The sequence below is a fragment of the Pinus tabuliformis genome, chromosome 9 (assembly GCF_031772625.1).
Source record: "Pinus tabuliformis cultivar Carrire ecotype Pingquan chromosome 9, CPIR1, whole genome shotgun sequence".
NCBI classification, from domain to species: Eukaryota; Viridiplantae; Streptophyta; class Pinopsida; order Pinales; family Pinaceae; genus Pinus; species Pinus tabuliformis.
This window is the reverse complement of record NC_142307.1, coordinates 774,346,077-774,490,255: the sequence shown is the minus strand read 5'-3', so window position 1 is coordinate 774,490,255 and position 144,179 is coordinate 774,346,077. Positions and strand designations below refer to the sequence as shown.

Sequence of the window (144,179 nt, the reverse complement as noted above, 5' to 3'; positions counted from 1 at the left end):
CAGAGAATGATATTGAGTCAAAACTCAAAGATGAATATGTTATATGGTTAAGCGTAAAATCAATATACTGAACCAATGATAATTAAGTCAAAACTGAGAGATGAATATGTTATATGGTTAAGCATAAAATTAATATAATGAACCATAATAAAAAAAGGGTGGATGAAGAGGTAGCAAGTCCCTGAAAATATGTTCAAGTGCAAGGCTTTCCACATGAAATTTTTATAGGATGAAGGGTCGTTTATTTGAAGGGATTGGCCCAGGTTATTATAGTTTTAATATTGGACTGCAGTAAAATATCCTCACATTAAAGTCCAATCTAGTCCAAATTGGGAAATGGAACTGTGCCCAATTTGGTTGCTAGGTTGCTATCAAGAATGCCCTTCATAAATCAATGAAAAAGAATTCGACATAGTTGCATAACCAGGCGAGCTTCACTGGACCTTACACAACCCTCTTTTATATCCAACTGGTTTTCCCTTCCTATCCATCCTTTGTGCATCTACTAACTCTACCCTTTCTAGTATGCACTTGAACCTTACCATTCAACTAGTTGTAAAATCCTTCTTAATTTTTTCTCCTTTCTGTAATTCATTGACCAAACATTCAGCCATAAAGTGGTGAACCTCACATATAAAATCTTATAAGAATAAATCTTGTAAGAATGTGATATGATATGGAAAAGAAGCACCACTATCCTTGGCACTTAGATACTTGACTTTGGTTCTTTAATTATTATATTTGGCATCAATGAACTATTTTATTGCCACATGGCCAGTTAAATGTCTCCAAATTATCTAACTTGATCGCTCGCATCGAAATTTTTCTATCACAACCACAAAGACAAGTGACATTTGTAAGCACATGCTCAAAATTGGATGCAGAAAGTCGGAAACAAAATATAGATGCTTTTACGGTTTCTTTGTATAGTGGGAAGGTAGAAAAGTATGATGACTGAGAGAGATACATGTATGGTTGGTTCATATATGTTTATGTTTGACCTCTTGATTTGATTGCGATCATAATAGTCTAGGATGATATATTTTGAAAAAAGTTACAAAATAATATTATTTACGATACACTCAGAACTGCTATTTGCTTTTAATTTACAAATTGAGTTTTTAGCATGTTTCCAAACAAAGACATTGAGAGAAACATATCACCCTAGATTTTTGGGGAATACAATCCCTAGAAACACTGTTGTGCGGGATCATACCCCACCCCGAGGAAGGAACAAGTAGAAGGGGTAAGTGTTAGCTGTTTGCATCAAGGTCCTATTTGAGCGGGGTGTTTTTGGTACAAAATTACCCCCCGTCTATGGAAGAAAATAAAGCCTATGTTTTGGCCTCACCTGAGCACATTTTAGCACAAGCGAGCCATTGCTACAATACTCCTTGCTCCTTTTTCCTTCTTCTAATAAAGGTATTCATGCGGATATCTATTTCGTTAACATTTTGTAATATTGGCCCAAATTTTCTTTCTAATCTTGTAGGTGGATGAGACCCTCTAGTCTCTAGTGTATATATTCAAAAATCCCCTGTAGAACAATCTAATGTGATTTGTTGAAGGAAAGTATTATGTGTGTTTGTATTTCTATCATTTTTATCTGGTTTACTCTTAAAAGGATGGATATACACACATTGTGTAAACCCGTGCAGGCATTCACTTGTTGTACTCTTTAAAGGACACATATATACATATTGTGTTTACATGTGCAGGCATTCATAAATACATTCTCTGTTCTGATAATAGAATTTATCCCCATTTGAGTTTAGTCGTTGTTCAGGTCTCTTTACTCGATTTCAGGAATCTTCAGATTGTGCTCTTATTCACCCCGTCGACATTAATTCAGTTTCAGATCTTGATCAACAAGCCAATCGTTAAAGTTAGGGTTACATCCCTGGGCTTCTTTGGTGGGTTCAGTAGTTAATATGGGTATGAATCTCAATAGAAGATCAGGACCGAAAGCTTAGACACGGACGCACAATAGTGGTCAGAGGGTAGAAAACATGTGCCCTTCTTGTAGGTTTTTCCTTTCCCGAGGCCAAGATAATAATGTCGGTAGTTCAAAACCAATGGGTTTGAGTTGTTGTACTTTCAGGACGAATGGGGATTTTTTCCACGAGTTTTCATTGAGAATAGTTTTTCCTGACTCTATAGAAGTGGAGAGGGTCATCACGCAGGCAATTCGTTATAAGCGAGGTTTGGACTGCCATTCACCTTTTCATTTCCATGCAAATTTAAGGGGTTGTGGCAGAATGGTTTTTCGGCTTTGGATGTAACTCCACATTGCTTAAGAGCAAGCTATGTTGGTAATTTGTAATGGTACATGGAGTTCCCTTCACTAAATCAATTTTTTTGACTTGGGAAAATTGTTTAAAGGTAAAGCACATTCGTAAAACTTCATTGATTTTCCACTTTTTGGTGTTAGTTTTCCATTAGGTACAACGAAATAACGTTTAATCATTTGTAGAAAGGATTAATCCCATAGATATGACTTTATAGCTATGATTGGTATTAGTTTGTCTGCACATCAATCATTGGTAAACTAATGAACTTTGCATGTTCATTATTTCCGATGCAGAGATAGGTGAGGATGTGGTTTGGAGAGTCGCCACAACAACTGTGAATCAAAATGCAAAGTACATAACCTCCCAACCCAAGACGGATGAATGGTTGTTTCGTAAAGCTTTCAACTCAAAATTTTGGAATCTATAGAACTAACTCTAGAATGTAATTTTGCTAGGTCACAACCTCTTCGAAACTCGTATATATAGTGTGCTTATTAGGGACTAAACAATAGTGTGTTTACTAGTGATTTAAAATTTGTTTAACTTCATACTAGTGATCTAAAAAATGAAATCAGTTAAAGATGAATTTTAGATATGAAAAAAAGGCAGTGATCAATTTTAATATAAATTTTTGCTTTCAAAGTAGTGATTCAGTGCTATTCATTCCTAAGAAATGAAATCAGTTAAAGATGAATCTTAGATCTGAACAAAAGCAGTGATCAATTTAAATATAAATCTTTGCTTTTAGAGTAGTGATTCAGTTCTATTCATTGCTATGTTTTAGATATTTTATTGAGGACTTATATTATGAATTTTTCATTATTAAAGTGAAAAGATTCATGTTAAAGGATTGCAAAGTACAAAAAAAACAATACTAAGATTCTAAGGTATTAAAAAAATAATAGTAAGTTTATTGTATATGGTGATGCAACCAACATTGCGGAGGAGCCTTCAGACATAGCTGAGGAGGATGCAAATCAATCTGAACATCTCATCAAATTCATCGAATGTTGGCATGTTGCACACCATGCTCAAACACTTCTCACCAAGAAGGTTCATTCGGCCAACCAAACGAAGAACACTCATGAGGAAGTGAAGGTTTTATCAACCTGCCAATTATGGAGTGATCCCTTCCCCTTGGAGACTAACATTAAGACCACAATGCCAAAAAATCAAGGCATGCATTTATCAAGATTAACACATACACCAGACATGACAAATATGCTAGACATGTGTCTACTATTTAACAAAAATATACTTTCACTTTCAAGTAATATGTGCCATAACTTTTATTAACATGAAATGTTGCAAATTAATGCTAAGTGAAAGATATGATTACTTCATTCCATTTTTGAGTTGTCTTAATGACTTGTAATTCTCTTGATTTTTCCTAACTTTTGCCTCGATATGCCTTGGTATGAGGCCAAATAAGAAGAGGATTTTTCTAATTGGTTAAAAGAAAAAGGGACTTCAAGAAACTTTTCTTAAAATAAAAAAATATTGTATTGGTTCCCATGTCATTTCAAAAATCTTCAATTTAAAGTAAAAAAGTCTTGATTGGTTCTCATTTCAAAGTAATGGGAAGGGACTGAAAATGATTGCTATAGTCCCTAGAGCCCCGAAGGGGGAAATACTAATAAACATATCATCAATAATATCATATAATAAGTTGTTTAGTTGATATTTTCAACATTATAATTATAATGGTTATTTAGATTATTTTTGTTTTATCACATGTATACATTTAAAGTTAATTATTTGATTTGATTTCAATTTAATCAGTTACTATGGTAATTTATTTATTCACAATTATTTTGTATGTTTGATTTAATATTTGTTTAAGTAGGGAGAAAAGGTGATTTTAATATTCTATTTTTTTCTTCATGTAAAATATAACAAACATGTCTTGAATATATTTCTGAAAATTCACCCACTGAAGCTAATCCATTGGGTTATTCATCATTTACTTTACTTATCTTATAGATTTTGTATATTATTTTCATGTCAAGATTTCTAGTTCTAGCCGAATGTTCTATTTTTCACCTTTTGTTAAACCCTATATAAGGCCCAGATTAACCATACAATCCCTTATTAGTCCCTAGATATGGAGAGATTACATTTCTATTTTTATATTTTCATGTAGACTAGAACCTTTCATGGTCCCATTTTGTTATAATTGGACCCTTTGTCTCCTTTATATATACTAATGAGACCTAGTATGTGTTAGGATATTCCGACACATAGGAAATAGTTAAGTTCAACTTGGTCTAGTATAGAGTTAGGTATAGAGTTAGGTAAAGTGTGTTTCTTTACTATTGTACATTTTGTAACTTACAATCCGACGGTCACGATATGTAGTGATCCGACGGTTCACTCTCTCCTCGGTATTACCGACACTTGATCCGTGGCTTGACACCCGATTGGTCCATGAGTTCTATTTAAAGCGCATGGAGGGTCATTGTTTGGGTAATCCGTCTATGAGAGAAAGCTTATGTAAATTTTCATTCTTTGATTAATAAATTGCCTGAAGTGGCCACGTTGGCTCAGACCGTGGACTGTTTCCCTCTTTGAGGGTTTTAACCACGTCAAAAATACTGGTGTATTGATTTGAGATCTGGTTGTGAGCGGTGTCCTTTTGGTGTTCTTTCTAAGGAACTTACCCTGTAAATTCCTACATGGTATCAGAGCTATTTGAGGGCCGCGTCCGTTGGTGATCCAAATCTGAAGCCGGTAGAACTGCATGCGGCTGTCGTTTCCTAAATCTACTATTTCTGACTGCTTTCGGGCCGAGAGGACTGCTCTGTTGTGTTCGGAGCATCTGTTCCAGTGAGGAACCCCTTTCGTTTCACACGAAAAGGTTTCCGGTAGCCCTATTTGCGTCATTTTAAGATCTGGAGGTATACAGTGTTTATCTGCAGTTTACTGTTATTTTCTCTCTGGTTATTTCGGTTTCTATTTATTTAGCTTTTTTTTATTACTGGATCTATACCTTTCATTTCTGCGTATGCTCTTTGCCCTGCGACTCTGTGCGATCTGGGCAAATCAGAAACAGAAAGGAAGTTTTTTTTCTCATGCATATGCTCTTTTCCCTGCACCTTAGTGTGATCTTGGAAAATCAGAAACATTGAGAAAAATATTTAGTTTCCGGCTAAAGCTAACTTTGAGCCGTAAGGTTCGTTTTTCTTTGCATATTCGTGTTGGGTTTTGTGTTTTTGTTTTGTAGGAAAAAAGAGCTTTCTCAAGGCAAGCACGCAACCCAAGCCCCCCCCCCCCTCCCCTCTCTCTCTCTCTCTCTCAAATTTTTTGTATAACTCAATTGGTTCAAAGCTATTTTAAGAGAGTAGAGGTCTTGGGTTCAAATCTCCATTTTGTGGGGGCGTTTTTTTTTCATTCCCGCACATTCGCGCACTTTGCCGGCAACTTCAACAAATTTTTTTTTCTTCAAAAAGCCATAACTTCTTCATCCAGAAGCCTTTTTCAGAGCCGTTTTTTTTAGAAACAGCCTAATTTTTCGAGATCTATCCATTGGAACACTTACTTTCAGTATCTTCAGCTTCAGTTTTTTTTTAAATGGAAAGTCCATGCCAAGTCATTCTTGACAGCACTAACTACTTCCAATGGATATCCTACATGGAAGATTTACTTAGAAGTAAAGGTCTCTACAGAATAGCCACAGGCCAAGAGAAGAAACCAAAATATGAAGACAAGGCTACAAAATGGGAAAATAGACAAGATCAAGCACGTGGTTTGATAGGAATGTCTATTTCTCTTGATCTTAGATTCCATATTGCAGAACTTGATACTCCTCATGAAGCATTGGAACAAATCACTAAAGATTTTGGGATTAAAAATGAAATTAGAGCTCATCAACTTGAAAATGAGTTGCTTACATTGGATCCTAATAATTTTTCTTGCATTGAAGATTTCTTGTCCAAATTCAAGACCCTTAGATATCTCTTGGAAGGTGTTAAGGTTAAGAAAGAAGATAGTAACCTTATTTATTCCATCCTTACTAAGTTGGGACCAGCCTACTCTGTATTTGTTTCCACCTTCCATTCTACAAGGGAAGCTTTCATTTGTCAAGGAAAAGACTACAAGGCCCCTTCCTTTGACTCTTTTTGTGATTCTTTAATAAGAGAACAAGAAAAACTCTTACACCTTGGTCTTCTTAATCTTGGAAACTCTTCCAAGAAAGCGTTAGCCGCCCAGCAGCAACCAAATTCAAAGAATCCTAAGAAGTCATATCCTAAAAAGAATGGTCCTAAACCAAACAAGGGTCCTAAGCAAACTCAGCCTCAAAATGAAAGATCATTTCAGCAAAATGATAAGACCAATAAAAACAAATGGAAGAAGACTGATAGACATTGTAACTTTTGTAATCGAGATGGCCACTTAGAATCTAAATGCTTTAAGAAGATGGAAGCCTTGGAAGCTGCAACGAAGAAACATAACATCCATGTGGAGCATTCTTCAACTTCATCTTCAGGAATGGCACTTTCTGCATGTCGTTGTCAATCATCTCAGTCTGGTTATGCATTAGATGTATCTTCTTCTTCTCATTCTCATGAGTGGCTCATTGATTCTGGAGCCTCTTATCACATGGCAAAAAACAAAGCCATGTTTTCTTATTTAAATGATTGTAACACCAAAAATATATATGTTGGTGATGATAGATCTCTTAATGTTGTAGGGACTGGAACTGTTCATCTAGACAATGGTCAGTTTAATGATGTACTATGTGTTCCAACCTTATCCTGCAACCTTCTATCTGTATATCAGATAACTCATTCAGGTGAAGGTAAAATTGTTGAATTTTCACCTCATGATGTTGTAATCAAGGATCTAAGAGATCCTAAACAGATTCTAGCTACTGGTATTGTTGATGATTCCACAAGGTTGTATAAGTTTTACAATTTTGGGTCATCAAATCTTCCCTTAGTATTTGTTGCTCATAATGATGAAGTGAGCAAACTTTGGCATGAGCGATTTGGTCACTTAAACTATCGCTCCCTTCAGCATCTATGTAAAGAAAATATGGTGACAGGTCTTCCTATGGTATCTTGCAGAGATGGTGTTTGTTCCGGATGTGTACTCGGAAAACATCATCGGGACAGTTTTGAAAAACGTGCCTCTTGGCACGCCTCAGCCCCTTTACAGCTTGTGCATAGTGATTTATGTGGTCCACTTCCTGTTGCTTCATTCTCTGGCTGCAAGTATTTCTTAACTTTCATTGATGATTTCTCCAGACGCACTTTGGTATACTTCTTAAAACTCAAGAGCGAAGTATTTAACACATTTTTGGCCTTCAAAGCCTTTGTTGAAAAACAATCTGGACATCAAATTCTTAAGCTAAGAACTGATAATGGTGGAGAATATGTTAAAAACACATTCATCAACTTTTGCACCGAAAATGGAATTCAAATGCAACATACTGTTCCATACACTCCACAACAAAATGGTGTAGCTGAAAGGAAAAATCGCACCTTAAAGGAAATGGCTAATTGTATGCTGCAATCTAAAGGACTCAGTCTTAGTTTTTGGGCCGAAGCAATTAATTGTGCAAATTATATAATCAATCGCACTCCTACTAAGGTTCTAAAGAATATCACTCCAGAAGAAGCTTGGAGTTCCATTAAACCAGATGTAAGTAACTTTCGTGTTTTTGGAAGTGAAGCATGGGCCCATATTCCAGATGAAAAGCATAAAGCTTTAGAACCTAAGAGTGAGAAATGTACTTTTTTTGGATATTCTGAAGATGTAAAAGGTTATAGACTTATTCCATTTAAGTCCAAAAATGTTATCATTAGAAGAGATGTAAAATTTGATGAAAATAAGTCGGCCTGCGAGCCTAGTCCGGCGGATGTGCCACCTCTTCCTATCTCTTCTACTTTTGAAAACATTTCTTCTTCAGATGATGAAAGTGAGGATGACAATCCTCCCCCACCTTCTCAGGATCCTCAACTTCCAAGATGGGTCCGTGCTACTCGGGATGCAGCAGGTGATCTTGCTGGTGATCCTACAGATCAGCGACGTACACGTTCTCAGTTTGAAAGAGCCTCTTCTTTACTGGCTCAAGCTCCAGTAAATCATGATCCTGACACTTTTGCAGAAGCTTCAGGCCATCCACATTGGGAAGCAGCTATGAATGAAGAATATCATTCATTGTTGGCAAATGATACATGGGATCTTGTTCCTCTACCAAAGGGACGCAAACTTGTTAGATGTAAATGGGTTTACAGAACCAAGTATGGACCAGATGGGAAAGTTGATAAACATAAAGCTCGTCTTGTTGCTAAGGGCTTTTCACAGGTTGAAGGCATTGACTACACTGAAACCTTCTCCCCTGTTGCCAAAATGAACTCTATCCGCCTTGTTCTTTCCCTTGCTGCCTCTTTAAAATGGGAAGTCCATCAGATGGATGTTAAATCTGCCTTCTTGCATGGGGACTTGCATGAAGAAATCTATATGGAACAACCCATTGGCTTCATCCAAACAGACTCCAGCCTTGTATGTCGACTTAAGAAATCTCTTTATGGTCTCAAGCAAGCTCCTCGGGCTTGGTATGCCAAAATGGATAGCTTTCTTTTAGAATCTGGCTTTTCTAAGTGTTATTCTGACAATACTGTCTACACCAAGAAAGTGGGCAACTCTCTTATCATCCTTGTTCTTTATGTTGATGATCTTATTCTCACTGGTAGTGATCCCAACCTTATAAACCATGTGAAGTCCAGCCTTAAAAAGAAATTTGAAATGACAGACTTAGGACACTTACACTATTTTCTCGGTCTTCAAGTCTTGCAATCCAAGGAGGGTATTTCCCTTTCCCAGTCCAAGTATGCTTGTGATATTCTTCGTTATTTTCACATGGAAGACTGTAAGCCAGCCCCTTCTCCCTTTCAGTCTGGAGTCAAACTTTCAGTCTCTTGTACTTCTCCTGAAGTTGATGCTACCTTATACCGTCAAATTGTAGGAAAACTCTTGTATTTAACCCATACTCGTCCTGACCTTTCCTTTACTGTTGGCCTTGTTGCTCGTTTTATGCAAAACCCCCATGAAAGTCATTGGAAAGCAGCTAAAAGAATACTTCGTTATGTTCGAGGTACAGTACAGTTTGGGATTCATTACAGTGCCAAAGCAGCTCCTCTATTAGTCGGTTTCACTGATTCTGATTGGGCTGGTGACCCTGATGATCGGAAGTCTACTGCCGGTTATGTCTTCACTCTTGGTTCAGGACCTATTACATGGGCTTGTAAGAAACAGGCTGCCATTTCCCTTTCGTAAGCAGAAGCAGAGTATCGTGGTGCCATGGAAGCTAGTAAGGAAGCCTTGTGGCTTCGTCAGATCCTATCAGAGTTTGGCTTTGAGCAGCAGCATCCAACCACACTTTGGTGTGATAATCAAAGTGCCATTCAGCTATGCAAAGATCCAGTCCAGCATCAGCGCAGCAAACACATTGAACTACATATGCACTTCATCAGAAAGCTCATTCATGACCATGTTCTTGAAGTGCAATATTGTTCAACAGATGATCAGGTTGCAGACATCTTCACAAAGGCTCTCACAGAGGCGAAGTTCACTAAACTTCGATATATGCTTGGAGTTCAGGAAGTTGTCACTAAGGGGGGATAGGCTCTAGTGCCTCCTTCCTTCTCCTATTGTGTCATATTTGTAAATCCTTCAATCCTATCCCAAGTTGTTCTTAAGGGGGGATGTTAGGATATTCCGACACATAGGAAATAGTTAAGTTCAACTTGGTCTAGTATAGAGTTAGGTATAGAGTTAGGTAAAGTGTGTTTCTTTACTATTGTACATTTTGTAACTTACAATCTGATGGTCACGATATGTAGTGATCCGACGGTTCGCTCTCTCCTCGGTATTACCGACACTTGATCCGTGGCTTGACACCCGATTGGTCCATGAGTTCTATTTAAAGCACATGGAGGGTCATTGTTCGGGTAATCCATCTATGAGAGAAAGCTTATGTAAATTTTCATTCTTTGATTAATAAATTGCCTGAAGTTGCCACGTTGGCTCAGGCCGTGGACTGTTTCCCTCTTTGAGGGTTTTAACCACGTCAAAAATACTGGTGTATTTATTTGAGATCTGGTTGTGAGCGGTGTCCTTTTGGTGTTCTTTCTGAGGAACTTACCTTGTAAATTCCTACAGTATGATTATGATCAAATATTTTATTGTACATTATATTCATTGTAAAACAAGGTTACCCCTTTAATAAGACTGTAATTATTGTTTTTTTTATCATTTTAAAGGTGTAAGGATCATAAATTTTGGTATTATAGATCACAATCATAGGGTTTTACTACCTCAAATAGGTAATGAAATTTTCATTATAACAATTTTCAAGGAAGTTTCAGACAATGAAACATGGAAAATATTGAGAATACATCTCAAGCTCTATTTTATTCAAATTTAGATCTTTTTTCACTATAGTTTCATAGAAATTATCCAAGGATGTTAGGTATTTTGAATGTTCCTAAAATCGGTCTCAAATAGGTTTGTTCAACATTTTTGCAATAAATTTCCTTTTTTGAGGTCTAGACCGTGAAACTTGGATCACATTGAGGAAATTTTTTAGAGAACATTTATTTCAAAATTTAGATCTTACTTTTCTATAATTTTGGACATATATTCTCTAAGGAATTATAGTTTCCTAAGGGCTCCAAAAATCAGTTTCAAATAGTTTAGTTTGAAATTTTTACAATATCTTTTTCTTCTTTTGTCAGGTTTCAAATAGTGAAACTTGGAGTATAATAAAGACAAATATTATGGAACATTCGGTTCAATTTTCGTAATTTATTTCACTATACTTCCAGATTCATGCCTTATGGAATTTATGGTTTGTGAACAATCCTAAAATAAATTTTAAATAGGTCAGTTTCGTATTTTTTCTATATCTTCTTGTTTGGAACATTTTAGATAGATAAATATTGAGGGATTTCAAAAAACATACAGAAGTGCCTCATATACAAATTTTAGAATTATATTTGAAGAATTGGACATGTGGAACACTATAAATTTTTTCTTGTGGGAAGATGCCAAACATAAACAAGTTTTAGGAATGTTACCATAACTTTCACTTGGAACTCAAATTCAATTCACACAAGTGGAATTGCAAAAAAGATATATCAGAGTATTACAATTTGTTTTTTTAGATCCATAATGGTTCAAATATTTTAGATATAACAAAAAAACTTCATCCATTATAATATTATCCAAGTTAAGATACGTGACTTACTAGTGACCTAATCGTTGATTACAAGATCCCTTTTTCCTAGTGACTAGAGGTTGTGATAAATATGAGTAATATTATTATTTTCTGACATACCTCCAAAGGAAGCTACTAGACCAATTAAATCTACTGAAGGCTCTTCCTTGACTCATGAATAAATTGAAGACTTAGAATTCTGGTTATCTCAATTAGAGAAGAAAGTTAATAAAATAGATGGTACTATGTTGAAAAATGTGGATTTATTAGTTCTGAAGAATAACTTAAAAGATATGGAAAAGAAGATGAATGAAAATAAGGAAGTAATAGAAAAGAATATGAATGAAAATAAGGAATAAATAGAAACAAAAATGAATGAAAACAAGGAAGAAATGAAAAAAGTGAGGCAATATATACAAAAATTCATCAGGGAAGAAATAAAAGAATTACAAAACATTCTATTAAAATATTTGACTAAAAGTGATGTGAAGATCCAAGTAAATCAAGAACATAAGGAGAAGCATGGTGTTGACAATAAATCTCATATGGGGAGTATTCTATCATGATTAGAGAGAAAAATAGTAAATAATAGAATCATGATCATGATTTCAATCCAAGGTCCACATCATTAGGGCCTTCAAGTCAACGTTAATGAATTATTACATTCCAAGGATTGATATGAGGAAGTTTGATGCAATGACCTTGTAACATAGATATTTCATATGGAACATTACTTTGATATACATCAAGTGGCGTCCCTACATAAGATAAATATTTCATCCATTTTTTTAGAACAAGACCAATATGTATGATATCAATGGCTTTCTAGAAGGGAAACATATCTTGTTATATCTTGTTCCATTTCTACAGAGAAATTGATAGCACATTATGGGGATATTAATATAAATACATTCTTTAGACAAATGTTAAATCTTTTACAAAAAGGTCTAGTCACATAGCACATTTAATAATTCCAAAAGTTGAGTGTTAAAGTAAAGAACATTTTAGATGATAATTTGCTAGGCTTGTTTATGGGAACTTTAAAGGAAAACATCCAAAAATAGGTGAATCACTTTAAACCTAAATATTTGTGGAATTCATTAAGTCTGGAAATGAAAGTTGAAAGTAAAAATATGGCCACTAGAAAATTACTCACTAATTACTATAGTGAATATGATGCTCCCTCTCCTAAACTGACAAGGTTGACTCCTTACCAAATGGACGAAAGAAGAGAAAATGGATTATGTTTTGAATGTGATAGGAAGTGGAGTATGGGGCATAACTGTAATGAGAATAAATTATTCTACATAGACTTTCAAGAGGAAGAAGATCAATAATTTGAATTGTCATAAGATCAGGAGCTATAAGATATTACTCCAATAATATTCTATCATGTAATGGCCATAATAGATATTCCAAAAAACCTTAGAAAAGTATATCAAAGGGTAAAAGGTAACAATGTTGATTGATTCAAGAAATACCCATTATTTCATCAATTACAATTTAGGAAATATTTCCTATTGTTTCATATATCAAACGCTATAGTTTGAAATAATGATCACAAATGGAGGCACCATAAATTGTTCAAGGAAGTGTCATTATATTAAAGTTAATATGGGGGAGTATTTGTTGGACATTCCCATGTTTTCAACATGAATGGGTGGTGTTGACATTGTATTAGGGGTCTAATGGCTACAATCGTTGGGAATAATGACCTTTAATTTTAAACACCTCTTCATAATATTTACCTCAAAAGGAAAGGAAATTGAGCTTAGAGGTACTATCGAAGGGAAAACCTTTAAAGTGATAAGCTTTAATGGAATGACAAAATTACTCAGAAATGGTCACCGAGGTATAATGGGACAATTATGTTCACCAAATATTGAAAGTAAATGTCATATATGTCCTAGGATATCCATAAATATTTCAACATCATCTCAAGGTATTTTGATTAATGCCTAAAGTTCTTCCACCTAATCAAGATCATGACCATGCTATTTGAAACCAGGAAGTGTACCAAAGATAAATGAAGGAAGAAATTAATACTATAAGTAGAAACAATCCTTGAAATAATGATTTTGTAACTGAGTGACCCAACAATTGTGGAGTACATCATCAAACAAAAGAACCTATCAGTGGAATATATGACATGGAAAAATGACTTATTCTTGGAAAATCATTAGAAATTAGTCAAGTGTTGAGGGAAACACTTCTTTGAAATAAAGGGGCATGTTAAGCAATATATAAGACCATTTTTAACCCTAAAACTCCATATTAATCCCTAGATATGTAGTAATCACATTTCTATTATCATGCCGGTTAGAACCTTTCATGGTCTCATTCTATTATAATTGTACCATTTGTCACACACACACACACACTCACTAAGGATACCTAGACACAGTATAATCAAATATTATCTTGCATGATATAGTCATTATAAAAGGACATTTCCCCTTCGAGGAAAAATGTATTTATTGGTTCCTTTTTATTTTTAAGGTGAAAGGATCATAAAAAATTTTCAATATTTATTTCATTTCTTGGGTTGACAAAATTGGAGAGATACTTTAATACTTTAATTTGGGGAATGATTTCTTTGTAGTAAGAAATTTTTTTATAGGTCTTAATCTCATTATATCTCCACATTTTCTTTTTAAATTTAGTTATGCTAGTGTTTTAATATTGTTAATATATTGGAGTTTGTCCTCCTCCCATAAATACCATGGTTTAACTAAGAGATCACATATTTAATCTAGCCTTTAATAAGATTTGAATGAATTTTACTAATGTTTGAAGTAGTGATATGAATCTTCTCATATTTCATGTTAATTATCTTGTGCTTGTACATGAATTAATTCATATCAAAAAATTACTTTCAATCAGAGGAATCCAAAATTATAAAAGGAAATTAAAATAAAGTATATGTTATATATACAATCAACATTATGTTAAATAATATAATCAATATATCGTATACAATAAATCATAAAATTGTGACACCCCTTTCATTACCTCAAATTTTGTAATGTAGATAAGAACATATAATGCCAAGGTTCCAGCATTGATGCTTTGATGTCAAACTCTATTATATAATGTAATGGTTATTTTCATTAGTAATGTTTATTTTCATTAGTAAAATTTCTATAGATAAATAAAGGGGATAACGAATAGATTATGATGCCTTGGGGAAGGGGAAAACTTGACTTAACATGAAATATATACCTTGGGTGAATATTTTTCTTTGATGTGATTATTAAGCTTCCCAAGAAACTGAAAGGTTATGAATATGAAGGGTCAAGGTGTCATTATAAAAATAAGAGGGAGGGGAAATCAAGAGGTTCTTCTTCTTAGTTCTTAAGATTATATTTTTTCTCTCTTCTATTATTCTTCTTCTCATACACTCATTTTTCCTTGTCTCACTGAAAAATTTAAATTCACATGAGAATTGATGACAACTTATTTGATAGGAAATGAATATGTTACAATGCTTATTCTTTGGACTATATGGCTCTAAGAAATGGGAATGGTGTTTTTTCTGTGTGGCACATAGAGGACTAAATAGGGGACTAAATGTGTGGAAAGGATGAACATTGAGATTATTTCTTGTATGTGGAGGAGAGTAACCTTCATTTTTTGTGTTAAATATAGTTTGAAAACTATGTGTTAAATCCTTGATTTTAGTTATTATCTCAAGGCATTAAGATCTAGCACATGGGTGGATAATTGTGAGAAACGTTGCAGTGAAAATGAGACTATGGTGGAGTGGAACGTGGCTCTCTCTACTTCACTTTCCAATATTTTTGTAGTTGCAATAGATAAATATTTATGTGGTAATGATATTTATTGCATAGATGTGTTAGTGACATGCATGATTATTTAATATCCCTTTTCAACAAGTTTATATGTACATGCTTTTAACCTTTAAAAAACTTATCATGGATATACATGTTATACCATTTGGATGTAACACTTTATACGTATTAAATTTTGTAACAACAATGGTTGAAGAAGATAGGGTTCCTAAATTCTTCTTTAAATATGTCATGTTGGAATTTTTACTGTAAATTTTCTTATGGGAGGTTCCATAAACTTAAAATTGGACCATAGTGAGGGGAAATCACATTGATCCTATGGTTTAATTTTCATATCTTGGGTCACAAAATATTAGAAAATATTGTCATAGGCATTTGGACTTCCTAAATGCATATTTAAATAGCTCATGTTAGAAGCTCTTCTGTAAATTTTTTAAGGGATGTTTTATAACTTGAAACTTGGGCCATAGTGAGTGGAAATCTCACTGATTACCTGATATAAATTTTGAATCTTGGTTCATGACGTTTTAGGAAATATTATCAAAGGAAGTTGATCTTCCTGGAGGCTCCTAAAATCATGCACCAAATAGTTCGTGTTGGAATTTCTACTATAACTTTTATTCTGCGAAGTTCTAGAAGCTAAAACTTGGACCATAGTGAGGGAAAATATTATTGATTATTTGATCTAACTTTCATATATTGGGTTGTGAAATTTTAGGAGATATTATTAGAGGAATTCAATCTTATTGGTTTCTTCTAAAATAATGCATGAAACAAGCTATGTTTGAATTTCTACAATAGTTTTTCTTCCAAGAGATTCTAGAAGATGAAACTTACCATAGTGAGGGGAGATCCCATTGACCATATTTTTCAGTTTTCAAAACTTGTACTAATATAATTTAGGAGATATACACTAAGGAACTCATCATTTGTATCCTTTTCACATCTTTCTTTTGGAGAATTATATCCTGTGAGGTAGGAAAAATGATAAGAGAAGGGATTCCATATTACTCTTTCTTTGAAAAGACTCTGGTGGAACTAATTTATTGACCATATAAGGCCCATTTTTACCCTTATTGTGAGCTATAAGTTAATATGTAGTAAAATTATTTATGTTTATAGGTCTTATAACCTTGAAGGGGAAAAATAAATCAAAAGAAGCTTCAAAATTATGGGCTTTTAACATAAGCACATGTGTTATGAATTTCTTGAGCCTAATTGATCCATAAAATTGTTGTGGATATTCAAATAGATAGTTCATCACAATAGATTTATTTAAAATATACTTGAAATTTGAAATCTACACCAAGAGGGTTATTTTACTTAGAGTTATAGATTTATTAAGCTATTATTTTTATGCATGTAATATAGGAAATGTAGAAAACAAGGAGCAAATGAAAAATAAATAACTAGCGACCATAATAACATAATATGACCAGGGAAACCCTTTCAGAAAAGAACCTAGCTAGATGATGAGGCTATTCTGTGCACTCTTTCTTTGAATGGAAATGGATGCAAGTACAAAGAAGTGAGGCATGTGGGAAATGCACTGCTACAGTGCACAAAACCTCTCTATATTTTCTCTCCTTATCCCTTATCAACTACACTTTTCATGTTGGGTCCCTATAATACTAGTGATTACCCCATTACTATTGTAGTTATACCCCTTATTTATATTGTTGTGCCCCTATTACCCCCATATTGTTATTTCTGTGCCCCATAGAATCCCTCTATTGTTATTTTTGTGGCTTTATATTATTATTGTTAGGTCGGATGGATTATATTGTGACTCCTTAGACTCCTATATATAGAAAGGAGGTTTTTTCATTTGTATCATCCAAGAATTGTTCATTTATGTAATGTAAAGGAGGTTGCCCCCTCGAAGAGGCTGAATTCTAAGGCGTTGATCTATCTTTTCTATCTTTTCTTGAGCTGGTTTCATAACATTTGGTATCAGAGCTTTGGATTCTAGGGTTTCGCTGCTCCAAACAGGTCATCGTGGCATTTTCGCTATAACTTTTTTCTGTGACGTTTCAGAAGTCGCAAAAAAAACCCATTTGAGAAGAAATCGCGCTGAACCTTGGGTCCGAATTTCAGAGCTTTTCGCACGATATTTGCGGAGATATGATCTGAGGAAGTTGGTCTTTTTGCAGACTCCTGAATTACATTCAAAACAGGTGACCTGGGGAAAATCGTCATAACTTTCTCTCTGGGGATCAGATTGAAATTTCGTAAGAAGGTACAGAAAGAGGACGGACTGTAGTTTCTTGTATGCGTGTTTTAGATTCAAAGGTTGAAACAGTGACTCGTGGCACGTCGTACAAGTTTGCTCTACTGAACTAGTCTAAAAGCAAGTCACTGTGGGAGATTTCACATAACTCTTCCTTGGAGAATCCAATTTGGGTCAGACTTGTGGCATTGGAAAGAGGACACAGAAGGCTACTACAGGTTGCAATTTTAGAATTGGATGATCCGAAATTACAGAGATACATCAGATTCAATATCAGGCTTCTATAAAGTGAAAAAAGGTGTGTAGTTTTTTTTAAATTTTTGTGTAAGCTTGGTTTAACGAAATTCAAAGGGCATAGTAAAGCATTATTATCGGTAACTGATGCCCCGAGGAAAGAAAATGCAAACACCTAGTAAGGAACCTGAAAGCTCTAGCATGACTCATGAAGAAGAGGAAGAAATGCTACATGATATATCAAAATTACAAGAACAAGTGCAACAAATGTCACGCTCACAAAAGCTAACAGAAGCTAAGATAAGTGGCGTGGAATCTAAGATAAATGGCGTGGAATCTAAGATAAATGCCGTGGAAGCTAAGATGGATGATTCGAAGACATATTTGAAGAGATACATGGCAGATTTGAAGACGGATTTGAAGACAGACATGGCAGATTTGAAGACAGATTTGACAAATTTCCTACAAGAAATACTTACTAATGGTGAAAAGGTTGTAAAGGAAACTCATGATGTGAACAAAAGTAATGTTAATCATGATTCCATAGACGCTAATGTTGGATCGAAGACCCACCATATTCCAAAAATCGATATGAGGAAGTTTGATGGCAAGGATCCCGCCACATGGATATTACAGATGGAGCAATTCTTCGATCTCAATAATGTGCAAAACACACAAAAGGTACGTATGGCAACTGTATATTTGGAACCAAATCAGTTTGTATGGTATCAATGGCTTTGCTCTCGTAAAAAATTTATCACTTGGGCAATTTTTACGGAAGAATTGATAGCACATTATGAGATACAAAAAGCAACACTTTTTTTAGCCAATTGATAAGTCTCAAACAAAAGGGTTCAGTAATGGAGCACATTGAGGAGTTCCAAAAATTGAACATAAGGGTAAAAGATATTCCAGAGGAGCATAGGATTGATGTGTTCATAGGGTCTTTAAAGGATAATATCCAACATGATGTTCGCCTTTGGGAACCTGATTCATTAGAGAAGGCATTCAGGTTAGCAAGAAAAATGGAAAGCAAAATTATGGCAACCAGGAAGCATACCACTCACAACTATAAAGACGGAAGTGTTGTTGCCCCTAGTCTTCCACAACCTATAAGGTTGACACCACAACAATTGGAAGAAAAAAGAGCAAAAGGGCTTTGTTACAGTTGTGATAGCAAATACACTAAAGGTCATAAGTGTGCTGAGAAGAAATTATTCTACATAGATTGTGAAGAGGAAGAAGAAAAGGAGCAAGAAAGGTCAAAAGAAGAAGATATACTCCAGGAACAAAGCCTAGATGAAGAACAAATAAATCCGACCATATCTTGTAATGCATTGGCGGGAATTACCACTCCTCAAACCATCAAGATAGAAGGACAAATCAAGAAGAAAAAGGTAATAGTGTTGATTGATTCAGGAAGCACCCACAATTTTATTCATTGTAGGGTAGCAAAAGAATTGAATTGCTTCCTATATCCAGCACCAGAGTGTCAAGTGATGATTGCAAATGGAGGAACAATAAATTGCTCTGGAAAGTGCCATAATATCAAGCTATCCATGGGAGAATATGTATTGACTAGCCCAATGCTTTCCATTCCAATGGGAGGTGCTGATGTTGTACTAGGAGTCCAATGGCTACAATCCTTGGGTACAATAGCTTTTAATTTTCAAGAACTTTTCATCAAATTTTCTACGAAGGAAAGGAAGTTGAATTAAGGGGTATTGCAGGGAAACCAGGAAAGATAATCAGCTCTAATGGTATGACAAAGCTTCTAAAAAAGGAGCAAAGAGGTGTAATTGCACAATTATGTTCGCTAGATGTTTCCACATTGGAATCATCTATTTCTCCAGATCTCCAAAAAGTCCTGGACAATCATTCCAAGGTATTTGAGACTCCCAAAGGTCTCCCACCTATGCGTGATCATGATCATGCTATTCATCTGATTCCAGGAAGTGTTCCTCCAAACATCAGGCCGTACAGATATCCCTATGTCCAAAAAAGTGAAATTGAACGTATGGTTGCAGAAATGCTAGAGGCTGGTATAATTCAACCGAGTCAAAGTTCTTTCTCTACTCCAGTAGTATTGGTGCACAAGAAGGATGGATCATGGCGCATGTGTCCGGATTATAGGGAGCTCAACAAGCTCACTATTAAAGATAAGTTCCCCATTCCTGTCATTGATGAATTACTGGATGAATTGCATGGATCAATTTACTTCACCAAGTTGGATCTTCGTTCGGGATATCATCAAATCAGAATGAAGATTGAAGACATTCCGAAAACGGCATTTAGAACTCATGAGGGTCATTATGAATTTTTGGTCATGCCTTTTGGCCTTACCAATGCACCTTCAACATTTCAAGGTTTGATGAATTCAATTTTCAAACCATTCCTTAGAAAATTTGTGTTAGTATTTTTTGATGATATACTAATCTACAACAAGTCTTGGAAGGATCATGTTGAACATGTTGACAGGGTGCTACAACTATTGGAGGAGAAACAATTATATGCAAAAAGATCCAAATGTTTCTTTGGAGTCCAGGAGGTGGAATATTTGGGTCATATTGTATCTCATGAAGGAGTTAAGGTAGACCCTAGCAAAATTAAAGCCATTAAGGAATGGAAAATCCCCACATCCATAAAGCATCTGCGAGGATTTCTTGGGTTGACAGGGTATTATCGCAAGTTTGTTAAGAATTATGGGAGAATAGCAGCACCTCTAACAACATTATTGAAGAAAGATGCATTTTCATGGACTCCGGAAGCAACAAAGGCCTTTGAACATCTTAAAGAGGCAATGTGCCAAGCACCGGTCTTAGCTACACCGGACTTCACAAAAACCTTTATTGTGGAATGTGATGCTTCAGGAAATGGAATTGGTGTTGTTCTAATGCAAGATGAAAGACCCATTGCTTTTGAAAGTCGTCCAATCAAGGGAAAGTTTTTAAGAAAGCTATTTATGAGAAGGAAATGTTGGCAATACTCCATGCACTTAAGAAATGGCGACCCTACCTAATGGGAAGACACTTCAAGGTAAAAACGGATCATGATAGCCTTAAATACTTTTTAGAACAAAGATTATCCTCTGAAGAGCAACAAAAGTGGGTCACAAAGATGTTGGGTTATGACTTTGAAATCATCTACAAAAAAGGGAAGCAAAATGTGGTGGCAGATGCACTCTCAAGAAAGGATGAGGATGTGGAAGCATTGTTGTGCGCCATTTCTATTATCCAACCAGATTGGATAAACGAAGCAAGGGAGGAATGGAAGAATGATGAAGAAGTGTGGGCACTTATTCGAAAGCTACAACAAGATTCCAGTACGTCTGATACATTTAGCTGGCAAAATGATTCATTATGGTACAAAGATCGCTTATACCTCTGTAAGAATTCCCAGCTAAAACAAAAGATTCTTATGGAATTGCACACTTCTCCCTTAGGAGGGCACTCAGGATTTTTAAAAACTTACCACAGGGTTAAGAAGGAATTTTTTTGGGATGGCCTTAAATCAGATATTCAAAAGTTTGTGGCGGAATGTTTGGTTTGCCAACAAAATAAAGTTGAAACAATTAAGACACCGGGTCTATTACAACCTTTATCCATTCCAAGCCAACGTTGGGAGGAGGTTTCAATGGATTTTATCACAGGTTTACCCAAGTCTGAGGGAAAGAGTGTCATCATGGTGGTAGTTGACAGACTTACCAAGTATGCACACTTTTGTGCATTATCACATCCATTTAAAGCCAGTACAGTTTCTACTGCATTTATGGAAACAATTCAAAAGCTACATGGAAACCCAAAGATTATTGTAAGTGACAGAGATCCCATTTTCACTGGAAATTTTTGGACAGAATTATTTTCTTGTCTTGGTACTCAGTTAGCTCATAGCTCATCTTATCATCCTCAATCTGATGGGAAAACTGAGATAGTAAACAAATGTTTGGAAGGATATCTTCGTTGCTTTGTATCTGATAAACAGACACAATGGGTCAAATGGTTGCCTCTGGCTGAATGGTGGTATAACACTTCCTTCCATACAGCAACAAAAATGACCCCATTTATGGCACTTTATGGGTATCAACCACCATCCATCACATCATATTTAAGAGAAAATTCTAAGGTTCAGGCAGTGGAACATCACATCGAACATCAACAACAAGTCCTCCAACTCTTAAAGGATAACCTCGTGTTGGCACAAAATAGAATGAAACAACAGGCAGATCAACATCGCAGTGAAAGAAGTTTTGATGTAGGTGATTGGGTATTCCTACGGCTACAACCATATAAGCAAATGTCCCTAAAGCAAGCTAAGAAGGATAATAAATTATCACCAAAGTATTATGGTCCGTACAAGGTGTTGCAAAAGATTGGTACTATGGCATACAAATTGGAGCTTCCTGCAGCTTCTCGATTGCACCCAGTTTTCCATGTTTCATGTTTAAAGAAGGTTATAGGCGACAAGCTCCCAGTTCAAACAATATTGCCAGAACTTGATGAGGAAGGAAAAATTATATTGGAACCAGAAGCAGTCACAGAAACAAGAACTCGACAGCTACGAAATCGATCAATTTCAGAGTATCTTATCAAGTGGAAGAACTTATCCGCTGAAGATTCCACATGGGAGGATGAGAATTTTATGCAGAAGTATCCAGAACTACTCAAGCGTTGAGGACAACACTTTTTTGAAGGAGAGGGGCATGTTGGGTCCCTATAATACTAGTGATTAACCCATTACTATTGTAGGTATACCCCTTATTTATATTGTTGTGCCCTTATTACCCCCATGTTGTTATTTCTGTGCCCCATAGAATCCCTCTATTGTTATTTTTGTGGCTTTATATTATTATTGTTAGGTCGGCTGGATTATATTGTGACTCCTTAGACTCCTATATATAGACAGGAGGTTTTGTCATTTGTATCATCGAAGAATTGTTCATTTATGTAATGTAAAGGAGGTTGCCCCCTCAAAGAGGCTGAATTCTAAGGCGTTGATCTATCTTTTCTATCTTTTCTTGAGCTGGTTTCATAACATTTCATCTATGGATAAAAATTATATTGAATAGAATATAAGTCATTTTCCTCCTAGTTGCCTAGTTATAATAGAACCCTGTAGACTACCAGTGATTAAGTATAACTCCTTAAACTCTTAACTAGAGTTAATTTATTCACTCTTCTAGATTCATTTCCATCATTATACTATGGATATCCCCTTTTCCATGAATAATGGGCATTTACATGACATCCTCTTGAATTATGGTGGTCATATTTTATATTCAAATTATGGAGAGAATAACTTGCTCATATGAGCTCTAATAGAGACAATCCTTGCACCTTTATAAAGGTATCAATGCATGTGTGTACTATCCTATTTTTTTAATGAAGTCGAAACATTCTTCAGACTGTCCACCTACACTAGTAGCAATTTATTTTCTTTAATAATATATCTCAAAAAGTGATACTAAACAACAATATAATTCTTATTTCAATGATATAGTAGGTTCTTTGATAGGAATAATGAACATTGAATATCACAATCTATCCTCATAACTCACTAGAAAATTTCTATAACTATACTTCTTCCTTGATTTCACAACTGGATATCGTGTATTTAGATTTTTTAGTTGAAAGTGCCACTATAGACTATCTCTTTCTCATCCATCTGATTGCTTCTCCAAGTAGGTTAAATATATACCCACTTGCCATTCTTCTATGATCCAGATATGTAGCCTAAATTTCATCACCAAATCCATGTATTTACAACACTTTATCCAATCCTGGTCTTCCTCTGTAGCACAATCCATAACTAATAATTCCATGCAAATACCTAAAAACCCTATTTACTTTTTTCCAATATTCCTTCTCTAGATTTGGAATACACCTACTCAATACTCCCACTACATGTGTAATAATTTGTCTAGTGCAAACCATTGTATGCATTGACTCATATCATCCAAAGTTGATGAGGGTGATCTATTTACTAGGTAACACATAATATCCACTTCCTCTACCCAAAATTTGTGTCCTAAACCAACACCATTAAGCATATTCCTTTCTTTCTCCAGTAGTGTCCTATTCATCCTTTCTAAAGCTCCAATCTATTGAGGTGTTCATGGAGTAGTATTTTACCTTTCTATATTGAACTTGTTATATAATTATTTGAATTCATTCTTGTGAAATTAGCCACCATTATATGTCTACAATAGTTTAATTTTATCCTATGCCTAATTTTCAACAAGAGCCTTAAAATCTATGAGAAATCGTGTATAAATGTAAAGAGTACACATATTTACCTAGTGATGGAACTGAAACATGTCCAAAACCATCATTGTGTAGCTATAATATTCCCTCTACCCTTGTAGCACCATAGGATAATCTTACCTGATTCTACTTCCCATATAAACAATGTCAATAGAAATCAAAATCCAAAGAGAATTTAGGCATACATCCTACCATATCATTACCATGTAGTACTCAAAGTCCCTTATCTATGATATGTACCAATGTTTGATGCCACAACATAATATTTTCTCCAAAGACTATAAGAATTTTTCCTTTTTCATCTCCACTCTCAATAACAATGGAATTGTTTCACCCATCATGAAAAATGTTTCATAATAGCTTATGCAGAGTTTGATTCCAAATTCCCCTTAGCAATAAAATTCTCCTTGAACCATCCTACATGTATCATTTTCAAATGTTATTTTAACACATGAATCATTCAGCTTTCTTATAAAAATAAATTTTGTAGCGAATATTAGGATGTGTATAACACCAAGGATAATTTTAATCCTTCCACACATGAGATAAATTTGAATTTCCTTGTCTTATGATTCTTGTGGATGAGTCATCTCCTAGGAAAACATCACAGTCATACCTTTCATACTTCTAATTCTACTCTCTATGAGGATTCATATGAAAGGACATCACTACCTCAACCATTATTCCTCATGATCTACAAGTGTACTTGAAGAAACCACGTACACATCCCCTCTTTTATCTATGGAGGTTTTTTCTTCTATAGAAGGAACAAGATCATTTATTCCCTTTCTCTGCAATTTTTTATCTGCAGTACGTCTTATAATTCCCTTATTTCCCATATCTCCAACATGTCTTTATGGATTTTCTTTAATATTTATATCTTCCTCTAGATTTAGATCTCAAACTCGATGATTTATTTTTATTTCTATTTTGGAAACATCCTATTAAAAAAAAAGGAATATGTGTTCTCACTTTCCATGTTTCACTATCTAATCTCTGATAACAAGGATGATACCATATCATAAAACTTAATGTATTCGCAATACTATGTATAGAAACAACCAAACTATCCCACAATTCTAGTAAAGAAAACAACAAAATGATACACTTATCGTCATCTAAAATATCAATATCATTAGATAATACTTGACTTTGATAACATTTAAACATTTAGATTCTATGTGACAAATTCTCCATCTTTCATCCTCAAGTTATACAATTTTCTTAGTAGGAAAAATCTATTCACTAGGGACTTAAAATAATACAAATTTCCTAATGTGTTCCATGATGCCTTCGTTATAGCTTCTCTTGAAACATTTAGCAATGTGGAATCTAATAGACACAATTTTATTGTGATATTTTTCTTTCAATCCAATTGCACCCAATATTATGTTAACATCTCTGCTAGTGTAGTACAAAAATCCAAAATGTTATACTAATCTTTTCCCACTAGCAAACTTTTCATTTTGAGCTTCCATGGCTCAAATTTCTACCCATTTATTTTCTCAATATCTAACCTTGAACTATTTTCCATTTCTTTCCACCACACGAATCAATTCTATAGATCTCCCACTATGACTGAATCTACCATAGGCCCTTGTAAAACCCCTTAAAAAGTGTCATGTTGAAGCAAAAAATTCTCTATATCCAAATGTATTTTTTAACCCTATATATTTAAGTGTTGCAATCAAATTCTTAATAAAATAGAAAAGACGCAATGGAAAACACACACATTATCACAAATATTTTACCCTAAAAATATGCACTAGGAAAACTAAAAATCTGTTTACCCTAGATTATAACAAAATCATGGTTCCTTAACCAAAACTATGAAACCATGGGCTAAACCACCATATGCAATAAAAAAAAAGAAAGGAGAAATTTGTGTGCCAAAAACCACCAAACTAGACACATAAAACCACCTAAGAAGATTTTTGGGGAAGCTTCCCTGAACCCTTGCGTAGGGGGACTTCCACCCCTTATGAACACCCACTGTGCTTGACAAAACATACAATGTCTTAATATAATAAAAAATTCACATTTTCAATTAATTTTGGAAAATGTTGGCAGTTGTAGTGTCAACATTTAAAATTGTAATAAATAGGGAAAATTTCTTGATAGCAGGGCTGTCAACATTTTTTGGAAATCCGAGTAAATAAGCAGAGAAGTTTGTAGTCATCTTCCAAGCATTAGAATGACTCAAAGCCTACATTGGACACTCTCCATTGGAAATTGCTTTGAACAATATTTCCAACATTATATGAAACTCCAAAAATGGACTCTTGGATCAAAATATATGGTCTGCTAAAGTTTCAAGGATTGAAGCCTTAGGAAGGAAAGAGATGTCGACACGCATATTGAAGGTCCAGAGAATATCGACGATTGCATATCGTAGGTATAGAGCATATCGATGATCGCATATCGGAGGACCAACATATAGAAGATTGCATATCAGAGCATCATCGATCGCATATCGGAGGTCTTGCATATTGGAGCATCGGCACATCGGAAGGTCAGAAAATCAGAGAATCAGGACTTCTTTAAGTGACAACCTTTATAAATTTATGATATTCATAAGGTGTCGATAATGTTTAAAACTGCAAGGGAATGTCGATAAAGTTTAATAAAGGATTTCATCGCAAAACCAAAGGTGGATGGGCCCTTTTCTCTCTCCTCTAGTGGAACACATGACAACATATGATTGGTTCTGATAAAGCTATAGTGGCATCTAACATCAGCATGATGTGGTGTTATGAGAGGACATGTGGCTGGAAGTTTTGGAATTTTGACGGCGCCTGAGGGGACAAATTTGGGTGACACATGTCATCACTCATGATGTGCCACGTGGAGTGATGATGACATATTAGAGGTTGCATATCAGAGGTTGAGGATGTCGACACTTTATAACAATTGGAACTTCAAAAAGTTCTGATAAAGGGGCTTTGATATTGGGGTTAGAACATGGTCATAATAGCTCGACAAACCAAGGGCACAGAGAAGTTAACAAAGGGACAAGGGCCCTTGGTAGGAGTCCAAAGGCTTAGCACCTTAAGGCTAAGTGGTAGGTCACGACCCTCGGTCTTATGGGATACACTTTTCAAGGAGCAATGGAAAAGGGCCAAGGGCATCAGAACTCATTGTTTTGGTAATGTATTTTAAAAATAAATTTCTGATAAGCCAAAGCTTCGATATGACACTATGGTAATATTATAGGACATATTGGGATCTGATAGTGTGACATAGAGAAGTAAGAGATGGATGAGTCAGAAACTATGAGATTGAGTGCAGGAACAGAGGAGTTGGTAGTTAGAAAGGGAATCTAACATTTTTTGTGAAAACATCTTCAACTACTCCATATTCCAAGGTGGAGGATCAATATTTCTAAACTAATTTCTAGATTTGAAGGCTAAAGATTTTCTAGCATAATTGAAGAAGAACGAGAAAAAAAGGACCATTTTTGATGGATTGTTCAAGAGGGACCTGATATGCTAGCAGAGATTCTAAACTACAATTTAGGGACTTGTTCTACTTTCAAGGGAGAAAGTTGACTAGATATTTATTTTGGCCTAAATACAAGCATATGTTCCTATAGTTATTCTAGGAAAGACAATATATTTTTAAGTTTATCTTTTGCATACATGAACTTGAAAGATATCTAAAATATCTTAGTCTCTGTAATTATGTGATGACTATTATTTTGAAAATTGTTATGTAAGAACTATATAAACAATTTATGAATATTGAAACAAGGTTGGCTTTTATTGGAACAAAAACTTGTATTCCAAATATATTTGAGTAAATCTTGAGTGTATTCACAATGTTTAATGAGAAGTTAGTAGGAAATTCATGTGTTACTTCTCCCTGCCAGTATTTCTCTGTTATATACATATCTTCTTTAATGTCTAAGAATGTTAGTTTATGAGATTGGATTTCTTTGATGTTCCTTTCTTAAAATTATCAGTCATTAATATTTTTTATTCTAGCCATTTATAAACTATGTTTTCCTTCAGTGTTCTTGCGATTTTTCATGCTTTGTACAACCTGTTCATTGGAGTTTTGATCTCATTTGTTTAATAGCTGGACTCCCTACCCAATGGTTGTGAATATCACCCAACCAAGTTATACCTGGATCTAAATCTAGCCACCTGAACACAATTGCACAAAATCTTTTACTACAATAACCATAGGGTAGTTGAGTTTTACAGAGAGATCCCTCTCTGGGTTGAAGGGCTAGCTTCAACCTAAAATAGGTTTTGAGGTTACCTTAGGGTTTTTCCTACATCCAGGGTTTTCCTTGAGTGATAACATTTTTGCGTTGTTACCAGCAAGTGAAAGTGATATCATCCCTGGGAGAATAATAAAGATTAGATCCGCTTTCTGATGGTGAAGAAAGGATAGACACAGAAAGGTTGTGCATCATTCACCTGGTGACTCCTTTGTCAACAAGATCTAGAAATTGAAGCATCACTGACGACTCCATTTTCAAAGGAATCTAGAGGTTCAGAACATTCATGGTGACTCCACTACACTAATGAAGGACTTAGATATTGCTACAATCATTTCAAGGTATGCATGTTTGGACTTTTCAAAAACTCATGGTTTCCCTAATCCTTTACCCAAGGATGAATATTTTTTGAGGAATGGTCCAAAATTTAGTGGAGAGGATTTGAGCTTGACTTTGAAACATATTTCAAATTTTCATGACTTTACTGATCTTCTTAGAGTCAAATATGAATATGTCTTTATCAGACTTTTTTATGATTCATTCCAAGGAAAGTGTAGAAGTTGGGTTGAAGGTTTACCTGCAGAATCTATAAGATCTTTTTTAAATTTTTGGCTCATCTTTTTGGAAACATGGATGGAGAAAAAAAAAATTATGATAGAACTTGTTTCCATTCAAGGTTTTAAAGAATGGAATGATATGTACACTAATGATGAAGTGGATGAAAACTTTTCTTCATTTTTGTATTCTTATTTAAAGTCATGCAAATGTAGCTCGAAAGATAAAATTTATTTTTTAGAAGAGTTGGCCAATGACATTGAAATCAGGATTGAAGCTTTAGAAGATCATAATTTACCCCAGATTTTTCCATTTCAGGATCTTTCTTTTGAAGTTTCATTTCAGTAGAAGCAACAAGTTATATTTTCGCCCCTTGGTTTTGAGAATGGAAAATATTATGACTTTAATCATGAGCTTGATAGTTCACAACTGAAGCAAAAGGAACAATTAGATCATCAGACAAGATGTGGTTTTTATGATTTCAAAGATCCTGTAACTGTTTATATGGAGGAATTTTTCAGACTACATTCTCAATCATATTTACACTATGAAAAAAAGTTCTATTACCAGTTGCCATTGTTGTTATATTTTCCAATTTTTGTTTTGTTGAAACACAGTAAAAAAGCCACGGTATTTGAGCAACTACTGGATTGGTTACATTGGCATTTTTGTGTTATTTGATTGATAAGTTAGTTTAGGATAGGTTGGTGTGCCAATAAACTCAGCACTCTGAGAAAAGTTTTGCAGCAACTTTCAATTTCAATTTTTAGTTTGCAGTGTGCAGTAGTGTGGTACATTTTATAGGTTGCAGGGTTACTAGTCGAGAGCTGCCTAATGGATGAGGTAGTTGGTCTATGGGAGGTTCTTGTTACCATCATTGATTTACAACATCCTCGTGGAGCCAGCTTTTCTCATAATAAACATTTCACGTTTTAAATTATTTTTTAGAAAATGCTGACAGTTGCAATATCAGCATTTAAAATTGTAATAAAGAAGGAAAATTTCTTGATAGTAGGGATGTCAACATTTTTTGGAAATTTGAGTAAATAAGCATAGAATTTGTAATCATATTCTAAGTAGCATAAGGACTCAAAGTTTAACTTAGACCCTCTCCATTAGAAAGGCTTTGAACAAGATTTCCAACGGTATGTGGAAGTCCAAAAATGGACTCTTGGATCAAAAGATATGGTCTCCTAAAGTTTCAAGGATTGAAGCTTTAGGAAGGAAAGAGATATTCATGATCACATATTGGAGGTCCAAAGCATATTGGCGATCGCATATCGGAGGTCCAGAGCATATCGATGATCGGCTATCGAAGGTCTGGAGCATATTGGTGATCGCATATCGGAGGACCAACATATCATCAATCACATATCAAAGGTCCTACATATCAGAGCATTGATGATCGCATATCGAAGGTCCTGCATATCATAGCATCGACACATCAGAAGGTCAACAAATTGGAGAATCAGAACTTCTTAAGGTGACAGCCTTAAAAATTTGTGATATGCATAAGGTGTCGATAGTGTTAAAATCCGTCGAGGAACACCGATAAAGGTTAACAAAGGATTTCATCACAAAATCAAAGGTGGATGAGCCCTTTTCTCTCTCCTCTAGTGGGACACATGGCAACATATTATTGGTTCTGATAAAGCTACAGTTGCATCTGACATCATCATGACGTGGCAATATGGAAGGACACATGGGAGGTAGTTTTAGCGTTTTGAGGGGGCCTAAGGGGACAAATTTGGTTGACATGTGTCACCACTCATGAGGTGCCACGTGGAGTGCTGGCGTCATATCAGAGATCACATATCAGAGGTTGAGGATTTAAGCACTTTATAACAATTGGAAATTGAAAAAATTTCGATGAAGGGTCTCTGATATTGGGGCTGGTACATGGTCCTAAGATCTCGATGAACCAAGGACGCAGAGTGGTTAACAAAGGGAGAAGGGCCTCCAACAGGAGTCTGAAGGCTTAACACCTTAAGGCTAAGCGACAGGTCACAACCCTCGGTCTTATGGGATACACTTTTCAAGGAATAATGGAAAAGGGCCAAGGGCATCAAAACTCATTGTTTTTGTAATGTCTTTTAATAATAAAGTTTCAATAAGGCAAAGCTATGATATAGAACTATAGTAATATTACAGGACATATTGGGCTCCGATAGTGTGACACAGAGAAGTAAGAGATGGATAAGTCGACAACTATGAGATTCAGTGCAGGAATAGAGGAGTTGGTAGTTTGAAAGGGAATCTAATAGGTTTTTTGAAAAAAACTTCAACCACTCCATTTTTCAAGGCGGAGGATCAGCATTAATGAACCAATTTCCAAATTTTAAAGGTAAATATTTTCTAGTGAAATTGAAGAAGAACGAGAAAAACAAAGGAGAAGGTTTTATGGATTGTTGCAGAGGGACTTGTTATGCTAGTAAAGATGCTAAAATACATTTTAGGGACCTACTCTACTTTCAAGGGAGGCATTTGACTAGATATTACTTTTTGCCTAAATACAAGCATATTTTCCGATAATTATTCTAGGAAAGACATAATATTTCTAAGTTTATCTTTTGCATACGTGAACTTGAAATATATTTAAAATATCTCAGTTTTTGTAATTATCTGATGGCTATTATTCTGCAAGTTGTTATGTAAGCACTATATAAACAATTTATAAATATTGAAACAAGGTTGGCTTGTATTGGAAAAACACTTGTAGTCCAAATATATTTAAGAAAATCTTGAATGTATTCACAGTTTTTAATTAGCAGTTAGTAGGAAATTCATGTGTTACTTCTCCCTGCCAGTATTTATCTATTATATAATTATCTTCTTCAATGTTTGAGAATGTTAGTTTATGTGATTGGATTTCTTTGATTTTCCTTTCTTAAAATTATTAGTCATTAATATATGTTATTCTAGCCATTTATAAACTTTGTTTTCCTTTAGTCATCTTTCTTCTAAATATCTTAAACAGTCAAAGCACTTGTGACTTTTCATGCTTTGTACAGCCTGCTCATTGGAGTTGTGATCTCATTTATTTAATAGCTAGACTCCATGTCCAATGGTTTTGAAGATCACCCAGCCAATTTATCCCTAGATATAAATTTGGCCACCTGAACTCAATTGCACAAAACCTTCTACTATAGTGACCATAGGGTAGTTGAGTTTTATGGAGAGATCCCTCTCCTAGTTGAAGGGCCAACTTCAACCTAAAAGAATTTTTGAGGTTACCTTATTTTTTTTCCCTACACTAGGGTTTTCCCTGAGTGATAACACAATGCATGGGGTTTTTATTATCCTTTCATCTTAAAAATGATAAGAAACAAATAATTAAAGTCCTCCTTGAAGGAGAAACCTTCTTTTACAATAAATATAATGAAAAAGACAATATTTGATTATCCTAAGGCTAGGTTTCCTTAGTACATATATAGGAGAAATATGGTACAATTATGATCAAATGGGACCATGAGGGGTTCTAGCCCGCGTAACAATATAACAATAAAAAATAGTCATCCCATATCTAAGGCTTAATAGGGGTTTTTGGCTTAGCATGTGGCTTATATAGGGATTAACATGTTGCTCCCCTTAAAAGAAGTGTATTTCTTGGAACTTGATTATATGTGAGTGCTTCTGCATGAACAACTCATCTTCCCACGTCACTTCTTCCACTTGTAGGCTTTTCCATTTGATGAGGTACTCAATATAAACTTTATCTCTCAGCTTCTTAGTCCTCATTTCTAAAATTGTTTCTAGTTTTAGTATTATTTTCCCTTCTTCATTAATCTCGAGTATTTTTTTAGTTTGGTATGGGATCTTATCATGAATTACCTTCTTTAAGCAAGAAATATGGAAGATTGGATGTACATGTGAAGATGGAGGCAACTCCAATTTGTAAGCCACGCTCTCAATCTTATGCAACACCTTATAGGGGCCATAATACATTAGAGCTAACTTATTGTTCTTATTTTGTTTCTCTAGGGACATCTCTTTATATAGTTCTAGTCTTGCAAATACGCAATCCCCCACAAAAAAATTCCCTTTGACTGCAATGTTGATCTACTTGTTGCTTCATCCTATTTTCTGCCATAACCAAGTTATCCTTTAATAGTTTGACAACCTCTTTCTTGTGTCATATGTGGTCCTCTAATTCTTGAGCATTTATAGTCCCTTTCAATGGTGATGTGATGGATGGACGATAATATCCATAAAGTTCCATAAATGGTATTTTTGATGAAGGATGGAAGCATGTGTTGTATCACAATTCTACAAATGGAAACCATTTCACCAATTCTTTCTATATATTAGATTGCTGGCATGGAATCCCCCTTAGGTATGTTTTGGGGCTCAAAGCCCAAGTTTTGGTCAAATATTGTTGTAAAGACTCCGCGAATTGCAGGCGCGTAGTGCGAAATGTATGTTAAAGTCATAGGGTTGTCCGCCCTAAGTTTTGAAGGTAGTGTCGGCCTCCCCATGGTCCGCAAACCATGGGATTGTATAAATAAAGTGAGGCTCTAAGTTGTAAGAAGAAGAAATAGAATCAATGGATGTGATAATCTAACAGTGGATAGCGAGCAAGTCTAAGTGTGTAAGTGTCTTGAGTCATAGTAGTAGGAAAAGGCTCTACATCTGAGTGCACAGAGACCTAGTAGAGTCCACATATGAGTACGCGGACCCCTGCAGCTGAGTGTACAGGGTGGAGTCGAGTCTATAATCGAAGGAAGAGAATAATAAAGAGAAGTTTTATCTTAATTATGTGCGTTGGTTTTGAGTTATTTTTTGTTTGTTATCACTTGCAATTATATTGTTTATTTGCTGCACACACTTGTATGAATTGAGAATATTGTTAAGTATAACTGAAAGCATACAAATAAGTCAAGTTAATCAACTAATATTGGATGGTTAGTAAGTATTTTGGTAATAACATTGTTCGGCCTCCGAGTAGGGTTGCATGAAGGCAGCATCACAGGCTGTGAGGTACGGTTAAGTGTGCGTAGCGACGTGCGCACAGGGTCGAACCACGAACCCCTTGACCCCATCAGACCTTCCTAGGGTGTGGAAACCTAGTTCTAGCACCCTCCCATACTACTTCGGGTGAGACCTCAGTCTGCGCTCTGTGGAATGTTGCCGAAAGGGCCAGTAGTACCGGGATTTGTTTGGCTAAATCACCTTCGAATCTGGTTCAGGCCCCAACAATCCAACAAATGGTTTCGTTGTTGGGACCGGGATATGCATAAGGGATGTCTGATGTCGTGTCATTGGAATCCGACAAAGAAAGAAATTGAAGGGTGGCTGGACAAAGAAATTCACGAGTTTGCGGCACAGGAAAATAGGAATCTGCGAGTATCAAAGGAACAGTGGTTAGAGCACTACTTATTTATGGAAATCCATGAAGTTTTATTTGTGTCCTTCCCCTCTGAGTTATATGAGTGGATCGCAAAGCTAGCAGATAGTTAAGGAAGGTGTAGGCTCATCAAACCGATTGTGTAGACTCTAGAATTGGTGCGCAGACTAGAAGAATCGGAAGATAAGATCGCACACGCTATGGACCATTGGCCTGATTGAATCATAGGAGGGTTTATCACTGAATTTGTGGTAGATACTTCAGTCAACTACAATGAGGCAGAACGAAGTTTCCTCAAAGGATCGCGAGGTAAGTAAATTAAATCTTTGAACACTTGGATTAAAATGCTACTGTGTGAAAAGCGGGTTATGCAAATAAATTGATGTTTGGGGCTACGCAAAGTGGGCGAAGGTAGTGAAGAATTAGAGACTAGTCCCTTGATTTCACCACCGTGGGAGAACGAGGAAGAGCTCACGAAAGTTTCACCAAGAAGCGAGATTAGTCTGATAAGACAATGAATTCCATGCATACCACCACCACCAATTTCACCATCTTCATCCCCTTCTTTGCCCACACCACCTCCGCCACCACTACAGTTTAATATGGCGAGCGCAATAAAGTTGTTGGTATTCAAAGGAGTAGGAAACAAAGATCCATACCAATTTTGGTTCGTGGTAAAGGCTGTATGGTAAGTGCAAGGAGTCATGGATGATAATATCAAGAAGGAAATGCTGGTTAGCACCTTGCAGGATCGTGCACTAACATGGTACATCAAGCATTCCAATGACAATCCAAACGTAGGGATCACAGATATCCAAGCCGCGCTAAACAGGGAATTTAGCAAGCCAAAATCAGAAACATAGTCGATTATTGGGTTTAAGGAAATCGCGATGCTTCTAGGCGAGACCCCTTGGGAGCTGGATCAGAGACTTAAGTGTAAGATCCATGAAGGTAATATGACCTTGACGGACGCACAACACCATGCGTGGTTTGTAGCATCACTAACACCGCATCTAAGGAACGCGTTATCGCAACAGAAGCTAACCACTTAGGCCGAAGCCTTGGAGATGGCGATGAGACTGCATGAAACCCCGATATAGAATCTTAACCTAGGAGTTCAATAGATCCATGCGCAGTTGCAGAACTTGTGTCTTGAGATGCAGAGCTTGAAACAAGATAGGACAACTCGGCCAGAGGGGCGTGAAGAGGTATGGTGCATAAAACGCAAGGGTTAGGGGCACGGCAAGGACCATTGTCCAGTTTTCGCGAACTACCTAGCTGGAGGAGGACCAATGCCATTAAGACTAGAGGCACAGGCAGGGCCAGGCGTGGTGCCTGCATTATGGTGTACGATTTGTCAAATAGGAGGAAAGCACGCTACAAATAATTGTCATCTATTACAAAAGTATACACAGACGTCCCAACAGTTGTTTTGTAATTTCTGCAGGTCAATAGGCCATGACATGTAGAAGTTATGAACTGATGATGGATTGGACTCCTGCCTATAGAGTTTAGACCGAAATGCGAGCCCTTAATCAAAATATAGGGATGGCGCACACTGGATTTCAGGGGTGCGGATTAGGTCAAGGTAGAATGGGACCAAGAAGGGGTTGTAGACAGTTGATTTTTTACAATTGCAGAGGGCCAGGGCATTATGCCCGTGATTGTACAAATCCGATGAGAGCATCATGTTTATATTGTGCCCAGTTTGATCATGAGACGGAGGACTACCCCACATTGATAGCAAGGTTGCACGATAATGGAATACTCCAGCCTCCCCTGACTCATAATCTCATGATGAGGCCTAAACCACGCGAAGAGGACCCGAATGTAAACATCATGCTCTGAAGCAGTATTACGACTAGAGATGACAAAGGTAAGCAGCCTGAAGAAAGAGTGTGGGTTCGCAAGGCTCCTACAAAGGAACATGAATTTAATTTTGAGCACGCGAAGGAGGCATTCATGGAAGCTAAGAAGAGCTTCATGGAGGCCTCCACTTTAGGTAGTAAGGATCCACTAGAGTTGGAGATGGATCCGTCAATGCTCACTACCTTTCTAGAGACATGTATAAAACTGTTGCGCGAAAACAAAGTAGTGAAAGGACTGCAAGAACTCATCACTAGGTGCATGGGGTTAGGAGAACCGTGTGTAGTCCGGAAGCTTGGAAAGCATGCATTATGAATACGAAGGGAAATGAGACTGACTGCGCAAATTGGAGAGTATGAAATGGATCAAGTGATCCTAGATCTAGGATCAGACATGAATGTATTGCCAAAATAGACATGGGAATGCATGGGCAGGCCCGCATTGCAATGGTATCCTATTCAATTACGAATGGAGAACCAGCAGGAGATCTTACTGATGGGAAGATTGTAGGGGATAAAAGTAGACATTGAAGGTGCGAGCGCGCTTGCCAATTTCGAAGTGATAGATATTATCGATGACAAAAATCCCTATCCCGCGCTACTAGGAATAGATTGGGTCACTGATATGAATGGAGTCACAAATCTAAAGAAGCGCAAAATGATCTTTGAGAAAAGGTCATTGCGCGTAGTGGTGCCTTTAGACCCTGCGGAAGGATCACAATACACAGAGCCAGTGCGTGACGACAAAAGCGATGATGATCTAGACTATATCTACAAGATAACCACTCAGGAATAAGATCGGGTGAATCCTACAGCGGATGGCAGGAGTTCGTGGGAGCGCGAAAGCTCCTGCACATCGGATTCGGATGAGGAAATAGAACGATGGTAGAACTGGTTACATGAGGTAACCATGCTCAATTGCAACATGATGGTACGATCATTTTTCTGCATGACAACAGAGGTAAGGGATCTGCCTAGGTATGATGAGATGACAACGGTGGATGAATTCCTCACCAAATTTGAAAGAGAAGTGCCAGAAAAATAGCGTTTTGATGCTCTGAAATGTGCACTGTGTGCTACGCCTGCAAGATGGTGGGATATGCATCAAAGAAGTTTTTAGGACTGGAGCGACTGTAGAAGGATGATGGTTATACAATTTGGAAATCCCCAACTGCAGATGAAAGCCGGGTACGATGGACGAAACAGCCTGCGCGCCCACCTCTCTAGATGGGTACAGGTGTATGGTACGCAACTTGCACAAACGCACACTGTCCTCACAATAGGAAACAAGAACAACAAGCAGGAGCAGGAAAGATAGGGGCATAATCAACGAAGTATGATAAGACCAAGCATGTCGAAGATTATACATGGGGAAGTCTTTGACAAGGTGTGTGATGTGTTGAACACGGTCCGCCATGTGAAACACACTGATTGGGACTTGTTCATACCAGCAGTTCAATGGGCCTATAGGACCATGTGCACAATCCTAATTGCCAGAGCATTTCCTAAGTTGAAGCATGAAGCAGGGGCTGTAATCACTAAGGAGCATGAAAATTTGAGTTCGCGCATAATAGAACCCGTAGACACGATGGTCTGCAAAGCCCAGAATGAAGGAATCACACAGCCGCGAGAAACAGAATGCATAAGACTCGAGCAATAAATCCGACAGGGAAGCCTTAGACTTAGCGAACTTGAAAAAGACTGGGTACGGATGAGGGAGAAGAGCACTTCGATGGACATAGAGGTCAAGAAGCTGGAAGATGAAATAATGGGAGCATTTCTCATTGAAAAACCTAGGGTGGTAAGGCAAGGTACGTACGCTCCTACTGACAAGTTGGAGAACTATCGTCGTGAACTAGTTAGTTTACCGCCTTGGCTTGAACCGTATATCGCTAAATGTAGTGACCAAGGCAGCGCCTTGCGAATAGTAGAGTGCGCAATGCCGATCACCACACTAGAAGATAGGGATTCTTCATGAACCATGCTGGAGGACGGGATGGAGCACCGCACAGGTCGTACGCCCACCTAACTAGCCATAAGAAGAGCAATCTTAGCGCTCTAGGCAGTTGAAAGGGAGCACAGGACTATAAAAGACTCAGTCTGGGAGCTGTGCAATATTGGAGATGCGTGCCGAATCATAATGTCACAAGGTTCACGGCCACACACGGAGGGTTGCGTTGCCACGCGGGTTGGCTGGGAAGTGACCATTGAGGTCACTGTTCATGATGGGATGTGCGATTTGAGGCCAAATGGAGCAGGCAGCAAGCATTTAAGACGTAAGTTATGGGCAAGATTTGGGAAAATCTACCACCAAGAAAGCATTAATGGCCCAAAATTGGGGGGAACGATCAAATTTGAATTCAAAAGGCACTGTAAAACTAACAGGGCTGCCTAGCAAACAATACTTAGTCATTTGAGATTTGAGCACTTGAGCAGAGCACAGAGCATTGAGAGCTGAGTGATAATTGAGCCCTTAAGTTCGCGAGTGATAGAATACAACCTAGATATAATGATAGCCACTAAGGATGAGTTGGGAACTGAGGAGGGCACCACCGGCAAGGCCGTGCAGACCCAATTGGTGGAGGATGTTCCAGAAGGTGCCAGGGTAGTAACAGAAATCCCCAAATCACCACGGACAACAAGGCCCAAGAAGGATAAACAGGAAATGGGTCCAGTACGCATGTCCCTGAGGAATCCACGGCACAACAAACTATCCATGGAAGAAAAGGGGAAAGCAGTCACAACAGAAATGGATGAGGAGGAAGAAGACTTGCAAGCCCTGATCGCCACAGCAGAAGAAGAAGAAGACATGGAGGAGGATACCCAACCTATACGCTCTGCAACAAAACTGCCCATGTATGTCCCTCCACAGAAAGGGAAAACCAAAGTGCCAAAGGACCTGGATGAAACAAAGAGTTCACTCCAGACCCCACTCCTCCCCAATGGCATTGTATTTGAGGGCACACTCCTAGGCCATGTGCCAACCCTGAAATTTGAACACTGGGACCTCGCTGACAGCAAGAAGTTCCTGCACCTCAAGAGCGGGACCTTAATGAAATAGAATACTAAGGGGGTGGTGATAATGTTAGAACCATGGAAGTTGCTACGCAGTGTGGAAAAGGTTGGGTTATTGTACTTACTATGGATATTGCATTTCCACTGCGCACCCATCACCATTTTCATCATCAAGAAGTTGTTATGCCTGGTGCATGATGGGTATCTATGGCTATAAGAGCCTATTCCCATCATGGCAGACCTCATTTACTGTATCTCTCAGCTTCCCTGTAAGGGAAAGGACCCCGCAACTATAGCTAGAAAAGGTAGCGATTTGGCTCTCGTAGAAGCCATGAAGGCAAAGTATAAGCTAGAGAAGAAGAAGAGGGGCTATGCCATCTCCAACATCGAGGACAGGGGGGTGCACATAGAAACTCAACTCTTGGCCAGTAAAATTATGAGAAAATGTCGTGTCAATGAAGTACCAGCGCTGGTGGTCGCGCTGGTTAAGCAGTGCGCGGAGGGGGTCCAGTTCAACTAGGCCGAATTCCTCTGCGAGGAATTTTTTATAAACTGTCGCGAAGCCCAAGAGTAGGGTAAGACCTTGCACTACGCATGGTTACTATTATCCATATTTCTAGTAGCGGGAGAACTACTGGAGGACAGTCAGTTCCCCAACATTGATAGAGAGTTACCAGAGGTTGCGAAGTACGCTTCGCTCTGGGCCACCAAGGATACGAAATAGATTCATGACACCAAAATTTTCTGGGTGCTCATGGAGGCGAGCATCCAGATGTGGATCCATAGAAGGCCGTGCCTGTCACCTATGGTGTACAACACTCTACAATTTTTTGTAAAATTCAAAGCCAACATGTATAATATATACAACAAGGCGTGAAAGGATCCGGTGAAGCAGTGGACGAAGCTACCATTTGTAGCCACTAACAACGCGATTTTTTCTGTCTTGGAGACATGGCCTTCTGAATGTCGTGCCCTGGATCTAGCAAAATTAAAAAAGGCGACAACACAGAAGAAAAAGGATGATGCCAAGCTGTGCATCACCCAATTGGCAGAGAAAAGGCAAAACCAAAAAACAGTAGCTGAGGTAAGGGAAGTGCGAGAAGTGGCACTGAAAGTCGTGGAGTAGAAGAAGGTCGCAGAAGCAGTAGCAACAACACAGGCAGCAGAGGTAGCAATAGCACAGGCAGACGAGGGCCAAGCAATGTCCTCAGGACAGGAGGCAGAGGAAACAAAAATAACAGAAGGGAGCGCGGACCCAGGGGCCACGTCCACACAGTTAAAGTGCTCGCAGATCGCAAAGAGATCGGGTCCAAGGAAGAAGGTTAAGGCCTTGAAGTTGGCTATTGACTCGATCACCTTAACCGAAGGTGATCTCCATGAAATTTCTGAGACGGTCTGGGATGTCACGGGTGAAGAACTTCAGGAGTTCATGCAGGAGCATCATACTATGTTGGGGGCCCTCAGGACACAGATGCAGGAATTACAGGTAAGGCCCCCCAGGAAGGTACACTGTCAACACACGTTGCAGTAGGAACTTCGGTAGCAGAGCAAATGTTGCGCGCAAGGATGGCAAACACAGTAATATTGCTAGAGGGAGCTCTAGTGTCATCCAATTCGATGGATCGGTTGTTGGTGAGCATGTTGAAAGGCCTTGGCCTTAATCTGGCTACCCTTCCTCGAGAAATGTTGTATTAGTTACAGGATGGGATAACAAATAAGCTACAAGCCAAGGAGAGCTGCGTGATCCAATTTCTTAGAGAGAAGAAAATAAACATAGAACAGCTTAGCTTGTAGTGCAATGAATTGGTTTCATAGCATCAACAGTTGGTGCAGATGGTAGATGAAGCTTGTCGAAGCATCCCTGATTTGGCCATCCCAGCAGATCTACCAGTGGAAGTGTGGATCCATAGATTGGCAACTAGAGTCCATGAGGCCAGAGAAGAAACGACAAAGGCTCAGCTGGAGCTGAATCTTCAAATTGTCAAGCTGCGGCTGAAGGCACAGCCATCCACTTCCATGGAAATCAGGGAACAACATGCAAGCACTATCACAGTGGGATTGGAGTAGATTGGGGGTGCAGTGCGAGACTGCACTAGCTTGTTGGAAGAATCACTTGAGGTCCTCACAAATCTGCAGGAGGACCCCAACATCTAGTGCCTGGAGACAGAGGCATGAGAACTTCAGCAGAAATACGATGATGTCCGAGGAACTGTGCAGACAGTAGTCCTCACTCAACGAATTGCAAAGATGCAGCAAGATAAGGCACTGAAGGAACAGGTGGATGCAGCTCGACAAAAGGAGGCAGTTCTAAAAGCACGCGTCTAACCTTGGATCGATGAGGCTTTCACTCTCACGGCAGCCATCGAAGGAAATCTCGCGCATATATAGGGGGTGTACACTTTAAGGCAGAGAAGTGCCCCGACTCAGAGGCCTCGAAAGAGCGCATGCGGCAGGTTCAAGAAACAACAGCTCAGTGTGTTGCTGACCTCCGTGCAGTTCAGGAATAGTTGGAGGGCCTCCGCATGAAGATCGCCACACCGACAGAGTGACTCGAGGGTTGGTCATGATGTTTGTGTTGGGGGCTTGTTGGGCATGGAATCCCCCTAAGGCATGTTTTGGGGCTCAAAGCCCAAGTTTTGGTCAAATAATGTTGTAAATATTCTACAAATTGTGGGCGCGGAGCACGCAATGTATGTTAAAGTCATAGGGTTATCTGCCCTAAGTTTTGAAGGTAATGTCGGCCTCCCCATGGTCTGCGGACCATGGGATTATATAAATAGAGCGAGGCTCTAAGTTGTAAGAAGAAGAAATAGAATCAATGGATGCGATAATCTAACAGTGGATAGCGAGTGAGTCTAAGTGCGTAAGTGTCTTGAGTCATAGTAGTAGGAAAAGGCTCTGCAGTTGAGTGCACAAAGGCCTAGTAGAGTCCATAGGTGAGTGCGCAGACCCGTGCAGCTGAGTGCACAGGGCGGAGTCGAGTTTGTAATCGAAGGGATAGAATAATAAAGAGAATTTTTATCTTAATTCTATGCATTGGTTCTGAGTTATTACTTGTTTCTTATCACTTGCAATTATACTATTTATTTACTGCGTGCACTTGTATGAATTGAGAATATTGTTAAGTATAACTGAAAGCATACAAGTAATTCAAGTTAATCAACTAATATTGGATGGCTAGTAAGGATTTGGGTAATAACATTGTTTGGCCCTTGACTAGGGCTGCTCGAAAGCAACATCACAGGTTGCGAGGTATGGGTAAGTGGGCGTAGTGGCGTGTGCGCAAGGTCGAATTGCGGATCCCTTGACCCCATCAGACCTCCATAGGGTGCAAAAACCTGGTTCTAGCACCCTCCCATACTACTTCGGGTGAGACCTCAGTCCGCGCTCCATAGACTATTGCCGAAAGGGCCAGTAGTACCAGGATTTGTTTGGCTAAATCACCTCTGAACCTGGGTCAGGCCCCAACAAGCCAACATAGGTGTAAAGAAAAGTAGATATCCTTCTAAACATTTATTCACAATCTTAGTTTTCCCATAACATTAAGGATGGTAAGATGAGCTATGAGCCAATTGAGTACCTAAACAAGAAGATAAATCAACCTAGAAAATTCCATTGAAAATTGGATCTTTGTCACTTAAAGTAATATTTAGTATTCCATGTATCTTTTGTCTTGTTTCCATGGATTCTTCTGCCATAATGCTTAATTTAAAAGGTTGAGAAAGAGAGCAAAAGTGGGAAAACTTTGTTCTTTGATAAACCACTACCATAATGAAACTCTTCCTTCATATTTGGGTAAAGCTGTAATAAAATTCATTGAAAATTCTTCCCAATGTTGGCTTTGTCTAGCTAATGGTTGAAGGATCCCCAAGTTTTGATAGTCTCTCCTTTATTTTGTTGGCATGGAAAACATTTTTCCACGATTTTTTCCATATTTTCTATAAGACCTTCCCGAAAAGAAAATTTCTTGATCATATGGTATGTCTTCAATAACTATGAATGTCATCCTATAGGAGAAGTGTGTATTCCAATAGGACCTTCTGTTTGAGTTGAAAATTCTTACATAAGCATAAGTGATTTTGATACCATAATAAATCATTTTTCCATGTAAAATTTTCTACTACATCAAGGTCCTCCTATGGATTTAGAATGATCTTGTATATCTTCTCATCTCACTTCCATTATATATTTGCTTCTTCCACCTAGTCTGATCATGGAATGGAAATACCACATATTAAACCATTTGTGTCTTCCTCTTTTCTTCAAAGTGTGTCTACCGCAATATTTTGTAAATAATTTGAAGGTCACAAACTGATGTCATTGTGACCCATTCTTGTTTCTCTCCTGAAGATAGTATTTTCTCCAAGAAAGACTACAAACTATCATGATCTATTTTTACTTAGAAAGTGTCTTCTTATTAGGTATGTATGTCATTTCTTAACTGCATGTAGTATGGCCAAGATTTATTTTTTCATAAATGGCTATAAGTAAGTTCTTTCCTTCAATTTAAATACTTTCAAAGGCAAGGGGCCTTCCTTATTGCATCAAAATTGTACCAATTCCATGGCCTAAGTCATCACACTCAAGAATGAATACTTTTGTGAAGTTTGGTGTCGTTAATATAGGAGTTATACACATAGCTTATTTAATTTCTTTAAATGATTTGGTTTCTTCTTTAATCCAATAAAATGCTTCATTCTTCAATAAATTTTTTAAAGTTGATGCCATTTGACCATAATTCTTGACAAATTTGCAGTGATATCCTACCAATCCTAAGAACCCTTTAAGCTTCTTCAAGGTATTGGGTATTGGCCATTCCTTGATAGGTTTGATTTTTGTTAGGATCCACCTTGACACCATCATGAAATATAATATAACCTAAAATTCCACATCTTGATCCCCCAAAGGGACACTAGAAAGGATTTTGATATAGTTGTTTCTCTTCCAATATTGTCAAGACCCTTTCAACATGGTGTACACGTTCTTCCCAATATTTTTTGTAAATTAGTATGTCATCAAAAAAGACTAGCACAAATTTGCTAAGGGTGGGTTTGAACATATAATTCATCAAGCTTTGAAATGTTGAAGGTGCATTGTAAAGTTCAAACGACATAACCAAAAACTCATAATATTGTTCATGTGTTCTAAAGGTTGTTTTGGGAAATGTCTTCTTGCCTCATTCTGATTTGATGATATCCAAAATGAAGATCCAACTTAGTAAGAAAATTGCTCCATGTAATTCATCCAACAATTCCTCAATGGTAGAAATAGGAAACTTGTATTTGATTTTCATTTTGTTGAGTTGAATGTAGTCTAGACACATATGCCATGAAACATACTTTTTTATAAGCATCACCACTGGTGAAGAGAAATCACTCTCGCTAAGCTAAATGATGCTCACCTCTAACATTTCTTGAACTGTATGATAAATATCACTATTTTATGCATGTGGATATGTGTAAGGCATAATTTTAGGTGGTACACTTCCAAGTTGCAAATGAATAACATGGTCATGATCTCAAATAGGTGGAAGGCCCATTGGAATTTCTCTTAATACATTAGTCTGATTTTTGATAACTTTTTTGGAGTGTACTTATGCTTCAAAATTAGTTTCCATAGATTCAGGCCCCCTTGGAGACATCACCATCAAAATTTTTCTTTCTATACTATTGCCATGATTACTAAATCATGTATCCCCAAGCCTCCTTTGAGATTTGGTTGGTAAATTTTATCCCACGACAGTAATGACCATTTCTTTTCCAAACATGAATCACTCTAGAGGAAATTTCTCTAAATCATACATAAATCTTGGAGGATGGTAGATGGAGCCATCGTAACAGAATAATGATATGTTGGTAATGTTTGGAGCACTACTTCAAGGAGCACCAATCTGCCTCAATGTTAAGAGATCATAATGTCTATCTTTCCTATTTATCGTGAAATTTGGTTAACAATTCCTCCCACATGTTCCATTTGAGGGGGCCATATTCTAGAGGTACTCCTAGATACTTTGAAGGGAGTTAAAAAATTTAGAAATCCAAGATTCAAGCCACATGTTGCTATATAAAAATTATAGTGTCAAAGAAAAAAAACTCAAGATTTATATCTATTAATATCCATACCTATAGTAGAAGAGAATGTTTCTAGAATATTATTGAAAGCTAAAGCTTAATGAATCATGAGAGTTATTTTTCTCATACCTTCATCCGCAAATTGTTGGTGGGTGAGAAAGAGATCCTCCCCAAAAGGCCACATGAAATTAATCCTTTTCTCTAATATGTCTACTTTAAATGAGCCACCTTGTCCCTCCATTGCTGGGATAAAGAGAAATGGGGATAATGGATCACCTCGTTGAATCCCGTGAGTGGAACAAAAAGGTGGAGATGATGATTCATTAACTTGGATGAAGAAAGAAGTTGAAGAAATGAGATTATGAATTGATTATTCTCGCTCGCCTACAAAGTCAAAAGCTCTTAGGATGCTACAAAGAGATTGTCACTTTATTTTCTCATACAGTTTGGAGAAATCTACTTTAATCATCCTCCTTATCTTCTTTGTAATTTTTTATGTGTGAATGGATTCATAAGCAACAATGATACCATCAAAGATTTATCGTCCCTCCATAAAGCTTGTCTGCTATGAATAAATTATCATTGGGAGAGATGGATTGATTATATTCACTATGATATTGGTAATGAATTTACTAATTTCATTACCTATTAGAATTCATTCCCAATTATGAAATTTAAGATGTTTGGAAAAATTAAATAGTGAAAACATTCGTTCCAAGTGCTTTATTTATTAGCATTATGTTGACTGTTACTTCAACTTTAGTATAGGAAATTGTTCTAAGCAAGGCTTCATTCTACTTTGGCATAATCACTTGCAGAATATCTGGGAGAACATGTTGGACCACCTTTGTTCTAGCTATTAATGGCTCAAAGAAGGTATTTTGGAAGAAATTAGACAATTCCCTTGAGATCTCCTAATATGTCTATAGTTTTCTCCCTTTGGAATTATTCAGAGGTGATATCCTGTTGTGGTTTTTGATGCTTTATTTTAAATTATTATTATTAGTAATACTAAAATTAATTAATATATCAGTTAAATATAAATACTTTTAAAAAATGTAAAAAGAATCATAACCATGGAGATTCACTCCAACTTTACCATGGATATTCTAGATCTATAAATAGGCTTTGCTACAATATCATTGCCCAATATCATGGCTTACTAATACCACATGCACAAAAAACCATAACTGGTGTTCATATGGTAGGTATTCATGTGACATTTTTTAATTAATCAATTTAATTAAAAGGGATAAAAGCTCATAGCTATTTTTTTTATAAATCTTCACCTTTGATATGTGACTATTACTAAGAATATTCTAGAATAATTTGATTCTTGAAGCCATATTCCAAAATAAACATGTATAGTGAATTAAAATTCTGGAAGCCATATTCCAAAATAAACACATATAGTGTTAGATCCATCTTAACTCCGAATCATGTATAGTGAGTTAAAATTTTGGAAGCCATATTCCAAAATAAATACATATAGTGTTAGATCCATCTTAACTCCGAATCTACCACGTAGTTGGAGGGATGAAATCTCTCTCTGGAGTTGCAAACCTCTTTTAAAGTGAAAAGGGATTTGATCCCTCTCAGAGTTTGATAGATCCAAAGTTAAGACAAATCTAGTTTGCCTTAATTATTAGCCTTTAAATAGGCCCTATTAGAGAATAATACAATGGGAAAATCCCATGGGATAAAGAATTTTCTGTTTTCTATTTTACTTTATTTTATTTTATTTTATATTATATTTTTGGTTTGATTTTAGTTTGGTAGATTCAAAGTTAAGATGAATCTAGTTCTATTTTACTTTATATTTTTGGTTTGATTTTAGTTTGGTAGATTCAAAGTTAAGATGAATCTTTGTTGCCTTAATTATTATCCTTTAAATAGGTGGTATTAGAGAAGAATACAAAGAGAAAAGACCATGGGATAAAGAATTTTTTGTTTTCTATTTCACTTTATTTTATGTTTTTGGTTTAATTTAATTTTGTTTCATTTTGAGTGAGTCAAAATGTTAAACATTACAACATCTCTATCATACTAGGTGGGAAAGTGCCTCTACAATTATTACCAGCTAGATCCATCTTAACTTCGGATCTAATAGGGATCAAATCTCTTTTCACTCTAAAATAGGTTTGCATATCAAGAGATTTGATCTCTCTCCACCCTTTCTAGATCAAGAGTTAAGATGGATTTAGAGTCGCTTAATTTCACCCTTTAAATAGGCTACAATCCACATAAATACCATGGGTCAATACCATGGACCATTTTTATTTTTATTTTATTTTTATAGGGTTATTTTTATTTGGTTATTTTTTATTTTGTTTATTTTGACCGAGTCAAAATGTTTACATTACATTACATAACATTTTATTTTATTTTATTTTTAAAGTTTAATTTAATTTTTATATTTTATGTAAATTGATTTAGTCAAAATGTTAAACATTACATTACAACACCCAATTATTATTATTATTATTATTATTATAAAAAGTAATATATGAGTTAGACATACATATATTTAAAAAGTATGTAACTAGATTTTGATAAAATACTATAGGCCAATACTGAATATCACATGTCTAAAAAAACCATAACTTGTTCATATGACATTTTTTAAAAAGCACAACTACTTTTGAGATAACTGAATTGTGATTACTATTCAAGATATTTTAAAATATTCTATAAATTAAATAACAACAAATTTTTTAAATATAGCATTTGATTAATATATACCAAGATTGAATAGCTATAAAATAGATATTTAATCTTAGTTTAATTTTTAATTTCATCATTATAATAGCTAAAATTAAAATAAATTAAAATTACATTTAATTAATTTGCATGACGATCTCCGCTATGTGAAAAAATACTTGATTTTAATTTAATAATTATTTCATCATAGTAAAATATCTCTTAATTAATTATTTATATATATGTTTTCCAATTAATATATATATATATATATATATATATATATATAAAATAAAAAAATCTATAGATTCGTATTCAAGCATAATTATTATTAAATAACAATTAAGTTATTCAAAATAAATAAATAAAAGTATCCCATGTAAAATGATATGCCCATCACCCTTTCACTTTTGCAAAGCCCTTGGATTCTCATCATTTAACTATTTTTCAATCAATCAAAAACATTTTAAAGTGTTACTCCAAAACCATGTATACTTCAACTTCATTTCATATATTTATCTCTACATTTTTATATACATTTTCATCTGCATTATTGTTAATTTATAACTCTCCACTCACCCTTCCAATATGTTTCATCATCAAAAATATTAAAATTACAGAAAAGGAATGGAGCTTATCCAACAATTGACTGCGATCGAAAATTTTTTGGCGGCAGAACTTTGGGAATTTTTATAGAGAGAAAGTGGGAGAACCACTGCCTGCCATGCGTATAGTCTACAGTACTGCCGGCTTCAACTTGTGCACGGCCACAGTGAGTGGAGACATTGCATCGTCCATAACCCTAAATCTGAGTTGGGAATGCACTAAAATGACATATCTCACTCCCACTCTTTGGAAACCCTACATAGTTCTATTTTTGGCATATGTACTTCTCGGTACTGATGTGTAACACGTAGCTAGTAGCTACAGCCCTTAATTTTAATACATCCTGTTGTCCTCTCGGTGCTACGGTTGACCAGGGCTGTTAGCGCTGTCCTCTCGGTGCTACGGTTGAACAGGGTGCTTTGCTAAGGCTGAAAATAACCAGCGGGCTAATGGGCCATACATGGTTGGATCACTGGCTTGCTAAAATCTAATGGCAGGCATACACAACCGCCAAGCATTTAGGTTTATAGGCAAGCTTGTTATTTGTTGCCTCATGCTAATTTCACCCTCACTTTCGTTCAATAACTTTCATTCAATATTATAGTCCTTTTGAATCTAACTGGTGCCGACACTTTTGCCCCTCTATTTATCTAATTGAAGCAATTGTTTGCTTTTTTTTTTTCAAGTTGTCAGTTCTCTTGAGATTACATTATTTTGACTCATGAGTATTTGAGGCCTCAAAATTGCTAAGGATCACATTTGGTTGAAGTCACAACAATTCTTAATATAGCTGGATTTTTTTCTACGGTGTTCTTCACATCACAGAATGACTTAACAATACACCTTATCACATCACAAAATGACTTAACAATACACCTTATCACGATAGAAGGGCTTATTGATGCAACTATAAAATTAAATTATTATCTTTTTGAGCTTGTTTTTAAAACTTAGACATTAAAATTATTAAATATAAGTAAAATTTATTATTATGGTTGGTATTTATATTGATTTAAGGAGTGAGTCCACATTATGGTAATAATTTGGTCTAAAATATTTATCAAAATTTAATATTATTAGGACTATGTTAATTATGATTGTTGTTAGACTAAAATTGGCAAGGCAAGTATTGTGTGATGTCACCCTTTCAATACTATAGTTCTTTTGAATTTAAAGGTATGGACATTTTGTCTTTTTATTAATCAAATTGAAGCAATTATTTCTTTTGTTTTTCAAGTTGTTTGTTTTCTTGAGATTATATGAGGTTTTGACTTGTGCCTTGAGACACTAGGGTTCAAGGGTATATAAGCCTTCAAAATCATCAGAACACATGTGGGGATTTTTCACCCTCACATCAAAGACAGTGACTTAACAATACACCCGAAGATCACTAACACCATAGTGGACCACATTGATGCAACTATGAAATTAATTTTTATTTTATTTTAAACTTGGATGTTAAAGAAAAAGTTTATGAGTAATAAATTCATATAGTTTTTAAAATTATTAAACATAATTAAATTTATTATTATTTTTGGTATTTATATTGATTTAAGGCATAAGTTCACTCTATGGTAATTAATTCGATGTAAAATATTATTATTAAGGCTATTTATATTGGTTTAAAGAGTGAGTTTAGCAAATTAATTTGCTGTAAAATCCTTTATCAAATTTAATAGTGTTGTTGAAAACTTTTGGTAAACTATGTATTTTGTCTGATGATTTTCTTGACATTTACAGTGAAAACTCACCCATCTTTAGGGGCATGACGGTAGAGTGAAGATTCCCCTCAAGATGAGGGAAGTGTTCAACCAAAATGTGTGGCAAATCATCAAACAATATACACAATTTACCACAAGTTTTCAACAATAGTATGTTATTGACTGTGGAAATATACATGCCAAAATTTAATATTAATCAACCTAGATCCATCTTAACCTCGGATCTATCAAGCCCCAAGAGGGATCAAATCTCTCAAGTTGAAAACCTCCTTTTTGAGTGCAAACTTGAGGAAAGGTTTGCACCTCGAGAGATCTGATCCCTCTTGGCACTTGATATAGGGTTAAGAGGGATCTAGGCTAGTTATATAATACTATATAATCTATCTATTTTGTATCTGTCACTTTCTTATTTTCTCTCTCTATCTCACCCACCAAAAATACACACTCTCTCTATCTCCATTATATCTATCTCTCTCACTCCCTCTTCTTCTCCCTCTCTCTCTTCCCTTTCTCTCACTCTCTTCTCCCCTTCTCTCCTTCTCTCTCCTTCTCTCTCTCTTCCCTCATGCTCTCCTCTCTCCCTCATCGTCTCTCCATCTCTCCCTTGTCACTCCCTCTCTCTCTCCATATTTCTCTCTCTATGTCTTTCTTCTTCCCTCCTTCTGTCTCCCACTCCAACTCCATCTCTCTCGCTCCCATTCCTTATTTTGAGTCCTCTCTCTTCTTTCCTCTCTCTCCCTTTCTCTCCCACGTCCCTCTGTCTCTCCCTCTCCCTCTCTCTCTCTCTCTCTCTCTCTTCCCCCTAACTATGTCACTATCTCCCTCCCTCTCCCATTCTGTAACACCCCTCGGTGAATAGTAAAATTTTAATTACTTCTACCAAAATAACTTAGCAGACCATGGGCTAATAGAAGGCTAGATGTAATGTTGAACATGAATATTTGTCTTGTGATTTAATCACCAAGATTAGTTATGGTCAGCCAAGGAATCACGGGAAGATGGAAATGCTAAATAAGGATTTACCTATCAAGCAGCTAATGGACAATGGCTCCTGTCCCTAGGGATAAATATCCCAGTTGGATAAAGAGATCCAAAAGGGTATGAGAGGAAGAATATATGGGGCAATCAAGAAAGTGGACAATAACTCATTGCCTCAGACAGGACGTTGTTGAGGTAAAGGAAGGACTCTGCCATGATGAAATTCTTGAGCTGGTTATGACCAGGGGAAATTATGCACAGACTTGTGAGTCTGTGCAAGTTCTGAGCAAGAACTTCTTGAGCTTGCTCGGTTCAATGGAATTTTTGTGCAGACCTATGTGGAAGTTCTGAGCAAGAACTTCTTGAGCTTGCTCGGTTCAGTGGAATTTTTGTGCAGACCTATGTGGTCTCTGTCCAAGAAAGACTAATCTGAAAAGGAATTGGCTCGGGGGGGACTGTGGTCAGATATCATGCTCGTTGGTTGGGAGGAGAATTCTCCCTTCCCTGGTGATTTCCTGTGGCAACCTAACTAATTTTGGGCTTGATAAGTACTTTTGAACCACCTTAGTAGAGATTTTCATACAGGTTCTGTCTTTCTATAAATCATTTCAGAGAAAATATTTTTGTATATATTTCCTGTAAATTATATCTGTAAATATTTCAATGGAAATATCATAAATGTGTGAGCTGAGACCTGAATGTGCTAGATGCTATGAGAATAGTTATTACAAATCTAGGGACTAGACTCTGAGTTCCTGTTAACAAGTTGAAGATTTGAGTCATAATGGAAATAAAATGGTAGATCTGTAACTCTAGTAATAAATAAATTTTTTTGCAGAATACATGATCAATGTACTAGATGGTAACTGTAGGAAAGAATGAGTTACTGTAAAAATGATAAGTATCCTAACCTATGATTCCAAAACATGGAATGTTTTTTCTATTTTTTTTAACAGTGAAGGCTTCCGTAAATAATTATGATATCCATATATAAGGAAGAATTGTATATTTTGTACAAGGAAAACTGATTGTGAAATTATATAAGGAAACTAACTATAACATTCAGACAAACAAGCTAGATCCATGCTTATTATCTAACAGTAGCCCAAACCAATCATGGTTTTTAATTAATGGAGAGCTTGATTGCTCAAGCAAGTCCCGAAGGAATTAGGTCCCACTAAAGGGAATTCCAGAACCATAAAGAAATAAAATGGGTTGAACTGCAATAACATAGCTGCTATCTACCAAATGTAAATCATACAATTATTGCAAAATGAGAACAAATAGTGTCGGTCTAATCAAAAGTACACAAAATATAAAATACTCAAGACCATTTATCGAGAAACAATAAACTGAGAGATTCCTCTGGATACCAGAAATATGAGCAATGCTAAATGTATACCGTCAAGTTCCTAAGAAAAGTCTGATAAATTTTCTTTTCTTTCCTCATGCCAATGCATGGATCCCAAGGAAAGTACAAGGAATTACAATTGTTAAATTTGCAACAATTTTATAAGTTCAAAGGCTAGAAACTTGTCAAGAAATATATTATTTAACATTCAACTGAAGAGGGACAGGAATTAGTCTGTTGCATACTTTAGAATCAAAGTGGTTATTTAATGATGCCAAACAAGCTACAAAGCTGACAACATGTTGTTGGGCAACCAATGAGTAATTTGTCATATAATCTAAATTCAGTTAATAATAGTCTTCATAATCCACAATGTAAAACAGATTAAGTAACCCTTAATGATTGGTTGGGAATTTTAGAAGCATTTAAACCCAAATATTCTGAATAAGGCCAACGACTGAACTCATGATGATAATTCTATTCGACAAATCTAGAATCCTTTAATTTAGGATCGAATGATGTTGACCTGTAAAATAAAAGGGAAATTGTGTTATATGAACCTGGAGCCAAAGTTCAATCCTTAAAAACTCGTGTCCGCAGAGAGGGGCATAGGTAATGCCTGCACCATTTCCAAGAAAGCAATTAGAAAAATAATGAAAAAAATCAACTGAATTTTTGTTGAAGAATTTTGGGAGGGTTTGTAGTTGACGGATACTTGAAGGCAGATTGGAAGTGCCCATGAAGAAACCAAGTAAATGTCCATAGAAGGAAAATAATTATAAAAACAATATATGTAAATTAGCTTGAAAACCCAAAATCAAGACATATAGCAATATATGAAATCTATGAACAAGAGTGGTTTATCTTACCTGGTTAGTCCCCGGGAAGAGAAAATTATCTATATACACTAGCCGTTGGGAATCTTGGACAAAACTCTCGCAATTTTTCCAAAAAATGTCGTGGATGTAAATTAAAATCTGCATAGAGAAAAATAAAAGTGTGAAGAATGAACCATTTAGGATAAACACATATAACAGAAGTCACGACCATTTACCTCATTATGGAAGGGTAGTTCCATAATGATGTGGTGGCTCGAAGAACTAACCTCAGGTTCGTGCTAAAAGATTAAATGATAATACCTATGGGGTAGAGGGAAAAGCCCACAAGGTCAATTTTAAACAGAATAAAATACCCTTGCACAAACTAGTCGCAATAGAACAAAAGAAAAAGAACAAAAATGGGCACAATAATTTCTTTCACCCCAGAAGCATGTTGTGGGGAAATAACCCTTATGTTTCAAGGAACTTGGCATTAGTAAGGTTTCAAGTTGTAAAGAGATGGCGACAACCATGAAGGAATTTAATGGGCGAGAGGAGTCAGAGTGGGAAAGGGGGGGTTAGTTACCAAAACTAACCCAAGCCACACTCGTCGTTGATCAAAACCCTGTCTTGATGCATGGCGTAAAATTGGACAGTTCAATCCATAGACCTTACATGATTAATAAGACAAAGTGCAATGGCTCACAAATCTAGAGAGATCAAATACTAGAACAATGGAAAATAAAATGATAAGAATGGTGGAGTAATAAGCATTATACCATATTAGGAATACCAAATTGTACCCATGAGATAATAAAAAAGTACCTTTGGCATCCCACATGAAGTAACTCCAAGTTTATTCAACTATATAACTAGTATAGGAACGACTAATCTAATCCGTTGAAATAATAACTCAACAACCCTTGCATTATATAACAATGTAAGCTAATCAGAAGTGAAGTCAACATATGTATGGAATGATATACACGAACCTAAGTTGAATCCTAAATTAGGTATGCTTACGTTATATTTATGCATCATGGACTAAAAACAAAAAACAAAAAAAAATAGAAGGTTATGGGAAATGTTACTCTTTATGGTGTACCTCATTAGTAGGTTTGAAACATTGACCCTCAATCAATGCTTATGTGATTTTTGCTAAAGCTTCTTCAAATATTAGTATGGATCACAAAAGTCTTAGATCAATTGTTGCTCCTTTGTGTTTAGTATTTTACTGGGTGTTACTTTTTTTTTAATTTCCTTGTCCATGAAATTAAAAGCCTTAAGTTAAAACAAATAAATGCATCCAACGTACAAAATACCTCCATTTTTCCTGGTAAATAATTAAGTTAAAATAAACGTATATTGGATGTTACCAGGGAGGTGTTACAAGTGGTATCAGAGTTGAAGGGTTCAGCACTGAGACCTGTTTAAAGGCCAATAACAACAAATTGTGTTGCATTTTACAGAAAGAAGAATAAGAAATATGGCAACACAACTTTTAAGATCAGATTTTCTCTTTGATGTAAATTCAAATTGCATAAATGTGGGTGTAGTTAGGCAAGGAACCCTGGTCCATATGTGTTATGATAAAGAAAAAACCTGTCAAGAGTATGTTGAAGTAATTCATCAATTGGTTTATGGTTGAGACACCCTCCCTACAAAGCTGACACATTTGACACCTAGATGAAAAAACATTTGTTTGGAAGCCTTATAAAACATGATTCTGTCAACCAGAAAATTTCATGGGCTGAGGAAACACAAGCTTAAACAAAGTGAAGAATGTCTACAAGAGAAATTGAGTAACATCTCGTATATCATAGACATGTTTGAAATGGAATATGCAAACGTTGCATGAGAAATTACCCTGAAATTTTGGGGTTATAATGAATGCCTATTAATAACTGCAAGACCCTATTGATTTGTACAAAGAGTATCTAGATACATAATTTAAAGGATGTATATTCCTCGGGCTGACATTCGTAAGAATTTTTCCTCATAAGGACCAAGGTGTAAAAGATATTGTCATCCATGAAGTAACATTCGTCTTAAACACCAGACATATTGGGAATAAATTACTACACCTATCATGGCTATTGAGCGTGAACCTTGGTTAGAAAGTGAGTGAAGGAATATTTGATATGCAAATCCTAATGAAGGAGATTTCTCATTCACGGGGAAAGAATGTTGTAAAGGATGAAAGCTATAACATAATAGTGAAATATTCACAATATACTTTTAAAGAGTATATAGGAAACATTAAGGGAATACTTTTAAAGAGTATACAGGAAAACTAAGGGAATTAGGAACATGGCGGTACATAAAGCAGAATATAAGACATACTGGTATACCTGAGGAAGTTAGTGGAGCATATTTAAGGGTAATTTTTGTCAGATTTGAATGGGGGTATAATATTCTTGTAAAAAAATTACATAACCACGTACCCACAGTATAACTTGGGCATAATAAATCTAATGCTGTTAAAAAAAATGAAGATAAGTAAAAGTGAAGTAACATAATAACTTGTGATGGAACAGAGCAGTGTGGACATCTATTTGACAATAAATTTAGTAAGCAAGATCAAATTCATTCAGAGAATATGGAAATCTGTCAAGAAGGAAACTCAATGCCCCCAATTTTGAATTTTTCATGTTTGATGGATGGAGTAGGCATAAAATTGATGTGAGTTACAAACCTGTAATATCAAATCATGGAATGAATCACTAATTTGTTTATTCTATGACCGCCCCTCATATCAAGGTGACAAATAATATTGGATTATGAAAATTAATTGAAATCCCAATATCTAAATATTAAGGGGAATTGGTATAGTAGGATAGCAGAAGACAATGAAGGACTAGCTTCCTTGACCAACTTAGCAAAACTGTAGCTAATATACAATCTATAAAAGAAGGCCAAATTATACTGTTATGAACTACCAAGGGAAAACTCTTAAGTCATCTAATGTGTTCTCTTAAGAGAAAATTGAAAATAGCATCAATTGAAAATATAGTATAAAAATATGTGTTTATATATTTTTACATGATGATAGATACATGACATTGAATATGAATATTAAATAATATGATGAGTTTGTTTCCCTAGTGAAAATGGAAGGAATGATGGTGGATATACATAAGGAAAAATAAATTGAAGCAAGTAGAAAGCCAAGTAAGGAAAAATAAAAAAATGGGGCACATAATCCATTGAAAAATATATATACATGGTGATATTAAAGGGCAACATTCCAATCATCAGTGCTTCCCTAAATGAGTACCTTAACAATATTCGTTGAGATGAATACTTGACTAAACTCATGATTACAAAATTGATAAGCGGAGGGACCCATATTCGGGGTACATATAACACCATCACATTAATTTGCAAGAATAAACAATTAAATAACCACAAACCTAACCAAAAGATATTAAAAACAAACTCAATCGAAACTATAGAATGATGATAAACTGAGATAGAATATCATCTATAAAAACAATTACATAAATGAATGCTTGAGTCTATCAATAAGAAGCGGTATAAAAAATAGTCATAAAATAATAAGTTTATGCAACATGGGCCAGGTTGCAATTGCTTAAGGTTGATATCGAGAATGGAAATAGTAATGGGATACCCAAGTGGGCTGGTTGAGTCCATGGAATGATGGTTTCTAAAACTATATGAGGTAAAGTGTTAAATATGATGTAATGTATTCGTATGCATGTCTATAATTCTATGGTACATGAAAATATGAATCAATGAGTATAAAATTAACAATAATAATTAAAGAAAAGTTAGTTAGTTAACTAAGGTTGATTGAATCAATGTTGCGATTTGAACGGTAAAACAATGATTAGGTTATTTGGAGAAACCCAAGGAAATATCAAGATTTTATGATAAAGAACAATCTAGTGGAAGGTAAAAGATTGTGGTCAGGTGGTTCATCTTTAACCACAGGGAAAAATATTTGAGTCTATTTTTGCGAGCTAAGTCAATATGTAACTGAATGCAAGGGAAAGGTAATCTACAACTACACATAGAACAAACTATGAATAACCTTCATGATCCACTTATAATGCAGGTTGTCAAAGGGTCAAAATCGAAGGACTATTGGTTTTGCGTTAAATAAAAGTAGTAAAGCAGCCCACAAGGGGCACAACTAAGTATTTAGACAAAGTAAATAGTAGCGTAGCTACCTTACATAAGTACATAGATGGAGAGTAATCTAAACATTACTCATGAATGAATAATCCATATGAAACACTTGGAATTAAAGATACAGTAGTTGTATCCAATACAATAGTACATTAGTGCAATCTATCATAAGAAGACAAGGACAGTGAATGGTTTTTGAAATACCTCTAAATTAGTGCAAATGGCCTTAACCTTTCCATAATTCAAAATATGCAGTGGAGACACATGGTGAAGCTCTTTTCAATTAGTGTAACCATTGGGTAAATAAAAAGTATTTATTGTTATAGTAATGTTGCTAACACCTCGATTGAATTGGGATGTCTACTCATGGTGTTTATGATAAGTTAAAATAGTGTGTATGTACATATCTAAATAATGATTGGCAAGAAAAAAACTAATGACGATCCTAATAAATGTGGGTGTAGGCCAAATCAGGCAGAATGTTCCCATTCGAACCTTTGTACATTCTCAATCGGAGAAATAGTAAGCTACATAAGCAAGTGTGTACTCAAGATAGAGTGCAGTAAAAAAAATCCATCGAGAAGAGGCTACCTGGAAGATTGGAATTTTATGAATGAGGCATATTTAACTTATTTTGAAGTCCAGGGAAACACCAAGGACGATGTTTCATTTGATGTGGGGAAGATGTAACACTCGTTGATGAATAGTAAAATTCTAATTACTTCTACCAAAATAACTTGGCAGACCATGGGCTAATAGAAGAATAGATGTAATGTTGAACATGAATATTTGTCTTTTAATTTAATTACCAAGATTAGTTATGGTTATCCAAGGAATCACAGGAAGATGGAAATGCTAAATGAAGATTTACCTATCAGGAAGTTCCCTAGGGATAAATATCCCAGTTGGAAAAAGAGATCCAAGAGGGCATGAGGAAAATACCTAAGGCAATCAAATAAAGAGGAGAAGAACTCATTGCCTCAGACAGGACATTGTTGAGGTAAAGGCAGGATGCTGCTATGAGGAAATTCTTGAGCTGGTTGTGACCAGGGGAATTTCTGCACATACTTATGAGTCTATGCGAGCTCTGAGCAAGAACTTCTTGAGATTTCTAGGGTCAGTGGAATTTATGTGCAAACCTGTGTGTCTCTGCCTAAAAAATTATAATGTGAAGGGAAATTGGCTCGGGGGGATCTAGTCAGATACTATTCTCGTTGGTTGGGAGGAGAATTCTCCCTTCCCTGGTGATTTCCTGTGGCAACCTAACTAATTTTGGGCTAGATAAGTACTTTTGACCCACCTTAGTAGAGATTTGCATACACGTTTTGTCTTTCTATAAATGATTTATGTGAAAATATTTTTGTATATATTTCCTGTAAGTTATCTCTGTAAATGTTTTTGTGGAAATATCATAAATGTGTGATATGAAACATGAATGTGCTAGAGGCTATGAGAATAGTTATTATAGCTCTAGGGACTAGACTCTGAGTTCTTGTTAACAAGTTGAAGATTTGAGTCATAATGAAAATAAAATGGTAGATCTGTAACTCTAGTAGTAAATATATTTTTTGCAAAAGAGGGTAACTGTAGGAAAGAATGAGTTATTGTAAAAATGATAAGTATCCTAACCTGTGATTCCAATACATGGAATATTTTTTATTTTTTTTCATTAACAATGAAGGCTTCTGTAAATAATTGTAATATCCATACATAAGGAAGGATTTTAGATTTTGTACAAGGAAAAGTGATTGTGAATTTCTATAAGGAAACTAACTATAACATTTAGACAAAGAGATTAGCTCGAGGCTTATTAGCTAACAATAGCCCGAATGAGTCCCATTTTTTAACTGATGGAGAACTGGATTTCTCAAGCAAGTCCCGAAGGAATTAGGTCCCACTAAAGGGAATTCCAAAAACATAAGGAAACAAAATGGGTTGAACTACAATAATAGAGCTTCTATCTGCCAAATGTAAATCATACAATTATTCCAAAATGAGAACAAACAGTGTCGGTGTAATCACAATTATACAAAATATAAAATAGTCAAGACTACATATTGAGAAACAACAAACTGAGAGCTTCCTCTGGATAGCATAAATATGAGCGTTGCTAAATGTATACCGTCAAGTTCCTAAGAAAAGTCTGATAAATTCTCTTTTCTTTTCTGATGCCAATGCGTGGAACCCAAGGAAAGTACAAAGAATTACAATTGTTAAGCTTTCAATAAAATTTTATAGGGCTAGAAACTTGTCAGGAAATATATTAGAGAACATTCAACTTAAGAGGGACAGGCAATAGTCTGTTGCATAGTTTAGAATCAAAGTGGTTATTTAATGATGGAAACCAAGCTACAAAGCCAACAATAATTCGACAACATGTCGTTGGATAACCAATGAGTAATTTGTCATATACTCTAAACTCAGTCAATAATATTTTCATCATCCATATTGTAAAACAGATTGAGTAACCGTGTACGAGGGGTTGGGAATTTTAGAATCATCTAATCACAAATATTCTAAAATGTGTCAATGGTCGAACTCATGATGATAATTCTATTCGTTAAATCTAGCACCCTTTAATTTAGGTTCGAATTATGTTGAATTGTAAAAAAAAGGGAAATTGTGTTAGATGAACCTCGAGCCAAAGTTTAATCCTTAAAAACTCGTGCTTGCAAAGATGCACATTGGTAATACCTACACCATTTCTAAGAAATCAATTAGAAAAATAACGAAAACAATCAATTGAATGTTTCTTGAAGAATTTTGGGAGGTTTTGTAATTGACGGATACCTAAAGGTAGACTGGAAGTTCCCATGAAGAAACCATGTAAACGTCCATAGAAGGGAAATAATTATAAAAATAATATATGTAAATTAGCTTTAAGATCTAAATTCAACAATATATGAAATCTATGAAGAAGAGTGGTTTATATTCACTGGATAGCCCCCTGGAAGAGAAAACTATGTATATGCCCTAGCTGTTAGGAATCCTTCACAAAACTCTGGAAATTTTGCCAAAAAATATTGTGGATGTAAATTAAAATGTGCAGAGAGAAAAATAAAAGGGCGAAGTTTGAATGAATAATGAACCATTTAAGATAAACATACATAATGGAAGTCATGACCATTTACCTCATTACGGAAGGGTAGTTTCATAATGATGTTGTGGCTGGAAGAACTAACCTCAGGTTCATGCTAAAAGATCAGAGGATAGTCCATATGGGGTAGAGGAAAAAACCCACAAGGTTAGTTTTTAACAGAAAAAAATACCCTTGCATAAACTAGTCGTAATAGAACAAAAGAAAAAGAACAAAAATGCACACAATAATTTTCTCTCACCATTAGCTATTGCACTTGTTTTTTCAATTGCTGGTCATATGTATAGAACCAACTTTGGGATTGGTCACAGTATGGAAGATATTTTGGAGGCACATGTTCCTCCAGGAGGCCTATTAGGACGCGGACATAAGGGTCTTTATAACACAATCAATAATTCTCTTCATTTTCAATTGGGTCTTGCTTTAGCTTCTTTGGGGGTTATAACTTCCTTGGTAGCTCAACACATGTATTCTTTACCCGCTTATGCATTCATAGCACAAGACTTCACCACCCAAGCTGCATTATATACTCATCATCAATACATTGTCGGGTTCATTATGACAGGAGCCTTTGCTCATGGAGCTATATTCCTCATTAGGGATTATAATCCGGAACAGAATAAGGATAATGTATTGGCGAGAATGTTGGAGCAGAAAGAGGGGAAAGAACCCTTATGTTTCAAGGAACTTGGCACCACTAGGGTTTTGAGTTCCAAAGGGATGGCGAAAACAGTGAAGGAATAGAATGAGCCAAAGGATTCGAAGTGGGAAAGGCAGGGTTAGTTACCAAAATCAACCCAAGCCAAACTCGTTGTTGATCGAAACCCTGTCTTGATAGATGACGTAAAATTGAACAGTTCAATCCGTAGACCTTACACAATTAATAACACAAAGTGCAATGGCTCACAAATCTAGAGAGATCAGAAACTAGAAAAATGGAAAATAAAATGATAAGAATGGTGGAGTAATAAGCGTTATACCATATTAGGAATACCAAATTGTAGCCACACGATAAAAGAAAAAGTACCTTGGCATCCCACATGAAGTAACTCCAAGTTTATTCAACTATATAACCAATATAGGAAGGACTAATATAATAAGTTGAAATAATAACTCAACAACCCTTATATTATATAACAAATAATGTAAGCTAATTAGAAGTGAAGTCAAGATATGTAGGGAATGATATACATGAACCTAAGTTGAACCTTACATTATGTATTCTTATGTTATATTTGTGCATCATCGACTAAAAACAATAAAAATAAAGCATAGAAGGTTACGGGAAATGTTACTCCTGATGATGAACCTCATTAGTAGGTTCAAAAAACATTAACCCTCAATCAATTCTTATGTGATTTCTTTGAAAGATTATTCAAGTATTATTATGCATCACAAAATTGTTAGATCAAATGTTACTCCTTTGTGTTTAGTATTTTACTAGGTGTTACTATTTTTTTCTTAATTTCCTTGTCCAAGAAACTAAAAGCATTAACTTAAAACAAATAAGTGCATCCAACGTACAACATGCATCCATTATTCCTAGTAAATAATTAAGTGAAAAGAAATAATATATTGGATGTTACCTGGGAGATGTTACAAGTGGTATTAGAGTTGAAGGGTTCAGCACTGAGGACTGTTTAAGGGCCAATAACAGCAAACGATGTTACATTTTATAGAAAGAGTAATAAGAAATATGGCAACACAAATTTTAAGATTAGGTTTTATCTTTGATGTAAATTGAAATCGCAGAAATGTGATTGTAGTTAGGCAAGGAACCATGATCCATATCTATTATGATTAAAAAAAAACTTGTCAAGAGTATATTGAAGTAATTCATCAATTGGCTTATGGTTGAGGTACCCTACCTACAAAGCTGATACATTTTATGCCTAGGTGAAAAAACATTTGTTTGGAAGACTTATAAACCGTGATTTTGTCAACCAAAAAATTTCATGGTCTGAGGAAATGCAAGCTTGAACAAAGTGAACAATGTCTACAAGAGTAATTTAGTAACATCTCGTATACCATAGACATGTTTGAAATGGAAGATGGGAACATTGCATGAGAAATTACCCTGAAATTTTGGGGCTATAATGAATGCCTATTAATAACTGCAAGACCCTATTGATTTATACAAAGAGTATCTAGATACATAGTTTATAGGATGGATATTCCTCAGGGCGACATTCGTAAGAATTTTCCCTCAAAAGGACCTAGGTGTAAAAGGTATTGTCATCCATTAAGTAACATTTGGCTCAAACACCAGACATATTAGGAATAAATTACTGCACCTATCATGGATATTGAACGTGAATCTTGGTTAAAAAGTGAGTGAAGGAATATTTTATCTGCAAATCCTAATGAAGGAGCAATCTCATTCACAGGGGAAGAAAGATGTAAAGGATGAAATATATAATAAAATAGTGAAATACTCACAATATACTTTTAAAGAGTATATAGGAAAAACTAAGGGAATACGTTTAAAGAGTATAAAGGAATACTATGGGAATTAGGAAAATGATAGTACATAAAGCAGAATACAAGACATATCGGTATACCTGAGGATGTTAGTGGAGCATATTTAACAGTAAATTTTGTCAGATTTGAATGGGGGTATAAGATCATTATAAAAAAAAAATACATACCCACAGTATAACTTAAGAATAATAAATCCAATGCGGTTAAAAACAAAAATGAAGGTAAGTAAAATTTAAATAACGTAATAACTTGTGATGGAAAGGAGTAGTGTGGACATTTATTTGACAATAAATTTAGTAAACAAGATCAAATTCATTTCGAGAATATGGAAATCTATCAGGAAGGAAACAAAATGCCCCCCAAATTTTGAATTTTACGTGTCTAATGGATGCAACAGACATAAAATTGATGTGAATTACAAACCTGTAATATCAAATCATGGAACGAATCACTAATTTGTTTATTCTATGACCACCCTAATATCAAGGTGAAAAATAATCTTGGATTATGATGATTAATTGAAATCCAAATATCTAAATATTAAGAGGAATTGGTATAGTAGGATAACAAAAGACGATGAAGGACTAGCTTCCTTGACCAACTTAGAAAAACTGCAGCTAATATACAATCTGTAAAAGAAGACCAAATTATACTATTATGGACTACCAAGGGAAAACTCTTAAGTCATCTAATGCATTAATTAAGAGAAGAGTGAAAATAGCATCAATTGAAAAGATAGTATAAAAATATGTGTTTACATATGTTTACATGATGAGAGATACATGACATTGAATATGAATATTAAATACTCTGAGGAGTTTTTTCCCCTAGTGAAAATCGAAGGAATGATGTTGGATATATACATTGAAAAATAAATCGAAGCAACCAGAAAGCCAAGTAAGGCAACATAGAAAACAGGGCACATAATCCATTAAAAAATATATACATGTTGATATCAAAGGGAAACATTCCAACAATCAGTGCTTCCCTAGATGAGTACATTAAATATCTTCATTATGACTCCTATAAGCATAAGTGAAGTTCGTTTATATGAAATATTGAATAAACTCATGATTACAAAATTGATAAGAGAAGGGCCACATACTCGGGGTACATATAACCCCATCACATTAATTTGCAAGAATAAATATATAAATAACCACAAACCTAAACAAAAGATATTAAAAACAATCTCAATCGAAACCGCAGAATGATGATAAATTGGGATAAAATATCATCTATCAAAACAATTACATAAATGAATGCTTGAGTCTATCAATAAGAAACAGTATCAAAAATAGTCATAAAATAATAAGTTTATGTAACATGGACAACGTTGCAATTGCTTAAGGTTGAAATCGAGAATGGGAACAGTAATGGGATAGCCAAGTGGGCTATATGAGTCCATGGAACGATGGTTTCTAAAACTATATGAGGTAAAGTATTAAATATTATGTAATGTATTCATATGCATGTGTATAATGCTATGGTACATAACAATATGAACCGATGAATATAAAATTAATAGTAATAATAATAACAATAATAATTAAAAAAAAAGTGATATTTAGTTAACTAAGGTTGATGGAATTGATGTTGAAATTTGAATGGTAAAACAATGATTAGGTTCCCTGGAGAAACCCAAGGAAATAACCAGATTTTATGATAAAGAACAATCTAGTGGAAGGTAAAAGATTTTGGTTAGGGAGTTCATCCTTAACTACAAGGAAAAATCTCTAAGTCTATTTTTGCGAGCTGAGTTAATATGTAATTGAATGCAAGGGAAAGGTAACTCACAAATATACATAGAACAAACTATGAATAACCTTCATCATCAACTTACAATGCAGGTTGAAAAAGGGTCAAAATCGAGGGACTCTTGATTTTGTGTTAAAGAAAAGTAGCATAGAAGTCGATGAGGGGCACAACAAAGTATTTAGACAGAGTAAATAGCAGTGTAGCCACCTTATATAAGGCCAGAGATGGAGAGTAATCTAAACATTACTCATGCATGACTAAACCATATGAAACACTTGGAATTAAAGATACAATAGTGTTATCTAGTACAACAGTACATTAGTGTAATCTATCATAAGAAGACAAAGACCGTGAATGGATTTTGAAAATCCAATAAAGTAGTGCAAATGGAATTAACCTTTCCATAATTCAAAATATGTAGTGGGGATACATGGTGAAGCTCTTCTCAATTGGCATAACCATTGGGTAAAAAAAAAGCATTTATTGTTATAATAATGTTGCTAATTATTATTGAGTGCAGGTTGCTAACACCTAGATTGATTTGGGATGTCTCCTGACGACATCTATGATAAGTTAAAATCATTTATATGTACATATCTAAATGATGATTGGAAAAAACAAAACTAATGGCAATCATAATAACTTAATAATTGTTGGTGTACATAGGTTGAATCGGGAAGAATGTTCATGTTCAAACCTTTGTACATTCTCAATCGGAGAAAGAGTAAGCTACATAAGCAAGTGAGTACTTAGAATGGAGTGTAGTGAAAACAATCTAGTGAGAAGAGGCTACCTGGAAAATTGGAATTTTATGAATGAGGCATATTTAACTTGTTTTGAAGTCTAGGTAAACACCTTCAACAGTGTTTCACTCAAGGGGGGGAAGACGTAACACCCCTCAGTGAATAATAAAATTTTAATATTTGTCTTTTAATTTGATTACCAAGATTAGTTATGGTCATCCAAGGAATCATGGAAAGGTGGAAATGCTAAATGAGGATTTACCTATCAAGCAGTTAATGGAAAGTTACTCCTCTCCCTAGGGATAAATATCCCAGTTGGGAAAAGAGAGCCAAGAGGGTATTAGAGGAAAAATACCTGTGGCAATCAAGAAAGAGGAGAATAACTCATTGCCTCAGACAAGACATTGTTGAGGTAAAGGCAGGATGTTGCCATGAGGAAATTATTGAGTTGGTTATGACCAAGGGAATTTTTGCACAAACTTGTGATTTTGTGCAAGTTCTAAGCAAGAAAATCTTGAGCTTAATGGGGTCAGTGGAATTTCTGTACAAAATTGTGTGGTCTCTGTCCAAGAAGACTAATCTGAAGGGAAATTGGCTTGGGGAAGCTTTGGTCAGAAACCATGCTCATTGGTTGGGAGGAGAATTCTCCTTTCCCTAGTGATTTTGTGTGGCAACCTAACTAATTTTGGGCTAGATAAGTACTTTTGATCCACCTTAGTAGAAATTTTCATATAGACTCTATCTTTGTATAAATGATTTCTGTAAAAATATTTTTGCATATATTTCCTGTAAATTATCTCTATAAATGGTTCAGTGAAAATATCATAAATATGTGAGCTAAGACTTGAATGTGATAGAGGCTATGAGAATATTTATTACAAATCTATAGACTAGACTCTGAATACCTGTTAACAAGTTGAAGATTTGATTCATAATGGAAATAAAATGGTAGATATGTAACTCTAGTAGTAAACATAATTTTTGCAGAATACATGATCAATGTACTAGACGTTAACTATAGGAAAGAATGAGTTATTGTAGAAACGATAAGTATCCTAACCCTGTGATTCCAAAACATGGAATATTTTTTCTATTTTTTCATGAACAGTTATGATATCCATATATAAGGATGGATTGTAGATTTTGTACAAGGAAAATTGATTGTGAATTTCTATAAGGAAACTAACTATAACATTCAGATAAACAGGTTAGCTCCAGGCTTATTAGCTAATAGTAGCCTGAACCAGTCTTAGCTTTTAACAAGAGAATTGGATTGATCAAGCAAGTCCCGAAGGAATTAGGTCCCACTAAAGGGAATTTCATAACCATAAAACAATAAAATGGGTTGAACTACAGTAACAGAGTTGCTATCTACCAAATTTAAATCATACAATTATTCCAAAATTAGAACAAACAATGTCAGTGTAATCACAACTATACAAAATATAAAATACTCAAGATTACTTATTGAGAAAAAATAAACTGAGAGCTTCCTCTCAATACCAGAAATACGAGAACAAATAGTGTCAGTGTAATCACAACTATACAAAATATAAAATACTCAAGACTACTTATCAATTAACAATAAACTGAGAGCTTCCTCTCGATACCAGAAATATGACCGCTCCTAAATGTATACCGTCGAGTTCCTAAGAAAATTCTAATAAATTCTCTTCTCTTTCATGCTAATGCGTGGAACCTAAGGAAAGTACAAGGAATTACAATTGTTAAGCTTGAAATAAAATTTTATAATTTCAAAGGCTAAAAACTTGTCAAGCAATATATTAGATAACATTCAACCGAAGAGGGACAGGCAGTAGTCTGTTGCATAGTTTAGAATCAAAGTGGTTTTTAATGATGCCAAACAAGCTACAAAGCTGACAACATGCTGAAAGTATGTTGTTGGACAACCAATGAGTAATTTGTCATATAGTCTAAATTCATCAATAATACTTTTCATCATCCACATTGTAAAATAGATTGAGTAACCCTTAATGAGGGGTTGGGAATTTTAGAAGCATCTAAGCACAAACATTCTGAATAGGGTCAACGACCAAAATCACGATGATAATTCTATTAGACAAATCTAGAACCATTTAATTTAGGATCAAATTATGCCGACGTGTAAAAAAAATGGAAATTATGTTAGATCAACCTGGAGCCAAAGTTCAATCCTTAAAAATTCGTGCTCGCAGACATGCACATAGGTAATACCTACACCATTTCCAAAAAAGCAATTAGAAAAATAATGAAAACAATCAACTGAATGTTTCTTGAAGAATTTTGGGAGGGTTTGTAATTTATGTATACCTGAAGGCAGACTAGAAGTGCCCATGAAGAAACCATGTAAACATCCATTGAAGGAAAATAATTATAAAAATAATATATGTAAATTAGCTTTAAGAACCAAAATCAAGACTTGTAGCAATATACAAAATCTATGAAGAAGAGTGGTTTATATTACCTAGCTAGCCCCCTGGAAGAGGAAACTGTGTATATACCCTAGCCATTAAGAATCCTTGACAAAACTCTGGTAATTTTTCCAGAAAATGTAGTGGATGTAAATTAAAATCTGCACAGAGAAAAATAAAAGGGCTAAGTTTGAATGAAGAATGAACCATTTAGGATAAACATATATAATGGAAGTCACAACCATTTACCTCATTACGGAAGGGTGTTTTACCTCATTATGGAAGGGTAGTTCCATAATGACGTGGTGGATGGAATAACTAACCCTGTGTTCATGTTGAAAGATCAAAGGATAATCCCTATGGGGTAGAGGGAAAAGTTGACAAGGTTAGTTTTAAATAGAACAAAACAATATATCTAATCCGGACTTAAATAGGAACGCAACAAAATACAGAGATAACCATATACACAAAGATGCAGTGGAAATAATACTTCATTTCATTAATGGAAAATACTGAAATATGCTTACAACCGGAAATAGAAATAAACCAGCTAGGGCGATGGTAGCTTATCTCTGAGAAGAGATGTGTGGCTACATGCCTCTGAACTGTTCTGAACTGTGTTACAATGAGGCTCGAAGGCCTATTTATTATTGAGAAACAATGGAAAACCCTTCACATCCTGAAACCTAACCCTAGAAGATGAAACGCCAAATTGTGGGCCCCGTTTGGGTAAATTGGTACATCAATTTCCTGGGGTCGTAACTTTGGCATACGATCTCCGTTTGACGCGTACAATAGCTTGTTAGAAAGAACTATCCTAGCACTACAACTTTGGGAGGCAGCATTGGTCCATGGACCCATGTTGCCCTAGATTCCCAAAAAAAACATCGTTTAGGGCCTCAAAACGGCTCCGGAAGTTCAGGACCCGAAAAACTGCTAAAAATAGTAAACTGTGCTACAATTTAGGAAACTGAAAAGACTGAAAGAGACAGTTGTGGGGGTCTAAATGGGATAGGTGGGTGGCCACCAACATCCCCCTAGATCAATATCCTTACACAAACTAGTCACAATAGAACAAAAGAAAAAGAACAAAAATGGACACAATAATTTTCTCTCACCTCTAGAAGCATGTTGTGGGGAAAGAACCCTTATGTTGCAAGGAACTTGGCACTAGTAGAGCTTTGAGCTGCAGAGGGTTGGTGACAACCATGAAGGAATAGAATGAGCTAAAGGAGTCACAGTGAGAAAGGGGGGTTAGTTACCAAAACTAACCTAATCCACACTCGTTGTTGATCGAAACCCTGTCTTGATGGACAGTGTAAACACACTTCAATCCGTAGACCTTACACGATTAATAAGACAAACTGCAATGGATCACAAATATAGAGAGATCGAAAACTAAAACAATGGAAAATAAAATGATAAGAATGGTGGAGTAATAAGCGTTATACCATATAGGAGATATTTTAAAACACGAGGGTCTACCAAACAAGAATAATATATGAATAAAATAAAGATTAGAACCTAACAGATCTCTACAACCCTCGGCCCTTCAAAAACCGAGATATGCACTTTACGCGAGTTGCGAACAGCGAGCCCCCGCCATCTGTTGGCCTGGTTCCTGCGAACCTGTCCGCCTGAGGCCTCACTTCTTGCTGCAGCCTGACTTTCATGGATCGAGTTGCTAGCTGATAGGCCCGATCCCAGGGATTGCAACCATGGAGGGGTTGGGCACTCCCCAGGTGTCTCTTCCGCCTCCTCCACTGATCTCGCCTTTTGAGGCTTTCAATAGGCTCTTGGCTGGGCTGCCAAAGAAGAAAAATACTGAAGCTACGAAATTTGTTAAAAGATTGGACGATATTCCTGTGATCTCCCTCCCTCTAGAAACCCCGATCCAAGTTTCCCTGTCATTGGCTGAACGGGCTCTCATCGGTCAGTTCACTGGGCTATGGCCGTCCCCAAAAACCACTGAAAGCTGGGTCAACAGAAACTGGGCGCCATTGATCAAAGAAAGTGTCACCTCTTACTTTCTGGGGAGAGGATACTTCCTCTTCGAATTCACATCAAAAGAAGACAAAGACCTGATCTTCCAAAATGGCCCCTACTTCATGGGCCCTCAGGGTCTGTATTTGAATAAATGGACCCCGGACTTTGATCCGGCAGTAGATGTGCCCAAAGCAGTCCCACTGTGGGTCAGGCTTCCAAATCTCCCAGTGCACTGCTAGAATTGGGATTCTCTGAGGCACATTGGAAATGCCCTGGGGAAATTTATAGATCGTGCGAACAACAAGGACCAGTATGACTGTGCCAGGATCTATGTAGAAGTAGATCTGGAGGTGGGACTACCAGAGGCCATCACAATAAAGAACGGAAGCTGGATGCATATGCAGAAACTGGACTACGAGCAGCTGCCCTTCAAATGCCAGAAATGCCAGGTTTATGGCCATTTCACTAGAGGCTACCCGACCAACAATGAGGTTGTGCAAGGGAAAGAGGATGGATGGAATCAAGTCAAGCGATCCAAACCCTATCCCAAGAATCAGAAGTAGGGAGGCCCTAATGGCAAAGGAACCCATCAGGCCACTGTCCAGCAGATCCCCATCAAACCCACTCCAGAAAATAAGTACGATCCCCTGAGTTCGCAACCAGAGAACACACAAGAGGGCGAGGTTCAAAAGGAGGCAGAAGCTACTCAGGAGATCGAGGCCCAAAAAACAACTCCCACAAGCAAAGGTACTCCCTCAGCCTCCCACAAAGGAACAAGTGTTGAAGACCCAAAAGGTATGATTATAGAAGATGAGGAAGAAGAGCAGGAAACGGAAGAATTAGAAGAGGAAGGAGAAATAGGAGAGTCCCATACCTCGGTAAGAAGATCTACAAGAGGCCAGAAAACTGACAGGGAAAAAAGGGAGCAGGAGACCTACAAAGAGAAACTTCAGGGTAGCCAACCAACCTTGGAAAAAATGCTAGCCTCAAAGCCTAAGATACTGAAAAACCTGCCACAAGGCTCCAAGCGAGCCCACCAAAAGCATAAATAATGAAGGTCATCTCCTGGAATTGCAGAGGTATGGGGAGCAAAGCTAAAGAAGAAGTCATCAAAAACCTAATCAGGACAAAAACCCCAAACTTACTTCTCGTCCAAGAGACAAAGCTGGAAGACATAGTCTTCCTTCAAGCAAGCAAGAAACTTTGGAATAAAAGTGAAGCAAGAGCAATCTCTACCTGAGGTTCCTCAGGAGGGATAGGCACTCTTTGGAACGGCTATAAATTTACATTCCTATTTGAGGCTAGGAATACTCATTGGTTGTTGCTGAAAATGAAAAACTTGGACACTAAGGAAACATTTTGTCTATTCAATGTTTACTCTCTAGTCAATGTTGTGGAAAAAAAGACTGTTGGGACTCTATAAGACACCAAGTAGATTTGACAAACCTGGAAAATATAATAATTGTTGTTGACCTTAACCTCACTCTTCATCCATCAGAAAAAAGGGGAGGCAGCGTAGTTAGAGACCCAGCAAGGGAATGGGTGGAGGACATAGTGCAAGACTGGGACTTGCTGGACATCAAACCTTCTTCCGGTAAGTACTCTTGGTCTAATAAAAGAGTGGGACCTGGACACATTGTTGCCAGGCTAGATAGATTTATTATTCAAAGTTCCTATTTGTTGCTAGGTTTAGAGCCCAGAATGCATATTCTTGCTAGCAGCATCTCTGATCATAAGCCCATAAAGCTAGAACTCCTAGCTCACCTTGATCTGGGTCCTATTCCATTTAGATTCAGCCCTCTCTGGGTAAAGGAGCCAGACTTCATGCAAACTATCAAGGAATGTTGGAATCAGCCAGTTAAAGGATCACCATTCTATATTTGGGAGGAAAAGCTCAGAAGGGTGAAAGGAGCTCTAAAAAGATGGGCCAAAACGCTGTCCAATCCGGCTACAGAAAGGAAAACCATTAAAGCCGCTCTTGTTTCCCATCAAAATGGTATGGAGAACGCTATGCTCACAAAGGATTTATTAGATCAAGAAGCCCAGTTGCAACAGCGCTACCACAAAGCCTGCTTAGCTGAAGAAGAGTATTGGAGATTAAAATCTCGTAACCTCTGGCTTAAAGCAGGGGATAGGAACACTGCTTTTTTCCACAAACAAGCCCAGGCAAGGAAATGCTTCAATACCATCTCAGAGATTAAAGAAGAGAGCGATATCCATAAGGATTTTGATCACATAAAGAAAGCAGCTTTTGCTCATTTCCAAAACTTGTATAGTGAAGACAAGGATCCAAGCCATTATTCAGATTTGTTAGATAATATACCCTTTGTAATTACTCAGTGAATGAATGAATCTCTTGAGGCCAAAGTCACTAAAGATGAAGTCAAAAAGGCTCTTTTTGATATGGACCCTGATAAGACCCCTGGGCTGGACAGTTTCTCTGTTAGATTCCTTCAAGCTTGATAGCCGATTGTTGAAAAGGACCTCCTCAAAATGGTTCAAAAATCTCAAAATACACAGAAAATAGGAGGCAGTACTAATTCTGCATTTTTAGCCCTCATACCCAAGGAAAAAGGTGCCAATAACTTCAGCAGATTCTAGCCGATTTCCCTATGAAACACAGGGTACAAATTAATCACCAAAGTAATTGCAAATAGACTGAAGTTCATTCTTCCCAAAATAATTCCAGAGAATCAAGGAGGCTTCATCCAAGGAAGGCAGATCATGGACAACTTCATCCTGGTACAAGAGGCAATTCATTCAAGTCTCCTCCGAAAAGAGCAAGGTATGGTGATTAAACTTGATTTAGCAAATGCTTTTGATCGAGTAAATCATAGCTTTCTTTTAAATGTTATGAGCAAGTTTGGTTTTGGAGCAAATTTCATTAAATGGATCCGGGCATGTGTCTCGGAGCCATGGATTGCTCCTCTTGTTAATGGAAGAGCCACATATTTTTTTAAAGCTTCGAGAGGACTTAGGCAGGGGTGTCCTCTATCCCCTCTGCTCTTTGTCATCCAAGCCTCAGTTCTTAGCTTCCTGCTAGACAAAAAGATGCAAGACCAAGAAATTAATGGACTGTGTATTGCAAGAGGGATCAAAAATATTAATCATGCCTTGTTTGCGGATGACACTTTGCTTTTGGGTCCTGCCTCTATCTCCTCTGCCACAAAATTCAAAGCGGTTCTGGATGATTTCAGTGAGGCCTCAGGCAGCGTTGTTAATAAGAGCAAATGCCACATTTTCAGCTGGAATATTACGCCCAGACTGCTATCTGCCATTTCTAGATGTTTGGGCTTTGCAGCTTCCACTTCTTGGTCTTCTTTTAAATATTTGGGCCTCCCTGTATCTCACAAGAGACTTGCAAGCAAAGATTGGCTCCCTCAGCTGGAAAAATTCAAGGCTAAGATTCAAGCCTGGGGATACTCCTGGCTGAATACTGCTGGCAAAACAGTCTTAATTAAATCAGTGCTTACCAGCTTGCCTCTATTTCAATTCGTTGGGCTTCTCGCTCCGGCAACCATTCTAAAAAAAATGGAGGAGTACATACGGAGGTTCTTTTGGAAGGGAGGAAAACAGAATGAAAAAAAGATCCCCCTTATCAGTTGGGAAACCATCTCCAAGCCACTGTGGGAGGGTGGTCTAAACTTTAAAAATCTTTGTCAACAGAATGTGGCAATGGCTGCAAAAATCATTTGGAGGATCATTGCGCCCAATCCTGGCTGGGCCCAAAAGGCTCTCTGGAAAAAATATTTCAGGGGAACAAGATCCAGATGTTTAGAAAACGTGATCCATCTGCCAAAATTTCCATTTCTCAAAATATATGCCATAGCTACCCCTCTCATTATCGCTCACTCTTACTGGATCCCAGGAAACGGGAAAAAAATCAACATCTAGATGGACAAAATCATGAATAAGGAACCTATAGAAGATAGAGCCTCCATCAGCTCGTTGCGCTGCTAGATGGACAGAGAGGAACTGCGAACGCTGTGGGATATTTCATGCTGGAACGACTTGGTCTGGGCAGGCTGGAAACGTATCAAGGTGCCGGATAATCTGACCTTCGAATGGACCACGCTGCTCGACTCCCTGCACGGATTGGCGCCCACACACTCGAGGAAAAGAGATGTGAAAGGTTGGGGGCCGAAAGCCAAAGGATACGCAGTCTCCTTGGGGTACGCTAAACTGAATGAGAGGCCATACGTTCCCCCTAACCCAGCTCCTTGGCAAGGTGTCTCGCGACTGTCTTCATGGCCCAAGGTGGACTTCTTTGCCTGGCTTTTCTGTCATGGAAAAATCTTAACTTATGACTACTTGCAGAGGAAAGGATTCCACGGCCCCTCCATCTGCTCATTGTGCAATGAAAATGCAGAGACAACAGTTCATCTAATTCTAGAATGCAGCTTCTCCAGGCAGATCTGGTCTTTCTTTATCCAAGATTTGGATCCTAATTTCACACTTCCTTGCTCCACTTCTGAACTTTTCTCTAAATGGGCAAACAGATATCCAGGTTCACCCCCTAAAAACCTGATTATTAAATCAGCATGGGCTGTCCTCCCAAAGATTATCTGTTGGCAGATATGGCTAGAACGTAACAGAAGAATTTTTAGAAATACAAAGCAGAGCCACAAAGTCTTAGAAGCCAAGATTAAATGCCACATAAAGGAGTGCTTGACTGATATAAAAGATGACTCCAATCTCAGTCAACAGGACATTGCATGGGGATCAACTCTAGAACTTCAATTTCATCCAGCAGCCAGAAAAGCCCCTACTATTAAAGATTGGCAAATAAGGAAACCTGAGAACGACTTTCAAGATTGGCTTAAATCGCAAGCAAGGCACTTCCTCTTTTTTGATGGAGTAGCAAAGGGAAATCCGGGCAAAGCTGGTGCAGGAGGTGTTGTTCTAAATCAAATTGGGGAAAAAATTCTCTCCTATGCTTGGGGACTTGGATATTCTACCAGCATTCAAGCTGAGGCCTTGGCCCTCTTCCAAGGACTCAAGATCCTCAAAGATCTGGACATAAATGAAGCAATTGTTATAGGCGATTCCCAGGTCATTATAAATGCAATGGTTTCCAATACTCCAGTTTTGGACCTTAACCTAGCAAGGTTGATTACTAGGATCAAAGGTTTGGAAAACAATTTTCAGAACTTGAAGTACTACCATGTGTTGAGAACTCATAATAAAAAGGCGGACATCGAAGCCAATAAAGCTGCCCTACTCTCTGTCGGGGTCAAGTTGAAAGATGAAGAAGAATCATGGGAACCCATTCCATAAATTGATTGTTGCCATGTTCTACTGTCTGCTATTAAACAAATTTGTTTGTATCTTCAAGTGGGGGAAAATCTCTGAAATCGACTCTATGGGTGCCTTTCCAAGGAAGAAATCTGCAAGTCTCAGCTGCATTCTCACCCTTAGCAGTGAGATACATCAGGGCAAAGAAACTCATAATGTAATCAGATTTTCGGCATTCAGGCCAAGATTAATATAAACACTCCATAACCGTTTCTGTAAAAAAAAATAAGCATTATACCATATTAGGAATACCAAATTGAAGCCACGCGATAAAAGAAAAAGTGCCTTGGCATCCCACATGAAGTAACTCCAAGTTTAGTCAACTGTATAACCAGTATAGCAAGGACTAATATAATCCGTTGAAATAATAACTTAACAACCCTTATATTATATAACAATGAATGTAAGCTAATCAGAAGTGAAGTCAACATATGTATGGAATGATATACACGAATCTAAGTTGAATCTTACATTATTGAATCTTATATTATGTATTCTTACATTACAAGAAATGTTACTCTTGATGGTGAACCTCATTAGTAGAATCTTACTCCCAATGATGAACCTCATTACCCTCAATCAATTCTTATGTGATTTCCTCGAAAGCTTCTTCAAATATTATTATGGATCACAAAAGTCTTAGATCAAATGTTACTCCTTTGTGTTTAGTATTTTACTGGGTGTTACTGTTTTTTTTTTAATTTCCTTGTCTAGGAAATTTAAAGCCTTAAGACAAATAAATGCATCCAACCTACAACATGCATCCATTATGCCTGGTAAATAATTAAGTGAAAAGAAACAATATATTGGATGCTATCGAGGAGATGTTACACATTCTCTCTCTCCACTCCATCTCTGTAGACCCCCTCTCTCTCTTCCGTTTCTCTCCCTTTTTTCTCCTCTCCTCTTCTCTCTCTTCCCTCCTCTCCTCTCTCACTCACTCTCTCCCCATCTCTCCCTTGTCATTCCCTCTCTCTCCACCTTTGTCTCTCTATTTAATTTTTCTTTCCTCCCTCTCTCACCCATCCAAGTCCATCTCTCTCATCCAAGTCCATCTCTCTCTCTCCCTCGCTGCTTCTCTCTCTCCCCTCCCCTCTCTCTTCCTTCATCTCTTTCCCACATCCCTCTATCTCCCCCTATCACCCCCTCCCTCTCTCTCTACCCTCCAGCTATGTCACTATCTCCCTCCCTCATTCTCCACCCCCTCTTAGCCCCCTCCCCCTCTCTCTCTTAAATTGATCCCATTGCATTGTGTTTAATAAATTATTTAAATTAAAAACTCAATTGGTTGAAAAATATCAAACCTATATTTTGTATCAATCATGTCAAAGAAAATACAATAATGAAAACTTAAAAGAATCATGTAATATTTTTTCTTTGTTATTGTTAGCCACTTTACTTCATTAAGATGGATCTATGTTGGTTCTTCATAGTATTATTTATATTATATAAATTTCACATTTTTATATATAAAAGTATTCTCATTTTTAATTTTATTAAATCATTGATTTAATTTCTATGAGAATATTTTCCAGTAGTAGTGAGGATTGAGGGTTTAGATATATCACACAAGTAATTATAACCTTTTACCTTTTAGATTAAATTAAAAAAAAAAATGTTATTAAATTAAATTAAGATAAAATATTTATAAAATATTTTGATTGTGTAATGCGTTATCGCTTTGGGGCATGTGGTATTAATAAGCCGTGGTATTATAAAAAAGACTATTTACAAGTTAATAATATCCATGGTAAAGTGCGAGTGATATCCATGGTTAAAAATCTTGTCATATTGTTATAAAATATTTTGATTGTGAAATAAGTTATGATTTTTGAGCATGTGGTATTGATAAGCCATGGTATTGGCCCATGGTATTGTAACAAAGCATATTCACAAGTTCATAATATCAATGACAAAGTGGGGATGAATATCCATGGTTAAGAATCTTATCATATTGTTATAAAATATTTAGATTCTGAAATAAGTTATGTTTTTTGAGCATGTGGTACTCATAAGCCATGGTATTGGCCCATGGTATTGTAACAAAGTATATTTACTAATTTTGATTGTCAAATAAGTTATGTTTTTTGGGCATTTGGTATTAATATTCATGGTGTTGGCCCATGATATTGTAACTTATTTACAAGTTAATAATATCCATGGTTAAGAATCTTGGCATATTGTTAAAAAAAATGTGAAATAAGTTATGGTTTATGGGCAATCCATGGTATTGGTCCATGGTATTGTAACAAAGCATATTCACAAGTTAATAACAAAATCAAAATATAACAAATTGAACTTTATTTTATTTTTTGCTTTAATTTTTTTATTATTAATTAAGGCAACATTTAAATGTTGACACTCATACCATGTAGATATTATTCTTAACTTTTTTTATTACTTTTAACTTTTTGTTCATTACTTTTAACTTTTTATTATTAATTGAGCCAACATTTAAATGTTTACACTCATCCACTATATATTTTTAACATTTTTTAATTATTTTTTTTAAGCTTAGCAGTACCTTTCCATTCATTCATTTCAATAATTAGGCATGTTACAATTATGTAAATCGTTCGGTGGCCTTAACCTGCCAAGTGGAAACCTGGTCTCTTGGCCACGAGACCACATTATAAGCCATCTAAAACATAAAACCTGCCAAGTGGAAACCTGGTCTCTTGGCCACAAGACCACATTATAAGCCATCTAAAACATAAATAGTTTGAGTCTGTCTAACCAATCCTTATAAGACCTATAATCTGGAAACCAACTAGTAAGCATAAAAATATAAACATAAATGCTACCTGACATATACAACAAAATTTAAGACAAAATTATCAGGCATGACTTCCAGTAGCTATTCATTTGACGATTCCACCAGAGCAGGATCTTTTGCACTTGAACCTGGCAATTCAGATTGTGGCAGACATGGAATATGTCACTTGATGTAACCCAATCGGGCGTTCTAGTGCTACATCTGAAGTTGAGTTAGCTGGACCTCTTTCTGAATGTCTATGAGACCCAAATCTGAATCCATATTTTTTGCGATGTTGAGGGATGAAATCATAACTTTGACCACAATACATTTCATAAGCCAAAGATATGGACGGACTCTTTATAAATATTGAGGCGGCTACGGGTATGAATAGGGTCAGGGATCATATCACTCCAATCTTCTGCTGGTAGTTGGAGCTCAACTTTCAAATTCAGTTCTGCCTCCCATGTCACAATCAACTGCTTCACTTGGGTCGTGGTCCCTTCATTTTCCTACCCCGCTGATGCAGAGTCCGAGCAGAAGATGAGCTAGTTTATTTTCCTTTACCACCCTAGTTCCTGCGGTCTCCACCACTGCGATGTGAGGCCCCATAGCGAGGAGGATTCTTCACCATAATGACCAGAGTTAGATCACCCTTTGTGAGCCTTCTCGAACCTTCCTGTGCTTGAGAGCCAACCCTCTATACAGAGGTCAAATGGGGAAGCGGCTTAGGCAGACCAAAATGTATACACCAAACTCAAGTAGAGACGAGAAGCATCTGAATATGTCCTCCACGTTCTAGGTGCCACAAACCTACAAACAATAAACATAGGCTCCCTTAGATTCTGAAGAGACCAGTTCAAAAGCCGAACATATGTTCTTAAATCGACGTGCACTCCCACCACCTGTAGATGCTGAGGTTTGCCTACCTTCACACCATGGATTTTCAAATATCGATGACCCTTCACAATATCAAGACGGAAGAGTGTGCGAGGGCATGGGAGAGACCACCCATCGTCCCAAGAATTTATTCGCTCAATCATGCCAATCAACCCCATATGGGCGTCGAACTCCCTTGCACCCCAATCAGGGGAGATTTCTATTATTTTTTAATTAAGCTTACATTTAAATTTTTTTACATATTTACATTACACCTACACATGTATCCTATATGCCTACACATCTACCCTATACTAGGTTGTAGAGTGCCTCCGGATGGAATAACACTATTTTTATTATTTTAAGGAGTTAGCTTATTCTATAATAAATAATGTGAAAACATATTTTCAGATAATTATCAAAATTTGAATCAATTATAATAATATATTTGATAACAATTTAATATTTTATTGATAGGAAATGAATTGATTTGGTGAAGATAACAATTATTTCTCCTAATTACCAAAAATAAATTTAATTATTAATAAATTTAATTTTTCAAAAAAATATAAATAATTATGCATATAAAAATTGGTGATGAAAATAATGTGAAATGTCTAAAAATTTAGAGATTTACGGAGATAAGGACAAGTGGTAGACCCGAGAGGGTTAAGTGGATAAAAAATGAAAACACAAAAAAAAAAAAAAAAAAATTAAAATGTTAATAAAAACATAAATGTTGATAAATCTACATAAATATCAAAAAAAATATCTCATAATATACTACATATTATCAAAATTGAAAAAAGAAACATAAAAATTAACTAAATTATAATTTTATTTTAAATTATTATGATTAATTTCCCACCTGGCATAGAATAGATGGTGATGGGTGTATTGATAAGGCACTCCTTGATGTGAAGGTCACTCATTTGAAACTCCTTGATAAAAAAATCCATCCATGTTAAGGGTTGGTATAGCCCATACCAATTGCAATCTCTTGGTGATTTTGACGACTTAGATACCTTTGGGTTGAAGTTTTTCAAGCCAAAAGTTAAGCATGAGTCTTCAGCTCGAAACTCCATGTGAAAAAATCCAACCATGTTAAGGGCTAGTGTGGCCCAGGCTTGTTGCAATGGCGTGGTTATTTTGATGGCTTAGACACCCCTAGATTTTAGTTTCTCAAGCCAAAGTTTAAGCATGTAGTTATTGCAAGACTCACACAACTGACCAAGCAAAAAAAATATTATTATGAAGGTCACCAGTTAGAAACTCCATGGGAAAAAATACAACCATGTTAAGGGTTGGTGTGCATGCAATCCCTTGGCTTCTCTAGTCAAAGGCTAAGTGTGTAGTGATCCCAAATATCACACAACTTACCAAACAAAAAAAATATTATTATAATTATAAAAGGAATTATTAGATATATATATATATATTTGTAACTATAATTTTAACCATGAAGATTCATCCCCACATTACCATACAAATGCTTAACATTTAAATACATTTTATTACAATATGATTACTTACTAATACTACATTCCTCAAAAACTTATAATTGATATTCATATGGCACATGTTAATATCAAAATTTTTAAATTAATTAATTTAATTAAAAATACATAACTAATTCTGAAATAAATCTCAACCTCTAATGTATAATTGTTATTAAAAATATTTTAAAATATTCCATGCAAGTTAAATCCTACTATCTACTTCATAATTATTGATCATTAAATTTACAATTTGGTAAGTCTTATTTCAAAATAAACATGTTCATTGATTTAAATATCTACATTAAATAGAATTTCTCACACAAATTAAAAATTAATACAATAATTAAAAATTATAAAATTAAATATAACAAAAATGTTAATAAAAAATTATTACAATATCTAATAAGAAAATATAAATTTGAATACTTAAAAGAAATTTATTAAAAATATAAAAATAAAAATAACAAAATTATTCTAGTGAAAGTTATGAATAATTTAAAGGATAATTGTTAGAATGGTAGTTAGTGAGTTTCATTTCCTGTGTACCCACATTTTATTTTTCATATATGTGAAATTGTGCCAAAAATAAAAATAAAAGATAATTTTTATAAATCTAAAAGAGTAAAAAAATATATATATATACTTAGGAACTTTTATAAATCCGGAAAAAAATAAATATACTTGGGAATTGAGATGTTGAAAGAGATGCATTTAGTTTAAATAGCAAGAGACTTAGAGACAAAATTATTCTCAAATAAAGAATTCATAAATAAAAAACTCAAATATATAATGTGTCATATTCGAGGACATTTAAAAAATACTTGTTCCATGCTTGAGCTCATCCTCCGAAGGAAAAAGGGACCAAGTGAAAACCAAAGATATGGAATTTTTTGGAGGAAGCTATGAAATTTTTGTTCCATGCTTGAGCTCATCCTCCCAAGGAAAAAGGGACCCAGTGAAAACCAAAGATATGGAATTTTTTTGGAGGAAGCTATAGAAGTTTTTTTGGATATGTACCATGATTAAAATGAGTTAAATTGATAATAAAATATAAACGTGATCATAATTCAAGTTCAAATAAAAAGTATGCAGATTGGGAATTCCACTCTTTTCTTTGGACATATAAAAAAATAAATGATATAAGGATTTATTTCTTAAAGGAAGTTTTCTTACCTAAAGAATTTATAGGTGGATTTAAAAGAAATTATTTCCTTCTAAGAATCATGATCTTTGAACTTGTGTTTCATGGTTAGTTCTTACGACTCTCTATTAAATGTGGTGGCTAGAAGCTAAAAAGAAGAAGTGAAAAAAGTAAATATTGAGGATTATTTATAAAAGAAAACAAATAATATCTGCACTAATTATGTAGTTTTAATTTTCCAAATTTCATAAGCACGTATACTCTTGTAATTGTAATGCATTTTTATGTGCTTTTATTTTTCTCATGATTTAAAAATCCAAAGAATGTGATTTTTCCTCCTGTAATGGAATAGAAATTGTGAATTTTTTTTGCTGGAAAAAATTTACCTCTTCAACTTCAAATTATACACATTTTGCTCTTTCTTATTTTTAGATATGGTGTTCTAGAGAGTTCATTATAGTGGTATAATGTTCTCTTGAAATGTAAGCAATGCATTGTGTACTTAGTGCCTATATCCTCAATATTATAGGTGAAGTAAATAATTTCATTTACTTCAAGTAAGAAGTTAATGGCTTCTTTAAATGTTGATATATTATTTTTTATTAATGATTATGAGTAGCTAATCAAGGGGATTATGTCCTAATTTCCGTGTGAGTTTCACGTGAAGAACATAGGTTAGTTGCACTATTGTTTAGTGATGAAGAATGACTACCACATTAAGATGTATATATGCATGAAATAAATTATGTGAAAAACATAATTGATCTCTTTAAGATGGACAAATGTAAAAAAAATTGCACTATATCTCAAGCAAAAGTGTAGTTATTGATTAACATGTATCCTAAGATAAAAGTGCATTTACTAATTAACATGTATCCTAAGGAATAATAAGATTAAAAATTTAATGACCACACTTCTATTAACTCTATAATACCCAATATTTTTTTAAATATATAATTATTATAGAAAATAGTCTATATTTTTCATAAAATCATTTTCCCATTATTGTTTTATATTTAGTTAGACATATGTGACCATATCTTCACAACCATATCATTCAAAGTTTACATACTCGGCAACATATCATTCATTGATAATGTCTCTCTTTAAATACTGGGAAACATATCATTCATTGATAATGTCTCTCTTTACATATTGGGCTATTTGTATAATATTATATTTTTATACAAATATGAATACTTAGATAAATTCATCTTTAGAAGGAACATTTCTTGTTCTAAAAGATTTTCTTTATTAAAATGATACCTATCAACAATTTGAATTATTAATATATTATCATTTCCCCATTATTGTTTTATATTTAATTAGACATATATGACTATATCTTCACAACCATATCACTCAAAGTTTACATACTCGGCAACATATCATTCATTGATAATGTCTCTCTTTATATACTGGGAAACATATCATTCATTGATAATATCTCTCTTTACATATTGGGCTATTTGTATGATATCATATTTTTATACGAATATGATCCATTTCTTATTATAAAAGCTTTTCATATTTAAATTATACCTATCAACAATTTGAATTATTTCTTATTATAAAAACTTTTCGTATTTAAATTATATCCATCAAGAATTTGAATTATTTCTTATTATAAAAGCTTTTAATATTTGAATTATACCTATCAACAATTTGAATTATTAATACCTATTAACAATTTAAATTAAATTATTTATAATAAATTACCTATGAACCATTTGAATTATTAATACCTATTAATAATTCAAATTAAATTATTTATAATAAATTACCTATGAACCATTTGAATTATTAATACCTATTAACAATTTGAATTATTAATGTAATTTCTTATTATAAAAGCTTTTAATATCTAAATTATACCTATCAACAATTTGAATTATTAATACCTATTAACAATTTAAATTAAATTATTTATAATAAATTACCTATGAACCATTTGGATTATTAATGTATTGAACCTTATTCAAAGGTCATTTATGTACATAAATGTTTTATAAAAGCTTTTAATATCTAAATTATACCTATCAACAATTTGAAGTATTAATACCTATTAACAATTTAAATTAAATTATTTATAATAAATTACCTATGAACCATTTGAATTATTAATGTATTGAACCTTATTTCAAAAGCTTTTAATATCTAAATTATACCTATCAACAATTTGAATTATTAATACCTATTAACAATTTAAATTAAATATTTATAATAAATTACCTATGAACCATTTGAATTATTAATGTATTGAACCTTATTTCAAAGGTCATTTATGTACATAAATGTTTTATAAAAGCTTTTAATATCTAAATTATACCTATCAACAATTTGAATTATTAATACCTATTAACAATTTAAATTAAATTATTTATAATAAATTACCTATGAACCATTTGAATTATTAATGTATTGAACCTTATTTCAAAAGCTTTTAATATCTAAATTATACCTATCAACAATTTGAATTATTAATACCTATTAACAATTTAAATTAAATTATTTATAATAAATTACTCATGAACCATTTGAATTATTAATGTATTGAACCTTATGAACCATTTGAATTATTAATGTATTGAACCTTATGAACCATTTGAATTATTAATGTATTAAACCTTATTTCAAAGGTCATTTATGTACATTTAAATTAAATTATTTATTATGAATTACCTATGAACCACCTATTATTTATAATAAATTACCTATGAACCATTTGAATTATTAATATATTGAACCTTATGAACCATATGAATTATTAATGTATTAAACCTTAATGACCTATTATTTATAATAAATTACCTATGAATTATTAATGTATTAAACCTTAATGACCTATTATTTATAATAAATTACCTATGAACCATTTGAATTATTAATATATTGAACCTTATAAACCATATGAATTATTAATGTATTAAACCTTAATGACCTATTATTTATAATAAATTACCTATGAACCATTTGAATTATTAATGTATTGAACCTTATTTCATATGAATTATTAATATATTGAACCTTTGAAAACTTTATTTCATATGAATTATTAATGTATTGAACCTTTGAATGTATTGAACCTTATTTCAAAGGTCTTACTTTTGAATGTATTGAACCTTATTTCAAAGGTCATTTCATATGAATTATTAATGTATTGAACCTTTGAATGTATTTCATATGAATTATTAATATATTGAACCTTATTTCAAAGGTCATTGAATGTATTGAACCTTATTTCAAAGGTCATTGAATGTATTGAACCTTATTTCAAAGGTCATTGAATGTATTGAACCTTATTTCAAAGGTCATTGAATGTATTGAACCTTATTTCAAAGATCATAGGTCATTGAATGTATTGAACCTTATTTCAAAGATCAGTGAAATATCATAGGTCATTGAATGTATTGAACCTTATTTCAAATATTATCATATGAATCAGTAAAATATCATAGGTCATTGAATGTATTGAACCGTATTTCAAAGATCATCATAAGGTCATTGAATGTATTGAACCTTATTTCAAAGATCATAGGTCATTGAATGTATTGAACCTTATTTCAAAGATCAGTGAAATATCATAGGTCATTGAATGTATTGAACCTTATTTCAAATATCATCATATGAATCAGTAAAATATCATAGGTCATTGAATGTATTGAACCTTATTTCAAAGATCATCATATGAATTATTAATGTATTGAACCTTTGAAATGTATTGAACCTTACACCTTATTTCAAAGGTCATTTATGTACATAAATATGAACCTTTAACCTTTGAATTATTAACTTATTTCAAAGGTCATTTATGTACTTGAACCTTATTTCAAATATCATCATATAAATCAGTGAAATATCATAGGTCATTGAATGTATTGAACCTTATTTCAAAGATCATCATATGAATTATTAATGTATTGAACCTTTAAAATGTATTGAACCTTACACCTTAAAATATCATAGGTCATTGAATGTATTGAACCTTATTTCAAAGATCATCATATGAATTATTAATGTATTGAACCTTTAAAATGTATTGAACCTTACACCTTATTCCAAAGGTCATTTATGTACATAAATTATTAACTTATTTCAAAAGTCATTTATGTACATAAATATGAACCATTTGAATTATTAATGTATTTAACCTTTGAATTATTAATGTAACTTATTTCAAAAGTCATTTATGTACATAAATATGAACCATTTGAATTATTAATGTATTTAACCTTTGAATTATTAATGTATTGTATTGAACCTTATTATTAATGTATTGTATTGAACCTTATTTCAAAGGTCCAATATGTACATAAAATTATTAATATATTTAACCTTTGAATTATTAATGTATTGTATTGAACCTTATTATTAATGTATTGTATTGAACCTTATTTCAAAGTTCCAATATGTACATAAATTATTAACTTATTTCAAAGTTCATTTATGTACATAAATATGAACCACCATTTGAATATAATTTATTTCAAAGGTCATTTATGTACATAAATATGAACCACCATTTGAATTATTAATGTATTTAACCTTTGAATTATTAATGTATTGTATTGAACGTATTTAACCTTTGAATTATTAATGTATTGTATTGAACCTTATTTCAAAGGTCCAATATGTACATAAATGTGTTGAAAATAACTTATTTCAAAGTTCATTTATGTACATAAATATGAACCACCATTTGAGATTTGAATATAAATAATTTATTTCAAATAACTTATTAGTTCATTTATGTACATAAATATGAACCACCATTTGAGATTTGAATATAATTTATTTGAGATTTGAATATAAATAATTTATTTCAAATAACTTATTAGTTCATTTATGTACATAAATATGAACCACCATTTGAGATTTGAATATAATTTATTTCAAAGGTCATTTATGTACATAAATATGAACCACCATTTGAATTATTAATGTATTTAACCTTTGAATTATTAATGTATTGTATTGAACGTATTTAACCTTTGAATTATTAAGCCTTTGAATTATTAAGGTATTGTATTGAACCTTATTTCAAAGGTCCAATATGTACATAAATGTGTTGAAAAAGCCACGAATGTTCCATTCCTCAATGTCTTCACGACATATGTGACTTGTTAGTGGTCTTAACAAATTATCATCTCTTCACTGATTAGCAATCCGAGTATGAACTTTTATACACATTTACAAGTTTAAGTTTATCGATATGGGACTAAACGTTACATTCCCAGCCTTGGTATTTGTTTGGTTATCTTTATAGAGTGTTCTTTTATAAAGGTTCTTGCATTCGCCACATGGTTACCTATCCATATCAAATGTTTCAACGGTCTGGATCATATCTTACTAGATTAGCGGTGCAGATAATATTAAGGTTGTTGCAAGTGTTTAATGTTTTTACATGATACAGAACACCAATCATTTTGTTTCTAGGTTTTTCTTGACATGGCGTTCTGAATGGCTAGGGTTTGACGTGAGCCCTCGACAACACCAGTTGTTTCATCGACAGTTTGGGAACAGGTGTTCCTATATTCCTCTTTCTCAGGCGCATAGTTCCCATTTGTCATGTAGAAATACTGTGACTCTAGCTGCTAACAAAGTAAAAGAACTACAAATTAAGTACCCAGGGTTCAATTTGCAAAGGTAACACTCCTACTTAACTTTTCGTTCTCTTAATTTGTTTATTACATGCTTCTTTCATTCTCTTTAATAGAATGTTTGATTATTTTTGCTTGCTGGGTTTACAAGGTAACTGGATCTATTGGTTTATTCCCCTGTTCGAGTAACTTCTTAGAGAACTATTATTATTATACTGATGATAAGGTCGTCCCCAGGTAAGCTTTGGAATTGCATGTTCTCTTTTTATGAATTTTTATTCAAATAGCTTGCTGGATTTTCTCCTTTTTTGGTCTATTTACTACTGTAGGAATACTCTAGGGTTTCGTTCTTGAGGGTTTACCTACCGTGTGTATTTATCATTCTGAAAGACATTACCATTCCTCTCTTAACAAGTGTTTCGAGTTAATATGGCTCCGAGAGTCTCAGTTATTCTTCGATTTTTATGTTTTTACTTACTATGAAGTATTTGCGCCCGCATTTAGTTTTTATTTTAATACCCTTCAGTGTTAACGGAAGTGTTTCTCCTCCCTGTAAATCCTAGGGTTTCGACTTGCAGAAGAAATATTGTCACATGGTCTAGGTGAATAGTTAGAGATTTTACGAAGGTTTATTTGTAATTCCGACCGCTCATAGAATTGCATTGTTCTCTTCATACTTCAAATAAGTATTTGTTGTCGTATTCTGGATTTTCTCTTGCTAAAGAAATTGATTAGGGGCATATGTCATCATATTACTGTGGGCTTTTTCAACTAGCTTAATCCTATTATTTATTCACATAAGCTTTTATGTAACACTTGTTCGTTGTTCTTTCTAGGTGGGGAGTTGGAGAAATTTGTTACTTACACAAGGTAATTACTTTCCTGAACAAGGATGCTAATTTTATTATTTTATTTTTCCTTATTTTTATTTCATGGGTATTTATTATTAATTATCGAAAGTATTTGTCTTTTTGTAGATATCCACCAATGGATCTCTAGCATTAATTCCACATCCCTCAGGACTTCTAAGTTCCTGATTTGGATTATACAAATTTTAACATATATCTCAATTTCCTTTCCAGGTTGGAATAATTTCCTCAACCTCCTGGTTCCATATACGTAGCGAAGTACTTTAGAAAATGTATTCCTCTACTATTTTGTGAACTTGATCTGGTTTTGCAATGTCATATAATTTGGAATTTATCATTTCTATAACTATTTATTTTTGTCCAAGGTTGATAATCAGAAGCTACACGTTATATATAACGATTATTATTTGAATTTATATGAGGATTTCCTCATCTGAGTGCACTTAAATCATCTATATACATTTGTATGTTTTCTCTTATACAATCTTGTTAGGAACTAATACTTAATATAAAAGAGATTTCAAAGATTTATATCTCTGCTGTTCATATAAACTCTCTGGTTTTTAAATTCTATTGTATCAAAAGTTTATGATCTTTGTACATCATTTTCGTTAATATGCTAGTTTGGAAATTTCGTTTATTACATATAGTTTATATTAAAATTATTTTCTCCTTATCGCATTTAATCATATTTATGTAATTCATTTCTCTTTCTAACTTCTTAAGTTGTTGTCTCAGGCTTAAAAAATGTATTTATTTATATGTTTTTCTTCTTCTCTTACCATAATAGTCAAAGTTAACTTACCAATAAGTACAAACATATTAACCTATTATTCTTAGTTGAGTATTCATTTATTTTTCTCAACCTTCAGCAAAAAAATATAACACTGAATTTTTTCGAAATAGTAGGTCGATAAGCCTACAGCCTTACAAGTCATCAGTAAATAGAAAAATGTTCTTTTTCAAAATGAAATAAGTTACCTAAGAAAATTGTCTCTTTCTAATTTCATCATTACGTTCCTTTTTTATTAATATATATATATATATATATATAACCATTATTAACCATTAAGAACCATAATACCACTAGGGCTTTTCTTTCTCGATTCAATTTGTTGAATATTTTAGAATCTCGTTCTATAATATGGCTCTCTCATTTTCATGTTCAAAAATCAACGCTTCTCAAAAGTAGTATAAATTAACCCTATAAACTACAACTTCTTGTACAATTTCTGATAAGAATATCAATATCTTATTTTTCCTAATTTATCTACTATCATTTGCACTCACAAGTGAGAACGCATAGTAAAACAAAATTAAAAACCAATTTCCAACAAAGACCATAGAAACCTCATATCTTATTTTTCCTAATTTATCTATTATCATTTGCACTCACAAGTGAGAATGCATAGTAAAACAAAATTAAAAACCAATTTTCAACAAAGACCATAGAAACCTCATATACTTATATGTTTGTACGAACAATAAATCAATTGAAACATGTTATTCATGACTTCATACTATTCATATAAAGTAACATTCTTCCTTTCCTTTCCTTAAACTAGCAAATAAACTTCCATAGATAAATAATAACTTCTCATTCACTAATTAAACTATCCGTTTTGAAGAAAACATATTTTATTAACTTTAGAAACACAGTGAGAAACACCACATGAAGTAATTTTGGAAATTAATGGCTAAATACGTAGCTCCTCCAAGCATTGGCAGAGAAAACTTTGTTTGTCCCCCTAAGAAAATTAGGCCTCCAAGCTCTTTTTGTCTGTCTATTCTCCCTGCTTCTCCAAGCTCCTTTTGTCTGTCTATTCTCCCTGCTTCTTTTTGGTCTCGTCTTCCCAGAGTAATTAAGACAAAAATAACATAATTCTTAGATAATATCCATCTACCACTCTTTGCGTGGTTATTAGCTGCATCCACATCGCGAACAGTGGCAGGTATTTAATTGTTCATTTATGAGCTTTTATTTCCCACTTTTGAAGACAACTTCATGTATTCTAGGAAACATTCAATTTGTCATTATAATCGTTTTCAGAAATTAATCTAATCACCTAGAATAGATGCCTAGGACTTTTATTTTGATGGATAATAATAATTCTAAAAACAATTTTGCAACCTTTTCCCTCTTTCAGCCACTTTTACTTAGCCATTAATTTCTAGTTTGTTCTTATTCATAAAATAAAACACAAATATAGCTTACAACATCAACTATACATTAGTTATTATCAATAAGATTTATGATAATTAAATTTTTGTTTGTCTTTCTAATGTGGTAATTTAACTTTAAAAAATAAACTTATATACATATAAATACAATAAAGTTCTTAAGTTGAAGGATATCACATGCTCCCCCAATTAAATTTGACACCATCCTAGTGTCTCAATCAGATCTTTCTTTTTGAAGCAATTTCAAGATCTAAATCATAGAAAGGTGTACTTCTTTAAAAACATCTTCCAAATCCTAGGTTGCTTCTTCTGGAGTGAATTGTTTTTCATTGAACCTTCAACTGTGCCACTTCTCTATTCCCGAGGGTAACCACCCTTTGATCTATAATATCTAGTGGTTCTTCTAGGAACTCTCCCTCTAGTTCCACCTATACAACATGCCAATCAATTACCTGAGAAGGATCATTTACATATTTCTTTAATAATTAAACATGAAATACATTATGAATCTTAATGTATGTTGGTAGAGCTAGTTCATAAGCAACATGTCCAACTCTAGATAACACTTCAAATGGCGCACAATATCTAGGAGATAGCTTAGCACAACTGCCAAGCCTTAGTATACTTTTCTTAGGTTTTAATTCTAGGTATACATGATCTCTCACATTGAACTTTTTATTAGTTCTCTTCAAATTTTCATAACTTTTCTGGCAATCTTGAGTTGTTTTCATATTTTGTTTGAATTTCTTGACTATATATTCCATTTCTTTTAACATGTTATATTTATTCAGGGTGATCCCAGCTCAAGGTTACCTTGCATCTTCTTCCATACATGAATTCAAATGGACTAATTTTTAGAGAAGTATGATACCTGTTGTTATAGGTGAATTCAACTAAATGTAAGGAATCCTCCCATTTTGTTTGTTTATCCTTCACATACATTTTTAACGTATCCTCTAGTATCTAATTGGTCCTTTATATTTGACCATCAGTTTGAGGATGATAGGATGTACTAAATTTTAGCTTGATTCCCATGTTTTCAAATAGTGCTTTCAAAAATTTAGAGGTAAACTTTGTATCTCTATTTGATATTACAACTTTAGGTGCCCCATGAAGTCTGAAAATCTCTCTCATAAGTATTTATAAATATGTATAGATTTAAAGTTTTACAGGAATAAAGTGTGTTGCTTTACTGATTTTTCAACCATAACCATGGTAGAATCATGTTGTTTTCTGCTTCTTGGTAGTCCAATAATAAAATCCATTGAAATAGTTTCCCATTTCCATTCAGGAATGGGAAATGGTTGTAACAAACTTGCAGGATGTTATTGAGATGCCTTAACTTGTTCGTATTCAAGACATCTAGATACATATTCAACTGTTTCATTTTTCATGTTTGGCTAGTAAAATACCTTTCTCAATGTTGTGATTAGCTTCTTGTAACCAAGATGACCAATTGTTGGTCCTTTATGTAGCTCATATAATACAAAATTGTTCATATTTACTTCATTTTGTATGTAAATATTACCTCTATACAGCAATAATTCTTGGTTGTTACTTGAGAAATCAGATTCTTTTTCTTCGAAAGTTTCATTTTTCTCTGATTTCTTTTTAATTTTCACATACTTCGTATTTGAATTTTCAGTTGTTTTGAATTTTTAACTAAATTTGTTGACCAAATAATTGTTATTGTATTGCGGATTTGATGAAGTTTTCTACTTAGTACATCAACTATCCTATTGTCTTTTCCTTTGATGTGTGTAGTTTCAAAGTCATATTCACTTATAAATGATAATTGTCTTGTTTGTCTAAAATTTAGATTAGGTTGATCAAATAGGTATCTGAAGCTCACATTATCCGTGTTTTGTTGAAATTTCCTCCCTATCAAATAATTTCTCCACATTTTAAATCATGAATTATTGTTGTCAATTCCAAATCATGAGTGACATAATTTTTTTCATGCTCCTTCAACTTTCTAGATTCATAACAAATGGCATGGCCCTCCTGCATCAAAACTCCCCCTAATCATTCTTTTCTTTGATTTTTGCATACCATAAATTCTTTATTGGGATATGCTAACTTTAAAATAGGAGTTGTTTCCAAAAAATGTTTTATGTTATGAAAACGAGCTTGGCATTTTGGGCTCCATTCAAATTTAATTCCCTTCTTTTGTAAATTAGTGATTGTATAAGTAAGTTTTGAGAATCCTTCTATGAATATTCTATAATTTATTGTAATTCCCATAAAGGATATAACTTCTTCCACATTCTTCGGTGTTGTCCACTCCAAAATTGGTTTTCTCTTTTTAGGGTCTACAACAATTCCCTGTTTTGATATTACATGTACCAAATAATGCATTTCATTCTGGTAAAATGAACATTTGCTAAATTTAGCATAAAGTTCATTATCTCTTAGATTTTGGAGAACCATCTTTACATGTTGGTCATGTTCTTCCTTACTCCTTGAATATACTATAATATCATCTATGAAGATAATAACAAATTTTCCTAGGAAATGCCTTAACACATTATTCATGAGACACATGCATGTGGTAGTGTTATGAAACCAGCTCACAAATAGATAGATCAACAACTTAAAAATTATCCTCTGCAAGGCGGAAACCTCCTTCACATTACATAAATGAGCAATTCTTGGATGATACAAATGACAAGACCTCCTTTGTATATATAGGAGTCTAAGGGGTCACAATATAATTAGGGCCTACATAACAATAATAATGTAAGGTCACAACAATAATAATATTGGGGTTACATGGTCACAAAAATAACAATAATGGGGCTACAATAACAATAAAAATAAGGGGGATGCACTAGTATTATAGGGACCTAACATGCCCTTCTAAAAGTGTTATCCTCAATGCTTGAGTAGTTTCGGATGCTTTTGTATAAAATTATCATCCTCCAATGTGGAATCTTCAATGGGTAAGTTCTTCCACTAAATGAGACACTCCGAAATTGATCGATTTCGTAGCTGTTGGGTTCTTGTTTCCATGACTACTTCAAGCTTAAATATTATTTTTCATTCTTCATCAAGTTCTTGAAACACTGTTTGAATTGGAAGATTGTCACAGATAACCTTCTTCAAGCATGAAACATGGAAAACTGGGTGTACTCAAGAAGATGTAGGAAACTCCAATTTGTATGCCATAGTACCAATCTTTTGCAACACCTTGTAAGGACCATAGTACTTGGGTGATAATTTATTATCCTTCTTAGCTTTCATGAGAGACATTTGTTTGTATGGTTGTACCTCTAAAAATACCCAGTCACCTACACCAAAACTTATTTCACTATGATGCTAATCTTTTTGTTGTTTCATTCGATTCCGCGCCATAGTGAGGTTATCCTTTAAGAGTTGAAGAAGTTGTTGTTGATGCTCTATGTGATCTTCCACTACTTGAACCTTATAATTTTCTCTTAAATATGAGGTGATGGATGGTGGATGATATCCATAAAGTGCCATAAATGGGGTCATTTTTGTTGCAGTATGGAAGGAAGTGTTATACCACCATTTAGCTCAAGGTAACCACTTGACCCATTCTATTTGTTTATCAGATACAAGGAAACGAAGTTATCCTTGCAAAGATTTGTTCACTATCTCAGTTTTCCCATCATATTGAGGATGATAAGATGAGTTATGAGGTAATTGAGTACCAAGACAAGAAAATAATTTCGTCCAAAAAATTCCAGTGAAAATGGGATCTCTGTCACTTACTATAATATTTGGGTTTTAATGAAGCTTTTGAATTGTTTCCATAAATGCAGTAGCAATTGTATTGGCTTTAAAAGGATGAGATAATGCCCAAAAGTGTGCATACATGGTAATTCTATCAACTACCACCATTATGACACTCTTTCCTTCAGAGTTGGGTAAACCTATGACAAAATCCATTGATATATTCTCCCAACACTTACTTGGAATGGATAAAGGTTGTAACAGACCTGGGGTCTTAATTGTATCAACTTTATTTTGCTGGAAAACTAAACATTCTGCCACAAACTTTTGAATATCGGATTTAAGGCCATCCAAAAAAAAAATCTTCTTGACCCTATGGTAAGTTTTTAAAAATCCTGAGTGCCCTCCTAGGGGAGAGGTGTGTGATTCCAAAAGAATATTTTGTTTGAGTTGGGAATTCTTACAAATATATAAGTGATATTTGTACCATAAGGCATCAATTTTCTAGCTAAATGTGTCAGATGTACTGGGATCTTGTTGCACTTTTTGAATGAGTGACCACACCACTTCATCATTCTTCCATTAATCCCTTGCTCTAGTTATCCACTCATGTTGGATAATAGAAATGACACAAATAAATGCTTCCACATCCTCATCCTTTCTTGATAGTGCATTTGCAACAACATTTTGCTTCCCTTTTTTGTACATGATTTCAAATTCATAACCCAACATATTTGTCACCCATTTTTGATGCTCTTCTGAGGATAATATTTGTTCCAAAAAGTATTTAAGATTGTCATGATATGTTTTTACCTTCATGTGTCTTCCCATTAGTTAAGATCTCTGTTTATTTAGTGCATGTAGTATTGCCAACATTTCCTTCTCATAAATAGGTTTGTGTACATACTTTCCTTTGATTGGGAAACTCTCAAAAGAAATGGTTCTTCCTTCTCACATTAAAGCGCCACAAATTCCATTTCCTGAGGCATCACATTCCACACTAATTATTTTGTGAAGTCTAGGGTAGCTAAGACTGGTGCTTGGCACATTGCCTCTTTAAGATGTTCAAAGGCCTTTGTTGCTTCTAGAGTCCAAGAAAATGCATCTTTATTTAGTAATGATGTTAGAGGTTTTTTTATTCTCCCATAATTCTTAACAAACTTGCAATAATACCTTGTTAACCCGAGAAAACCTTGAAGATGTTTTATGGTTGTGGGGATTTTCCATTCCTTAATGCCTTTAATATTGTTAGGGTCTTCCTTAACACCCTCATGAGATACAATATGACCTAAATATTCCACTTTCTATACTCCAAAGAAATATTTGGAGGTTTTTGCAATTAATTGTTTCTCCTCCAATAGTTTGATCACCTCGTAACCATGTTGAACATGATCCTTCCAAGACTTGTTGTAGATTAGTATATCATCAAAAAATACTAACACAAATGTTCTAAAGAAGGGTTTGAAAATGGAATGCATCAAACCTTGAAATGTGGAAGGTGCATTAGTAAGGCCACAATGCATGACTAAAAATTCATAATGACCCTCATGAGTTATGAATGTTGTTTTCAGAATGTCTTCAATATTCATTCTAATTTGATGATATTCTGAACGAAGATCCAACTTGGTGAAGTAAATTGCTCCATGTAATTCATCCAACAATTCATTAATGATAGTGATGTGAAATTTTTATTTAATATTGAGCTTGTTGAGCTCCCTATAATCTAGACACATACACCATGATCCATCCTTCTTGTGCACCAATACTACTGGAGTAGAGAAAGAAATTTGGCTAGGTTGAATTATACCATCCTCTAGAATTTCTACAACCATACGTTCAATTTCATTCTTTTGGGCATACAGATCTCTGTAAGGCCTAATGTTTGGAGGAACACTTCCTGGAAAAATGAATACCAAGATCATCATCAGAATAGTTGAGAGGCGTTTGGGAGTCTTAAACACCTTGAAATGATTGTATAAGACTTTTTGGAGATCTGGATAAATAGATGATTTCGATGTTTGAACCTATAGTAAGCATAATTGTGCAATTACACCTCATTTTTATTTCTTCAAAAGCTTTTCCATGCTATTAGATATGATTATATTTCATGGTTTCCCTATGATACCCCTTAATTCAACTTCTTTTCCTTCCCAAAAAAAATTCAAGAAAAGTTCTTGAAAACTGAAAGCTATCATCCCTAAAGATTGTAACCATTGGACTCCTAGTACAACATCAACACCACCCATTGGAATTGAAATCATTGGAATATTAAATACATATTCCCCCATCGTTAGCTTGATATTATGGAAATTTCTAGAGCAATTTATAACTCCCCCATTTGAAACCATCACTTGACATTTTGTTGCTGGATATAGGAAGAAATTCAATTCGTTGGCTATCTTACAAAGAATAAAATTATGGGTACTACCCAAATCAATCATCACCATTACCTTTTTCTTCTTGATATATCCGTCTATATGGAGAATTTGAGGAGTGGTAATTCTTGCCAATGCATTAAAATATATGATTGGATTCATTTCTTCTTTCTCTTGGGTTAGTTCCTAGTGTATATCCTCATATTTTGATGTTTCTTGTTCCTTTTCTTCCTCGTCTTCACAATATATGTAGAATAATTTATTCTCAACGCACTTATGACCTTTAGTGTATTTTCTATTACAACTGTAACAAATCCCTTTTTCTCCTTTTTCCTCCAATTTTTTTGGTTGCAACCTTCTATGTTGTAGAAGACTAGGAGCAACAGCACTTCCATATTTATAGTTGTGAGTGGTAGACTTCCTTGTTTCCATAACTTTTCTTTCAACTTTTATTGCCACCCTCAATGCCTTCTCCAATGAATTAGGTTCCCAAAGGTGAACCTTGTGTTGAATTTTATCTTTTAAAGTCACTACGAATACATAAATACTATGCTCCTCTAGAATATCAGTTACCCGAATATTCAATTTTTATAAGTCTTCAATGTGCTTTGCCATTGAACCCTTTTGTTTTAGATTTATAAATTAGCTAAAGAAGGTGTTTCTCTTTGTATATTCATAATGTGCTATCATTTAATTTGTAAAAATTGACCAGGTGACAAGTGGTTTACAATAATAAATCATCTATACCATACAAATTGATTGGGTTCTAAATATAAAGATGAAATACATACCTTTTGTGAGGGTTGCACATCTTATAGAAATAAATATTGCTCCATCTGTAGTATCCATGTCATCAGATCCTTGCCATCAAACTTCCCCATATCTATATTTGGAATTTGGTGGTTCTTACACCCCACGTTGGAGTCTCTACAATCATAATTAATATTCCTTTTGTCCTCTTCATGATTTTCATGGATTACCTTGTCACCACTGGGAAGCCTTTCTTGCAACAACTTTGTCAACCCTTCCAACTTAACATGCATCACATCCATGTCTACTTAAAAAACATCCATGCTTCCTTTTATACCATCCATGTTGTATTTAATAGCATCCATGTCCCATTTTAATCCATCCATGTCATCTTTGGTTTCTCTTTATGAGAGAAACATTTGTTACACTTGGTCCTGTAACTTTGATATATCAAGTTGCAATTCTTCTTCTTCATTTGCCATAGTAGAGTTTTATGAGGGCCTAATGGGTGTAGAATTCTTTTGTTTGGGAGTAATTTTTTAATCAAATATTGATATCTATGCTTCAATATTCCCTTTGAATCACTTCTAGTTGTTTTTTCAAACAAAAATTATGCAAATTTAAAAAATACATACCTTTGTCCTATTTTTTAAGAGCTAGATATTGCAACTATTGTATCACTATAATTGTGAATCTTCAAGATCTGAAATTTCATCCTGTAGTATCCCTTTGAGTCTTCTTTCCAACCGAACTAGTCATACCAAGATTGGATTCTTGAATAAAGGATTATTCCCAATATCCCACGATGGCTTGATTATAGACTAGTTTAGTAAATCAAAATTTTACAAAATTCTGAGTGTCACTGATATGACCTTCAGCACTGAATTTACTACAAATGAAAATAAATTCCATTCTCTTTTAGCCACATATTACATAATTTAATTCTAATGTCTGAAACGAAAGTTATGACGATTTTCCCTAGGTCACTTGTTTGAGACTGAAATCTAGATCATGAAAAAAGCTTAAGTTATTCAGACCATATCTCAAAAAATATAGAGAACCAAGATCTAAAATTCATATACGAAGTTCATCAAGATTTCAGCTCCCCGTGGTTTCAATTTTAGCTTCTAAATCTTCGTATATCAAAAGTTATAGCGAAAATTCCATGATGGCTTGTTTGAAGCAACGAAACCCTAGAATCCAAAGTTCTAATTCCAAATGTTATGCAACCAACTCACAAATAGATAGATCAATGACTTAAAAATTATCCTCTTCAAGAGGGAAACCTCCTTTACATTACATAAATGAACAATTATTTGATGATACAAATGACAAGACCTCCTTTGTATATATAGGAGTCTAAGAGGTCACAATATAATCAATGACTACATAACAATAATAATGTAAGTGATCAACAATAACAATAGTGTGATTCTATAGGGAACAACAATAACATATGGGGGATACATGGGCACAACAATACCAATAATGGGGCTACAATAATAGTAACTATAAGGGGGATACACTAGTATTATAGGGACCTAACAAGAAGGTGCATTATTTAATCCAAATGGTAACACTACAAACTCATAGTGTCCATAATAGGTATGGAAATTTGTCTTATGTATATATTCATCCTTGATTTTTATTTGATGATATCCTAACCTTGTATCAATATTTGAAAATATAGAAGCTCCCCTACCTTGATCAAACAATTCATATATTCTTGGTAAGGGGTATTTATTTTTTATGGTCATTTTGTTCTACTGTCTATAATCTATGCATAGCCTCAATGTTCCATATTTATTTTTCACAAACAACACTGGTGCTCTCCAAGGAGAGACATTGGGCCTGATGTAATTTTTGTCCAATAATTCTTGCAATTAAATTTTTAATTCCATTAATTCAAGTACACTCATCCTATATGGAGCTTTGGAAATTAGAACAACACCAAGTACAAACTCAATTATGAAATAAATGTCCCTTATCAAAGGAAGTCTCAGTATTTATTTTGGAAATACATCCTTAAATTCCTCTAACATAGGGTATTCAACCAATGATGGTTGTTGTTCATTTTCATACATTCATGCACTTGGATAGAGAACAATTGACACTCTTTCCTAGCATGCTTCCTCATTTGTACAATATAAATTTGCTTGGAAAATATTTTCCTTGGAATGCCTTGAACCATACAAGTTTCTCCTCCATCATTCACGTATATAAAGGACTTATCCAACCAATTTAATATTACTTTATGTTTTTCTAACCAGTCCATTCCTATGAGGATCTCATAGGATCCTAATCGTAAAATGTTTAAGTTGAGGATAATTTGTATTCCATTAAGATCTAGAGTGCAGTCTTTACTGATTTCAGACACTTTTCTTTTGGTTCCAATAGTTAGTTTTACTAACCAAGTATTATGTTGTTTTTCATTTCTAAGTTTATATTTTTCAACTACAGCAGGTGAGACATAGCTTAAGGTAGACAGTGGATCTATAGGCACAAATACATTACTGTCAATGATATTACCTTGTACTTCCACCATACTTAACTGATGGTCTACCTCTCTTCCATCTAATGCAACATTGATCCTTGGTATATTACAAGCTACATCATTTACTATTGATGCTTCCTGAATTTGGTTTAACGTTTTTTTCTTCTTTAGTGGACACTATGGACAATCTCTCCACAGATGACTCTCACCACTACCCCAACACTTTATGGGTGGTCTTACAGATTCGCTGAATTTTTTTTTCTTACAACAGTTCCTACTTTTTATCTAGTATTTCTCTGTTGATTAAAATTTACGTTATAATTTCCATCTTGCATGCTTTTTGTAAAAGTGGGTTTTTTGAACCCCTTTTTCTTATTGCTGAATTTTTGTGGTTTCTTAGACACCCATGCTTTATGACTTTCTCCTTTCTATCTACTCTCGTTGAAGCACAATTTTGATTTTACAATAACCTCTTCCATAGATTTTGGTTAGTCAAATTCTATCATTTCTTTGTATGGGAAAGGTAGATAGCTAACAAGTATTTGGAATTTCCATTTTTCTTCTTTCAAATATGGGACATTTCTCAAAAAACTGATGAATTTTTTGAAAACCTCATCCATGTTGATTTGTCCCAGCTTTAACTCATGAAATTATCTATCCTTTTTATGAAAGTATCTCTCAATCAAGTAATTCTTCTTAAATTCCTTCTTGAAGAAATTCCAAGTTAGATTCTTACTTTTGATTCTCTTAACAATTTGATTTTCTTCCCACCATAAAGCTACTTTACGAGTCAATTTCTGTGTGGCCAACCTTTCCTTAATATTACTTGGGAATTCGTACACTTCAAATCATTTGGACATGTTGAGGAGAAATGACTCCGCCCCTTCTTCAATTTCATCATTGAAATTGGGAGGTCTGATTTTCTTAAACTCTCAATGCAATTGAGAAGATTATTTCCTTTTTTTGGATGAAGAAGTGAAACTTCTTGATTTATGTTCCTCTTGATCACTTGACTCATTGGTTTCATTATCAATAGAATTATTTTACTTACTTTTGCTTGTAGTTCTAACAAATTTACTAATATATCTCTTCCTATGAGTCTTCTTACTAGCCTTTCCTTCTTTGTTTTTCTTAAAAAATTCCCATTATTTTATTCTTAGTGTTCTCTTTCTTTGAACAAACTTTCTTGTTTTTCTTTAATATCATCCAAGTCAGTTTCCAAATTTCTTATAACTTGCAACAATTCAATATTTTTCCATTCCGCATTAGTAGTTCCACCTCCAACCATTCCCATAAGAGTATCATGTTTTTCTTCACCTCTAAGTGATACCACAAATGTTTGGCCATTAAATTCTTCTGTCATTTTCAATCCTCTTATTCTTCAACACTATTTTTTCATGATAGGTATAATAGTTTCAATTTTCTGGATCCAATAAAGGCCCAATGTTGTAACTACAACTCGATACCACCTGTAATGACCATACTTATAATGACTCTGAAAAACCATATATATATATATATATAGAGAGAGAGAGAGAGAGAGAGATAGTAGTATAGGTTCTTCACAAAATCATTTTACTGGCATTCATTTGTATTTAGATAGACATATGTGGCTATATCTTCACAACAGTAACATTCAAATTTTACATGATGGGAAACATATCATTCATTAATAATGTCTCTCTTTACATAGTGGGCTATTTGTATGATATCATATTTTTATACAAATATAAATGCATAGATAAATTGATCTTTCAGATACAACATCTCTTACTAAAAAAAAAAAAAATCCTTATTAAAATTATACCCTATCAACAATCATATACTTATATTAACAATATTAGACATTGTTTGTTTGGAACTCTTATTTGAATTATTAAAGCCTTGAACCCTATTTCAAAGGTAATTTATGTACATACATGTGTTCATAATTCCATGAAGATTACAATCCTTAATGTCTTCACAACATATATGACTTGTTAATCGTCCTAACTGTTGAGAAATCTAGGGCAACTAGATTAGGTGATTTCTCTTGCTTTGATAACTACTTCTGATATATTTTTACTTAACTTGATTAAGTCATTTTTTTCAAATGATTATTATTAGTGTTCTATATCATCAAACAACTATCAAACAATTGAAACAATGAGATAATAAGAAAGAAGATGTAGGCGATCAACTAGGGCCAAAACCTCTCCTTTTGAGAGGAAAACCTAGAAGAATTGTCATTAGGGGAATTTTGAGGTCTAAAATGGGCCTCCTAAGAAAAATGTACAACAAAAATAAACTTTATAAGAACCAATAGGATTCAGGATGATGATGTCAATCATGGGGGGTGATTCACCATTTTTGGAGTAAAAAAGTAAAATGACTAAAAACAATAAAATAATAAAACTACTTTTTCAACTCATATTTTCAACTTATCTCCCTAAGTTTTTACTAAAATTTCAAGCAGGAGTACTCATTGGATGAAAATTTTAATTCCTCATCCAAGGAGTACCCATGTTGCATACTTTTGATGGACCATTCTACACAAAACAAAATGAAATACATGAAAAAATGTGATTGGAATCAATTTTTTCATGTTTTTCTCATTTTTCGTGTAATAGGGTCCATCAAAAGTATGCAACATGGGTACTCCTTGGATGATAAATCAAATTTTGCATCTAACAAATGTTCCTTCTCAAAATTTGAGTAAACCCATAGGGAGATAAGTTGAAAATACAAGTTGAAATTTTTTTTTTTCTTTTTTCCCTCTAAAATTTGATGATGTAATCAAATCTTATTTTATTATTTCCACTATAATTTTATAGTTTCCTAAGGAGGCCCATTTTAGACCTCAAAATTCCCCTAATGTCTCTCCTTATAGAACTTCAATTGACAAATTCCAAGACATATGACCCTTGGCCAAGACCCCTCCATGACCAAGTTAATGTTTCTCCTTGATGAGCTTTCTTTCCAACAACCATGACTTCAGAAACTTCTTCAGCAACTTTGACCCTAGTAGTTTCTTATGCAACTTCGACCTAGTCATTTCTTCTAGAACTTTGACCCCAATAGTTTCTTCTGGAACTTCGACCCAATAGTTTCTTCTACAGCTTCGACCTGATAGTTTCTTCTAGAAGTTTGACCTAGTAATTTCTTCTACAACCTCGACCCCAAAAAATATCGAGCACTATGACTTGCCCGAAAACTCCCTAGCACTTCAACTTGCCCGGCAAATTTCCAACACTTCAACTTTCCTAGCAACTTTCTAGCACTTCGACTTACCCAACAACTTTCCAACACTTTAACTTGCCTAAAAACTTTCCAACACTTTGACTTGACCAACAATTCTAGAAACCCTAACAGAAGATAGAGAGACAAGCCCAAAAATTTGATCTTACTATTGTTCTTCATTTTCGTCCTTTTCTAACTTCTATCTTGAGGGGATCGAACTTGCTTGAGTGTGTATCTAAATGATGTTGACTTCCTTCTTATATATAGGATTTTGAGGGGTATGAATTGATATCTTTTGGGTGACTTGTCCCTTTATGCAGTTCAACTTATTTCTATCCACTTGACAAGGTCATGGATGGTCTTTGACTCTATTTTTGACTTACATAAATTTTATTTACAATATGTAACATACCCAAAAGGGTCTTCTATACATGATAATGACTCAATTGACTTGTAGGCTCAATGACAAGCCCTGGAAGCACTCAATAGGTGCTTGAACTAAAAATAAATTTCCCTTGAGCATGAAACCCATGCCTCAAGAATAACAATAATAAATTTATTTTTCTCTTTAAATCAAATATATAAAATCATGCACTAGTAGAAAATGAGAAATTAGTGACTAGGTGACTAAAAAAATTAGTCACTGCAGCTTTTCTAAGTGAAATACTATTAAAAATGAACAATCTTAAATGATCCATCTAAAAATGACTAATTCAGTCACGGGTTTAAATATACGAAACTAATAAGTAATGCAACTAAAAATGACTAACATGAATTACTAATTTAGTATAGGAACAAAAATATGACTTCCTATCAAGTACTAAAATAATACAAGTCAATCATTTACGTTAGTCATTTTAATTGTGCATGGAAAACTTCAAGCTGATGGATGAAGATCCATGTGAACAAAACCTAGTCAATAATATTTAACTAACAAGAAACTTGAGAGTGTGCTTGGATTTTTAAAGTAAACACATATCGAAACATAAAAATAAAACTTAAAAGTGTGCCTAAATTTTTAACATAAATACATATCAAAACCTTCCATGGCGATAAATTTAACCTCGTTCTCTAAGGGCTCTTATAGCCACCTAAAGGTACTAGGAAAAGTCTAATATGATTAGTGAAAATATAGTTCATAACCACTTGTCACCATATAAATTCAACCCTAATTCCAGAAGCCACAAATAAATTTGTTTTTATTCATTGATGCTTGTGAAGGAGGATCAACCTCAAGGAGGTCATGAAGAAAGGTTGGAAATAAAGCATTCTTGAGATGGTCTTATGTTCACAAGAATTTTGTTGATGGGAATGAACAATTATGCCTTATTTTTTGAAGTAAACCCAAATTAGTCATTCTTTTAATAATAAGAAACCAATCCAACATTTAATAGAGAAACACATTTCCCAATTTCCCTGACATTGAGAAAATTAATGATATAATGATATAGATCATGTGCATTTCTAGAGACCGAGTTCACTAAGTACCTCAACTGAGTTAGTTTATAGTATTTGAAGGGTCGAGTTCCTCAACAGTTAAGGTCGAATCCATCATTCACTGGACCAAGTTTATGGTATTTGCAGGGGCCAAATTATGTGTTTATAAGGGTCTAGTTCATGATTTTTTTATAGGTGTAGTTCATCATTTTGCTCAGACCAAGCTTCATCATTTGCTAGGAATGAAATAACTAGAGTAAAGGAATTTTCTCAGTGCATGGAAGCTAAATTTATCCAGCGTGAGGATGCCATATTACCAATCTGATTTTGGGCCAAATTTCCTAAGCCAGGAGGAGGGCGAATTGATGGTCAAAGGAAGCCGAATTGTTCCTTTCAAGACAACAACAGATAAGTCGATTTTATGGGCCACATTACATAAAGGAAGATGGATGCATTACCTAGCTAAATTCTGAGTGCAAGGGCTGGTAAATGCAATATTCTGGGTAAGCATTTTTCCGAACTATTATGTAAAATTCTTTGAAGAATTCCTTCAATAAGATAATGCTAGTGTTGCAACGTTTTCATTTCTAGTTTTCACATTTTATTTAATTGTTGGTGATTTTCTTTATGTGAAATTTCTGTAAATTTTATGGAGTTTTTGGAATAAAAATTCATGCTATATATTTCTAAATCTAAACGCTTGAAATTTCAGTAAATAACAATAAAGGGATATTAAAGTGGAATGTTTTTGGCCCTTTACGATTCAGGTGTAGTCAATAAGAAGCCTTCAGTTCACATCTGCACTTTTCTCTGGTGCCACCCTGGTGCTGGGGTCTATTACATGGTGGTTAACAATATTTACATGCCACAATGATTATGGAAGTGGGGTGGTGCCTCCTGTGAACATGTTTGTTGACCACTTGGTCAATGTTCCACTCCCCCTTTGTGTAGAAAAGCATCGTGGGGTGCGTGTGTGTATGATAAATTCATATACATGTATGTTTGGTGCCCTAGAATTACATATACAACTATAAGATATTCTTTATATGTCTGTCCTCTCTCTTATGGAAATGATTTAAATTTCTATTCAACCTTTGTTTATCTCCACCGTTTGTTATATGTAATAAAGAAGAATTTATTTATTTTTCTCAACTCTAGTTTTACTTCATTATGATTGATATTAAGTTGTCTGGAAGTCAAAACCTTGAAACACAAAAGGTGCCCTACAGAACCTGCTCCAATGTGAACTTGTCACAAGCAACCTTAGGTAGTTCTGTCAGCCACAAACCCATGATTTTGCACCAGAGGAACTCATTTTCAAATCTTCCTAATTCTGGCTTTAACCCTAACCCCTGAACTTTATCCACAACATATTGAATGAGTATAGACTTTGATAATTGGACCTTCGCACTCTAAAATGGTCCCAAAACTTGATCTCGTGCCACAAATTAATGACAGAAATTAGAGAGAGTTCCAATCTCTGAAACAAGACACTAAAACCTTCGTGGGAGCTACCACAAGGGATCAACTTCTATTCTTAATAGTGACAGAACAATCTGGTGAGTGGTAGAGAGAGACTTTTTTGCCATGAAAATGGTATTCCTAAGAGCCCAGAAAGTTAATTTACCAAAGAAATAGGTTATGTTACCGATAGAAGCGAACCCGCATAACTTGATACCTGCAATACCAAAATCATAGAACTTGTTGCAAAGACATAAATTAATTTTCACATAAAAAAAAATTCAAATCAAAGATTAATCATCATAGATATTTCTAATTCAGATAGAAATCTTCTACCCAAACATATATATAAAATAGAATGGTCTCAACTAAGGTGGAATCTTTCACAACCGTAATTGACTAGAGAGAAAGGGGTCTTAAAACCCTCAGAGAAAATGCTCAAAAACAGAATGAGATGATCCATAATGCTACTCCAAAATGAATTCAATCCTCCTATATTTATAGATATCCAAGGGGGGTCTCTTATGCTTAATTGATTGAGTAAAGTTTACTCCAAGCCCCAATTTTGGGTTTCTTTGCTCAGTTGCCCCAAAACCTGCCAAAAATTGGATATTTTGGGTTTTTTCCTTTTATTGAGGATTGTAGCCTACGAGGATTGATAGGATATTATGTCCTTCATTCATCCTCAATTTATAGAGGAAATTACATTTTATGTTGACTCTCAAGTCTGTAACCACATTGAAAAGTTCAGGGAGCTCTTTTCCCACATGATTCTCAAGAAAAAATATGTTTTCCTCTCCCAATACAAGTGAAAAAGAAATTACATAAACTTGCTACAGTTATTACTGATTGACATCTCATTTTTTTCATATCTTAACAAATTTAGTAAGTTTCTAGGAGTTGTTTGCTACTATCATTGATTAGATTTCTATATTCAAAAGTAAATGTTAGTAACTATCAGTAATGTCTAAAATAATGTAAATGAAGGTTGGTTTTGAGCACGTACAACTTCTCCAAAAGAAATTAGAAGAGACAACCTTGCTTCTTGTTAACTTTTTTGAAAGATCTATTGGAATTGTCTCTAAAGATATTGATATCTAGTCTAATAAATTTGACTGTTGGACACATTGTTGCATTGTTTTTATTAATTTTTCAAATTTCCTTAAAGGGTGGACGACTAACATTTAAATCTTGGACTTTAAATTGGACCTTTCATTAAACTTTTAAGGGTTATTGATAGCTAACATTTGATAGTACAAAACTAGTTCAAGTGTCTAGGTACAATTCCTAAATCTAATTTGAAGATGAATATAAATACATGGGGATATTTTTTTCTCTCATTTTTGAGCTCTTCCCATCAAGACAAAATGTTTATCTAGAAATAACTCGGAAGCAACTTTTCTTTTTATAATTTTAATGTTATAATATTTTAGGAATATACTAAATTTTATCTAAGAAAATAACTCAAAGAAAGGTTGCTTAGAACCATGATTCATGTATATGTGATACCAGGTCAATGTGCTTACAAATAGAGTATGTAATTTGCATTAAATATATCTTAAAAGAGATCACTAAAACATAACTAACTATTTTTTTCACTGTATTTACTATTTATGCACGTGATCAATGTTATTACCTTTTTTTCTTCACAATATATGTTGGGTTTAGGTCATCTACTTGTTTTTCTTATGCAATATGTTTGATAATACATTGTTTTCTGAAATTCATTCTATTTATGGTTACATTTTTTGGAAAATCTTTTTTGTTGATGTTGCAATTATTCTTTTACTTATTTTTTTTCCAATTACTTGGTGTTCAGTTTGTTCATTAACGACGTTGTTGTATGGACATGCACCACAAGACTCAACTGTGAAGAAAATCATTGTATCTTTAGTGTTTACTCTACCAGCTTCTTTCTCCCCAGTGATAGGTATCTAGAAAATGTCTTGAGAAATGGAGAAACTAAAATACCTTCCTAGCCCAACCACAAACACTCCAAAGACTCTTTTAAAAAATTTTGTCTTCATTAGGGAATGGATGAAGGCATTGCATTGCACTGATTTGGGGGTTTTTTGTATTTACTGAGAGAAGATAAGAAAATATTATTGATGTCCAACAAAATATTACAAAAGTGGGTCAGTGGGGACTATAGAAGCATATCTACTATCGGTACAAATTGGGAGTTAAGGAATCTTCTACTGAAAGTAGAAAGATCCAAGTTCTAAGAGCTGGGAAGAGACTAGGCACTTTATGTCTAGCTAAAAAAAGCTAAAAAGAATAAAAGAGAATGTACATAAGTTGTTAGTACAATAAAAATGTTATATATAAAAGGCTCAAAAAAATTGATACTAAGCCAGAGAGAGGATGTCAAGCACTATTGGAGTTGGTCTCAGAGGATGAGTGAGAAGACGAAGAAGTGAGATTATTATTGGAATCATCAAGTAGCATCAAGAGGCCATTGCATTTGCTCTTTCAATGGAAAGAGAGAGAATGTTAAGCCTTAGTAGGGATGGCAACCAAGGATGAGTGATGAGATTTAGAGTTGGGTTTGTTGTTAGAGTTGTCAAGCACTGTGAAATGGCTATTGCATTGGTAGATGATATCCTTACAAGAGTGTGTATGATTAATGGGTTTTGTTGTATGTATTTGGGGGCACAAGAATATGGGATATTTAAGCTCCTAACATCTAGGGTCAATGGGAAGAATCCCCTGATAGGAACCTGAGTCTAACTACTGTGTTGAACTTAGTGAGTAATATGTTGGTAGGTGGGGAAGTTAATTTTGGGGACACTTGGAGGTGGTTTATCTATTTGAATGGTAGTGTATGGCTTGTGATGAGAAGTAGGTTGGACCATGTAAGAGGGGATCAAGAGGAGACAAGAGTTCTCATTGATCTAGGCCTTGAGGTATCCAATATCATGGGTATCTAATTGTTGTTTTTTGTTCTTGTTAGAGGGTACAACCGAGAAATATGAGTTGATTCTCTTTAAGGTGTGTGACTTGTAATGATTGGTATCTATAATTGCAAATTTCTCATGAAGAGAGTAAGGAATTATTGATTTTGGTTGTAGAAGAGGAAATGAAGCCTCTTGAATCTGAAAATAAGAAATGGCATTTGTCTTGATCTTGTAATGGAGGGGACATGAGGAAATGAGATGTGATGTCATCTTTGGCACTTGTAGGAAAAATGGAATATATTAAAATACACAATAAAAAAAATAAAAACACAAAAACATTTTTGTCCTATCTATATTTGCAGGTGTCGGAAATAATACTGAGAGAGGGGGGTGAATCAGTATTATTAAGACAATAAAACTTTTTCATTTCCATACTTTGATTCATATATGCTGTGTATATTTAGTAAACTTATGATTCGGTTAATTGATCTTCAATGAGTGCATTAGAACATTATTAACCATATTAACAGTAAACAAGTGCAGTAAAATAGAACAGATCATCACACATAAGCCACACACATGAACACCACGATATAAGGTGGAAACCCAATGTGGGAGAAAACCAACTGCTGCAAGTCATCTCAATCTTCTTCTTAATAAGAAAATCCTTTTACAAGAGTTATGTACTAGTGCATTCCTTTACCAGTACGCAATCTACTACCTGCAGAGAGCTACAACCCTCTCTCATTCTCCAGTCTCTCCTGGAAGGGAGCTACAACCCCCATAGTTCTTGTACTAGCCGATCCATTTACTAGTACGCAGGCTGCTACTTGCTACACTGCTACAAAGTTGTCAATTGCTACTGGAAGGGAGCTACCACCCCCTTAGCTCTTATACTAGCTAAGATACTAGTACGTAGGTGCCGGCCTACAATCTTCTCTCCTCCAGGTACCACGTTTCGTACATTTTCATACTGGATACTCCTGAAGCACAACACATAATCTGAAAGGCCACGTTTCATCCAATTTTCATACTGGACCCATTAATATCATTGAAGCACATAATCAATCAATCTTTTGAATCACCCAATCTCCATATCAATACATATACAAGGATAATATGTGAGTTAGCAACCAGATCTAGTCCATCAGATCACATAAAGATAAGTCATTAAGAACCTGATCCAATATTAGTTCTCATCCATCAATACTAAAGCTAAACACAATCAACCAAACAGGATATGCAGAATACTGACACCTTTAAACTGTCATCAGAACCCATCAACAACCAGAACCACCTGTGACTTCAAATATCATAGCTCAAATTGTATACGCTACTACAATGAACCAAACTTGCATACATACACGCTTACACCAAAGCCAACCCGCGTACAGATCTATAAATATTCAAACATGACTTGCAGCGATTTCAAACTTACGTTATACCCGGTTCAGATCATTACAAGCGTCAGTATACAAATCTAGAATAAGCATAAATATATAGAGATAGTTCATTTCAAACCATTTGATCCCGATCTATCCTTAGATCTTGTTCTCCATCAACCGGTGAGATCCCTCTTTAGCTCAGATCCAGATCTGCACCATAACCCAATCACAGTATTCCAAATCTAGCACTTTATCAGATATTCAATAATTTAGATGATGCTTTGCCAAATGATCTCCTTCCTCTTTTATAGTTTTAGGCCTTTCACAATACCACGGTCCAAAACCATAATAACACAATACCACAGACCCAATACTTGGGATCAACACTTTTGGATGCAATACCACGGACCAAAACCATAGGATCAAAAACTGTCAGACTAATACCATGAACCAACCATGAAAGTGCGTGAGATCAACACTTTTGGATGCAATACGACGGACCAAAACCATAGGATCAAAAACTATCGGACTAATACCATGAGCCAACCATGAAAGTGCGTGAACTTTTCTCTTCATGAAAGGAACTTTTCTCTGCATGAAAGTGTGTGAAATTTTCTCTATATGAAATAAACTTTTCTCTGCATGAAAGTGCATGAACTTTTCTCTACATGAAAGAAAATTTTCTCTGCATGAAAGTGTGTGAACTTTTCTCTACATGAAAGAAACTTTTCTCTGCATGAAAGTGCATGAACTTTTCTCTACATGAAAGAAACTTTTCTCTGCATGAAAGTGCGTGAACGTTTCTCTACATGAAAGTGCATGAACTTGAAAATAACTTTGCTGCACTATAATTTATCATCTGAGTGGTTTGCCATCAAGGACAACACTTGTCTCATAATGCCAACAATCTCCCCCTTTGGACTTGATGGCAAATCTAACCTGAGAACTGTCATCTGATTCCTTTGAGTTGTCCGGCATCCCATGCACTGTGTCACATCTGATATCTCTTTTGTAGATTCATCTAGATATATATAAGTGAGTTGATCTTCTACGAGTTGGTTTCCATCAAGTACAACGCATGCATCATAATGTCAACAATCTCCCCCTTTGGACTTGATGGCAAAAATACCAAATCACTCTCCCCCTTTGACATCAAGGGCAAAGGGCGGACCAAATAATCTCTTCCTTTGCTATCCATACTCCCCCTGAGTACCTGCTGAAATCTCTGAATGAGCTCCCCCTTTGTATATGCCATTATGCACCAATCTGTCCATGCTCTTTTTGAGAACATGCTGAAATCTCTGCTCTGCTAAAATATGATTGTTCATGCTCCCCCTGACTGTTAGAAAGGTCTGCAAAAAGATGTTCTACAAGAAGAACATGACTCTATACATCATAAATGACCTTCCTATCACCAAAGACTCATACATACATCTATCTCCCATCACAATGGTGATATACCAAAAGTTTACATATGATAACATAAGCGAATAACATCATTCATCCCAGGCATAGTGGGGAAACCAACATAGGCCGTTACATGACCTCAAGAGATCTCATCAAATGACTACAATAAATAGAGACACACTATTACATCATGAGTCTTGATATGACCTTTACATCGAATGATATACATGACATTTATAATAGAGACCAGATATCATGATAAACATCAGCAACAACATTGTATGATCTGCTCCATAGCATCTATCAACAGCAACTAGACCAGCAACTTGTATTAGTGCATGAATCATCAAGGTATGTTCGTATCAATTCATCCTTTTGAACAAAATTCTGTATATACAGAATCATTCACATTCTATCATATGTGAAAAACAACATAGCCAACCAAATTTGCATGGACCAAGTATCATCAATTGGGAATATCTGCATCAATCAACATATGTACGAAACAACCTATCATCATATAGGTAAGAACTCATCATCATCATGTCTCCAACAATGCAACTTTGAATAATCATCCATGTATCTAGCCAAAAATCCTCATCCATATGTGTGCCAAGAACAATAGGAATCCGACATCATAAATGTAATATATGATCTTTATGCATATGACAACAATAGCATATGAGTGACTCATCATCAAGTAAAGAAGATGTGAATTCAAGCTATGTACTTCTCCTTATCCTTATGAAGATCACCATGTAAGCACCATTAGAGAATCAACCACAAATCTGATCTAAATATCAAGTATGTAACCCCAAGAATCATCTGAACAACTCATAACCATATCATAGCAAGATGAATCATTTATCCATATAAGCATCATCACCAAGGACTATTAACCATAATGCCAACAATGCATTAAAATCATATGCTCCCCCTAAACCTATGCCATCTTGTTTACTGTCAGATCTGATCATGCATATCAGCAAGAAGTATCAAGTCATGATCATTATCAAGTTAGAAACAAATCACTTCTAACCATCAAGTCATTTCCACACATCATCATCAAATTGTAACCATTATCAAACAGCATAAATAATAAACCGAATCATAACTGATCCTTTTCCTAAACCTGCCTAAACAATCATATACGCGACTATGCCATAACCAACTCGCGTATATACGTGACTTCTATTTAAGAAACTTTCGTATGAGATTCAGGACCCTGAAGTTTTACATTTCCAGCTCCCTCTGATTCTGTTATGTCTGTATGTTGTGTTGTGCCGCCTCTTTCTGACTGTACTTCTTTCTTCTTCCACATCTTCAAGTGTGATGATGATGTTTTCTCCTTTTGGTATGGTGCCCATACTTTGTTCCTGCATTCCTTAGCTATATGTCCAAGCTTGTTACATGTGTAACATCTTACATGTCTCATATTTCTTCTATAGCAATCAACAGCTTTGTGACCAAACATATTGCAAGCAAAGCAATAACCATTAAAGTACCTTGAATGTGATGATCTTTCTGCATGATGGTCTTGAACCCTTCTTCTTCTACATCTGGCTGCAACATGTCCAATATTATGACATACATAACATTCAACATTATTCATTGGAGGAGTAAAAGATTTTCTTTGAAGAATTTCTTTCCTTGGTTGATGATGAGATTGACCTTTCATCTCCTTATTGAGCATTTCAGATTTTGCAGTCGAGTCGCTTGTCTTACTTTGTGAACTAGATTCAACTTCAATAGATTCATGAAAACCAAGACCATTTTTGATAGCAGGAGACCTTTGACTATTAAGAATATCATCCAAGACTTTAGTACTATCTTGAAATCGTAACAGTTTATCCTTTTCTTCTAATTTATCTTTTAGAATATTTACCTCAACTTGATGTTGCTCTTCCTTTTCAAGATATTGCTTCTTCACGTTTTCTTCAGCATTTCTTTCTTCTTCCAACCGACGTCTTAGTTCAAGAACTTCATTTTCATGAGCTTGAAGTAGTTCTTTATTCTGCTTCTTTGATTCTTCAAGATCTTCTTTTAGCGAGCGGATCGTGGCTTCAAGACTTTCATAGTAACTGGATCTATCTCTGAGTTTCTTGATGGTTGTGCTTCTTTCATTGACTTCATCTCTTAGTGATGTTACTTCATCCTGCAACTTTTGATATTTGTCCTTGAATAACTTCCTTACCTTGTTTCCTTCCTCTAGTTGAGCTTTTAGTTTGGCAGCTTCTTCTTTGAAGACACATTCCCTTTTGTTCAATAGATCTTATTGATCTCTAATTTTGTCTGTAAGCCTTTTAAATTCTGCCTCTATTTGATATCTTTCTTGCTCACCCATAAAAGCAAATTCAGTTGTTTCGCTATCACTTTCATCTTTTCCAAATGGATAGATAGCTGGAACATCAGAGGATAACAAATTCATACCTGATAGTTCATCTTCATTTTGAAATGATTCTGAATCTGAAGTGCTTCTTCCACATAATCCCCAACCGATTCTCCCACTGTCATAGTTCTTCTGAGATGTCTTCTTCTTCTTAGGTGCTTTCTTCTTAAGCTTCTTTCCCATTGTTCTACGGATCCCCTTCAAGCGATCAAGATTCTACCAAAGGACCTGCTCTGATATCAATTGTTGGAAATAATACTGGGGGGGTGAATCAGTATTATTAAGTCAATAAAACTTTTTCATTTCCATACTCTGATTCATATATGTTGTGTATATTCAGTAAACTTATGATTCAGTTAATTGATCTTCAATGAGTGCATTAAAACATTATTAACCATACTAACAGTAAACAGGTGCAGTAAAATAGAACAGATCATCACACATAAGCCACACACATGAACACCATGATATAAGGTGGAAACCCAATGTGGGAGAAAACCACCTACTGCAAGTCATCTCAATCTTCTTCTTAATAAGAAAATCCTTTTACAAGAGTTATGTACTAGTGCAGTCCTTTACCAGTACACAGGCTACTACCTGCAGAGAGCTACAACCCTCTCTCATTCTCCAGTCTCTCCTGGAAGGGAGCTACAACCCCCATAGTTCTTGTACTAGCCGATCCATTTACTAGTACGCAGGCTGCTACCTGCTACACTGCTCCAAAGTTTTCAACTGCTATTGGAAGGGAGCTACCACCCCCTTAGCTCTTGTACTAGATAAGATACTAGTACGTAGGCGCCGACCTACAATCTTCTCTCCTCTAGGTACCACGTTTCGTACATTTTCATACTAAATACTCCTGAAGCACAACACATAATCTGAAAGGCCACGTTTCATCCAATTTTCATACTAGACCCATTAATATCATTGAAGCACATAATCAATCAATCTTCTGAATCACCCAATCTCCAGATCAATACATATACAAGGATAATATGTGAGTTAGCAACCAAATCTAGTCCATCAGATCACATAAAGATAAGTCATTAAGAACATGATCCAATATTAGTTCTCATCCATCAATACTGAAGCTAAACACAATCAACCAAACAGGATATGTAGAATACTGACACCTTTAAACTGTCATCAGAACCCATCAACAACTAGAACCACCTGTGACTTCAGATATCATAGCTCAAATTGTATACGCTACTACAATGAACCAAACCTGCATACATACATGCTTACACCAAAGCCAACCCGCGTATAGATCTATAAATATTCAAACATGACTTGCAGCGATTTCAAACTTAAGTTATATCCAGTTCAGATCATTACAAGCGTCAGTATACAGATCTAGAATAAGCATAAATATATAGAGATAGTTCATTTCAAACCATTTGATCCTGATCTATCCTTAGATCTTGTTCTCCATCAACCTGTGAGATCCCTCTTTAGCTCAGATCCAGATCTGCACCATAACCCAATCACAGTATTCCAGATCTAGCACTTTATTAGATATTCAATAATTCAGATGATGCTTTGCCAAATGATCTCCTTCCTCTTTTATAGTTTTAGGCCTTTCACAATACCACGGTCCAAAACCATAATAACACAATATCACGGACCCAGTACTTGGGATCAACACTTTTGGATGCAATACCACGGACCAAAACCATAGGATCAAAAACTGTTGGACTAATACCGTGAACCAACCATGAAAGTGCATGAGATCAACACTTTTGGATGCAATACCACGGACCAAAACCATAAGATCAAAAACTGTCGGACTAATACCATGAGCCAACCATAAAAGTGCGTGAAATTTTCTCTTCATGAAAGGAACTTTTCTCTACATGAAAGTGCGTGAACTTTTCTCTATATGAAATAAACTTTTCTCTGCATGAAAGTGCGTGAACTTTTCTCTACATGAAAGAAACTTTTCTCTGCATTAAAGTGCGTGAACTTTTCTCTACATGAAAGAAACTTTTCTTTGCATGAAAGTGCGTGAACTTTTCTCTACATGAAAGAAACTTTTCTCTGCATGAAAGTGTGTGAACTTTTCTCTACATGAAAGAAACTTTTCTCTGCATGAAAGTGCGTGAACTTGAAAATAACTTTGCTGCATTATAATTTATCATCTGCGTGGTTTTCCATCAAGGACAACACTTGTCTCATAATGCCAACAGCAGGTCCCTCGCTATAGCCTATATCTGTAGGAAGAGGTAATCCAAATACATACTAAAATCTACACCCTTGACTAGGATCATGTAGATATTGCAAGAAAATTAACTGGTAAAACCATACCAATTAAAGAGGACCCTCCCAACCAAGCCTATATGTGAGGGTCTTGATATCTTGGTTTTCCTTGCTTTATGATTAAGGTTTTGACACCACTACCTTTTGTGATTTCAAGGAACAAAGAAAGATAAGGGGGCATGGTGCCTCTACTTTGTGTAGAATGTTATGAAAATGTTAGATCATGATCATCTTAATTTCCTATCCTCTTGAAGTGTCTTCTTTCCTTTTAGATATTCTATCTTATCAGGTAGTTTTTTTTCCAGTTCTCTGCTAATGACTGAGCCATTTCTTTGGTTGCTTCCTCAACCAACTAGACTTTTTTCCTACTTTTAACTTCTTGAGACAAACCCATCCTAAGATAAAATAGTGAAGTTGGATTAGAAATAATCTTGGTGGGACTTTCTTACTCACAAGGCATGAGTAACCTATTATTGCATTTATGTTAAGCACCTGTTTCAAACTGATATCTTTTAACGTTGATATTTATTAGGTCATTTCACAATTTATATTTAAACAAGTCATATATTTATGCTTATTTTAATTGCACCCAATTATTATTAATGTTTGTGTACCATCTTTAAGGTCCATTATAGTGAGTGGACTTTTCTAGTGTCAAATATGAATCTACAAAATTGCTCACCACAAGTTTAGTTTATGTCATGATTATCATGGAGAAAACACAATGGTGGATAATTGGATATTACCTGATTACAAACAAAATGCATCTCAATCATCTAATAAGTTTCCCTTATTTTGATCAATTAAATGTTTTGGGATTATGATCCTATATAATTTTTTTTGTTTTAAATTTTAATTAATGACATTTCAATGTTTTTTAGAATCAGGGAGGAAACAATGAAGACAAGGATGGATGGTGGGTCAATTATTTTATCATGGGTAAATAAGAGTATAAAAATCGAGGAGCATAAAAATGTTGCGATGGAAAAAGAAGGACATCTTGCCAAGTTTTTTGAAGAGAAGGTTTGTAACCTCTTGAGGTGCACATGAGTGCCATTTTTTTATATTATAATGATCTTATATCTTATTTTGAAATTTATTCTAATAATAATCATTTATGGCTTTGAATGTAAAATTGTATTTGATATGGGTGCTTTGTTGACTAGGGATAATGTGGAGGATACAAAAAGTGATGATGAAGAAAGGACTATGCACAGTGGAAGTAATAATTTCTTTGTTAAATAATTTTTCTATAGTCTTCTCTACTCAGCTGCTATAAATGGTTTTTTGTTGTATTCTTACTATTTCACTATATTTCTAAACCTTACATTTATAGGATATATCTACCATTTGTTGAAATAAGAGAAAATTGGATGCATTCAATGGATTTTAAAACCTCCAAAATTGGCAGATGGGTGTGTAGCATACTTGCTATGATATCAATCTATTGTATATCCATGTTACGTGGTCAACACCTTTCTCTAAACAGTGTGTAGTGTTCTTGATATGCATAGGATCTGGCAAGACTGAATGTCCTTCACGAGCTTGAAAAGTAATTGAAGGAGGGGAAATTGTATTGATACTTAAGGATCATAATGTTCTTGTTGGTGATGATGTTAATGATGGTATGTTGAGTTTGTATTCCAAGTCCTAAATTTTTAATTTACCTAATATGGTCTTTGTATCCCTCTTTTTGTTATGTTTGTTGATTGAAGATTCACTAATTATGTTGTCATGCTACTACAACAATTGATATGCTTGAAAACATTGAAATTGGAGAGAAAAATGCGAGAAATGAAGCCTACAAAGAAGCTAAAAATAAAACTGAGATATGTGAATACAAGGTAGATATTTATTAGATAATCAATTTTCTGAATGTTTCAATTTTTATCTTATAGGTTTCTCACTATTTTTGTTGTGACAGATTTCAAAATGATATGAATATTGTGCAATCAATTCTTCCTCAATATGATGACCCTTTTAAGGAGGAGGTAAGTTTTTCCCTTGATGTTCTGATGTAGTAATGTTGAGATATTTAATATGTTCACATTTTTCTAAGATACTCAAGGCTTTAGCATTAATTTTGTACCAAGTTTATATGAAAATTTTGCAATTTTATTTTCAAGGGGTAACTATAGATCAAATGTGAGGTATAAATGAAGAAGTCCATAACAAACTAGATGAGGTACGTTGGATTCATATTTTTCATAAGAATTTTATAGTAGGTAGGTGTGTGTGTGTTTTAAATGGAACTACTTCTATCAACTAAAGAATCTGGAAATAGAACTGGTACTTCTATAGTTAGCTAACTAGTGGCTTCAATACTAAAGAACTACTCAGTGACTAGTTGACCATGATTATTGAGACTTCCTGCTTCCTACTTGTTAGGAAAGGCTTATGTTCGGAATTTGTAATAAAATATAACAAAATTTCACAGCAACCTACAACTTTATGAAGAATTATTTTTTACTTCTAAACAACAATAGAGTTAAAGGATTGTTTCATTGTTGGATGACTCAGAGGGTCCTCTATAAGATTCCATAGCCCTGGTTATTTTTCCTTCTTTCTTTGTAAAAATATTTTCTCTAGGGTTTTCAGGAGCAAAATATTTAAAAATTTCTAGATAATTAAAGATAATATAAGATAATTTTATTAATTTCCAATAAATTATCACAAAAGTGGTTCAATGGGGATAAAATAAAATATAGTTTGTGTAGTTCAAAGTGGGAATTAAAAAGCAACTTCAATCTCTAAGCTTCCATCAACAAGAAAAGATCCAATACCTGAATTGAGTCATAAGCAAAGAAATAAAAGGACACATTTGTGAGACTTTGAAATGAACTAAATATGTAAGTGAAATCTCCATCTCAAACACTTAGGAGCTAATACCATTCTAATGCTCCTTTATTTCATGTATAAATTGTTTTCCATGCAACATCCTAGCTATAGTCTATTGAGATATATTAAAATGGCATTTAGGGGAGGCCATAACTAGCTTTTGTTCCTTTTCCTACCATGAGGGATTGCAAATCATGATCCTTTAACAATGGATATGCAAGAGTGTTGATCAATAAGAGGATAATCTAAGAAACAAGCTGTTAAGATGGAGGTGACCTACATTAGCTATGACATTGGCATGATTTGTCAACTCCAGGAAGTGCTCAAAGTAGAAATTTATCTTAGGGTTGAGGCCCCAAAGAGGTGCAATAGAGTGATTTGGATGGATTTTCTATCAATGTCCTCTTTCATTACCCTATCAAGGTCTTGTTTAGACAGCAGGAAGTGGCCCAAAGTGTCTGGACAAAACCTGAACGTGGGGAGGCAATCAAGAGAGTTGGCCATAGATTGAAGCACCATGGAGGCCTTATAAAATCAACACTTAACCAACATAGTATGGCTTATATAAATGGGAAACGCTAAGGAACATATATCAAGATAAGGGTACCATGGTTTCCTTGAAGCATAATCCCCAAGGGTTCGAACATTGAAGGAAATACTAGTTTGAGAGATGGTCTCCAAGTGCAGAGCATGTTCTTTGAAATATATTTGGATGATGGACTAAGAGGTGCATTTTAGATGCGATATCCTAGAAGTACTTTGGAAGTTCTTCCTCTAGAGTAGTCCATATTTTCTTCATCCTCTTCTTCCATTTAATTGTCAAATTTCTTTAGGTTTTGCATATTTCACTTGATTTCTTTTATTTCTAACCTATCTTTTCTACCCGTATCCATCATTCTAGAAGAGTATCCCGAACGAGGATTATTTCTTCTTTTATCCATGCAATATTTCTTCCTTTTAGATGTATATTGTTTTACAACTCGACACAAGCTCAAAGTCATGGGTCCTTATCCATGACTATCATCTGATATTCCTTGTTTTCAAACAAAAAAACATTTTCCACAGGAGAAGAAAGAAAAATCATTGAGATTCAAGTTATCCATTCCTTTATGATCTATTGGAGGGTTCCTTTGGAAACAATCCTATGAAATATTCAGAATGGAACAAATTGTGAGAAATGCTCCAAATTTAAGCAACAGCTAATTCAACTTGATTACAGAGTCCTTTCACTTTTTCCACTATCCTAAAGAACAATGAGACATATGTAAAGTTGGGAATAAACGTTTTCTCCTTAAAAGATCCTTGAACCTCTAAGGAAGATCTATCTGTGAACATTAGACCTACTGAAAGAGACTCGAGGGACACTAGGTAGACACCTAATTGTAAACATATGTTGGATTCATGGCTGGTTGAAGCTCTTGCAACCTCATCATCTTGATGTTTATTTGGTGTTTATCTATTATTAAGACATTTGTTAATCATGTTTTAGATTTCATGTTAGTTTTGAAGAATGCTAACACACTAGTTTAAGGAGGATTAAAGTGTGGTTGAATGTTGATATCACCTATTATGTTTGTGTAAAATTTTCTGTTTAAAAATGTCAAATGTTGATATTATCTTTTATGTTTGTGTAATATTGTCTCTCTAGATACAGAAGAGGTTGCAAGGTGCAACTATGGCTAACCGAGCTGAAGAGTCATTGGCCCAACCAGGAAAATTTATTTTTGATTATTACACTCAAGAGGAAATGTAATAGACCTAGTAAAAATTCCATGTAATAAAAGTTAATAAATGCAAAAACAATAACCACAATTGATGGGACACTTATTCGAAGTTGAATGTTGAGAAAGACATCCTAGGGGGTGTTCATTTGGATGTTTATGGAGAAGGAAATTGGAAAAGGAAATAGCTAAGGCTTTGGAAAGGAAAAATGGCATTTTTGACATATTTATTTACGAAAATAATGGAAATTATGAGAAGAAGGAGGTGAAAGCTAATAGGTTGCATGTGAGTAGGAAATTGAAGGAAAATAATGGAAAATGAAGAAAATAGAGGCCTCAATCATAAAAAGGATTATGAGGATTAGTTGGTAACCTTTTGTTAGTTGCGTTTTGGAGCTCTCTCATTATTCTCTCTCCCTCTCTCACTCTTGGAAACTTAGATTTTTCTTGGAACATACTGGCATTAGACCAATAAATGCAAGAGGAAGCAAAGATCAAGCAGGGAAAGTTAGGATCAAACATCTACAACAACATTATTTGCAGGTATCAATTTGCATGTGTATTTTCCTTTCTAGATTTGGCATGCATGGTATTGCATGTGGTTCTTTTCTATCATGGCATGGGTTTTTCCAGGTGTAACAGTGTTTCCAACCTAGGCTTGCCATTTCTGGATAACCATGGTATGATGGGATTCTCATGTTTTGGTTGAGCTAGATTGCTAGATTAGGCATTTCTTATGCATGTTGATGGTTTCATGTGGCAATGTGTACAATGGAGTAATGGTCATTTTCATGCATGAGGTCATAGCATGCATTGTTGATATGGCCTTGCATTTATGACTAGACCCTAGTTAGAATGATGTTTATGCATTGATGCACTTACTTGTTATATGTATATATGCTATTATTTTTATGTTATATATGTATCATTCTAATTGTTGATCTTGCAGACAAGGTATCCTCCCAAAATTATGCTAAGGTACGTTGATTTATTGTGATTTGGTTTATCTCACATATTATGCATTACAGGAAGGAGACCAAATGGCTAGCAAGGTGGTGGACTACATAGAATCTCCTTATGAATCAGATGGGAAGTGTGGTGTGGGGCACTCTTCTGATTTGGAAGACACATTGAGAAGATTGAAGGAAGAAACAAGGAGTTGTAAGGCAGATAATGATCGGATCATACAGGCACAAGAGAAATAAGCAGAGGTTAATGTTATACTTCTTCAGAGTTTTTCAGACTTGCAACAACAAGGGCCTCTTCAGATCAGCCATGGACATGAGGATAGAACTAATGGGGCATATGGAAGTAGGTCTCATGGTAGACACAATTCGGATAAATCTAATATGGTGAGAGATGGCAAGTTGTTGGACACTCCAGATAGAAGAGGCGATGATTACAGTTACTATTCCAGTTCTGGTTCTGATAGACATCATGATCGTCATCGTTACCATCCTTACAAGATGAATGATAGGGGATACTTACCATATGAGTTTAAGAAATCGAAGAAACCTACTTTTGATGGAGATGTGAAGAAGATGGAAGATGTAGAGGCTTGGATACTTGGGATGAACAAATTCTTTGAGTTTCATGATTACACAGATAACATGAAGACCAGAGTAGCGATCTTCAGCTTGAAAGGTAAAGCAAACATTTGACGGAAGATTTTAAGTGGTTCAGAGACATTAGGACAGATGATTTGAGTTGGTAGGAGTTCAAGAGACTTTTCAGGAAGAAATGTTTGTCAAAAAGGTACTACAACAGTAAGGCAAAAAAATTCTATGAGCTAAAGATGGTATCAATGAGAGATGAAGAGTACACAACCAAGTTTCTGGAGCTATTAAGGTATATACCATATATTATTAATGAGAAGGCTAAATTTCAATGGTTTTTCAGTGGTTTTCCATTATATTTAGAGATCGGATTGGGTATAATGAGCCTCGGTCACTTGAGGAAGTTGTTGGGAAATTAAAGCATTATTATGAACAATCAAAGCGTAATAATGAATCTCAGCAAGGATGGAATGGAAAAGACAAAGGTAAAAGTAAATGGTAGCCTAAGAGGACAAGGCCTCAGCATGCAGGTGAGAAAGAGAATGTGGCATAGAAAAAGAGATTTAATGTAGCTAGAAGGGACATGAGTCGCAGCAACAACATAGAGGTGTTGGTATTGGTCGGTTGGAGTGTTAGACATGTGGAAAGGAACACTTTAAGAGAGATAGTCCATAGAATCAGGGTGGTAGGCCTCATATATACAATGCACAAGAGGCATAGACTGTTGGGGATGTTGGTCAAAGTATTCCGCGTTTCTAAGTAGTAGTGGAAAACATGCAAGAATACCATCATGAATCAATCATTGAGATGGATGGTAAGATTTGTGATCAACTTATTTCTATTTTGATTGACCTGGATCTAATTATATCTATGTTAGTCCTGACTTGGTGGATAAGTGTGGTTTGAGTAAATAATTTCATGCGGAATCTTGGTTAGTGCAGTTGACTACCGGTACAAAGAAGTGAGTGCACCATTGGGTAAGATCTTTTGTATTTGATTTGATTGGTATGCCTACAACAACACATTTGAATGTATTACCGATGGGATCATACAATATGTTGTTGGGAATGGATTGGTTGTACCTTCATAGAACCAAGGTAGATTGTTATGACAAAGCCATTGGGTGTGTTGATGACAATGGGGAACCAAGAGTCTTACAGGGTAAGAAGAAAGCCACGTCAATTAGGATGGTGACAACTATGAAAGCAAAGTGTAGCCATAGTAAGGGGTGTATGTTGTTTGCAGTACAAATTTCTAGTGATAAGGAGTAAGGAGTTTGAGGATGTAGATGTGTTTACAAGGTACCCAATTTTGCATCAGATTTAGGATGTATTTTCTGAGGACATTACAAATTTTCCACCTCACATGGAAGTAGAATTTTCTATTGAGTTAGTACTAGGGGCAGGTCTAGCATCAAAAGCACCTTACAGGATGAGCACACCTGAGTTGTTTGAGTTGAAGCTACAGTGGAAGGAAATGTTGGAGAAGGGATACATTACGCCAAGTGTATCACCTTGGGGTACACCGATATTGTTTGTGAAGAAGAAAGATGGTACTCTTAGATTATGCATTGACTACAGGCAGTTGAACAAAGTGAATATCAAGAATAGGTACCCTTTACGAGGATTAATGATTTTTTCAATCAGTTAAAGGGAGTGGTAATGTTCTCGAAGATCGATTTGAGATCCAAATACCATCATGTACGCATCAAAGAGGAGGCCATTTACAAGATTGCATTCAGGACCAAGTATGGGCATTATGGATTGTTGTAGTTCCATTTGGCTTAACTAATGCTCCAGCTAGATTTATGTGCTTGATGAATAGTGTGTTGTGTCCATATTTGGATAGGTTCATTATTGTGTTCATTGATGATATTTTGGTATATTCTAAAAATAAGGAAGAACATGTTGAGCATTTAGTAGCCGTGTAGAGGTTTTGAGAGATCATCAGTTGTATGCTAAGCTCAACAAGTGTAGTTTATTTCAGACTGAGGTACACTACTTGGGGCATGTTGTCTCCAAGGATGGAATTGCAATATATCGAGAGAAGATAAGAGCCATCATGGAGTGGGTACTCCTAAGAATGTGGATGACGTGAGAACTTTCATGGGGTTTGAAAGCTATTATAGGAGGTTCATCATGAACTTCTCATAGATTTCTTATCCTATCACATCATTGCAAAGGAAATGTAAGAAGTTTGAATGGACAGAGGAGTTTGAGGCTAGTTTTGAGCATCTTAAGAAATTGTTGACACATGCACGAGGGCTACAAATTGAAGATCTAGACAAAGAGTTTGTAGCATGCACAAATTTTTGCAAGAGAGGACTTGATGGAGTCTAACACCAAGAAGGGTATTCCCCAATGGGGAGGGTTCTATAACACCCTTGGTGAAAATTCCATGTAATAAAAGTTAATAAAGACAAAAATAATAACCACGGTTGGTGGAACACTTATTCCAAGCTAAATGTTGGGCAAGACATCCTCGAGCTGTTCATTTGGTTTTTTATGGCTAAGGAAATTGGAAAAGGAAATGCCTAAGTCATTGGAAAGGGAAAATTGAATATTTGGCACATTTATTAATGAAAAAAATGGAAATTAGGAGAAAAGGGAGGTGAAAGGTTACAGGTTGCATGTGAGGAGTAAATTGAAGGAAAATAATGGAAAATGAAGAAAATAGAGGCCTCATTCATAAAAAGGCTTCTAAGGATTAGTTGGTAACCTTTTGTTAGTTGAGTTTTGGAGCTTTCTCATTATTATTTTTCTCTCTCTCTCTCTCACTCTTGGACACTAAGAGTTTTTTGGAGCATATTGGCATTGGATCAAGAAAGGCAAAGAAGGCAAGTGGAAGCAAAGATCAAGGTGGAAAAGGAATGATCAAGCTGCTACAATAGGATTCTTTGCAAGTATCGATTTGCATGTGTATTTTCCTTGCTATATTTGGCAGTCATAGTATTGAATGTTGTTCTTTTCTATCAAGGAATGGGTTTTTCCAGGTGTAATAGTGTGTCCAGCTTAGCCTTACCATTTCTGGATAGCCATGGTGTGATGGGGTTCTCATGTTTTAGTTGAGCTTGATTGCTGGCTGGATTCGAAGCTGAGTGGGATCAATATCCAAATGATAGAGTACATGGCCTAGTGGTCCCTGAACCAAACTGTGGATCACGGTAAATCCATTGGCCTAGTGACCCCTGAGCCAGATTGTGGGTTGTGGTAAAGTTAGGATTGTGTTGCCTCGGTGGGCCTAGGAATCCTTGTCAGTGAATGGAAAGATATATGATAAAGCCAAGAGGTTTTTTTCTCTTCGTTGGGCCTAGTAATCCTGGGTTTGAGATATGCAGTAAAGCCTGGATAGTGGGTCTCAATTTAGGACCTAGTGATCCAGGTTTGGATTATGGTAAGGCCTGAGAGACTAGGAGACAGGAAAATTCCTCATGGTGTAGGTGGAGAAATATGGTGGAATCCATACTTGTTTGGCCAAGTTATCGGGTGGAGATCATGGTAAAGCTTGTTATGATGTGTTCATTGTGTTGGCCTAGTGATCTAGGATGGATTATGGTAAAGTTTGGTTTCTATTGATGAGGGTGAGGTGGTTTAGCCTCAGTATGCCCTGGTTGGTTCTTTTGGTTTGAGTCCCACATTCATGCTTGGAATATGGCATGGAGGTGAATGGCAGAAGAGAGATTTGGCTCAACCATTCTATGGTCAGGCAGAATTTGGAAGTCCCATCTCGGGTTTGGATTTTGCATCATTAATGAAAGGTTATTTCTCCTTGTATTTCTAATAGAATTTTGATGGATTATATGTATTTTATATGGCTTTACTTTCATGAGTATTTTTGTTGTTATTATGTTGGTTATATGTGTGTTTTATGATAACATCTATATATGGCTCTCAGCATGTTTTTTCTTGTAAATGAATAGATAATATATCTATGACCTAATAGATGGTAAGGTAGCAAATGGCATGAGGGAAAAATGGTTCATAGAAATTCTCAGATAAGTATAAGATCCCTACACTTAATTATTTTGTTTACCCCTGTAGGTTACATGTTGATGATATGTTTGACGAAATTCTTGTCATTGCTAGTAGGGGTCTGATTAACGTCTTGTGTAACTTATTTCTTTTTCATAATTTTTTCTTGTTCTTTTGATGATCTTAATTTATCATTTGATTATGGGTAGTGACCAGGGCTCTGGGCCTGAAAAAGTGCCTCAAATCCCGGGGATGCTGGCATAGAACTGGAAAATTGAGTCTCTGGACACTGGCAGTCAAGCCTGTGAGAGCGACTCTGGGTTTATGGATGCTCTCGTGCCTGTAGGATGAGAGCGACTGAGGCTTAATATGTCCAGAACATGAATGGGACCCAGGGAAAAGATGTCTGAGTGGCTGACATGTCTCCTGAGGGTTATATTGTTGATGTGGATAGGTTGATTGATGTGTTCCATCGATTCCACTTCCTTAAGGTCAAGTAGTAGGTCGAATTCAATCATAGTAGCCTCTCGTTGTTGAGTCCCAAACTTGCATCTTCCCTATACACCTTTCTAAGCCTTTTTCCATTTACCTAGACCTCCTAAGCTGTCAAATCATTGCATATTAGTTTAAAAAGAGCATATAAAATGGTTTCCTAACTATGACTTGTGTCTGCTGTTTGATCTAGATTTTTCCTCATTCAGCTGTGGAATCTTGTCACTTTCCGCAACCAGTTCAACTTTCCGCATCATTTTTGTTAAAGTCTATGTTACAGGTGTCTTCAAGCGAATCCAGCCACATGGGAAAGTTGCAAATGATGTGGACATGTATAGTGTCCTATTGGTTCATCTGAATCCCTCACAGAAGGTCGTGGTCAAAGATAGTCAAGTGGTGGTCAACCTAAGAGTCCTACGGTGGCAGAACTTTGTTTCTCACCACGTGAAGACTTGCGTGGCCGTTCCTAAATCTCAAGAGACGTGTTAACACCTGTGGACTGCTCCATGAACCGAATCTAATAGCCACCCTCCTTGGATTTAATCTTCACGGCTACCATAATGCTAGATTTCTGTACGTGGTTATTCACGTGTCTTTTTATCAGCGCAGATTTTAGGAAAGTAGTTATGTCATCCTCTGTTATAAATAAAGCGTTCTCATACGCATATTAGCTAGCTTTTGGAATGTAATTTTTACTGTTTACGAGCCCACTGTGCCGTAACTTTATTTCTATGTTATGACTGCATTTTAATACATGAGAAAACTTTGTTTATAAGCTCAATTCGTGCTTGATTACTGACTGCCCGAGGTTGTGCAGAGGGCCCCTATACACACCAAGGTTTTGTTAATTGTTGTATAGTTTCATGCTTTATTTCTTTTTTTTCCTTATGGCATAATCATTTATTTGCATATATTGCATTGCTTATGGTATTCACGTTGATTGTTGTCCATATTTTTTATGCTTTCTAATGCTGTTAACTGATCAGTGTCTTTGTTTCAGATTCTAGTAGGCAGCATGGGCATTTGCACATAGCTTTATAATGACTAATGACATGGAATTATTCTTGTCCTTCTGCTGATTTATTTCCTTAGTTCCAATTCCAACACTGTTTTATTTCTTTCAGTTTTGTTCATTTAATTTTCTGCAAGATAGATATCAGATTACTCATGTCATTTTTAGTTACCTTCGAAAGCCAGAGCGAGTCAAATGGTGAGGGATTAAAGTATGAATGCGTAGTTTGATATTAGTTTATTTTTCTGCAAGTTAGTTATTGAATTGCTCATGTCATTTTCAGTTACCTCCTAAAGCCAGAGCAAGACAAATGGTGAGGGATTGGAGTATGAGTGTGTAGTTTAATATTAGTTTCATTTTCTGCAAATTAGATATCAGATTGCTCAATTTGTTTATGATTACCTCCTAAAACCAGAGCGAGACAAATGGTGAGGGGTCAGAATATGAGTTGATGTAGTTTGATCTTAGCTTTACTTTGCTTGCAGTTTTTGAATTTCTTTGAATTCAGTTTCTTTTTTATACAGCAACAAGGATACTGGGTTTCATGGTCACTAGCTCACTATTTGTTTAATTAGAATATTGGTACATTTTCATTCTCTCTTAGGAATTGATTTCATCATTGCAAGTTTTAAAACCTTTTTGAAAATTTTGAAGTTTGGAAATCATTTTAAAGGACACCATTGCCTTGAACATTTATATCCATACTTGACTTTTAGAATTGCCATCTCACATTAGAGAATCAATTAAGATAAACCCAAAAACAAACTAAAAATCAAAAATGACAAAAAGTAAGAAATCGGTTATCTTGCATATATAGTGCACCTCACTTCAGCAGTTTACAACTCCCGGATTGACAATTAATATAGAAATTTAGGACACTCTAAATTGACCAAACATTTTGGCGCCATTGTCGGGGAAGTGAAACTAGGTAGCCAATTTCTTAAAAAAAAACAAGAAAATTTCAAGGAAGGTAAAAATTGATAACTTCTCAAAGTATGCTCTCCTCTTGCACCTAGTGTGATCTGGAGGATCAGAAAAGAGATTTATTGGTTCAATAATTTCTTGAGTATGCTCTCTTCTTGCACCTAGAGTGATCTGGAAGATTAGAAAGAGAATTATTAGCCCGACTTGAAGAAAAATAAAAATAAAAAAATTACATGCATAGAGCAAGAGATTCTAGGGGAAGGTTAATAGCTAGGGCCAAAAGTTCAATTTTTACAACTCCATCTACTTCAAGGCATAGACAAGATACACCTTCATCATCTCCAACTCACACTCCTAGCCTTAGGATTCCTAGAATTCAAGGGGCAGCAGCTGAATTAGGAGACTCTCCCACACTATCCACCGAATCTGAATTAGGAAAAGACCCTTTCTTTACTTCTACAGGAGAACAAATTGTAATCAAGGAAGTAGAATCACCTGAAGAGGAAGAGGGAGAAATTCCTCCTCGTTCACCATTAGTAGAGGAACCAGAGGACTCTGAAATCTCTGAAGAAACTATCATGACAGAGGAAGTAGTAAACGGATTTGGAGGAGGAGGTAGAGGTAGAGGTAGAGGAGGAGGAAACAATGGAGGAGTTAGAGGTAACAACGGGGGAAATAGGGATGGAGATAACTCATTTGGATTTCCTATAGTTGATGAGGAATCTCATACAACAATGAAAAACATCTCACCATCTGTCCTCCTAAACTTTCATGGGTTGCGAAGTGAGGATCCTGAAACATTTCTATTTGAGTTTGAAGTCGTGTGTCGAACTTATGATTATATGGAAGACTCTCAAAAACTCAAATTGTTTCCTTCAACATCGAAGGGAGTTGCTCTAAAATGGTTCATGGGATTAGTCACTCAATCTATTAGGACTTGGAATGATATGAAACAAACATTTTTGGATAGATACCTGGACTATTGTATGCCCACCAATCATAAGGATGAGGTATTCAAAATGGTGCAAAAAGAAGATGAAAACTTGGAGGATTTACTTGAAAGATTTCAATACAACCTGAAAAGAGCAAAAATAAATAACCTAGATGAGGAGACCTTGAAAGCCCTTCTATTAAAAGCCATTAGAGATGAATGGATAGATATTTTAAACATGACGGGAAAAGGAGATATTTCTCAACTTCCACTCCATGATATAGCAGAACTATGTGTCCATCTCTCAAGGGGAAAATCTAAAACTGGAAAAGGGCCTAGAGATCCTTCTTTCATTAGAGCAAACAAATCTGCAACTGGATCAGTAAGTAGGGTTGAGATTGGCAACATGCTTGATGAGTTCAAAACTGATATTTTAGGGAGCCTTAGTGAGCAACTAGACACCCTTAAAATACAAAACAAGCAGAAAGTAGAAGCTAAAGCTTTGGCCATCTTTTGTCCAAAATGTAGTAAGAAACATGCTCTAAGGGAATGCCCCTTGGATGCAAAAGTTGTAGAAACATGTATGATTTGTTCAGAAAGCCATGAGACCAAGGATTGTCCTTCAATTCCTAGGCTCAAAGCTGTCTTTCAAGAAGATCCAAATTCAATTGAGTCTCTTTGTTTTGTTTCAAGGAGACCTTGGAAGGGGCAACAAAATCAAGAGTTTAACAACCCCACGAACTTTCAACCCCCACCAAATTGGAGTCCTTGGCAACAACCTTGGTCCCAACCTCAAAATCCATTTCAATCATGGGTACAAGGTATGCAAAATCCTTATGGGAGATTTGCTCAATTTTATCAATATCCTCTATCTTTTCAAAATCAACAAGCTCCACAACTTCCAAATCAAAATCCACAACTTTCATTGCCATTTCCACAACAACAACAACCTTCTCAACAAAATCCAAATTCCCAACTCTTGCTTCCATTCCAACAAAAGACAAATCAACTACCTTTCCAGCCATTGCCAAATCCCAATAATAAAAATCCTCAAAATGCTTACATGGTAGAAGGACAACAATTTCCTACCTATATGATTGTTCCTCTCAATGATGTACAACTTAGATCTGGTAGAGTTTTAGAAAATCCTTCTATAGATGCTCAAAAGCAAAGCATTTCTGAGGAAGATTCTCTTGAAGCCAATAAAGGTTTTAAAGCATCTCTTCAAAACCCAAGCACTCAAAAAGAAAAAGAAAAAGAGTCAACCCCCACAACTCCTATAGTTGAGAAACCTGCATCTTCATCCACACCTCCTTTTCCTGAAAGATTACAAATTGACAAAGGAGTGGAAAAACAAATCTTGTTGCCTGACTATGATTTTCTAGATGAATTAAAGAATGTCTGTATCAAGATTCCCTTACTACAAGCCATTAGAGAGATTCCTATTCTAGCAAAAACAATAAAGGAGTTGAGTCTCAAAAGACTAGGAAGGAAACCAAGAGATACAAGAAGAATCCACCTGGTAGGAAAAATTGCAGATATCATGATGGGAAAAATTACCATGCAGAAGTATGTAGATCCCGGTAGTCCAATTGTCAAAACACATATCAATGGGGTAGAAATTCCAAATACTTTGATTGATTTAGGGGTTGCTATCAACATTATGAGTAGACAGAGTATGGAACAGCTAAAACTTCCTAATCTTCTTTTTACACCTACTCTACTACAACTTGCAGATCGATCAATTATCAAACCAGATGGTGTATTAGAAGACATTTCGGTCTCCTTAGATTCTTGGGAATATCCAGTAGATTTCATGATTTTAACTCCCAATAGTAATCTAGGAGGGCACCCACTCATCTTAGGAAGACCTTGGCTAGCCACAGCTGATGCTTTTATCAGTTGTAGATCTGGGGATATGTATATTTCTGATGGTAATTCGACAAAGAAATTCAATTTGTATCCTCTAGCAAAAGCAATTACAGAAGTAGAAGATAATGAATGAGTCGATGATGAGAACACTATACAACCTGTCTTTACCATTTCTGAAATCAGTGAAGATAGTCAAATTCTGAACACATTGGAAAATTTTGAAACATCTTAGGAATATGACCACACACAATTTCAGTTAGATTCTGACATTAAGTATCTATCATCTAGAAAAATGTCTCTTTACTCTATGGAAGAGTTTGGAAGTTCCGCCATTGAGATTTTTTCGGGTAAAACATTGAATATCAACAAAAACTAGGAAAAATCACAACAGGGAAACCAAAATCTTGCAGAAACATTCTACTGCATTTGCATGGGAGTATACTGATATGAAAGGTATTGACCCTAAGACTTGCATTCATCACATCTACATCGAGGAAAACAGTAGACCAATCAGACAACCTCAGAGAAGGATGAATCCAAACCTTAGGGAGATAGTGAAAGAGGAGCTCCAAAAACTACTCAATGTAAACTTCATTTATCCAATTTCAGATAGCCGATGGGTTTTTCCTTTGGTTATAGAACCTAAAAAGAATGGTAAATGGAGAGTATGCATTGATTACAGGGAATTGAATAAAGCAACTTTGAAGGATCACTTTCCTTTGCCCTTTATCGATCAGGTATTACATACTCTAGCAGGAAAAAAATACTTTTCATTTTTGGATGGTTTTAGCGGCTATAATCAAATTCAGGTAGCACCTTAAGATCAAGATAAGACCACATTTACCTATCCATGGGGAAATTTTGCTTACCAAGTGATTCCTTTTGGATTATGTAATGCACCTGCAACATTTCAAAGAGCAGTACTAGGAATTTTTTCTGATCTAATCCATGATTGTGTAGAGGTATATATGGATGATTTTTCAGTTCATGGTAATTCATTTGAAGAGGCATTAGAGAATTTGGAAAAAGTCCTTATAAGATGTAAAGAAACAAACCTTTCATTGAGTCATGAAAAATTCTTTATGATGTTTACTGAAGGTATTGTTTTGGGACATCACATTTCAGGGGATGAGATTAAAGTTGATAGATCAAAAGTTGAAGTGATCTCCAAGTTGCCTATTCAAAATTGTCAAAAAGATGTTAGAAGTTTTCTGGGATTTACTGGGTACTATAGAAGATTTATAGAAAACTTCACCAAAATAGCATCGCCACTCTTCAAATTACTTACAAAAGACTGTGAATTCAAATGGGATCCTGATTGTCAATCAGCATTTGAAACTTTGAAAACAAGAATATCTGAAGCACCCATCTTGAGAGGGCCAAATTGGAAACTTCCTTTCCATATTTCTATATATGCTTCAGATACAGCTCTAGGAGCTGTGTTGGGTCAAAAGGATTTAGTTCCTTATGCCATTTACTATACCAGTAAAAATTTGACTCCCACTGAGTTGAACTATACTGTGACTGAAAAAGAGTTCTTAGCTTTTGTTCATGCAATCAATAAGTTTATACATTATATAACAGGCTATGAAACTTTTGTCCATACTGAGCATTCTGCGATTAGATATCTAATGAACAAACCTGTTACTAATGGCAGAGTTACAAGATGGCTCTTACTTTTACAGGAATTCAATATTACTGTGTTGGATAGACCAGGGAAACAAAATACAGTAGCTGATTTCTTGTCTAAGATCCAAAATACTAAAGAAGATTCTCCTGTAGAGGATAAGTTTCCAGATGAATATTTATTTGCAGTAACTACTAAGACTCCTTGGTATGTAGATATTGATAACTATTTGGTTACAGGGAAACTACCTCCACATCTATTTCCTAGTGAAAGAAGAAAGATTATTCAGGAGAGTTTAAAATATTCATGGATTTCTAACGAATTGTTTAAAACAGGGCCAGATTTTGTGATCAGGAGATGTGCCAGGGAAGATGAAATGTCTGACATCCTCAAGGCATATCATGATGAACCATGCGATGGACACTTTGCTGACAAAAGGACAGCCTATAAAATCCTTTCTTTAGAATATCATTGGCCTTCCCTCTTCAAAGATACAAAAGAATATGTCAAAAGGTGTGATAGCTGCCAAAGAGTAGGGAAATCGACTCTTTCAAATGAAATGCCATTACAACCACAGGTACTCATCGAACCCTTTGAAAAATGGGCTTTAGATTTCATTGGACCCATTAATCCACCATCTAAACAAAAGAAGTGTATATTGGTATGTACTTATTATGTCACTAAATGGGTAGAAGCCAAAGCATTACTTTCTGCTACTGAAAATTCAGTTGTTAGTTTTATTTATGAGGATATTTTTACTCGCTTTGGTGTCCCAAGAGAAATTGTGACAGATCAAGGAAGTCAATTTACATCCAACATGATGGAGAAGCTGATGGAAGAATACAAAATCAAGCACAGAAAATCTACTCATTACCATCCGCAAGCAAATGGTCAAGTGGAGTCTACAAACAAAGTTATTGAAAGCATCATCACCAAAATTGTTCATCTACACAGAAGAGATTGGGCAGAAAGGCTTCCTGAAGCCTTATGGGCCTACAGAACTACATGGAGGAATACAATAGGACATTCTCCCTATGAACTTGTTTATTGGAAAGAAGTCCTGCTCCCCACTGAGTTTCAAGTCAAAACATTCAAGATGGAAGTTCAGTTGGGGATGGATCTATCAGAAGCCCAATAGCACAGAATGGAGCAGTTGAATGAGCTGGATGAGATCAGACAAGAAGCAATCCTAAGAACTGATCTAGTTCAACATTAAAGAGCTAAGTGGCATGACAAATACATCAAAGAGAAAAAGTTTCAAGAGGGATATTGGGCACTACTATTTGATTCCAAGTTTAAAGACTTCAAAGGTAAATTTCAGACTCATTGGCTTGGGCCATATCAGATTGACAGTCTTTAGCAATGGAGCGGTAAGAATAAAGACTATCGATGAATTTCAAACTCCTCTTATTGTGAATGGCCACAGATTAAAGATTTATCATAAGCCACTCTCAAAAGAGGAATTTGTAAAAATGTTCCAAGAGAATTCTACAACAAGGCTGGTGTAGAAGAATCCTTCTTCTCCACCAGCCTAGCTTTTGTTCCTTTCTGTTAAAAAAAAAAAAATGTATAAGCCTGAAAACTAATCATTGATTGGAAGTCTTATACAGAAAATATAGAGTGAAAATCAGTAACACCTGACACCCTATATTTTCTAAAAAAAATCTCCCTTTCTTTCCCATCTTCAATTCACTTCACTTCATTTTCATTCCACTCCATTTTATTTCCATTCCACTCCACTCCATTTCATCCCACTCCATTTCATCAATAAAAGTCTTTTTCATGACCAATTTCATTCAGTTAGTTATTATCTAACTATCTTTATTCAGCCAAGTGGTTTCATGGTCACTATCTCACTGTTTGTTTAATTAGAATATTGGTACATTTTCATTCTCTCTTAGGAATTGATTTCATCATTGCAAGTTTTAAAACCTTTTTGAAAATTTTGAAGTTTGGAAATCATTTTAAAAGACACCATTTCCTTGAACACTTATATCCATACTTGGCTTTTAGAATTTCCATCTCACATTAGGGAATCAATGAAGATAAACCCAAAAACAAACTAAAATTCAAAAATGACAAAAAGTAAGAAATCGGTTATCTTGCATATATAGTGCACCTCACTTCAGCAGTTTACGACTCCCGGATTGACAATTAATATAGCAATTTAGGACACTCTAAATTCACCAAACACTCGTCGCATGCTTACCCTGGTTGGTTGGTTACTTGGGTAGATGTGTGAGGAGGGTGTTACAAGAAATGCTTCAATTCAAGAAACCTAAGAAGAAGAAAAAGTTTAGAAAGAAGGATAAGCTAGACATTGATGCACTGGAAGCAGAAGTAATTACTGTTGGATTGGGTATTGGGGATCTTGGTTCTAGGGATGATACAGAATGAAAGTTTTCCAAGGGAAATGTAGAGAAGGAAAAAGTTGAACTTGGGAAAAGTGCATATCAAAATGCATATAAGAAAGTAGCAAAGGCTTCGAGAGGGCTTCGAGATGAGAAGTCATCAGATGCAATGCAGGTCGATGAAGATGGAGATGTTGTTTTTAGTGTGGAGGATGAAGATATTTACAAGTCACTAGAGAAGGCCAGGAAAGTGACATTGAAGAGGTAAGAAGAAAGTAGTGGGTCTAGCCCCCAAGAAGTAGCTCATTTAGCAGTAGCTGCAAATTAGGCAAAGGAAATGGTCAATCATCAAATGAAGTGTAGGAAAATAAATTTATATTTATGGAGATGGAGGAGTTTGTGTGGAGTTTATAGGTTGATGAACGTGTGAAAACAAAATGAAGCTAGAACTAATGATATGAATTCTTAAATTTCATTTTATAAGGAGTTATCTCATGTATTCATTATAGTTATAACAAAGCTTTCATTTTTATATGATGTTTCTTGTACTACCTCATTGTTTTATAATTCTAATTTTGTGCTCATTGAACCAGATACTCACAGGCCTATAATTGAAGATGTCTTTAAAAAGGAAGATGAGGGTCTAGGTCTTATCAAACAATATGTTGTTAATGGAAACATAAGTGGTTGGATTAAGGTGAATGAAATGGATATAACTGTCAATTATAAAAAGGAAGAAGAGGAAGAAGTGGTGACAAATGACATAATTAAAGAAGCTTTTGCGGGAAAAGGTTTGATTGGGACTTTACAATTGTTAAAGGAAACGGGTTCATTGAAAGAGTCTATGGAATGGGGTGGAAGGAATATGGATATGAAACAAAGCAAACTTGTTGGAGTATGATATACTGATGGACCAAAAGAGATACAGTTAGACCATTTAGATGAGTTAGGTCATATTGTAAGTTTCTTTTTTTGAAATTTACAATTGTCTTGTTATTTATGCATGTTGATCCCCTAGTTTAATTCCTTAATATCTATTCATAGAAACAAGAAATTAATTTCCTTTCCATATATATCTCTATATGACACCTAAAGAATATTTTCGGAAGTTGTCACATAGTTGAAAGAAAAGGCCCAGGAAAAATGAAACAAGAAAAAAGTATGAAAGAGTATCAGGAGGAATTGAAGCTTAAGAAAATGAATATTGGGGACACCCATTTGATGTCCATGGAAAAAATGTGTGACATCCAGGCCAAACTACATACTAATTATATTGTTCTCAGTGGTTAAAATAAACAAGTGGGTGCTTATCTTCTTTATAGTTCAGACATGAATACTTTTAATCTGAACATTATCTTACTAGTATTGGATTATATTAATGTACTACCTTGTCCATGTCTTTTCATGCTATAGTAAAAAAAACTTCATCCATGAAGCATTTTTTCTACTATTGAAAAGGAGGCTCGAGGAAGCCTGACTCTAATGCTTGGTTATAGGAAGGTTTCTAGCATTCAACTAGATATAATTTTCTTCTTTCCTTTCTTTAGATGAAATTTATTTAGCACAACCATGTAGCACATTATATGTTATATCTTGTACTTTTGCAAATATGTGACATGATTGTTCTCATTGTAGGTTGAGTGTTTCTTATAAATTAAGCATAAACCTAAAATTGGGATGATGGGTCCTCCGAAAAAACCAAAGACATGATATTGTTAGACTTGGCACTTCTTGCATGAAGATTATGAGTTTTTTAGGGCCATGAATACTATTGATGTCAAAGGTGTTTGCAGTCCTCATATATGATATGGTCCTTAAGGTTCTTAGCTTTGCTACTAATAGCAAGCTCAAAATTCAAGAATAATATCATTATTTGTGCTTAGCAAGACAATATTTTTTTAAATGAGTTTATAAGTTGTGATAGATCGACCAAGTGGGAAATAAGATGTCAAAATGTTGATACTATAGGTCAATATTCTGTATAGAGAATATAAAATAATTTTTCTTTTCCCAACTTCTAAATGGCCATATGTATGGATATTGTGCATCAATTTTAACTTAGAGATTCTGGAGAGATCTTTGTTTGAAGTTTGAACTTTGAGGACATTGTTATGGTGTAGACTATTTTTGTCCTTTCATGCATTTCTAGGATATTCTATGGACGAAGAGAAGAAATAACAATATCCACATGCTACTTGACCAATTTTACTGGGAATTTTTAGAAATTTTTTGCAACCTTTGACTCCATATCAATGCTTCACCTTTTAAGTTTTCAGGATCTGGTTTGGATGTACATTTATATAATAAAAAATTTACCCAGGTTACATTGCTAGTATCGTTTTGTCTATTCTCAACATCAGGTAGTTGTGGTTTGGTGGTGATATTCACTGTTGAAAATGTTCCACAGGCTTGCCAGGTTCTATAGAAACTCTCCTGGCTCCTTTTTTAATATATAAGAAAGCGTTTTCCTAAATCTGATTGGTGGCATTTTTCAAAGAATATACTACTCAAATATGGTTGTATCTTTCTTATATAATATTTCTCAATATCAGTTTAAATTTGATTGGTATTTGATGTGGGGTCGTATGGCAGTCATAATGGAAATAAGCAAGTTAGAATTTTCCCATATATTTTGCTATATAATCCCTACATTTTTGTACTATAGTTTTTACAAACATTAGAATCTAGTGGATGAAACATTACCGAATTAACATTTGGTATAGGAAATCTTGTCCTTTTTTCACTTTTTCTTCAGTGTCTTATGAACCAACAATATCTTGTTTCATTATATCAGAATCAGACTGGTTGTGCCATTTATTTTGTTTTTGTAAATTTCCTTATCATTCTATGGAGCAACTGGGAAACACCTTGTGGATATTTGTTCTTTTGCATGCACAATACATGTGTTTCTTGTAGAGTGTTGCATGGGACACAAATTATATGAAGGTTTGGGTTAACACTAAATAGGATGAACAAAAATCTGTTAATAATCAAGAAAACATTTTAATGGTGTGTTAGTAAGACATGGATCTACATATAGTAGTCCTAATGGAAGTTGAGAAGTTAGTTGAGCATGATATTCATAGTATCCCTTTTTTCTGGGATAAAATGCTTAATTGAAACATTATAAAAAAAATGTAGAACAATTCATACAAAAAAGGTTGGGCCACAAAGTAGTGTCCACAAGCCAAAAATAATGTAGTTCCTCACGGGATAGTCAAAATTAGGACATTCTAGGCCCTAAGGGCTTATGAAAAACTACCTTACTAAGTGCATAAATAAATCATATGGCCAAAGGCCATGACTAAACCAATTAAAAAATAGTCACATTCAAGATAGACATAGACACTACACAACTACAATGGATTGTCTGTGAGGTGCAAGGTCTCTCAACATTGGGATTGGGCCACACCCAATGATAGGTGGATGATGTGTCTAATGGGCAGTGTTCCATCCATCATTTTTTTGTTGCTCCATGTGCTTCTCCATCAATATTTCCAAATCAAAGTGAGGGTACTTGTCAATTTTAGTTCATGGAGTTGATCAAATATGAGGTTCTCAACTTTGGCTGCAATAGTTATTCCACTCATGGACATGGTGGATGAATTAATGGTGAGACCTTATGTTGGAAAGGTGCAGCCAGAAACATAGGGGGAAGTTGGAGTAAACAAGGGTATCTTAGATAAGAAAATTCGGTTGAAAATGTTTTCTCCAAATGATCTTAATATAACTCTTGTGGACTTTTCTGGTATAACAAAGGGTCTAGTGGGTTATCAACCTTTTGATATTGAATCCTAGATTAGAGAACTATTTTTTTGCTACTCTAGGTGCTTCTCCATCAATATTTCCAAATCCAAGTGAGGGTACTTGTCATTTTTAGTTCATGGAGGAGGTCATCAAATATGAGGTTCTCAACTTTGGCTGCAATAGGTATTTCACTCATGAACATGATGGATGACCTAATGGTGAGGCCTACTATTGGAATGGTGCAGCTATAAATAGAGGGGGGAGTTGGAGTAAACAAGGGTGTCTTAGTTAAGCAAATTTAGTTGAAAATGTTTTCTTCAAATGTTCATAATATAACTCTTGTGAAATTTCCTTATATAACAAAGGTTCGAGTGGATGATCAACCTTCTGATATTGAAGCCTAGATTAGAGCAATGATTTTTTCATCCATCAAGCAAGAAACATGCATAATTCTAGCAGTTTCACTTGCAAATGTATATTTTTCAAATTCTGATGCCCTTCATATGGCAAGAATTGTTAATCTTGATGGTAAGTACATTTGTAGGGTGTTTGAGATTGAAAATGAGATCTGAGTTTAGTTGTTTCAATTTTGACATCTATGCTTTGTTGGTTGTTTTAGATCTTTATTGGAAAAAATATCCATTATTGTATTTTTAGTAAATTGGGATATTCTAATAGGTGTGTTTACAAAGGTAAAATATTTACAGAAACTAGTTGAATATATTATAGTATTGTAATGCTTTTGTATGGAGTGGTGAAAATGATGTGATTTTAATGTATTTTCCTAGCTGGATATTATGGACCAAGGAACTAATGCATCTAATTTCCTTTCGAGAAATGCTATCCCCCTGTGCTTGGATTATATTGGAGTTGTCGATCACAATCAAGTGGTATGTCTAATAACTATCAAGCATCTCATTTTTTTCTAGAAAATAAATTTTGTAATTTTTAGGCTTACACACTTGCAATCGTACATAATATGCTTTCCAAGTTTTGTATAAAGACACTATTAACTTGTGAAATGAATTATCTACAACTTGAACTCTCTCCTATTTATTTTTGTCTAGCTAATAGTAATTTAACTATTCTAGCTCTAATTCCTTTTCATTTGTCACATATGACATTCATTTTCCCATAACCTCATACAAGGTTGGGTATCACAAGAACCTAACTAGCAAAAAGTGTACTATTGGCACAAACACAAACACAAATTGGAAGGCTAGTAGAATAGGTAATGAATGTGCAGAATTTAACCAACATGATTTAAGTTGAGGAATTGATCTATTTGTTATTGATTAACTTGGTGCAAAAGTATTTAAAGTTGATTAAATGTTTTAGTAACAAGGTAGATCAAATCATTTAAGGCATGATAGATAAAATTTTCGCTCTTCTAAAAAACCTAATTGTTCTGCTTGTGTCATTAAACTTGACATGAAAATTGTTACTAAATTTTATATTGTGGCAAAGACTTGAGAGGGAAATCATGAAATTTTTAGGAATTACTACATATGGTTGAAAGTAAAAGAGCATATCTTGTTATTCAACCATTTTCTTGAAAAAAAACACCACCTCATAGTGATGGAAAGGGCACTAGGTAACCTCCTATCTCTATTTATTTACAAAGTAGAGGCACCAAGACTTGAGCTTAATAAGTACTTAACCATCCTTAATTATGTTCAATTTTTCCATACTTGAACAAATGAATTTTGTAAAGCATTTGATGCATGCAACCAGGATTTGGCATGGAACTAGCTTTTCATAATTGTTTAGCTGCTGCATTCAGTTTATTTTTCACAAAATTTTAATGATATAGAAACTAATGTGTTGAGAATCTTATTGAAAGAGTGTACTCATACTCACAAAATATTCAACAACCACAACTTCAAACAAGCAAGCAACATTATGTTGTCTCTAGTGGGCTCTCTACTCAACTTACACACCAGATCACACATTTTTCACTTGACAATTTTGGAAAGTAAGATTTCAAAGCTAGCTTACGTTCTCCTTGTTATTATGTACATGTTTTTGTGAGCCAATGCTTTTTGGTTTCATTATAGATTTGACATATTGTAATGAGATATGGTCATAGAGATATCTTTGTGCAAGATTTGGATATGCAACTCCTGAGTCATTGCTAACATGAGAGTGAAAGTTCCTTTGACCTCTAACATCCCTTGTCACCACATAAACCTATTAAAATTATGAACCTTTGAAATATCATTGTTTTATTGTAACTTGCGCTAGTAAGGAGTATAACAACACTTTCAGAATTCTTGCTTGAGTTGATAGCCTTGTCAAATTTGACTTCTGTTGAGACTTTACTCATATTTATTCAATGTGAAGCTTGTTAATAAAAATAAGAAAACCCTAGTTAGTAATGATCTGGAAGGAGATTTTGAACCATTCCTTGAATGATATTATTTGTTTTATGCTCGATGGGTACAAAAAAGAGTACGTGAATGAGTGTGTTTATTTGATTCACCAAAGTTTATACCTTTAATCACCATTGTTGATTCAATTTATAATGTTTATGTACTTATTCATTTGACATTGATTTACATTTTTTGAGACACATATACTTGTAACTTGAATACATATTGAGTGTAGAAACAATGCTTGAAGAAAGAAGGTTGTAATTATTTGAGTAATATACTTGTAGCCTTGATTGATAAATGTTTATTGGATCTTCTATTCTTTTGGTGTTTTTCATGAGTATGGGTACCATAGTTTCCAGTCCTTAAGTCTGATTTAGAAAGATCATTTGTGAAGTGTGTTTTAAGTTTTGAGAGAATAGAGTATAATGGGGTTGATTTTTGTGCACACAGTGATTTCCTATCATATTGCATTAATAGAACTAAGAAAATATTAAAGTCACACTTTTTTATACACGAATGGAGTGATTATGATATTTTTCTTGCACGTAAAATTGATTGGATATAGAATTTAGTGCAATAATTTGAATAGAGGATTGTTTGGCATTAGTAGAGCTTGGATTGCTTAAGGTTTAGACAATGTTTACATTTGTTTGGTTGATGCTCATGTTTCCATGGTGATTAATAGTTAGGGTTTGTTGCTAGTTAGGGTTTACTTCTATTTTAATTACTAATAACTAAGGTTTTCTTACAATTGTTGGTAGATTACATGATGAGTGTTTATGATTTAATTTCTAAATATTTATTTTGAGTGCAAGACTAGAAAAGGGATTAACTAGTGCAAGAATATGAAGGTGTGAGTAGTCTATCAACAAGTTAGGGTTTTGTTTTTCAGGTTGCTAGGGTCTTTCTATGGCATTTATAGTGCTGCATCTCGAAGTCCACGTACACCATATTGAAATTAAATTTTGGTTCATTAATATTACTACACCCAATAATTATAAAATTTCATTTTTTCTCGTTTCAGGAAGTTCCTCTTAAAATCCTTGTTGTGCCTTAATTTTGTACAAATTCATTGTTTATCCATTTCTTTCTAAATGTGGGGAAATCCATGTATCCATATTATCCATCTTGAAATGACTATCTCCATGCAATGAGTTAAATCTCTATGATGGTAGTTTCAGGCTTGTGCATCTCTTGCACCAAATTATCAACCTCCAGTTACTTTTGTGGTGGTTCAAAAATGTCACCATACCAGACTCTTTGCAAACAACCATCCAGATTGAAATGCTATAGATAAGAGTAGAAACATATTTCCAAATAAGAAGATAATTATTATGGAATACACAACTATCAGTTGTCAAATATTGTGTATGATAGTCCTCTATTGATCATAATTATATTGTAAGCTCCCTTTTATTTTACATAAGTTAGTGATTATGGTCCTTTTTGATGATATGTTAGGCACTGTAGTTGACTCCAAAATTTTCCATCCAACAAAATTTGACTTTTACCTATGCAACGATGTTGGTACTCAGGTACCATTGATATTACATTTTCCATTTGGTTGGATAATAGGTTGATATCTTTTGAGGGTAATATGTTATTATGTTTTCCAACTTAGTATAAATGAACATGTTGATTGGAAGATTAACCGATATTTGTTTATGATGTTTATAGGGAACTAGTAGATCTACCCATTATCATGTTCTTTGGGATGAAAACAAATTCACAATCGATGGATTGTAGTCCTTAACCAACAATCTATGTTACACGTAGATCTCTACCTCATCCTCTTTACCCCTAATGCATTGTGTAGATTAGATAACCTATTTTCAAAATCTTATAATTCGTTTTTAGTGTGTTTCTTATCAGTTTGGACTTTTACTTATTGGTTTTTGAGTTGTATATTGAAAATTTTATAGTTTTAAGTTGCAAAATTCATGTTTAAGCAGTAGGATAAGAGTTGGAACTTCTATATGGAAAATAAAAGTAGATATGAAGATGTAATTTATTTTAGGGTAAATCTTATTTAATGTTTGGAATAATGATAGTTCTTGAGCAATGATTTTTTTTAGTTTCAAAAAAATGATGTTTGTGCTCATTTAGTTGAAAAATGGGAGTTGGTTTTTTTTTTTAAATTGAAACAAATTTAGAAAAAAATTAATGCCTTGTATATTTTATTGGGTTCATATTGACTTGTATTGATTGGTTTGTGGCAGATATGCGAGGTGTACATGCTTAATTTCTATAGGTAGGTCTCCAATGCTAAATCATAAATATATACTTGGTTCATATATTTGGGGACTGTCCTTGACATATATTTTATTTGTTATTATGTACAGTACCCCAAGTGTATTATGCCTATCTAGCTACATTTTGGGCTCAGTTTTATGGAACCATAAACATCAAATAGTGGTTCCTTATCTAGTGGTGTTCCTAGTAGTCACATGACTACAACTAGTTCAGGTTCTCAGAGCACTCGTGTACCTATAGGAACAAGTGTTTGACCCTTACTAGATCTGAAAGAAAATGTCAAGAGAGTTATGTTTTATTGTTAGATTTGGTACACAGATGTTTGACATTTTTAAGTTCTATATATCCCATCCCTTTGTTGGGTTAAGTAGGAAATTGAGTGACAGGCTAGGTGCATCATTGTGATGCTTTCAAATTGTAAAGTTCTAGATTTCAAAAACTTAAGATCACGCTTAGTCACTTGCTTTTCACCTCTTGTACTATTTGAAATTTTTTAATTGAGTGTGGTCATTTTAATTAAAGAATAGTTAAACTTTAGACTAGTGAACATTTGTGTTGTGTGTTTTCATATTATATGGGCATGAATATTGTATG

The 144,179-nt window shown here is 34.8% G+C and overlaps 2 pseudogenes; both read left to right on the top strand.

The window, feature by feature from the left end:
• Positions 1 to 73,887: 73,887 nt before the first annotated feature.
• LOC149151014 (SART-1 family protein DOT2-like) lies at positions 73,888 to 136,920 on the top strand (annotated as a pseudogene).
• Positions 136,921 to 138,759: 1,839 nt separating this feature from the next.
• Positions 138,760 to 143,890, top strand: LOC149151013 (protein argonaute 1B-like; annotated as a pseudogene).
• The last annotated feature ends 289 nt before the right edge of the window (positions 143,891 to 144,179 follow it).